Here is a 121,896-nt window from a genome sequence, read left to right on the forward strand (position 1 = left end):
GAAAACGACGACGTTTATGTGATGCTCTAACGAAATATGGCGAACTGCCGATGGCCCTTTATGATTATATATGGTCTGATCATGTTTTACTTTCATGGACAAGGACAAAGCTTGTACTATAATTCATTATTTAGAAGCTTATTTATTTATATAATTTGTATTCATGAATAATCATAATTTTTGGAGTATAAATTTAAATAATTTAATCCTTTTAATTGACACACATGGCAGATCCACAGGCGTCAAATAATCAGCCTTTTGTGGTGTGGCCCAAGGGCTGAATTATGTTCTTAACGAAAGGCCCAACAAGCCCACAACCGAACATCCATGTTGTTGCAAAACTATGAGAGACAGTGTGGCAGCGACACGTCATGATTTATCACCAAATAATAGTACTGCTATATGGCTGAATAGGATTACATGGTATTCTTATGTCTCCCCAAGAGTTACACTTGAAAGAATCATGTCTAGGCAACTGCAACCAACAACTGGTTGAAGCACCAGTCATCAAAGAACATTCCTTGTCCACCATACATAACGGAACATGAATAAGTCATCAATCACATGAGAGTGAAAACAACTTTTGCTTAACAACAAATCTGTTTAGTCTATTCCAATAGGATTGTGACCAGGAAACCTATCTTCATTATCCCAAATGAGATAATTCAGTTATTATAAACATTAATTTTTAATTCAATTAGGATAATAATATATCTTTATAATTATATTTGAGTCATGAACATTTATATATTTATATTTGAATGCAATTTATTGACTTCAAAATCTCAGTTTTGACCACATAACAATAGATAATAAGGTATTTTACCATAACCTTATTACTATTGCCATAATTTAATTTGCATAAGATTTGGAATTATGTATTTTAGTTAAGGGCGAGAAATTTCATTAACAAATATTATCTAGGATTAAAAAAGAGTAATTAGATGAGCACCATGACATTAACCCTATGCATCTGTTGCAAAAATTTGTGGGTTGCAGACTGGAAAATTAGATTGGTTGGGACATGAATGATGGTCAGACAATCAACCTAGTGTTTATCATAAACAAATAGTCAGTCAAACTAAAAAGTCAAAACGACCCAACCCAAAATTTAGCTGACTTAAAACCCCACGCATGCTAAAATAACTTTGGGATGGTAAGTAGGAGCTTGTCTTGCAGACAGTAACATTTCTGAAAGGCTAATTTCAGAGCCAGATATTCCAGTGGCAGTGGGACTTGGAAAAGGAGCGTTGCGTGGGTAATAAAAGGCCAAATCCCATCCGTCAAATGTCAGCGTCAAAAAGATTGAAAAACGAAGTCAGCGGCTAAGGCTGGGGGAAGGATGGATAAATTGGTGTGAGGACAAGCAACCAAAAAATATCCTCTCATCTACTTTTCAATAGCTTTTACTGGGCAGGCACCGTTTCACCTTTGTTTTTTGGTGCGTTGTTGCGCAGCACATGTTACATGGAAAAGCAAGTCCAATTCATGTGATTGCAGCTATCAAAGCTCGCATTTTCAATTGCAAAGTTAATAAAGAAACCAAAAATGAATGGTACATATTGAATTCAAGTCATAAAGGTGAAAAAATAATGCCATCTTGTTGCTCTCTGGTTGGAGTCAAAAGGTTCAATGATAGTAGCCTATGATGAACCGATAATGTAACATAACATGACAGCCATGGATTAAGAAACTTTCTTAGCGAAAGGCCTTGGAAATGGACGCTTGCCCTCTAATTTAAGTATGTCAAATGAGTATTTTCCACCTATGTTTGGTGCAAATTCAATTTTTATTTATTAATTTTTAAAAAACTAAATATCTATATATCTATTAAATTTCGTTATTACTGTCAAAAGTAAAATTATTATTTATCAAAATATTTTAAAAAAACTAAAAATTTATCATATTTCTCCCCCTTAAGTTTAAAAATCTAATAAAATTTTTTTCACTCAAAGTTTAAAAAATTAATATTTCCCCCTATGGTTATTCAACCACCACTATTGATGGTCAAAAACTGCGATGGTGAAATTCTCTTTCTCTTCCAGTTTCTCACTCAGTCCCACTCCATTTTTTGTTATCATAGACATTCGAAAACTGGTCAACTAAGATATTTCTTTGTCTCTAGACAAAGACAAGAACACGATTTGTCTTTGTCTAGAGATGAAGAAATGTCTTCATCGATCGATTTCATTGGTTGATGATAACCAAAAATGTAGCAAGACTGAGAGAGAATGTTGTAGTAGCGATCTTCAACCGTCAATAGTAATAGTTAAAAAAACTCTAGAGAGAAATATTGATTTCTCAAACTTTAGATGAAAATAAATTTGTTAGATTTTTAAATTTAGAGAGAAAAAATGTGATAAATTTTTAATTTTTTAAATATTTTAATAAATAATAATTTTATTTCTGATAATAATAATAAAATTTAATATATAGATAAATTTTTAAATTTTTAATAATTAAAAAAATGAGAAATTAAGTTCACATAAGGGGGAATAGTCATTCGGCCATTTAATTACTGGACTCGGGCTTCCCATTTTTTAAGCAACGTTTAAGACACGAAATATCCTCGTCTCGGATTTGTCAACGGGTAAAGCTCTCCATCCAATAAATTTACATTATCCTCCTGATGGAGCAATATATTAATATTTACAGTGTGTAATGTTCACAAATAATGAAAATATATGTTATTTCATTTTATTTAAAAGATTAAATGTGATGTCAATGAAAATGATATGCAGAATAAGATAAACACAAAATTTATATTTTACTTGTGTTTGTTAACAGTAATATTATGTATATAAATAATATATTTAATTATATAATAAATTTAATATTATTAATAGACAACGGGAATTTGTCACGTGGTTTAACGGAAAGCCGCCGTCCGATTTGCATACTAAGATTTTAACGTAGTCACTAATTTATCCTTCTGTACGACATTTTAATTTTATCTGTCTCCGTTTTTATACAGCAAATCCTCACCAATCACGGAGAAGTGAAACGTAGGCTGTATGATGTGGGGCCTAATATTTTGCCACGTAGGATTACCAAATGGATATGTGAGTCCAACACGAACTGGTTATAACTTATGATGAAGAGTTGCCTAGCGGTTCTGGTTGGCAATAAAAACCGTAAGTTTACTCTGATTATGACACGTGGAAAACATGCATATTGCTTGGGTATGCGATAGATACTGTAGTCACCACACGATGACTGTGAGATGAAATCACCACCAATCATCTAGTACCTGAGGTCCACACTCATTCAGAGGCTATTGATTGATAATCAAGAAATTCGATCTAACGGTGAAGATAGAGTGTCCCCACCATCAAAATAAAGAGATGTAAAAAATTAAGAAAGGAGTGCATGGACTTTAGGCAAATGTATGAGGGCATTCATGTCATTTGACAAGATCGGCCGTTTCGAAAATCAATAAAAATCCGTAATTTTGTGTAACGACAAGTACAAGCTGTAATTTTACAAATAAAATAATTTTATTTAATTCAGGAGAACGAGAAAACATTTGAAATATGAAAAAAAAAAAAAAAGGTGGTGACATTAATTAAATAATTAGTAGTGAAAAATAAAAGAATTTAATTGTTTCATGTGAGGGAAGTTGGATATTATTATATTTATGTGTTGGTTTGAACTAAAGACAAGGCGCCCTTTAAAGTTGTCCTTTCTGTCATTTTGATTTTTTTAAGAATGCAGTCTTTTTGGTGGAAGTTGAGAAATAGAGAATACAAGTAGAAGATAGCAAAGGAAAGAAGATTGATAGAGAGAAACAGAGTGCTTGTTTCATCAATCAGTCAATCATGGCCATGCAAGTGTTTCAGGCCCTGGATTGGTTTCTCTAACTTTGCTTCTTCTTCTTTGCAAGCCATTAAGACTTAGTGGGTATGCTAGATTTTTGCTTCAAAATGGCTACACAGCCCTGGTCACGTTCAGGGAGAGTTGTGTACACTGTTGGTTTAGTTTTTTAAATTGCCTATGTGGTGTTTCATGTGCTCTTACTGTTCAAAATTGGTTCTTGAGTTTATCTTTTGTTGCTCATGCATGTTTTTGGGTTTATTTTTGTGTAAAAATCTGGTAATAGACGTGAAGTTATTGTTTCTTACATGTTTCCAAACTGTGGTTTGAGAGTTTAAGATGTTTAGAAAATGAGAGGGCGGTTTGATTTTTTTTATTTATTTTCTATTAAATTGTTTATTTGCTTCTATACATTGGCCAATTTCTCTGAATTTGGACGTTACTTTATTTGGAAAATATTGTGAAAATTATAGATTGAGTGTTGAATGTGCTAAATGTTCTAGTTTTGACTTTAATGGCCTGTTATTAGATCATTTTCCAAGGATAAGATTTCATTTCTTGATAAATCCTTTTGTTTCAAAAGTGCATGAACATCTCTTTTAAGGTGAGATTTTAAAATCTGAATTCTAATAAAGAAAGGTACAAATTCGTTGAAGCTGATAGCCTGATATAGGAAGTAAAGAATTTAAATGTTTTTGCCACAGAAGATCGTGTTAGTGTTGATGTTACTTTTCAGCTTGTTCTTAAACTCGCAGAAACGTTGCAGCTTTTTTTTTTTTTTTTGGTTATATGTTGGCTCTTAGGTTGCTGTCTTTTTTTTATTATGAAGTTATGTTGTCTGGATACTTCTTCCTTCTTTTGGCTATAAAGTTGCGGTTGATGTTCTTTTGTTATTGTCGACTATAATGCTAATTATGGTCGAATGACCTCAATACTAATTATGTTGATTGATATTTCATCTGCTGGAATTAGAATCATTCATGCCTCTTCTTGTGTGTTTGTTTTGCTGGTCTAATAGATCTGCAGTTACTTGTACTTGATATTGAAAAATAATCATGTGTTCTACATATTAATCTTTTTTTGGGGGAGTCTTGACTTTGTTTATATTTTACTTTGCACTTGCAGATTTGAGACTTGGAGATGGATTTTACTGAGTCTACAAAGGCTGTCTACAATAGAATACAGAAACTAGAGCCTGAAAATGTCTCTAAGATTATTGGGTACCTCCTTTTACAAGGCTATGGTGAACGCGACATGATTCGTTTTGCCTTTAGCCCTGATCATTTGATCCACTCTTTGATCACTGAAGCCAAATCAAAACTTGGCTTACGTAAATCTGCAGTTTCACCTCCAATCTCACCTTCTCAAGTGAGTCCAGCATCTGCTGCTGATCTCCCTCTACAATTCACACCTTTCTCACCTACCTCAAGACAACCAATTTCCTCTCCTGTAGCTATGAGAGCTGGCAATAATTTCTGGGAACAACTAGTCACTGCTGATCAACAACAACAGGTCAAGAATATGGATTTTGTTCCACAAGCATACTCTGATTCGGTTGCTGAAGATTTTCTCCTTCAAAACCAAATGCAGTTCTTGACAATGGAAGATCAGCTAGAATCAGTTAACTCGATCAACTCAGATTTCTCAAGCAACTACTTCTACCCAGAACTTCCTTTAGGTGCAAGAACCAGTCGGAGGTCTCCAAGCTTGCCTGAGTTTCCTGTTAAAGTTTGCCATTACTTCAATAAGGGATTTTGTAAGCACGGTAACAACTGTAGGTACTTCCATGGCCATCCAATGCCAGAGAGCTTTTCTCAGATTTTCAGCCCAAGTTCAAACGTGAATCATAAGGAAGACCATGTCTTCTCACTGGGGTCTCTTGAAAAGCTAGAATTGGAACTCACTGAACTTCTGAAGTTACGGAGAGGTTTTCCAGTATCGATTGCCTCTTTACCAATGATGTATTACGAGAAGTATGGTAAGACTCTTCAGGTTGAAGGGTACCTTACAGAGAGCCAGAGACATGGTAAGGCTGGTTATAGTCTAACAAAGCTTCTTGCTCGTTTAAAGAACAGCATTCGTGTCATTGACAGGTGCAATATTTGGAACTTTATGTTTTCTTGCATCTGAAAAATTACACTATATTCTATTGAATTCTGAAATTTTATTGTATCTGTCACAGGCCTCATGGGCAGCACTCAGTTATTTTGGCCGAGGATGTACCAAAGTTCCTAGAGTATGCTGGCGAAAGAAGTGATCCTGGTGGAATTGTATGTGGTTCTCGACGGATATATCTTACATTTCCAGCTGAAAGTACTTTTACAGAATTGGATGTTTCCAACTACTTCAGGTAAAGATACCTGGATATGACCATTGGTAACTTGATATCATAAACTTGGTTTCTTGGTTCTAACATTTTATATTTATTGGTGTTTTATTTTGTAGCAAATTCGGGCCTGTTCAAGATGTTAGGATTCCATGCCAACAAAAGAGGATGTTTGGGTTTGTCACCTTTGTTTTTGCAGAGACGGTTAAGCAAATTTTGGCCAAGGGGAATCCCCATTTTGTATGTGGAGCTCGCGTTTTGGTGAAACCTTACCGGGAAAAGTCAAGGCTTGTTGAAAGGTAAAATATTTTATTATTGTTATCATGGAAAAAATGATCTCATTTTATGTTATCAAGAAGTAATTGGATTTCGGAACTATTTTGTTCCCTGCATCTTGTTTATGCAATAGTATTACTTGCACTAATGACTAATTCATAGCTTCTATTATTTTGTTAATATTCCCGATGATTTTTACTGGTTGGGCCTCCCCGAGAAATCATTTCTTCCCTTTACAAGCTTCTATTTTTATGATCATCAGCATCTTTTTTGGCACTGATCACCATCTTTGTCTCCTTCGATACATGTGCCACTTTATTTCTGGTGCTGATGGCTCCATTTGAATCTAAACTTCTATTGGAGCCCTTTATTTTTTAATTTTTATTTTTTGCTCCATGGACTACTTATTACAGTTTTTGAAATGTGTAGCTTTGTTGTTTATGATTTATAATAGCATCTTCATAGCTGGCGATAATGCATGTGAGTAGGGCCACTGCTTTAAAATTCCACACTGATAAAGTTTTCCTAGGACCAGAGGCAGTTTTAGTCTTTGTAGATAATAAATAATAAAGTAATTGAAGTCATAGATATAATAGCTACTACTTGCACTAATTAGGACTATTAGTAGACTTATTCTTGACAAATTAAAATGCTTCATTTGTGCAGTCATCTACTTTATGAATTCAATAGAGGGCATTGCTTCTGTCTTGTATTCCCAATTTGGTTGCTTGAACTAAAAACTGTGGAAACTACAATTATGCGTATCTTTTTATTACTGTGCATTAATCAATATTCTCAAAATTATGATGAATTTACTTTCCCATGTAGTGAATTACATTGCTTTCTAAGTTTGCTTTTCTGTTTGCATACCGATATAAGTTTTCAAAGTGGTATTAACAGTTTCAAGAGTAATTGTTTTCAGGAAGTATGTAGATAAACTGCAGCACCCTATGTTCTACGGCCAGCAGCTTATGGATGGTGATTCTGAGGTGGTTCACTCAAGTAAGTCTTTCATACTTTTATTATCTTCATTTTGTTTTTTCTACAATTTTTGACTTTTGGAGTTGCAGTGTGTTCTAATTCCTTGTGTTTTTAATTGTGTATTCTTTCTACAGTGCCAAGAGTTACTGATAATTCAGGATTATGCGGGACACAGCAGTTGGAGGAACATGAACAAGCATTTGAATATGAGAGAAGGCGCCTTCCTGAGATGCATTTAGGACCTAAATCCTTGACTCATCACTCCTACTTTGGGTACTTGATGGATGAGTTGAAGTTGTCAGAAGGTCTATTAATTTTGCATCAAAAAGAGTTATTTACTTATGATTTCCTATTTGTTGTTTTTTTTGTCCTTTTATATTTTCCTTTACATCTATTCATTGACTAATATCCTTGTGTTTTTTCAATGTTATAGCCCGGGCAGAAGAAGCAGAATATCTTTCGGCAGAGCAATTCAATTATTTGTTGGATGTACTCAATAATGGTTCCACTAGTGAGGATAATGTCAGGCATATGAGTACCGATTATAATGATCAGGGGAGGTAATGCTTTCATATTCTTTCTATTGTTTTATAAGATTAGTGTTTACCATGAACAACATTAGAAAAGCTTTCTGGCTAGTGCTCTTCACTTTTTTGAGAATCACATGGAAGCATAATTGTTTTCACTGTTTCGGGGTATTCAAAAGCACAGTACATTTGGTCCACATGCTATGTGTAATCATCAGTAATGTTCTGCTAGAATGCAAGTACCACATTTTTTATATTGATTATCTTTCTTTTTTTCATTTTTGGTTTATTATTTTAAACCACTTGCAGCAACCAAGGACTCAATCTTCCTGAGAGCCCATTTGCATCTCCAATAGGAAGCAGTATTTCAACAGTTATATAGAGATTCAGACACAGAAGAACTATAGGGGTAGAACACCAGAGTTGGAAGATTATTTTCGTGGGATTTTAATACATGAGAAGTTTATTTTTCTTGCCATATTTAATATACCTCAACGTGGTCGGTCAGTCAGCTGCACAGTGAATACCAAAAAGAAAGACAATAGTAGAAGAAGTCATTCTCCATGTTTACTTGGTGGAGAAGATAGCAAAGGGAGATGATACAGAAAGCCCCCTACCTTAATTAATGTAATCACAGAAAGTAATTAGTCAGAGCTTATTTGGTCTTTAGAAGAAAATGAAATATTTAGTCTTTCTCTAGTAGAAGAAAGGAAATATAAAATATTTATGTGGGGTGCAGAGATAAAGAAGAAAGTTGTAGAGATTGCAACACTGAGATACAAATTAATGCTAATAGCATAATTCATACAAAGCTGCAGCTTTACTTTAGTTACGTATTTCTGAAGCCATGTGTAAAATCACAATCTTGTGCCTATTTCTTGGTAGATTCTGGTGATAGAGATAATAATTAGAAAATCATAAATTGAAGAATTGATAAAATGTTGGAAGCATATGTTCAGCCCTAAATGGTGGAAATAGAAGGTGCAAAATCATTGTATCTTCTTGTGGTTGTTGCATCATTGTATTTATTTCTTTGTATAAATTACGGCTTCATCAGCAAAAGAAACCTCCAAGTTAGACTAGTGGTTATAAAATAATATAATTGTTATAAACAGCCCAACAGATATTGTCCGCTTTGGGCTTCAGGTCCGCACGATTTTGTTCATAAAACGCATCTATTGAGTTAAGGGCTTCTGGCTCCTGCTTATATACAAGCTCAGTAGACAGAACGAGAGCGATGTGGGACTTTAAGTCACAACACACCCCCCCATCACTATCGTGTTGATAACGTGTTATAAACAGTCCAACAGATATTGTCCACTTGGGGTTTCAGACCCGCACGATTTTGTTCTTAAAACGCGTCTATTGAGTTAAGGGTTTCTGACCTCTGCTTATATACAAGTTCAGTAGACAGAACGAGAGCGATGTGAGACTTCAGGTCACAACAATAATATTTATTTATGTTCATTGTTATCCAAATAGAATTATTGACTTTTTCATGTTTGGGGTCAGCATTGCATGTTGTAATATTGGATTTGATGTGGAGCGATTTATTTATGAGCTGAGAGGGGTGGACCTGATTGTGATTTTGTACAAGATTTGTGGAGCCCATGTGTCCATACTATTCCAGTTATATATAAACAATGACTTGATTTATTTGTTTTGGAGTTAGCTTAGGTACAGCTAAGCCAAGAATGATAATCCCAGAAGCATCTTTTAGAAAGAATGGCCTGCTGCAATGGTGAATGACTTTTGTTGATCATTTAGTACACTTTGCTTGCAAGTAAGGTTAATGAAGTGAAATTCTTCTTTGGTTCCTAATTTGGTGGGCTAAATGATGGAACCCAAATATGGTGAGGTCAATGCCGGGCATTAACAGCTGATGATTATTATAATTATTTGTATTTAATTGTTATCTAAATCGTAGTTGTAGTTTCCAAATGATTTCATGGGAAAAATGAAGAGTGTTTTGTTGTTAAGTTTATTGCACATGGTTAGTTGCCAAAATGAGGGAACAGTAATGTTGAAGTTATCATGTTCTGTATCATTTAATAATGTTGCTCAATGTAATGTATGGGTCTTTAAAGTAGCTCTTGGCAATAATGAGAGACACTCTCTATCCACTTCTGAATTCCATATTGCTAATCTCAAATTTGAGAACCCAACATCAACACTGCCTCAAGTCAACCTCAAATTTGAGAACCCAACAAGACAAAACAATGGAAAAGCTGGACTTAATTATGGCTCCTCTCCTATCCTATCCATGTGACATGGCCCATCTGAACGAGTTGCCAGGTCCAGTTCTGATGTTAAAGGAAAGGAATGATTTCAATCAACTTGTAGCATTCTTGTTTCAATAGTTTTACTTTGGGATTGTCTGATACCCGTTCCCCTACAAGGGAGCAAAAATTTAATAGCCAACACCCACATACTTTCTTCTCCACCAAGACCACTGAGTATATTCCTACATCAATTATACAGTTCAGACTCCAGACATTAGCAGGAAATGGAAATGACAATAAACAGAAGCGTTTTAGCCTGATGAATCTCAAGCAACCGAAACGCTGATGGCAGCCTCATGGTGAAGCTTCCTGGACTAATCAAAACTTGAAAGCATTCATTATAGTTTCACTCAACTATCAGTTCTTGATTGTATCTTAAATATCATATCAATCAACTTAACATCTCATGGTATTAGTGCAAGGTGTGTCAGAATTTCCTAACATAGAATCCTGCCCAGAAAACACAAATTACATGAAGAGGTTTACAGTTTGTGCGGACCACTAGGGAGATGTTACAGTTCCCAGCGGACCAAAGAGCATTTCTGTAAACAAGCGGTCAATAATTCAGAAAGCTAGAAACAAAGTTTCTCAGGTGTACATTGCACCTCTGAAATCATCTAGAGTTAATGTTGCATTGGCCTATAACCAAGTGTGAAATATTTGCACAGTCTACCTATATATTTCTATTTAATGATAATAATCATAAAATGAACTTCAAACTAATCTAGCTTTTCTGCCAGACTAGGTTTATGTCAAGCCTTCGACTCTGTTGCAGCATGAAGCAGCTCGTCTGGAGTTGCAGCTGGATCCAAATCCCAACATTTACCTGACAAATTACTTGTTTCTCCCTGAAGTGGCCAAGATGGCACCTGGTGTGAAAACCGTAACATTTCTCTCTTGGGAATCCATTTTATAGCATTCTTATCAGGATTCCTTTGATAAACTGTCTTAAACCCTGTCAGCTTGATGAGCGGAGCAATACAAACTCCAAGCTCAGAGTAATCATCAAGAACCTCTACCATCTCATACTGGTGCCTCACATAATCCGGTGTTGATCTATCCCAATCTCGTGACCAGTTCCGATAAACAGCCCATATCTCCCCACTTTTAGGGAATATCCGAACACAACCTCCCCTGCCAGTCTTTTCTCCTCTCAGAAGATGAGAGAAAATATTGACTTGATCAGCGATATCAGAATTCCAAGCCCTGAAGTGTCCACAAGATTTGGTAAACCCAAATTCCACCCAATTCACAGAACCAAATTCACTATCGGTTTTGGAGTTTAAGTAGGTGATAAGAATCTTAAAAGGCTTAGTTGAGATAACCTGTCGAATCAGACAATACAAGCGTGGCATGCCATCGTCTTCATCATATATGGCCCAGATCTGTTTTGGCTTGAAGCATTCTTCTGATCTATCCTTGTCAAAATCATGGAAATCGGGGTCAGGGACTGTTATTGCAACTGATCTACTTCTATCTGACTCAGGCTTATTACCAGAAACAAACAAATCTGCACTTTTAGATGCCTCCCTAGATTGCCCAGCATCAGCCAGTGGTTTTGAGTTTTCTTTTACTGCAGCTGCAACTTTTGTAGCCAATCTCATCAGCTCCAATTGCTTCCGAATTTCTGTCCTAGCTTTGTCAATCAACAACTTTCTAGCATCAAATGCAGGTGCCATTGAGCAGCGTTTATTTGGCGGTTCAGTAGGGCGGACAAGCTTGGGATCCTGCTCGGTATTTGCATTACCATTTGCTAAGTTGGCTTCAGAAGCAGGTTCAGACCCATTTTTAAAACTGGATGCCACAACCACTTTCCTTCTCTTATCAGGTCGAGCAGCCTTTGGCCCTGAAGGTTCAACAGAACTGGAGATAGAATATTTTCCATTTGAGCTAGATCTAACCTTAGATCCTGCCCCATTAACATTTCCATTCATCTGATAACCAGAATCACTGGATATAGCAGAAGATCCATTGGAAGTGACAATGCCAGTAGAAGTCCCAGAAAGTGAGCTCCACTGAAATGAAACATTTGAAACATACTCATAGCCATGTCCAGGATGAAATCCAGATATTCCATTTCCAGTAATAATTGTAGCATTGGTAGGGACATATGTAACCCCATCGTATCCATGACTTCCATACCCATTAGAAGACACATATGACCAAGGGCAATAAGGAAAAGAACCATTCAGTGGTGCTGTCCCAGTTTCCACAGCAACGAAAGTACCACGGCAGTTCTTGCAGGAAAGTCTCTTATTCACATACTTTCGGAGATACTCATACTGAACTTTACAAGATGTGCAAACAGTCCAGAAAGTATCAAGCCTAGTGTGAGAACTCGGTGAATTGGAGCAATTGCTATGTCCTGTAACTCTAGTAGTATATGCTGATGATAAATTTGTTTGAACAACTCCAGGTGCCACCTGTTTTCTTCTCTTGAGATCATAACAGCTTCTCTTACCATGGTCAGATAAGAGAGTCCATGCTTCAGAAACAAGCTTGAAAGCTCCATCCGCTCCCACACATTTGTTTTTATCAGGGTGGAGCAATACTGCCATCTTCTTGTACTGTTTCTTCACCGCATCGTTATTAGCAGAAGGCTTCAATCCAAGCACTGAATAATAATCGATTTCCCCATTACACTTAATCTCAGACGCAAAATAAACTTCAAATGTGGCCACCATTTGAGCTATGCCCTCTAGACCTGGATAGAGTGTCTTAGCCTTTAATGCATAATTCTTTGCCCCCGCAAAATCTTTCTCTGCAAATCGCTTCTCTGCAATTTCTTTTGCTCTAAGGGCCTCTTCAATGTTAGCTTCCATTTAGAAATTCAAACCACTTCAAAACCAAATTTCTTAAACAAATGCTATGATCAAGCCAGCATGCCTAATCATGATATAAATCTAATTCTTGAGTATAACCGCATTCTCTCATCTGCAAACATGTAATGAGGCAATATTTAGTTCTAATCTTCAAGTCAGCAAGCTTCAAGGTTTTCAGAGAAATAACTTTAATTGACCACGTCACACTATTTTCAGCAAGTACTACATGGTATTAATTTGAGCATTTAGTCTTAGGATCTTAACTTGAGATCTGTTTCATTGCCAAGAAACCGATAAAAAAGAAGACTCAAATTGAAAGTTTTAACATCTCAATCATTGCGCTATCTGAAACATAAAAAACAAATATATTACTTAATACAGTTGATTTATTACTTTTCATAACCACACTTTTCACAAACACAAGTACGCAACATAAATGTCGAGCTTCTAACTTCATTTTCCTTCATTTTCTCAGCTACCAGACACTCACTGGTGCCAAAATCAAACATTCCATTTCATAATTACTACTGAAGGTCACATACTTAAGCTAAAATACCCAAATCAAACGACAAATCTCACTAAATTTAACACAAAAACAAATGCACCTGGATCCAAGATACAAATATTCCAAATAATAATTTAAAAAAATAAAAAAATCAATAATCAAATCTGAAGTATCCCACTATAACCTAAATATTATAAACAAAATCAAAGCTTGCACTAACAAGTACCACATAAAAATACACACTCACTGAGATTTGCGCAGAAACAGAAGTGAAGAAAAATCCCAGATCGCCACGTGTCCCAGTGAGCTCGAGCAAATCAAGACTATGTCGAGCTAATTGTAAAACTCAGTGCAGTACCAAAAACCCCACCCATAAACACTATGGGCTTATTTTAATGTAAATTTACAGCAAAGTGGAGTGTGCAAAACGGTAAATTTATAAAGAATTTATTGGCTTTTAGTAGAATTTCATAGGATTTTAAGAAGACGGGGAATCGGCGGCGAGGAATGGGAGATTCCGTCGATCGCCGATTAGAAATGAGAGCAAAAATTAATAATAAAAAAGATAATTTTCAGGGGGGAAGTAAACGGAGTTAATAGTATTTAAGGTGGGGGTAGCTAATGTGCGCCATGATGCGTACTACCATAATCATTTTTACTTTCTTTTTTTCTTATTTACGAAAAATAAAAATTATTACAAGAAGCTGTTTGTTAGGGCTGTGTTTGGTAGTGGGTAATAAAGACGGGCAAGGAATAATAATTTTTATTAAATTACTTATTTATTATTTGTTAATTTTAGGTATGAAATACTTCCCTCTCTTGAAAAAGACGAAAGTTCACCCTTCTTTTCTCCAAATTTTCTTATTAATTTTTTTCTACGTAGAAGGAAAGCAAAGCAAGATTCTTCAATATGAGCAATATTTATTTATTTATTTATTTTTAAATTGGGTATAAAAGTATAATTTATATTAATATTAGGAAACCATTTAAATGTGATGGTTGAATTTCATTTAGCTAAAACAGAGATTTGTATGAATTAGTTGGGGATGTTCATGTTTGTGAATTTCAGAATCAAACATTGACCAATCTTATATCCATTAATCACCTAAAGCCCTACCTATAAATAAATTGATCAAAGAATTTATTTTCATTTAAAGTTTATTTTTTTTCAAATTTTTACTTATTAATTTTAAAAAAATTAACACCTACCTATTAATTAATTTTAGTTATTATTGTCAGAGGTAAAATCGTTATTTTAAATTTTTATTTGAAAAAAGAATAATTAATTTTTATTTTAAAAATTAATAATTTCTCTCTAACTTAATTTTAAAAAATTATTTTATCACCCCCACCATTTAGAGCTTTTAGGGTTAATAGACATCCCCTTCAAAGTTTAAAATATTACTTTACACTCCCAAAAATTTATTCCCTTTTTTCAGTGATCGTTTTTTCACTAATTTTCTCCAATGCCTCGTCAACCCCACCATTAGTAAACTCTCTCCCTCTTCAAAGGTTTCTCAATATGAAAACCACAAAAAATTGATGAAATTGTCAATTTTATTATACGAATTTGTGCAACAAAATCACATAGATCTGTGCATTGGCGATACTCAACTTGGTTAGACAACATCTAACTCAGTGTAACGTTATATTTTACAAACTTATCTATATAAACTAAGCTTTTAGTTTATGATAGAGTGATATAATTATTTATTCGTTTTACATATTTTAAAATCATTCAATCAAATATTATCATCTTGATCTTTACAAATATATTTATACAATTTATTTGTTAATACAATATTACTTATTTTTAATTACATCTAAATACAATAAAAATAGACAACCTTATCTGATTAGGTGGCCAAATGAGACAACAAGAGTTGGACCTCCAAAGTTGAGGGCTTGTCCAATCCTGAGGCCCATTTACTTTTTCCTGCAATCAATCAGCATAACAAAATCAGATTTTAGTTCCACGTCATCTTCATAAATGGGGAAATATTTTTTAATTTTTTTATTTGATACATCAAGTATGTGATTATGTTATGATGTGCTCTAAAATATTTTTGTTAGTAAGAAGAATTTCAAATAAACCTTTATGGCTTTTATTCATAATAGAGCTATTGATATAATTATAATTCTAAAATTATTTTTAAAATGAAAAAATATTTTTTAATAAAGAATAATTTACCACGTGGGTTGTTGGCTCACATTTATGTTGAACACATGAAGATCAACGATACAATTAAATGGGAGGAATAAAGAAATAAGAATCCAATGGCTATAATTAATTTACCCAAAAAGAAAAATGGGAAATTTTCAGAATTTATTGAATATTGTAACAACTTTTGAACCTTCACTTTCAAAGCCATATTATAGCCAGCCAATTTTTCTATATCTCATTTACTTCAATACAAAATTTCCCTTTTGAGGTCCCCATTATAAATTACAAAATTATTTCGACATATACAATATTATACGTATTTATTTTGAATACATAAATATATATATTTATATGTGTCATCATATAAAAATAACAATAAAACTATGTGTACCCACTTTGGGTACACAAATGTGTACACATTTATATGTGTCATCATGTGATTAGATGATTTTGAATTAAGAATAAAACAATAACCAATCATATGATGACACATATGAGTGTGTATACATTTATGTACTCAAAGTGGATACACATAGTATTGCTCTAAAAATAATAATAAAAATAGATGAGGTAAAACAAATATTTCTTGTCTGTTTTTTTACTTTTTATCGCACTTTTCATCCTCAAATTTTTAAATTACATTTTGTTCTATTATTCACTTTATTAAATTTTAAGATAAAAACAATAAAATGATGTAAATATTTTTATTTTTTAATTGTTGACGAAAATTAAATAACACATAAAGTAATATATTTTTATCATATAATTAGTAATTATAAAAATATAAATTTATTGTAACCATCCAAACAATTGGATGGATTTGACTCTGGTCAAATCACACTTGAAATTTATGTGATTAGACTATAATCGCATTGAATTATACTATCTTCGTATAATTATCATTGAAATCATATTATTCTTCTATAATTCTCATCAAATAAGATCAAAATAGTACGATTATAATTAGGATCGTACCATTTCAATAAAATTTCAATTGAATTATATCGAGATAGTATAATTCTAATTGTAATCACTCGATTCAAATATAATTCTAACTAAATTACGTTAAGATTATGTGCTTATGATTTGAATCACACATTTCAGTAAAATTCTAGTTGAATCGCATGAGATGATGCAATTCAATTGGAGTCCAACATAATCTATATAATTATGGACTTTTTACTTTGAACAAAGTGAAAAATTATAGTTGTTAAAGTTAAAAAAAAAAGGAAAATACCAATGAGTAAAAAAATAGGTGAGAAATGGTCATTCCCCATTAAACATGAAAATAACAACAGAAAGACTTTATATTTATATAAATTTTAAAAGGGAATTTAATGTGTTCCACTTCTTATTGGTTTGGTAATGGCTTGTATTTCAACAACACAAACTGAAAAAAAAAAAGAAAAATCAGAAGTTTGCGGAGTTGCACAAGAACATCAGTGAGGACGTGGAGACATTACAGTCGCGGAGTCTGTCATCAACACCCAGTCTCTCGTAATAATCAACACAAAACAAAGAAAGCGAGAGTTGCACCTCGTCACCACTCCACACGACTCTCTTTGCTCGCCGCTGACGCCTCTGCTCCGCCAGCCGACTGAGCACGGACCTTAGACAAACCATGTACAGCCTTTTATAACCACCAAGAGCCACAACAACGGGGCGCATTCTCGAAGGAGGAGGAGAGGACACGTTGCGGAAGCAGATTTCCTCCCAAAGTGAGTCATTTCGAGCTATGTTGCACCAGAGTTGACAAACACATGCAGCGACGCAAAGGGAGCGACCGTCAAGTCTTTTGAGGATCTCAATGAGAATGTCGGTATGGTCGTTGATGAAGAACTCTGGCCTCTTTTGGAGCATGGTTTGGTTGTGAGTCTGGTGCTGGAGATGAAAGGTCAGGATTTTAAAGAGACAGGGTTTATGCTTACACTCAGAGATATTAGATATATATAAACTGAAGCTAAATGTGGACACACACACACACACACACAACTCACAAGAGTCAAGAATGGCTTTAGAGGGTTTTAATTTCTAGGGTTAACGTGTAGTCTAAGAGATTTGACTTGTGATATAAGGGCTCAAGGAAATTTGTTTGCATGGATGTGTGGTTGATTAATAAAAAGTTCATTCGAGAAATCTTCTACGGAGCCATGTATTTCACGTTGATGAGAGGGGGAGATAGAGTGATCGGTTTGCGATTATATGAAGGAGAGCTTATTATTTTAGTAGTTTAAGAGGGTGTGCAAGTCAGGGAAAGAGTCAAAGGTTGTTGTAAACGAGAGAGAGAGATGTTGGGGAGTGTGTGGGTATCGACAGGAGAGGAGAAGGGGCCAAGTTCGCAAAATTCCAACGAAAAGAACTGGAACCAACGCTAGATATGGCTTTTCTTCTATTGCTTTTGAAATATATTTTTTTGGGTTAAGCAGTTTAGTTTAGCTTGCATAGACATACTGTAGCTCTATGTAGACTTTTGATCTGGCGTTTGTCTGTCATTGTCGAGGTTTTTTTATTAGAGATTAGGATTTTGATATGGGTACCCAGAAACAGAGTTTAAAATTTATAAGCTAGATTTTTCACACGGGCAATAATACATCGTAAAGTCATACTGAAGAATCTAATACTTTCGCTGATTCAACCAGTAACAGAAGGAAGAAAGGTTTAATTAAGATGAGGGTGAGGGAGAGCGAGAGGAGGAAATACTTATTTGGTTGTCTCTTGGGTGTTGGATTTTGGCTCAGAAAGGAAACACCCAAGACCTTGTAGACAGAAAGCATATATATAATAATAAAATATCATTAACATAAAGGTTTGAAAATTGAAATTGACAGTAGATTCATAAAGCTCTCTTTGAGGGGACTAATCGACCAATATCTTTAGAGAGTTTCCTGGGTTGTCGTTTGGTATTTTGTTGGACTTAGTTTCTTGGACACATGCATCCGTCAAGCAACCAAGCACTCTTCCCTATACTTGCTTAGAGGAATTTGATAATCGCAAAATGACAAGAAGAAACACGTTAAAAAGTTGCCAAAAATTTTACATTTTCACTCACTCCCTCAACGACCATCACTTGTACATTGTTCTTGTATGTTTTGTGGCTGCCATTTGCGAACAAGTCAACATACACAGAAGAGCTAGCTTTTACCGTTTCAACTTTTTGCTTAATGTGAAGATCTCTTTATCTAAACTGAATCTGACAAACAAACAAGGAGATAAAAGGTAAACAGAAAGGGCCCAGAAAGAGGCAAACAAGGAAATTACTGGCAGGGTTCTAAATTAGTGCTGTATATCTATAACTGCTCTCTTAGCTTGAGGTGAATGATCTTGGAATCTGGGGTTTTCTCATTGTTATAAAGTTTCTGTCGAAATAGTTGTATGCTTTCTCTGTGGCCTTGTTCCTTCGAGGAATTGAAGTTTTGTCGGAAATTCATTGTTCTGTGGGGATTTTTGTGCACTGATTCTGCTCAATAGAACTGCTAAAGTAAAACACAAAATTTGAAACCTTGAACTCAGATGGAATCATTAACACTTCCATTTAGATCAATTGCTTAGTTTGCTGCCTAATCTGGTAACTGATGAGCTTTGGATTAGAATCAGTGAGTTAGGTACGCAATTATTCACATTCAATATTCAATATCCATATGCTGGTACTAAAAAGAGGAGATGAGCCTCAAAATATTGTGGGGCAAATGATGGTTCATAGTGAAAATTCCCTTGTGCAATCACAAGTGTGAACAATTGAAAATTATAAATTAATGATTTATGGAGAACAGAATATAATATGATGTGGTTGCTGATGTAACACCATTCGATTATTTGTAGATGATATGATAATTTTTTTTTTTTTTTTTTGGTTTAGAAAATGTGATTCATATTCGAAAAATTATTCACTTAAAATCATATGATTGATAGAATTGATATTCTATCATAAAACGAGCATTCTAGTTAACAAAATGACAAAATGAAATTGTTTCATAAAGAAAAAAACGATTGATTGTTGTTCATTTTTAAAATGTATTAATAATTCTAAAGAGAAATGAACAGTTCCAATACTTGTTTTAATAGTCATTCCAAACATTATCATCGGTAGAAAGTAGAACAAGAAAAGAAACATGGTGGTTTTATACAAAAAAAAGTGAGGTAAATATGTGGGATTGGAACACTCATTTCGTTAAGCAAAAATGAAAAGTTTAATATAATTGTATTTTGGATTTGACTATACAAGAAAAACCCTAGTTTACATTATGCATATTTTAAATAATGATTTATGTTCAAAATTAATAAAAGAATAATAAGTCTGTAGACGTAGATACATTTGAAACCATATAAAATTTGTGTGTCATTGCCTTTGATTTTCTCTAAGTTAATTGTGTCATTCAATTCATTTTCTTGCAAGTTTAAAATAAAAAAAATTGTATTAAAATGGTGAAAAAATAAAATCACAAAAATTTACTCCCTATATGTATAACGTTATTAGTAACTTTAATGGTTTGAAAGTGACTATCATTTAAACTATTAGGATCTACAGGTTTTTCACTAAAACATCAGGGGTCTTCAAAATTAACGCATTACTTTTTATTACATGTATTTTTCATCCAAACTTCTTGAACCCGACTTCTGAAGGCCGCCAAGCAAAAGCTAAGCCGGCACTCGACGGTGGACAGAACAGAACTGCCCTTAAAATTGCTACGCCCATGGCTCGACAATCTCTATAACAAAGTTTGGTGCTTTCAGCTTCCTTGCTAACAAATTACCTTCATTATACTACGTTTTCACTTGCTGGTTTGTTCAAAGGAAGAATTTTTTTTTTTTCACATTTACATGTTAAATTCGATGGCCCATCTTTTGACAGTTCGTCGATTTTCAAGTCTGTTCAATACCCTAGACAAAAATTGCACTTCTCGAAACCCTTCAATTTCTGGGAATTTAGTGAAAAAGAGCTGGAACCCAATTCCAGTTCCTCACAGAACTCTTCCTGAACCTAAAGGTCAAGACTTTGATTTTGTTAACATTGTATATAGTCATTTAATTCACTCTGAATGGGAAAGTCTGAAACCTTTGTCAACCCATTTGACACCTTTTAGAGTCAAGCATATTTTATTGAAGATTCAAAAAGATTATGTTCTTTCACTAGAGTTTTTCTCTTGGGTCCAAAACCTTAAACCCACTTCACATACCCTTGAAACTCATTCAATAATTCTCCATATCTTAACCAAAAACAGGAAGTTTAAGTCAGCAGAATCAATTTTGAGAGGTATTCTTGGTTCGGGTTCAATTGATTTACAATGTAAGTTGTTTGAAGCTATGCTATATTCATATCGGATGTGTGATTCTTCTCCACGAGTTTTTGATTTATTGTTTAAGACTTATGCTCATATGAAGAAGTTTAGAGACGCAACTGACACTTTTTGTCAAATGAAGGATTATGGTTTTTACCCTACCATTGAATCTTGCAACAAGTATCTGGGTTCATTGCTTGATCTTGATAGGGTTGATATTGCTTTAGGATTCTTCAGAGAAATGCAGGGGCATAAGATTTCACCGAATGTTTATACTCTAAATATCTTAATGTGTGTTTTTTGTAAGCTGGGGAAGCTTGAAAAGGCAGCTGAAGTGTTCAAGAAAATGCAGAAGATGGGTTTTAGTCCCACAGTTTCATCTTATAATACCTTGATCAAAGGATATTGTAATAAGGGTTTTTTGAGCTTGGCTTTGAAGCAGAAAAAATCAATGGAGTGGAATGGTGTGCAACCGAATGTGATTACTTTTAATACACTTATCCATGGTTTTTGCAAGGAAGGGAAATTACATGAAGCTAGTAAGATCTTTAGTGAGATGAAAGCTATAAATGTCTCGCCCAATACTGTGACTTATAACACTTTGATAAATGGTTATAGTCAAGTGGGAAATAGCGATATGGGTGGCAGGCTTTATGAAGAGATGTTGAAGAATGAAATCAAGGTTGATATACTGACTTATAATGCCTTGCTATTAGGTCTATGCAAAGAGGGCAAGACAAAGAAAGCAGTGAATTTGGTTAAAGTTCTTGATAAAGAAAACATAGTCCCAAATGCTTCAACCTTTTCAGCTCTTATCACAGGACAGTCTGTGAAGAAGAACTCTGGGCGTGCCTTTCAGCTGTATAAAAGCATGATCAGGAGTAGTTTTCATCCAAGCAAACATACTTTTGAGATGTTGATATCCACATTTTGTAAGGATGATGATTTTGATGGAGCAGTTGAAGTCTTGCAGGATATGCTTGAAAGACGTATAACTCCAGATTCAGTTATTTTGTCTGAGCTTTGTAGTGGACTTTGCCTGTGTGGAAATGATGAATTGGCATTGAAGCTGTTATACAGCATGGAAATGAGACGCCTTTTGCCAGAAGGTTTTGATAAAACCAGACAATGGACATAGAGAATGTAAAATACTCAGGCCCCTTTAAAACTTACAGGATTATTTGAAGACGTTCTTGTAAAGCAAATTTCAGTAACACAAGTGAGAAGGGTACTTCATGTCCAATGGTCCATAGTTAAACGAACTCGTTCCTTGCTGTTGATTTTTCTTGATTAAAAATTTTATCTAGCATAGCATCTGTTAATACATTATGAATGTCTGTTTTTGACTGTTGACAGTATTTCCTTTGTTAAGAAGGTTTATCTTTCTTTCATTTTGTTGTATGAATAGGGTAGGATTATTTGAAGATGTTCTTGTAAAGCAAGTTTCAGTAACACAAGTGAGAAAGGTACTTCATGCCCAATGGTCCATAGTTAAACGAACTCGTTCCTTGCTGTTGATTTTTCTTGATTAAAAATTTTATCTAGCATAGCATCTGTTGATACATTATGAAGGTCTGTTTTTGACTGTTGACAGTATTTCCTTTGTTAAGAAGGTTTATCTTTCTTTTATTTTGTTGTATGAATAGAGTCTTCGTTGTGATACTATCCAGATTTTGTTGTTCAATAAATATATTGTTGGAGGAACTCTTTAAGTAATTTCTGTAGGTGGATTGTTTAGTTTATAATTCTATGTTTATTTCTGCACACATTCTTGAAGATACAAAATATGTCTAGCTGCTGTTTACTTGTATACTCCTGTTGCCTAGCTGGGCTATTGATTTTCCTAAATTGAGAGATTTCCTACATTTATTTTTAAAGTAATAGTACATATACATATAAATATAAATTTATGTAAGTTTATGTTTACAAACTTACTCATACAACCTTACGTTACCCATTTACAAATTGTCATAGTTTGTTATTTTCATAAAGATTAAAACCATGCTGGGGTTTTTGCTCGTCTAATGCTCATCTACAACATCATCTCGAGTTACTTTAATTCCTTTGTCGAACCGGTTTAGTTAAAGTAATATAAATACAATAATCATCTTAAATACATAATTTGTAAAACTGTAGAAAAGCAATTGAGGAGGGGGAAACTTGAAATTGTTTTTCGATTATAAGCCATTACTTCCGTAATCTATTATGAAAATCATAACGTTAATCTTTCTGAAATAAATCTCACATGGTCTCCCCGTTAGTAATTGATTAAAAATGGCCATATTTTACCATCCACATTCTAATCATCAAATTTTACCGAGACCGGTCAAGTTTATGTCAATTAATTTCAACATCTGGGAAACATATAGGAGTGCATCATGATTCATCTTCATCAGCTTCAGCAGCAGATATCTCAGAGTCCAGTTTGTCCATTAGCTGCCTGCTTGCAAAATTAGCAACAGATACCATGTCAAGAATAACACTTGGATCTAAGCCCACGCCTCCTCGTTTGGTCATCCCACAAATGTGCCCCTGCCTATCAACAGAAATAGAAACTGCCGAGCTCATTTGTGATTCCTCTTCTGATGTAGCGTCTACTATATAGTGTTTACCCACCTACAAAAGAGAAGGCCAAACAGTGTGATGATTTACCATTTTGCAAAAGATGCAATACTGAAGAAGCAGCACCTTTGTTAATGTAACTATGACTGGAACTCCAGATGTGTCAAACTGCAGAAATTCCTCATCACTTATGTCAATCTCTGGTTGATCATCATTTGATGCATCGGCTGCAACATTGACTCTTGGGATGGCTGTATTGCTCAATGCAGCCTTTGGAATAGTAAGATAATAAATTAGTATTATGTAATAAGTAGAATAATCGCAAGTACTAAAGAATAGAACATTTCCATTGCCAATGTAAAAAAAGAATATGCGCAGACATATGTAAAAAGGCTACCTTAATGGCAGCACCAAGAGCATCTAGGATATTTCCATCTGCACTAATAACTAGACCATCAATATAAAGATCCCAACAAACTTTTCCTTCCACAATTACTAGAGATGAGAGGTCTATTCCAGCTCCTGAAATATATTAAACAGCAAGCAATAGATTTAAGAATATATTATTCAATGGTATATTGTTACATGTCAAAAGAGTGAAACAAATGTAGTTGAGAATTTCAGAAAAAGCAGAAGGATTTGTACTGAGAGAAACTATAATTGCCATTCTTGTTCTATTCATACAGACCTGCTCCATTTTTACCACCCAAGAGACAACGCTGAAGAGTGCCTGAGAGTTCTACTGACAGATCTTCACCCCCTCTGCCCTGTGTAAAGCCAGTTAACTTATAAACAATGATATAAATATTGAGAGGACATGAAAACAGTTCAAAGAATCACAATGAATAGTTAACCACGCACAGCTGGTTAAGATTATGAATATGATTAAGGCAACAATACACAACATAAGTTCAAAATTCATCTGACACCATTGTGCTAGAGCATGAACAAACCAAGAATTTAATCAGAATAAAAAATTTAAATCATAGTATAACCCTAAAAAATTTTCACAAAAAATACATTTAAATCAAAATCTTTTATCTGTAGTATTCCATTTACTCCATTTACATTTGTCTGTGATAGTTTTTCATATTTTTAACAGCCCTGATCGATAACTCTATAATGTTCAATTTTGGTTTCAACCTACAAAACCCAAGTAACTTTCCAGATTTTGTATCTTGGGTGATGTCTTTCGGAATGACACTAATGTATAAACAACGAGCTAATGTGGAAAATGAATTGGATTAGCTATGTAGGAAGCTACATCATTTGAGATAGACAAAAAAAAAATTGGATGCTGTTAGGATATGCAAGATCACTCTTCTTGTTTTATAAAAGAGAAAGATGAGAAACTATAATATAATTAAAAAAGTTAGTATTTGTGTTTGGTATGTTTAAAATTTGTAAAAAGAAAGGAGGTGCAATTAAAGTATCCAACCTCAAACATTGGGGCAGCAGTTGGGCTGCAATCAACAAATATAGCAACCTTGCCTTTGTCAGGTTGCACCGAGCTTGGCTTTCCAAGTTCAGCCTGTAGTTAAATACAAATGGCAAATTTCAAAAGATACAATTACTAATGCTTAACACAGATACAATAAACCACTGATACATTAAAAAAATATATAATGGATATGTTCAACGCTTTTCACTTTGACTTTAGGCCAAAAAAGTACCTTGACACTAGCAATAACATCCGTCGCCCCTAACCTTACTCTTGCGGAGCCATTTGCCTGTCATGACAAAATGTAAATTATCAAGCTCAAAAAAAAAAAAAAATAATAATAATAAATAATAAATAAATAAAAGAAAAATCGAAACAAGAAATGACACATTGATGAAATCATGAACCTGAGGAATGACACCGGTTTCAACATAAATGGGTCTGAAAGTAAGCCTCTTGCGACCATCAGAGCGGAGGTCTTGCGCAATTCCGCCTTTAATAAATTCCTTTTCTCCCTCAGAAAGACCCACCATTCTATACATATTTTAGCAGAAGTTCAGTCCATTTAAGCATTTTCACAGGCAGGTGGTAAGCATTAACCAAAAAAAAAAAAAACAAAATAAGGAAAATACAAACATATCAAATGAGAAGAAGACCGTTTCACACTCACGTATGAAATCAACGCAGGGATTCTAAGATTAACTAGCTGTACTTCTTCACCAATCAATTGCTGCACGCAGAGATTTTGAGGAATATGAGGTAACTATACGGCTTTTTTAATAACTCAAACTGCTACTCCTTCCCGCCTTTTACAATATAAATACCACGTTAACCATTCGTAGCCGTTCAGAAGTTAAGGGCGGGCACCGATCAGCGGCTAACCTATAAAACTTAAAAACGCAAGGGCGGAAATATAGGGTTATTATCCCTCACGGTCACCTCCCGTACTGACGTCTGCTATCTAACACCCACAAGTTTAAAATAATACCCCACCTCCCCCTCTGATTTGATAAATTGTCTCAAAATTCCCATCTCAACCATTTATTAACAAATCCATTAAGTGTTATTACTTATTTACCCTTGTTCAGTTCATGGATTCTGCTTAGAGAAGGTGGAGACGGGAGATTTGGGAGAATTTCCAAAATATGTGAAGAAATGGAGGGTGGTATCAACGCCTAACGTACAAAGTTTTAAAATTGAGAAAAGTAAACCGGCAAGAAGGAGCCAAACACAATCAAACAAAATTCACTTGCATTCGAAAAAAGAAAAACCTTGAACCTCGACTCAACCTCCTCTCAGAAACTTCAAGTACGAATATACTTTCATGTCGTTTTTTTTTTCAGTGGTACAACTGTTTGTGATTTTTCCGTGTTTTTGTTTCTAATTTTTGTATTTTTGGAAGCAGGTGATTTGGATCGTTAGGGTGGTCTCGTGCAGTGTTCCATTCTGCTGATGATGATCGAAAATTTAAAACCAAAAGTATATATAACTTTTTTTCATTTTTCATTTAATATATATATATAAAATCTTACTACAATTACTAAGAATTTAAGTTAGTAGCTTTCTGAGAAAGCAAAGGATTACGGGATTTGTTGTTTTTTTAATGTATGTGCTTAATTTTTGTTGATAATTTTAGACAATTTAGGATGGTGTATTGAATTTGTTTACGAATGGTAGCCTTTGATTATTTGTTAGTATTGTACTCTCTCATTCAGTTTTTCACTGTCTGCCTGATTGTTATCCAGAAACAGATACTTGTATATGTTTATTGTGCTTCAACACGTTGTTGTAATATTAAGGAGAATGATAACGTGGATGGAGGAAAGATTAAATGACACGTCCATCAGGAGCTACTTGTTGTATAACGCTTTAAGTACTGCAATGTATGTCGGGTCTCACGCTTGCAGAATATTGTTATTAAATTCATAATTGCATAGATTTATTGTTATGTAGTTTTTAAAAGAAGTTAGGAATTTTAGAGCATTGTTGTGGTCTTTTGATCTTCAAATTGACCAGCTTGAAGTGTGTATAAATGTTATAAAATCCAACTGTTGGTTGTTCACTTTGATTCTTCTGAAAAAGGTTTTTGGATGGTGCAATAGATATAAATTTTGCATTGATAAGAGGATGATACTTTGTTTTTACCAATGATGTTATCTTTTTTAGACAGTAAATTTGATGTCCCATAGCTTTTGTCTGATCTGTTTTGCAGCTTATCATATATTGTTTATGTACATTCTTTAACATTTTGTCTGCTGTGTCCTCGTAGTCTGTTCCTTCCTCTTTAGCTCAGTTAACAGAAGGGGTTCTATGGTAATAAAATTATCTATAATCGTAATGTAATTATCAAAGTCCTAGTTTTCTCTGGTTGTAAGAATCTAGTGACTGTTGTATTTATAGATCTTGCTCATTTCATTCATTTCCATTGACTCTATATCTCTTACCGTGTCATAGTTCAAACTAGTGACCATCACACGGTAGTAATGATAGTAATGTCCTTCATGTATTCTGGCCGTAGGACATGTCTTGTGTAATGGAAATAGCGGAGAAGAGCTCCTTGCCATGGTGAAGTCAGGAAAGGTTTGTTCTATGTTGATTTTTTCTTTGGAGATTATACTCATTAAAGTTCATCTGTGAAGGCTTTTCTTCTTCATAGGACTCTGGGTTATTTCCTTTTATGTTTATTGCTTTGTATCAATACCTAATGAAAAGCCATAAGATGCATTTATTACATATTTACTTGGTAAGAAGATGCTGGATTTGAATTTCCTCTTTTAACAGGACTTACAACTGTTGGTGATGTTACACAGAATGAAGAGTCTACATTCTCTCCTAGAGTGAAGTATAACTACTTTCATTCTAGATCCACTGTTTCGATTTGCTTACTTCTTTTAATGTGTTTAATCAGATCTGAGACATTGAAAAAAGAAGATCATTCTCATCAGTCCTCCTCTAGTGTGACTATCGGTACTTTTAATCAATACTAATTTTGTCAAATCTTTTGTCTGTTGGACTTTCTGTTTCATTTTTTTGCTGGGTGAATATCTGATTGATAAAGTGCATGCATTAACGTGCTTTTCTCATTTTTATCAGAGGTAGGCTCCTGTATGAATTCAAGTAGTAGCAACTGTCAAATACAATTAAGAAGGTCTCAAACATACTCCAAATAAAGGACAGCATTAAAGCAAAAGGTATGCTTTGCCAATTTATGTTGTACTCTAAAAGACATCAATTTGGGCTGCATTCACGGTGTAAAAACTCTTAGGTTGCTTAGCTATGTGTCTTTACATTTGACTGATATACATCATAAAATCTTAGTGCGACTGGCTTTGTTTGTAGGAAGCATTCATGGTGTAAAAACTCTTAGCTTTTTCTCTAATATCGGCCTGCCACAAAGTATTTGTTCCCGATGTTTACAAATACATGTGATGGTGTTAATATTATTAGTGCCCAGGATTTTATTGTTCCAAGGTGTTGTGGACTTGAAATAATTGTTTTAGTCGATCTAAGATAGGATTTGGGTTGATATCTATCACAGGTTGTTTACTTGAAAAATGAGAGGGGTAATTTGAAGCTTTTGTTATTTAATCATTTTAATCAGTTGATGAAGAAGACTTTAGGCTTGATATATAATTATACAATAAAACTATGTGTACCCACTTTGGGTACACAAATGTATACACATTTATATGTGTTATCATGTGATTGGATGATTTTGAATTAAGAATAAAACAATAACCAATCATATGATGACACATATGAATGTGTATATATTTGTGTACCCAAAGTGGGTACACATAGTATTGCTCATAATTATATACATAGATTTTTTTTCCTTTTCTGTTTTTCAGAACCTCAGTCAGACAGAAGCATTGGAGGGAAAAAAACCTAGAGTTGCAGGGGATGAGAGGCCTTCTATGACAGAATTCAGTGGCTATAAGTTCAAAAGGCAGGAATTTGAAGCTGAGAATGATAATGATGCAGAGCAATTATTGGCAGATATGGAGTTTGAGGAACTGATGCTGATTGCTGAGTGTGAATTGAAACTGAGAGTGCTGCATATTAACTCAAAAAGGCAGCTATGTAGTTACCTGGATATGCATCTTTTTACATGAGATACAATGGCTGTTCAGGGAGCAGCCTACCTTATACCTAACCCAGAAATAGAACAATTTAGATTTAGAAAGAAAAAATGAAATCTATCTATTAGGTTCCGACTTGACATTAGATCTGTAAGTAGTTCTAAAGACTAAATTTACCATCCTACAAATTTTGAAACCACATATTTGTGGATTTAGAATCTCTGTACTCTTGGAGCTTCCATGAGTCTTAATGTGAAAGTCAAGTATGGTAGTGGATTTAAGTCACCAACCACATTTCTTTTATATTGCTTTTTTGTCACTGTTCTAGACCAAATCTTGGAGATTTATTTGGTTGAATTACCAACTTAAATGTTTTAGATACACTAGATGTAAGGTGTAATAGCAGGTTGCAATTATTTATATTTTAGCTGGTCTGTGTGATATTGTTAACCTTGTTTTACAGTTTTAAAACTAAAGAAGTGTTTATAGTAGTGCAATTTAGTGTAAAGTTTTACTCTTGATTAGTTTGTGATATCTCACCAAAGTAAGGGAAAAAAATTCATCGAATTTATGGCTATTTGAACACTGTTTCCAAGTTAGTGATAATATAATTTTCTTGTTCAGTTATTATTCTGTCATAGTCTTAATGCATTTGGGAACTTCTTGATAGGTTAAATGAGAGGAAGCGTAGAAAGGACTTCATACTGGAAAAAAATTTGTTATACATCAACCCTTTTGAGAAGGATCTTTCACCTGAAGAGAAGGATATATATCAGTGGTTTAAAGTCTTTATGTGGTTTCATTCTAAAAAAGATCAAGAGGAGTTTCTCAGGACCACTAACGAAGAACATTGAATTGTCAAAAGAATATAAGACCTTCAGGTTCGCTTGTACCTCGTTATCTAAGGGTAATGAGTTGTTAAACTTATATGAAGTTCCTTTTTCCTATGAATAGTGTTGATCTCGACAAAGTTACCTTCTATAAGAAGTGAGCTATACTAAAGTTAAAATAAATTACAATCACTTGGGTTTTGTTCCTGAGATTTTTTTATATGGGACAAAATAGGATATGAAGCCATTATCTCTTTACTCTCTCCCATTAACATGTATATCTGTAATTAGCATTTAAACATTGGGCTCAATCTTGATTATAGCAAAAATAGCGTTTACTTTTTCTTTCTTTCTCTTCTATTTTTTTTTTTAATGAAGAAGAATTTTGGATCCTTAATTATCTAAGCAATCTTTCCAATTGAAGCTTTCTTTTGTTGGACATTAAGCATTTATAGTGGCTTCAAAACCTGAAGCTCATCTACTAACCCATGCATAATCATAATTTTGTACGGAATGGAATAAGATCATTGAATTCACATTAAATATTTTTTTGCAGGATGCGCTAACTGCTGGTTGTCATACCTCTGCTGAGGCAAATAACTTCCTCGAGCAGAAGAGAAAGAAGCTGAAGAAAATGCCCAGAGAGTGAAGGAAAGTAGCCAGGCAGGTCAAACGGAAAAAGTATTGCAGAGACCAATTAGTCTCAAGGGTGAAGTTGATATCCACCCCCCTGAAGTTGTAATTGGATCCACGGCTAGTCGGCTTTACTGCCTTTTGAGTTTTGGAAATGTTTCTTCCTCAACGATAACACGCTCCTTAGATGACTGGGACGACTCTGGTTTCCTAGGCGCCAATTCACTGTATGAATCTGTGAGAAGTTATGTTCCTAATTTCCAACTTATTTGCATACTCACCTTGTTAGTTAAATTTAATTATCTGATGATATCACCATCGGTTCAAGTTAATTTTGGAGAACTACAAATCATATGAAAGCACCGGCGTTTAAGTTCTACAGAAGCAGTCTTTTACTGCGAGTGTGCGTGAAGTTATATATTGTGATGTCCCATACAGGAAAAACAGCTTTGTGGTGAGGTAAGTAAGAAGACTAACTACACACTACTTAAAGACGTTGGAGATCTTGTCAGTGGAGATAATGAGATGCCAAGGTTGAAGCAAAGCAAGCATAGTGGAAAGAGAATGTGATACGCTAGTGAAAAAGGTACACTAAAAAAATGTATATTTTCTTATTGGAAAGGAAAATAGGCCATAGCCATAGCTTTGAAGCGTGTTTGGAGCATTCAGTAGTCATTCTGTTCGTGAAGAAAAATAGGGTGCAGTAGTTTTTGACAGTGCCCCAGACCTATGGCTGAAATTGCAGTGCCTTTACAGCTCACGTAAAAAGTGCAGGTAGTTCAGAAATTTCTCATTTAATTAGTCAAAGTACAGTTTGCGTGAGGTACTACACAAACTTACTGAGAATAATATTTATTCCTTTTTGACTCATTCTATTGTTAAAAGAAACAAGTTAATAATAAGCAAGCAGGTAGAAAACATCACGTGAAGAGAAAGGTGGGTCAAACTAGTAATTGTGATGGGAACTGTACAATTCTTCAACAAATAAACGAAACCAGTTCCCTAGATACTCAGTCAAAACACCTTTATCAAATCAATTTCATAATTAAATACTAATACTAATTCTTTTCTAAATTAAAAGTACGATATCTCTAGTGAGACAAAGTTAATCCCTCCTGACCCAGATTCTCTTTTATTATTTTCTTTTCTTTTTCCAACTTCATACTAAACCAGACCCATACCCATACCCATGCCAATGCCGATGCCCATATCCCTACCTCTCACCTACTGAGCTCCGAAATCCCACAAGTGTATATTCGTCTCACTTGACGCTGCCACGTGTCTATCATCTCCCACAAAAGCGTTCACTTCTCCTATTCGCTCCCTAAGCCTGTACAAATACTCTCCTTCCTCTAGTTCCCATACCCTTACCACACCCCCTACGCACATTAGCGCGTATCCTAAGTTCATACAACCCATTACGTTTCTTTGACCACTCCTTGCGCTAAACCTACGCACTTCCTCTAACGTGTCTACCCTGACTACTCTAGCTAACCCACGACCATCCACTACAATATACGCCTCACTGTTAACGTCAACCGAGGTGACAATTACCCCTCTCGGGTACTCTTGATCACTCAATATCACCCCTTGGTTTCTTAAATCGAAAACCATGACACGTGAACTCGTGCATGCCACAGCTGAATCCTGAGTCGTCACTCTCACTCGTCCTACGAACTCAGTGAACTCAGCCAACATTCTCCAACCCATCACTGTGTTTTGATCGGTCAAATCGCCACCAACAAATGTGAGTTCTTCAGTTTGACCGTTCCAGATGTGGAACGCCCGTCCCGCTAGCCCTGCATACAACCCCACCCAGTACCTTTCGCAGCCCGTGAAGTCTACCAGCACCCCGTCTTCCATCACCCTACCAAAGTGAGCCCTACGTGGCGGATTCGCCACGTCATTTATATTCGCCACGTGGATGTCTCCATCCAGCGTGGCGAATACTAGTTGGGCGTCCGTGATGATTATGCCTGACACAGCACGCGAGAACCGGCCTAAGATATCGCGATGGCCGGGCCGGAAGGTGCTGACGTGGAGACGAGTAGCCAGCGAGAACAGACGAACTGTTCCATCAGCAAACCCACATGCCAAGTAAAGGTCAGAGAGCGTGAGGCAACGACACGTCAGTCCATCCGGGCTATCCACGTCAGACGGGTCGAAGTGAAGAATAGTGTGGGTATATCCACCCGTTCGAAAATTATTCATCGTGCGATGACGATAGATGTACTCATCTCTCCATGTTGCATGCATGAGATGGGTCCGGCCCCATATGTGTCGAGTTAGGCGGCGCCATAGGAGATCAGAACGAGAGACAGCACGCCACGTGGAACATACCTGCATGTAAATTTATCCATGAAAATTGATATAGATATAGGTTAGTTGGTACTAATTAAGAAAGAGCGTCTAAATAGGCTTTGTTTATATGTTCCAAGTAGAAAAAAAGGAGTTAAACATGAGATTGAAATATGGATGTTAACTAAATGAAGACCTACTTTACTTTAAATGTGAGAAACTGGAAGCAGTGGCAGACTGGAGAGACTAGACACTACAGAGAACCGAGAAAAGACGAAAGAGAAGGAGGGGGAGAGAGAGAGAGAGAGAGATGTCAGTGTGAGAAAAGAAATTAAAAAAATAATGATGAAACAGGAGAGAAGGTGATGCGACTTGTGTTGTCTTGTAGCATAGACTTGCAGTGAATAACACCATCATTGTACATCCTATTATCAGGGAGACTGTGACAGCTCTATCTCATTTCTTTTTCATTTAAATATATTTTAATATTTTATAAAAATATTATATGATATATAAATTAGTATTGCTATTATTATCATTCACTCGAATTCATGTTATAAGATAAGGTACAAACAAGTACAAAAACCATATCTTATATAAACAGTACATTAAAAAAGAGAATATGATGTTCTTCCTCTCCTTATGCCAAAAAGGCAGGTCCTGGTCCCAATTCTGTTTCCTCAGGGAAGCAAATGTTATAGGGCATAGTTGAAGAGCAACTATACTACTGATATATTTTTTTTTTTTTGGGACAAGAATAGAACAAGGACAAAGACTCCTATAGCTAGCTAGCTGTGGTCCATATAGACTGTTTCTTTTTTATCGGGTTTCATATAATGATTCAAAATCTGTTTTATATATTATAACGTAGCATACGCCTTAGAAGAAACAACAACAAAAACAAGCGTGCTTTTCTATCTCTCTCTTTCATTTCCAAGAAAGAGTTGGCAAAGACCTGTCTCGTTAAAAGCAGAGAATCTAGTTCTATTACCCTCACCAACTACTTTTTTTCTGCCTTGCTTTGACTCCCTTCTCTCTTCTTTGTACTTCCACTTCCAACATCTCTACTTCCCCCTCTCTCTATATATATACAGACACGCACTAATACTTTATTAATATTCATTTTATTGTTGTAATGCTGTCCTCTAGTGCATATATATTTATATATATAAACGACTAGAGAGCATAAAATATATATATATATATACACACACATATACACAAAGGAAGTGTACAGTAATAGTATTGGAGACAGAAGATAAAGACAAGAAAGAAGTCACCCAGTGAGGCTCTGGGCGGGCTACTGCAATGAGAAGAGGTTAACAGTAAAATGACAAGGAGACATGAGGTTATAGTGGCAGCATTGGGCTCCATGTGCTTTTTGGCATTGCACATGCTGCCTTTTGACTGAACAATCAACTACTGAGATCTCATGGATTACAAATTAGAATGTCCCGAGAAAGCGACCTCAAGACCGAACACACACATAGAGAGACATTTTTTTTTTAAATAATTATATATATAAATCCAACCCTCTTTTTATTACTTTCACCTTCACTACCACTGCATGCTTCTTCTTCTTATAATGTTTTTTAACCTTTTTATTTTATAATCTAACACTACTTTTTCATTTATCAAAACATTCATTATTTGAATATGATTATACTGGGAATTGTTCTAAAGTAATACTGTTCCTTATCTATTACTATTACTGCTACTTATTCTCTAAAATAAACCCAATAAATTTATAAAAAAAAACTATGTTTTTTTTTGAATATTTTTTGACCTAGTTTCACTGCTCCTCTACGTTTACACAAGCCTTCTTTTCAATAAAGCCTGCATTAATTACATTAAAAAATTAATTCTTCAAAAACTTTAGAATTAGAGGGGTCATTCATTGCATGGAATAGCAGCTAGCATGAAGTAATGCAGGCGTAAATATACTTTGAAAAGAAGCAGAAGTTCCTTGTAATTAATGCTAACCATTCATAGAAATGTAAACCTAACGTGAACAAAGTAAGACGTACAACCGAGTCTTTACTTAAATTGTGTTGTATGCTATACGCTTGCTTGCCAAAACAGCGAAGCTAAAATAGGCTTCAAGGGTGTCTATCTGCATTTCTAGTGCAGGAAAAGAAAATTATTCCACTAATGGGATTTTTTATTATATCCAATCGGGAGAGAAAGCTAAGAAAGTTGAGTCAAAAAGTTGGAGATTTTAGAGCCTTATAAAGATCATGCCGAGAAAGGGGAAAGACAGATTTGAATCCAAAAGACTCCTTTTCCTCTAGTTATAAAAGGGATCCAAAATCCAAATATAGGCATTTTTAGAGTGATGAAAAGGAAGGCAAACTAACATTTGCAAGATTAAACTACCCCTTCTGAAAGTAACATAAATTTTGTTAGAAATGGACCCAAAAAAAAGCAACCACTGTCTTCCAAAGGCAAATTTCTCCTTGGATGCCCGTATTTATATATTTTCAAGACATTAACGATACCAGTAAACAGATTGCGTTATATCCCTTCTCTGATAAAATCCATTATCTGAATTTTCGTGTTTTTTAAATAATAATAAAAAAGCTTTACTGTAAAGTCATAAACATGTTGAGTAGAGCAAGATTTTGTCCATTTCCTAAATGATATCCAATGGCTAACTAGTATAGCGGTTCCTTTGTCTGCTACTGCTACTACAACTATGTGATTAAGAAAGAAACATCAAAATTATCGCTAACCCAAAGAAAATCTGACTCAATAATAATGAATCATTCAATGTTCTACCCATAACACAAAACATATGCAAGAGAAGAGAACAACATATAGCAACATACCCGAAAGACATTGGTAAGAGCAGTAGCTGCTGCGAGACGACCAATATTGCGAGAAGCATCAATGGCCACATGGGCTGCCAGAGCCTCCACAAATGGCTCAGGCCAGATTTCACCAATGCCACGTTGACGAGACGATGAAGGCCCTTCGAAATCACCCCCTCTTCTTGCACCCTGATAACCTCCACCACCACCATTGCCATTGCCATCTCCTGAAGAAGATGATGAAGAAGAAGAAGAAGATGACATTAGTTAATAACAGGTGAAGGAAGCTATAAAGGAGAAGCAAGAAATGGGCTACAAAGAAGCAAGGACAAAAAGGTGAAGATAAAGACACAAGTGAGGGACCCAAAACAGGTGTGTTTGGGATTCTTGGAGATATATATGGCACAAAGAGACTTTAATTATTAATTAATGTGTTATAATACAAAATATATTAAAAAATATAACATTTATGAGGGTTTTTGTTTTTCTCGTAGAGGAGTTTTTCCCGCCCTGCAAAGACGGCGGGTAAAGTCAGTTCCAGGTTCAATGTGAGAGACTCCTGAGTTTTTTGTTTAGCCATCATGTATTTCAGCTTCTTTTCAACATTCATCTCCCCGTGGTCCAACGAAATGTTTTCCATATCAAATTTTAACACCATATAAACGACGTTCTTGTTAGAAAAAAATTACTCTTGAACTTCGTACTCAAATGGGTTCAATATTTTTGTTTCATATATATATGGATGATACATGAAATGGCCAAAGGGAGTTAAGAGGAAAACGTGTTGAATAAATGAAGCGTGAAGACGGTGTCCCTCATGTTTGTGCCCCAATTAGAGTGCATTATATGATTCGTGATGATGATTAGATTAGACTTGCACAGTTTACGTAAAATCTATGGAGAAAAAAAAAAGTACTGATAGACGCTGCTTTAGATGGAGTTAGTAGGATATGAGTGACCATAAATACCGACAAAGCCATACACTGCGGAGGAAATTAAGAGATATTGAGCAAATGATTTTCCAGTTTCATGGCTACTATCAAAAGAGATCAGCCATGTAGGAAGGATGGACCCATCAGTGGATTTGAAGAACCTTTGGCTTAATTTTATATATATGTCATCATGTGTATATGTCTCATCTCTGTTTACATAGGTAGGTAGGTAGCTTAATTAAATTATACTGAATCTGGCTATTCAATCGATGATGATGCAGGTGGATCAAAGTTGTGCAATATAAGTGTTCAAAGTCTTGTCCTTTTTTAAAGTTGCATCTTCATTCAATTCACCAGGAAGAAGAAGAAGGGGAATGTTAGTATAACTTCGCATTCAACTACACCTTCAGCCCCCATCTCTATTTAGTAGCGTTGGTTGTTACATCAGCGACAAATCTCCCCGGTTCTTGCTTGGTCCTACCATCCCTTGTTCCTTTTATAACGAATATAAGGCCAAATTAATTTTCTTGAGTTAATTTTTAACCTTTAAGTTTAAAAAATCTTTTTTTCACCCAAATGTTAAATTTGTTAAAAAATATCAGTTAATTTTTTTTTAATAAAAATTATTGAATTGACAAAAACATCATTAAACTACACCTTACCCCGAAACTTCATTATAGTTTATATAAATTTCAATTTAAAATTTAATAACCATTGTCAATATTCATAGTTAGTAATATTCAGAATTAAACTGACTGGTATAATTCTCAATTAGAGAAGAAGTTGTAAAGGTAAAGTAAAAATAGGGAAAAAATGAAAAAAGTATTTAAATTTAAAATATAATTTATTTATATTTTTAAAAGTGTCATTAATATTGACTTATTATAATATTTGATTAAAATAATATAAATATATTTTAAGTATTAAAATTAAAAAGCCGACTTTGATAAATACGTGGGAATCTTTTTTTCCAACTTAAAAAGATGAAAATTGTTGTTTCGTCAAACCTTAGGTGGGAAATGTATTCGGTCTTAATTTAAATACTAGCTAACAAATGTGTTTAAATTCATCCATGCAGTCATTATCATCCTCATTCAATGGAGGCAGGGTTGAATTCAAGTTTGATTTGATTTGTATATAATAAATCTTGAGTTTAAGTTTGGACTCGTCGAGCTCATTGTAACTAAACTCAAACTCGGATTGAGTTAAGTTCGACTCATTTTGATTGCAAACTTTTTAATTAGTCCGTTATTAAAATAATGTTATTTTGTATTAAAATTTTTAACTTGTAAACTCGAGCTTGAAAATGTTGGCTCAAACTTGTTTAAGACAGACTTATTTCGGATTCGTTCAAATCAAATTTGAACAAACTCAGTTCAAATTCAATCCTAAATAGAGGTTTAATTTAAAATAAGTTCGATTTGAATCTAACCCTAAATGGAGATTTAATTCAAACCATGTATATATAAAGCTCAATTTCATGTTTAAATTGCATGATAATTATCCTTTTATTAAAACTAAAAACAAGAAATTAAGTATATGGCGCCAGTGACCGACTGCTTGCTAAATAGATCCCGCAACTCGGGGTGAAACTTTTTCTAGCCCAGTTCGACAAAGCAGGTCCAGAAGTAAACATTCTTGCTCAATTCAACAATGAGGATTCAGAATCTCAACAGAACAGAATTATATGCATGCTTCATTATATAAAATTTTTACCCATGTGCGCTCAAACTTCTCTTTCGTCACTCACAAAAGTAACGTTAGAGAAACAACTAGTTATACGAAGTCGTATCATCTAATTGCATGATAGTCTGACATACAAAGCAAAATATTACAATCGAAAATAGTGAGAAGAGTTAGACCCGACAGATTCAACCATACTATATCTACCATCTCTCTAACATCAGCTCTATTATAATCTAAGTTGTATTCATACTCTCTCTGGCCTATTACCCTAATGAGATCATGACCACTTCTTGCCAATTCAATATTATCCACTTTCCACATCAGCAGAATTAGACTGATGGTCTAATCTCATTATTCTATTAGGATTTAATACATTCAATTGTTTAATTACATATAACCCCATGGGTTATCCCATTAATGGTTTTACAGAGGCAAAAGTGAAAATTCTAAACACCACTAAAGCATTAGTGAAATAATTTTAAGGTGCACGATTTAAATTTTATATTGAAAAGTATGAATAATTAATATGAGGTTTATATGATTTTGTATTCTTCTATCTTAATAACAAGTTCTTAAAGTATAGTTTTTTTGATATTCATATTATTTGGTATCAGAACTATCACTATATTTTCTGATTACAATCATGTATCATGGGTGATGATATTGATATTGTAGTTGGAGTGTAGTGATATGATATAATTATAAGTATAAAATATGAGATTTAGATCTTATATTAAAAAGTATGAATAATTAATATTGAGTTTATATAATTTTAAACTCTTTCATCTTAACAATTAATTTTTAAAGTATAGTTGACCTAATATTTATATTAGTAAGCTTACTAAATCATTTTAAAAATATTTTGTTCATTATTTTTTTTTCTAGTTTCTTGAATTACATACATCTATAATTGAATGCACTTACCGTTCAGTGCAAATTAGAAAGAGGCATCAGTTTATACTGTAATTAGTCAAAAGCCTTGACCCTTTTCCTAATTTGCTGCTAACTTTAACTTTCGACTTCCAAGACGATGTAGTAATCCTCAAATTAATGACCTACCTCACTTTTCCGAACATTAAATTCTACCTCTAATTACACTGTCCTTATGCACGGTTGAGGCTTCAATTATGTACACTTATCTCTTGTTCTATCATATATATATATATATATATATATATATACTACATAAATACCTACACTAGAATAATTCTTCCTTCACTCCCTGGTCCCACTCGAACTAGAATGTTTTACCTAAGAGTTTAAGTTTAATGTTTCATTGGTGTGTCGTTTGAAAAACAAAATCATTAGGTGCCACAATGATGTTGAATGAGTAAAATTAAAATACTATTAGGATAATATTATTAAAAATTTTAACTTATCCAATTCCATTTTTATAAAGAGAAAATATAAATCTATTCAATGGAGTAAATAAGATGATAATGACTTCAACACAACAGTGAAACTAGTACACTAGCATTTCCCTTACATTCAATTGTAGAAAGCAACATCACAATTTATTGCGAAACCAGATTTGATGATCAAACTTTGTTCATTGATTCCTGGAAGTTGTTCATGGCAGTAATTGGCAAACCCAAAATCAGGATGATTCCCCCCTTGTCTTTTCCTTTGGCAGGGCTAAACAAACACACTTCTTTCGGAATCACTACACTACCAAACTTTGTTGCCTCTCCCCATCCAAAATCTGCAGTGTTGAATGCAATTCTAGTCCATGAAGTGATCACAAGCGTCCCAATCAAAGAAGGCGCTTCTGTTGTAATTCTTATATTTTCAAAAAAATCATTATATGATTGGATGTAATCTTCGTTAACTTTGTTAATAGCATTTTGCACCATTTTTACTGCAAACGAAAACGGGTTTTCACTTAGTTCACTTGCAGTGCAAGTACACTCACTTGTTACTACCCCGTTGCCGAAAAACCCTTTCGGCAATGGTGTATTGAGCTTGGATCTTATGTCAACAGTGAATAAAAGCTTGCTTTTCTGATGGGGTTCCATTTTCAGAGCCTGGCTTCTTGCACGCCACACTAAAGCTGCGAGTACTGTGAAGCTCGAGCAGTATTTTAACTCTCCATCCCCCTCCATTGCCTTTTTCTTTAGCTCTGCCAACTTGTTGGGATCAAAGCTGAATGATTTGTACACCATGTTCTCCTTTTGGTACTGGCTTTCCAGGTTTGAAACGTCACTTATTTCAACTATATTGAACTTCTCTGCGGGGATTTTGATCTGGGGAGATAGTTTATTGGACATAAACATTGAGTTATCAATAACTGGTGGGGTGCTTAGTGGTAGGCCTCTTGCTGTTTCTGCCCATGAACATACAAACTCCATGGCTGATTTTCCATCGCTTACGCAGTGGTTAATAATCAACCCCAGAGCAAACCCACCATACTTGAACCTTGTCACCTGTAATTTCACAACATTTCAACATGATTGTTAAATATCACCTCACCTCTGATTAAAAAAAGAGTAAAAAACATATGAATTAGAATAAACGTATTAATTAGAATATTCAAGAACCTGTGCAGTCATCAAAGGCGTTTCTAGTATATTTTCAAGCCCAGGGACTTGATAAATAAACTTCTCTAACTTGGGAGTATCAGGAACTGTGATGTCACCTAGGTCGTCGATGCTGAAATCAGCAGTTGCTTCAACAAATGGCACTCCTTCGGTGTCAATGCACTCAACGAAAAGCTTTCCATCAGAATTTTGTTTTAGTCGGCCTGCAAGTGGATAATAATGAACTAAAACTTTAGCCAAGGCTTGCTTGAGCACATCACAGGCCGCTTCACTACTTGTCTTGCCGTCTAGATTGTAAATGAAAATGGTTTTCATTATGGCTACCACAGCATGGTCTAGATTGGACAACACATGCCTTCCCTTAGAAGGCTGTTTTTCAGGTTGGATAAAGACGGGTTCCAACCTTCTCACAGATATGATACCACCGTTTTCCTGCTGTGATGCCTCCATTCCAAGCCTTAACGGTCTGTGTGTATGTCTGTTTGAAATTAAACTAGAATTCTTTTAAGCAATGAAGTTGGAGTTTGATCTTTCCATATATATACACATAAAAATCTTGCTGGCTACACTAAAACATTATAGCAACTATAGGAATTATAATTAAATAGTTTATTCATGTTGAATAGTAGTAGGTAAGATTGATTGTAATTCTCATATCTTTTTCAAAATTAGTGGAGAGTGGGCACCCATAATTTTGTAAGTAAAGATAAAGAACAAAACTTGTCCATCTTGTATATCAATTATGTTGATATGCAAGAAATTGTGAGCACTATGAACTCCGTAGTGGGAGTAGTCTTCCCAGTCTCGATTTCTCTCTAGTCACATGTCAAGTCTATTATATCTCAAGCCTCAAGGCAAAAAGGGCCGGAACAAATGTCGTATCATGGACGTTATGCTATAATTTAATGGCCAAATGACTATTCTCCACCCAAAGTTTGACTCCTCCCAATAGTTAATTACCGACAATTTAAACTCTTATTTATAAATTATTAAAATAAATAAAAATAATTAATTTTAGATCTAAAATCATTATTTAATAGTTTATATATTAAAAATAATAAAATATTATTTATTTTTTTTCAAAATTTAAAAAATTAATAATTTTTTTTAAGATTAAATTTTAAAATCTTACATTTCCTCCCATAGGGTTTCTTTCTTTTTTCCTCCCCTTCTCCGGTGTTGTCACCAGCCAGATTCTCTCTCCCTACCCTTTTCTTCCCTTTTCTGGATTCTCTCTCCTTTTTCTTCTTCTTTTCGACGTAAAAAATGAAGAGACCGACGAAGCAACCAAAGAGACCTTGGGTGGGAGATAGGGCTGGATGTGAACCGAGCCAGCTCGAGCTCGAGCTCGGCTCAATAGAGCCCAAAACGAGCTGACCTTAGCCGAGATCGGTTGAGTTCAAGCTCGAGCTACTCGTCAGATTTTTTAATTAAAATTTTTAATACAAAACAACGTTATTTTAATCAATATATATTAAAACAACGTCATTTTGATAACGAACAATGAGTCGAACCGAATTTGAGCCTATCTTAGTCGAGCTCGAGCTCGAACTTGAGTCAATTATATATGAACCGAGCAAACTCGAGCTCGGCTCGAATCCAACCCTAGTGGGAGATCTCTGGATGAAACAACCGAAGAGACAAAGCAAGAGGCTTTATCTCTGGACAACGGACAAGACGAAGATGACGTCTTCTTCTAGAGGCTAAGCTTCATCTCTTCGATCTCTAGTGCCAGAGAGGAGAAGAAAAGAGAGAGAGAGAAGCTGAAAAAGGGGAAGAAAAGGGGAAAAAGAAAGAGATTCCGATTGACGGTGGGTTAGAGAAGTGGAGGAAAAAAGAAAAAAATTCTAAAGGAAAAAATATAAGATTTTAAGGTTTAATTTGTAAGAGAAATTGTTAGTTTTCTAATTCTACGAAGAAGATTGATAATATTATATTGTTTTTAATTTATTACTTGTTAAATAATAATTTTATCTCTGAAGGTAATTATTTTTTATAATTAATTTAAATTTAAACTTTTACAATAATTAGTGAATGAGATCAAACCTTTGGTGAGAAATAGTCATTTAGCCTAATTTAATAATATAAATATATAATTATATAGGTGAGATGTGTAATTATAAGAAGAAAAGGAGTAGTTAAGATAGTCTAATGTCGAATATTTACAATAACAAAATCTAAATCTGCCGCTTCACGTAGCCCTTTTTCATTTGAAGATAGAAAAACCTTAAAGAAGAGTTCATAAAGAGTCGATGTCTAGCACATTTAAGATCGTAAAATTTCAACACATAGCATGATGATAGTGATACAGAATTGGTTGAAGATTAAGACCTTATACATGTCTTTCCACTGTATTAATGGTGGCTGCCCACCCCAACCACTCCCCATTTATATAGCAGTGCCGCAATAGTGGATCGAACACGCCAATTTTTTTTTTTTTGTTTAAAAATTTATTTTTATGAATTTACGTTTTCTAATGAAAGGGAATATAAAATGAAGTTGAATTTAGACCCAAAAAAGAAAATAAAGTTAACATATTTATAGTGGGTGAGGTGACTTATTACAATTTTTTGAAAGTTTATTTATATTTGTAAAAATCTCTCACAGTGTAACAACTCACTCTACCCATCAGAAATAAACTTAGAATGAAAGTTGTGGTTTTTTTTGTTTTATTTTACAAATTGAAAAATGGAGAAAAGAGAAAAGGAATAAAGAAAGAACTTTCTAAGCTGGCATAGAGTCAAGTCTCTGCTTGAATTTTGTCTTAATTGCAATTTAAGCTAAGTTAACCTAATTGGCAGAGCGTGACAGTTTATTGGCAATGCCCGCTTAGAGTAATACTAGAAAACTCAATCACAACCGACCAGATCGTGAGTGAAAACGTCCAATGTGGTTCATGAAATCAAGAGAGGAATCCATCTTCACATTGACACTATCACTAATATGCATGTGACAAGCAGAAACGCCTTAATTGATCGTGAAAGGTTAGGAAACTTATATACGATAATGGTGATCAAATTTACAAACGGGTTTGTAATGATGGATCCAAAATTTTTATTGAGTGGGAGCCTTCTTGTAGAGATGAATACGAATCAAATTAAGTTTGAACATCTTTTAAGTTTGATTTAAATAAAAAATAATTCAGAATGTTATATCCACCCTTGTGTGTTTGTATTCTTTCAAAAAAAAATTATTAGCACATTCCATCCTTTGTTTTGATAAAATTTTGATAAATTCTCAACTGCAAATATTCAAGATATGATGTGATTAATTGAGGATGAAATCTAATTACAGATTTGGGGCTTGAGATTTGGAGTAGCAAGAAAATGTCCTTCTTTATTTTACATCATTAGCCGCCATAAACAACTCTGCATTCCATGTTCTTGAAGTTTCACATCACAAGTAACTCCAAAGATCAGATTCTTCTAGTCCCAGTTCTTAAAGTTTTCACTTCATTTGCATACAATTTATCGTCTTATATTTGATCCTATACACATTACAGTCACCTTCAAATTATTCAATCTTTAATCCATCCTCTTCCACTATAAACCAAGCCTCGGTATTACTTATAGGACAACATTGGACAATGACAAAACATACTAGGCGCCAGAAAGAATCAATTGTTGTTTTATAGCTCAGCCTTTCCAAGTAAATTAGGATGCGAAATTGTTGGATGTTTTGCCATTCATAAGTCTTCCCCACTGAGGTCTCCCCATCGAACATTGTACTTAGCAGCAAGATAATGTGCTCCAACTGGTCCTCGGCTACCATAAGGATACAGCTCTGGCGCAATCTTCTTTTCTTCAAGATCCTTCAATAATGGTGTGAATAGTGCCCAGGCAGCATCAAGCTCATCACTCCTAATAAACAACCTCCGTTCTCCTTCAACTGCATCTAGGAGTAGCCTCTCATATGCATCTGGGATTTCTCTAGGATACCTTCACACAAAAAACAAAAGACTCCATGAGTCTGTATTCTAGTTTCAGTTGCAAATCAAGTTAAAAGTACATCTATGCAAATGTATGCTATGTTATTAACTTACTTTGATCGAAAAAGCAAGTTAAGGTCACTGCGATCCAGTCTCATTCCAAGGCCAGGAACTTTGTTATTGATCTTCAGATATATAGCTTCATCAGGTTGCAGACGAAGCACAAGCTCATTTGTAGCCTTGTCTAAATCAGTTCCAAAATTCCGCTTGAATAAGTTTCCAGGAACATGTCTAAACTGAACTCTGATCTCTGCACTGGAATTTCACATTTTCAGTTCATTCGGTTTTGTAAAGTCCCAAAATACACAGGGAGACAATGACAGTGCAGAAGAAAATGAGGAATCGCTGTTTACCGCTTGGTGTGGAGAGCTTTGCCTGCTTTCATCAGGAAAGGAACACCATCCCATCTGGCATTATTGATAAAAAGAGCTGCTGCCGCAAACGTTGGAGTGAGACTGTCCTTTGGCACAGTTGGGTCATCAGTGTAAGCAGGATATGATTTACCGCCCTTGCTGTGACCCTTATATTGACCAACGATTAGATCTTCAAGCAGAAGAGGTTTCATTGATCTTAGAACCTTTACCTGAATTATGCCATACACAACAAATATATGTGAGATCAACCCCAAAAAAAGTTCAAGAACTAAAGCCTTTCCATAACACACCATGGGATTTTCAATTTTTTTTCTTTTTTCTTTTGGGTGTGGAGCAGGAGAGGCTGCATGAGATTTTAAAACCACAGGCCTAATAGGTAAGAATAGTTAATAGAAGGAAAAGCCGATTACCTTCTCATTCCTAATATCTTCAGCATCTAAACTAACAGGAGTCTCCATCGCAAACAGTGCTAGTATTTGCAGGAGATGGTTTTGCATTATATCCCGAATGATTCCATAGTTATCAAAATAACTGGAAACAATTGACAAGCTTAATTAGTTCATTTTAGTGTTTCAAAGGATGTTCTAGTGCATTTGCAATATAAGTAGAGAGCATATAAACAGACCCTCCTCGTCCCTCTGTACCAAAATCTTCAGAAAATATAAATTGCACATTTCGGATGTAGTTTCTGGACCACAGAGGCTCAAAAACAAGATTTGAGAACCGAAGCACCGATAAATTTTCTACAAGCTCTTTACCCAAGTAATGGTCAATCCTGAACATATATAAATCAAGTCAAATTTTCTTCTTCAATTCTGTTAATTATTATTATTTTTTTAATTCAAATGCAAATAAGCCAGACAAACCTAAATATTTGATCCTCTGTTAGGTACTTCTTCAAACTTCTGGTCAAGTCAGCAGAAGACTCTGAGTCACGACCAAATGGCTTTTCAACAATGACCCTTGTCCAACCATTTGCTGATGAAGCTCTGTGGCTAGCACATCTCACCACATCCACAAATATGTTTGGTGGTATTGATAAGTAGAACAACCTGTTTGACAGTTTTCCTGCCTGCGAAAAAGCATTTCAATTAACATAAAAAATGTTTAGGAGAGTTTCAATAACTAGCCAATTTAATATGAGCTTAATTGCATTTAGTGGAAAAATTTAGAAATCTGTCAGTTATTTTGCACTGGACTCAAGCACTCTAACAAAAATCAAATACATCAAAATTTTGATAAAAAGAAAAATTGTTGTGTTACCTCTTTCTCCTTGAGTTTGTCGTCTAATTCTGCAAAATGTTCCTCGGAGCTGTACTGACCTGATTGGTAAAAGCATCTCTTCAAAAACTGATCCATTTTGTCTTCACAATTTTCCCTGTAAGTTCTCTAGCATGTTAGTAAATACCAAATGATAAGATAGTTGCTAAATATCATATGTGAGAACTGGTTAGGTAAAATGGAATACCTCTTATCAATTCTGCAAGTTAAAGTTTGGCTAATCATGTTCCTGAGCTCATTGTCAGTCAATTTAGTCCGAGCATAACCGAAAACTGTAAAATCCTGCGTAAGCATGGTAAATAAAAGAAATATTGAGCATTCTTTGGCTGTTGCTTACTCATCTGACATGTTTATACTAATCATGCATGTCAACAAAGAAATTAGAGAAGTGACAAAGAATGGAACCTCAGGTAGACAATCTTCGTAAAAGAGAGCAAAAAGTGCTGGAAAAATCTTCTTCTTAGCAAGGTCCCCCGAAGCTCCAACTACTGTTATGCTAAGAGTAGATTCAACCTTTTCTAATTCTGCCGACAGAATTGAGGCCTCTTTCCCTTGAGGCCCAAAATGGTCTTTGGTCAGAGGTTTTCCAGCTAAACCTACTCACAGAGATGCTTTTGTTAATCAGCAATGACAAACAAAACAAGAATTAGAAGGGAAAAGTAGAGCCATGCCAACAAGATTGTGAAAAATTAAACTGAGCGCCCCAATACAAAAGAGGCAGGCTTGAATACAAGGGCACAATTTGCAGACCTTGACATTGTTAGAACAGAGATTTGAGAACGCCAGCTGAAAGTCAATTTTGCATATCATTGGGATCATATCAAAATGCAATAGAACTAAGTCACTTAAAGGCTTTGGTTCTTTATTCATTCAAAAAGCCTATCTTGACTCTACATTTCTACGACCATGTTCCTTGGCAAGCATCTTAAGGGACAAATACAAAAAAACAATCTACTTCTGAAGACAGTTTCTTAATAAGTAATAGCAATGAAAATCAATACAATTATGCTAACATTATCCTCTAATTTACTGAGGAATTATGGTTTTGTTATTTGCAATGGCAACAGAAGAATTCTTGTGATAACAAACAATAAGCAGCATAATTAAGATCAGAATTTGCTGCCAAAGTATAAAAAGAAAGCCAGTTTCATCACAAACACTACAATCTCATACCAAAACATCACTGACACATGAACAAGAATACAAATCACTATTCAACAATTCAACAAAAAAGAGCCACTGAAAACTTGAAAAAGAATAAAGCTAAGAAACCAAGAACTCACCGTCCTGCAAAGACACGGCATTCAAAGGATACCCATTTGATGATTTCAGTTGAAACCGCTTTCTTGCATGGGTTCTTGGTTGAATCTGAGATACCCATGTGGAGAAACAACACTTTCTTGGGACAAAAACGAACCTACTGACGAGTTGTTGTGTTTCATGCTCGAATGAAGAAGAACAAGGACTCAAATGCGTAGCCATGCAGTTAAGTTGTTGATGAATCAAAGTGAAGTCGGGATTAAAGCATGAACTGTTTACGATAACGTGCGCTATGATAAGAATTGGATAATGTTAAAGATTTGTGTTAGATATTTATGCGCATAGAGATATTTGGTATATCTAAGAGTCTCAGCTGAACATTTGACATACGTCCTTTTGAGTGGTTGAAAAGGCCATAGTGCCTGAAGCTACCTTTAACAAACTAAGCATATCTGATATATGAGGTCAAGGATTTTTTTGATATTAATGTATTATTTTTGTCATAAATTCACAACTCAAAGTAAACCTGCCTACCAGAACAGTTGCTCCTATCAAAATACTTGTGGATAATAGAAGCTTCTATGTAATCGTGTAGTGTGAACTGAGGAGGGGCTTGGGTCTGTTTCTATCAAGCTCAACTGGCCCATGTTGCCTGGGCACCGTCACTGTTGATAAGTATTTTATTTACCTTCCACAGTAAATATGAGTCGTAATCTAAAAGATATTAAAAGTATTTTATTTAATCATGGAATATGAGTTTTAAAAGATCAATACTCTTTTTAACGCAAATAATAATTTCCAACTAATTTGTTAAACAGTGGTAATTAAATTATGTATACTTATAATTAAATAATCATAAATTATAACAAACATATGTGATAACAGTCACAATTAGATTATATTTGCTTATAATTAAATAATCATAAATTATATTAAACATACAATATTTGATTATCGTAATATAATCAAATATTATTATAATCGTAATTAAACAATTATAAACTATGTCGAATGAACACTTAATTAGCTAGTGAAATTTCCTTATCCAATTAAAAAGCCGTAAAAAAATCTTATATTATCACCAAATATGTTGATTAGTTTAGTTTATATAATTAATTAATATCTGAAACCTTAAAACAAGCCGAAACCTCAAGTGAGGAACCGGAGGACAAACTAAGCTTATCTTAGCTGAAAACCCAAGGTAAAGGCACCACCACAAGGCTTAGAAGCTCAAGAAGGAAAAAAAAACACATGCCATAGGTCAAGCTCTTGGATATGAACACATAACACACTTTCCTATTTGATGCTCTTGGATATGAACACTTAACACACCTTCCTATTTAAGTTTCTACTAAGATAGAATATAGGAGAAAGATATTACTAAGCCGTACAATATCCAAGACCCAAATAACAAGCTTGAGAGTTTGAGAAAAGAACAAACAAAATGTTAGGAAATTGCAGAAACTGGACTGAATCTGAATTGTCTTCGAATGAAGTTTTAGAGATCATTCTAAGAAAGTTTGAAACGACAACCTCCAGGCAATTCATGAATATGACTTAAATTGTCTTTCACTCAAATGAAAAGATGGGATTTCACAAGATGCAGCCTACCAGAAATGCAAAAATTAAAGCTCAACCCTCAACAGGTTAAGCTGTGAAATGCTGCAACTCATCTACATCCTCTACCCCGGTAATGTTTACTACATTTCTACCTTCCACGGTAAAAATTAATTCAGTCCATTTCAAATATGAAACATCCACCATTGAAACATTCAAATGGGTCACTGAAGAGTGAAGACAATTCAACCTTCTTTATTGTTTGTCAGAAGGCTAGAATTTTCTTTCAAAATACTAATTTTTCCATTAACTCCAGTCATAAAAATTACAAATTTTTTTTTTTTTTAAAAAAAGCCAGTTGACTGACTTGGGTCTGTCCTTTAAGACGACTAACCATCTTACATCTTTCTTAATAAAAAAAGATTAATCGTAAATAAATAATTAAAAGCCCTTAAATTAACAATAAGTCTCTCTCTCTCTCTCTGTGCTTATATAAGTATCCACCACTGCCTTAGACTTCATATTAAACCAAGCTCACTTCTCTTCTCTTTATATCATCTTCCTCAAAATCTCTCTTTCTTTATTCGTTCCCACATGCAACATATGCAAACAATGAAGCATCAAGTGACTTTGTATGAATACATTAAGTCTTTCTTTGATCTCAAGATGGCAACAAGCTTCCTGGTTTCAGTTTCAGTCTTTTCCATCATAGTTTCCCGCTTTTCATTACAACCTTTCCTTCTTAACATCTTCAAGTTATCCTATTTTTCTGCATATAAAACTATTGACAAGAACTACGTGTTCCTTCTCTGCAATGGAATTTTGGTTTTCATTTTCAAAAACTCTCTTGGGTTCAAAAATAACTCACCCCAGGAACCTGTTGCCATGGTTAGCACCAAAATAGTCTGTAAGGAGAGATATAACGGAAGAATCTATTCTATCGTTGAGAAGAAAGTTGCGCAAGAACCAGAATTAGTCTGTGAGGAGAGATATAGCAGAAGAATCTCTTCTATCGTTGAGAAGAAAGTTGCACAAGAACCAGAATTGGCATTGGTTCCGGTAGTTGCAGAAGAGAAACAAGTACAAGTACAAGAGAATGAATTCGAAGATGAAGATGAAGAAGAAGATGGGTTGCTGAGCAGAGAAGAATTGAACAAGAAATGCGATGATTTCATAAGAAGGATGAAAGAAGAAATCAGATTTGAAGCTGAACTTATTTAATCTTCTGTAATCTGTAATTAGCCATAAAATGTTTGATTCTGTTGTTAATGAAACTAATGAAGAAATTGATGGAGCAGAGCAGGCCATAGCCATTAGTGCATGTGAAGTTAGGTTTCAAGTACCAGTTCACCAAGTCAATGGCAAATAATTCATATTCTAGTTCATGAATTGGCCCATGATTCTACCATCACACGCATATATATCCATTTTTGAGGTTCATAAAATCACAGCCACAGGCATATCTGAGGTTTGGACCGTCCGCTTTATTTAAAAACCGATTTTATTGGTTTATTTAATGAAAAATTTTAGGTGATAATTGCAACAATAATTAGAAGGAAAGAGCTGCAAATTGTGTTTGTTTCATAGTATGACAAAAACAGGGGACGATTAGCCCTTGATCTTGTTTTCCTTGTATAAACAAAGGCATTAGACAGGCTAATGAATCAGATTCTATGCATGCAGAGTGTGCACTGTAATGATAATAAGAATTAATGTATCAGATAAATCAAAATTTTACGATCATAACAGAAATTCGAATCCAAACATTGGGTCGTGTTATATCTATATTCATTTACGGGGTATTATCATCTTACATTGTTGTTTTATAATTATTCTATAGCATCAACTCAGCATCTTTCGTCGTATTTGGAATATTATTTAAAATTTATTCTATAATTCTAAACTGAAGAAAGTCTTGGCAATTGCTCGCTTGACTCTTGAGTCTTCTAATAAGAACAATGATAATGAAACAAAATTACATGCTCTGCTCAAGTTTTGAACAAAAACATTTTTCCACTATTGATATTATAAATAACTTCTTCCATCCAAAAATTAAACCTTTATTAAATTACTGCTAGACATCACTTCTTTACTATTATCATGATCTCAACGTTGTCATCAACTTCGATCTCTATTATTTTCTCTTTTATCGTGAACTAATATATCATTGACAATTTTTTAATTTAATTGAGTCTAATAAAAATTGTCATCGATGACAACATGAAATCGTAACAAAAAAAAGTGACGGAGTTGATAATATGTGTGACAAAAAGGGAAAAAAATGATGGTACAAGTGAAAAGGTGAATTAAGGGGTTGATAGTATGTGATAGATTGTGAGAAAAAAGAAAGTGATGAGGGTCGACAAGGAATAGAAAGAAGAAAGAAATGGGGTGAAAAGGGGAAAAAAAATTAGGAGAGGTTTTATATAATTTCAATATTTAAAAGAATTTTTAATTTTTAATTTAAAATTATATAATAATTTTAAAAGATAAAACAATAAATATAAATTATTAATTTTATATTTTCGTTAAAATTATTTTAAAAATTTGGAGTGAAAAATTGTTATTTATATTCCCAGGAGAAGTGATGGTGTTTATCAGTCAAACTTGAGAAAATGTGACTTACGCTAATAATAAATTATAGTCGCCACTTTCACACGTGAAGACGCAAAAGTCCAACTACATCAAACATTATTTCTTACTCTCGCTCGGTCCATTCCACCGGCTGGGTCATCGTCAAGGATTGACAAGCTGCAAAATTTTTAATTATTTTTTTTCACTTTTTAACTTTCTATACCCAGAAACTGAACGTAAAGGTAGGGATAAATTAGCATTGGTTACTGATCTCTGCCTGCCACTCAGATTTGATTTAGAGCTTTGAAAAGATTTTATGTGTTCTCATTAGTGATCAATTTTGTTTTCAAAGGAACATGGAAACAGCACCCAACCAGACTTGGGATCCTAAAATCTTGAAGACATGTTTGTACTGTAAGATGATCTGCCAATTTTTTTGTTGTTTTTCCATTCCAGCTTGAACAACACGGAGATAATGTCCAGTTACTTTTTAAGGGCATCTTGATGATCTTAGGAGCCATAAAGAGACAACAGCCAGCCAATATAATGAGCTCCTCATTTGATTCTATTAAAACACTAGAGTTTTAATTGGACGACTACCTATACATCAAATCTTTCTCCTCAACATGGAGAATCCCACCACCAGGCAAACAAACCCATTAATCAGTCAGCTTTTATCTTCTTTTTGCATGCAATGATAGGTTTCTTGGGGCCCCATATTCAAAGATAACATAATTTCTGACGCATATGCAATAATCTTTACAATGGCAGCAAAACCAGACTTTGAGAAAAGATAATGATGATGAAATTCATTTTCCAAACATCCGAACGCACGCCAAAACATTGAGATTGACTGCAGGACAACGTGGGAGACAGGAATTTAACGTATTTGACCTGCCCTCAACAATCACCCCGATCCCGACTCTAGATGGAGTCTAGATTGGTTAATATAAAATAAAAACTTGTCCTTATTTATTGAATTATTGACATTGTACTGCCTGACTGGTTGATCAAATCCAGTCCACAAGACTACTCTTGTGGAATAGAGAATAATCCCAAAGAATTGAAAAAAATGTGAGGGATGTTGAATTTTTTATTTTTTTTTTTTTTAATAGTGTATATATATATATATATATATATATATTATTTATTTTAAACTCTAAATAAAAATATCACAATAATAATTTTTTTTATAAAATATCTTTGTTAATATAACTTATATAGAAAAAGAAAATACACAATAATAATCTTTCTCTTTTTACTTAATTTTTCAGTAAGGGAAAAAATCTTTGTAATATAACAAAAAATTCTTCAACAAAAAAGGTATCTGTGATTAAATAATAAAATTGGTGAGAAAAACCATTATAAAATATTCAACTTAGACCCATAATTTCATGTTGATAGATTGTTTAATGTTGTGATTTTATATTATTATATTGTTTAGTGTTATTATAATGTTGTTATAATGTTATATTGATAGTTAAAAAGTATGAAAATTCAAGTCTAAATAAAAAACTAAATGAAGAACAGGTAATGAAATCACAATATTAAACAATCTAATAATATAAAATCACGGGTCCAAATTAAATATTTTATAATGATTTTTCTCACTGGTTTTATTATTCAATCACATGTACCTTCTTTGTTAAAATTTTTTTTTTTTCATATTGCAAAATTCCTTCCCTTACTGAAAAGTTGAGTAAAAAGAGAGAGTTACTATTATGTATTATCTCTTTTTGTATGAGTTATATTTTGAAAAAAATAAATTACTATTACGGTATTTTTGTTTAAGATTTGAGATGAGTGACACACACATAAATACACACACACACACACACACACACACATATATATATATATATATATATACAGTTAAAAAAAATAAAAAATTCAATATCTCTAAAATGTGAATCCTACTGTCATTCATGTAAATACAATAAATTGTTAAAAAAAAAAAATCTGTGCGAAAATCTAGAATGGCCCGTCCAGAACAATGAAGAATCTGTATTTGACAGCCTCATTTTGTTTGCCTACAGTCGAAAGTGAAAAATTATTCACATTAGTTACTGACCTTGAATTCTGCCCTTGATACCTCTCCGTATATCATCTTTCAGGCATCCCTTGGATTTTTTAATGACAAGTTTCTGAGAGCAGCTATATTAATCTCCATTTGAACTTTGCCAAACCTATGATTCACTGACATTGTTAGCTGCCATATTCACAACATATTCGTCACTCAAACGCAAACTTCTGACATGATCAAGAAGCTCAGTAAGTTCTCTATGGACATAACTAAAACGTTCTCTGGATAGCAATGATTCTGTCAACAGAGATGAAGCAAGAGAATGAAAGGCCTCGGCACACTGATCACTGCTACCTAGAGCACGCTGATCTCCCATAGGAACTAATGAGCTCTCAAGTCGCCAATGAAGGAGAAGGTATTTTTCCAGGAGTTGAAAGCAGTTATTCACTACAAAGACTCAAAGAGAATGCCTACACAATATTCCCGATTGTTCAAATTCCTTACATGAGCAATGAATTTGCTCATCCTCAGGTATCCAAATCACAAGATACTCGCCATCCATTTTCTTGTAATGCTGCACCAGATATGAACCATTAGCCATTTCAGTTGTTGCATACTGCATGGAAAGCATAATTTCATGTTGTAATATGCGGAAGGCACATGGAGTAAGAATGCTTCGGGCATGCTCTTCAATAGGCATGCAAGTTTTGATATGCATATACTGAATTCCTTCTCTGGATAAATTACCAAAGTTAGCAGCAGCACCAACCTGCAAAGATTGCCAACACATTCAGGACATTGATCAAAAAGAGTAAATATTGGACAAAAATACCTGACATTTGAGTCAAATACCTGCCCAAAGAAAACTGGCAAACATGTTTGTCCACTCAAGATTTTTTTCAAGAAAATATCCAAAGATTGAGAAAACTCTGCTGTCATTGCACGGGCCAGAAAGTAACCTCTAGTATAGGAAAATGGCCACAATGCTCGATATGAGAAGAGTAAAGCTATGTGCTTATCTGAAGCAAGTCCAATACGAGCAACCAAAAGGTTCCACTGGTGTTCAAAATCTTCTACATTCTCCAGGTGACACAACATATTAAACTCAGCTTTAAATTCTTCAAACTGTGATCCAAGAGGCAGAGTGAACCAACAAGAAAATTTGGACAGGATACGCCATATATAAATAAAATGTTTAGTATTTGGCAATTCCCTAGCTATACCATCCCACAACCCTGAATCTATATCTGTCAGAATTGTCTGTGGACGTCTTCATCTCATAAAGTGGACAAAAGTCTGTTCAAAAGAAGAACATCATAAAAAGGCAGATGAAGATTGAGGTCATTGTATCACAAGAATTTGTGTCCACAAACCTGTAATGCCCATGTGAATGACTGAGAACTTTCATCTTGCAGCAATACACACCCAAAAAATTGCATTACCATGATTATTCTTGCCAAACCAAACTCCTAGAAGCAATCCATAGGTGATAGAACGATAAGTGGAGTCGAATGTAACCACATCTCCAAACAGCGCATAAGCATGGACAGATTCTCCATATGACCAAGCAATATTTTCAGCTTTATCACTTTCATCAGTTGTATAGTCAAACAAAATCCACATCCCTCTCTGCCATAGCCTTGCAGGCATCAAGAAGTTCCAGCATATCATTCTCCCCTTTTTCCACAAGCAATGCATCATTTTCCTAAACAGTCTTCTTACAAATCCGAACAAAGTTTCTCACATCCTTCTCTATAAAAGCAACTGGCCAGGTTGAATCCCCTTTTCCAGTTCCAACACCTTAACTATCCTATTCACAGGAAACCCAGCTTTGGAGAGTAAAAGAATCCTTTCTTGGTCTGCCTCCTGTATCTTCCGATATGCAGGAAGCAAACGCACTTGGTCATCTTCCAATAATTCATGGTTATGAACATTACTATATTGTGAAACATACCACTGAGTGACACCATCAACAATTTCCGTTGTCAAATACAACTTTGCATCACATCCACATCATACTAACTTTCGATCCCTAGGATGCTCCACATTTGCCTGTTTTCACTGTTGATTATCCAGAACGATAACAAACAAAATCTCTCCTGTAGATACCTAAATTTTGGCTTTCAGTTAAGCATGCTTTTCTGATTGAAAATCCATTCTTCCTTGCGAAATTACTGTAGTATTCAAAAGCCTCATCATCACTTTTGAATATCTGACCCACATGAGGTGTGAAGGCAGCTTCTGGGAATGACATGGATGACAGTGCCTCTGTCTTTACTTGCTGATGTCTGATCATCTCCTTCGTACTTAATATAACATTTCCTATCTCCACATAGACACTGCTGACATCAAATCCAGATGTTAGTGGTTGGCTTTGTTGCCCTTTCTTCAGGAAAATGAAAATGTAGTCCCAGTTTCAAACCCTCATGCTGCACAAACACCATCAATAGAAACGGTATTATGATTAACATATAGTTACACTACAGCAAAAATAATTTTCTGAATTTCAATATATAGCCCTTCAAACAAAACCACATCAAGCATAAGCCTTTCTTTACTTCTTTTCGTCTTTTATTTTTCCATTCTAAGAAATGCAAAAAGGGACTTTCAACAATTAAGAGATGAAAACTAAAATGAATCTAAGAGAACTCATTACTTGGACTTAAATTGCGAATTTGCACTCAACTAATTCCAAAACAAATGCCTTACAAGGGAACTAATCATAATATTGGGAAACCAAAACAAATAATACAACAATATTTAACATTTTGCCTTTCTTCTCATCACTAACTTCTCCATGCAACCATACGCATGATACATTAATAATAATAATAATAATACATCAAAAAATCTCAAACCAAAATAAGTTTGTTTTAGAGAAGCAAATTTATGTCGATTGCAGCCCAAAAAGGGAATGGAAACAAAGTTAATACACACGCACATTCATGCGCAAAGCTCAATTCAATTGAAAAAAATAATGAAACATAAATCTAAACAAAGCCAAATTTAATACATAGCTAGACATGAAGAGAACCAAATGAATCTAAAGCATAACAAATTTAGTGAAGAATAATAATTTTAACTCAGAAATGTCATCTGACAACAATTATAACGCAAGAGACTGATATCAAAGGGAAAAGCCAACTAAAATTAATAATAATAATAACAAAGTAAAACGTACGAAACAAATACAAATTACAAAAGCAGAAACGGATCACAAAGTGAAAAACCAAGAGAAAAAACCCATTGATATCAAGCACTGTAAAACAAAGCCAAAATGAATATTAGAAAAAAAAAAACCTTGAAACATAGGTACAAATTGAAAAATGACACGTACCAGCAAAAATACTGCAGAAACTCCCTCAAATAGCCCTTCCACTTTCTCAGTTTCTGACAACGTAGTGCAGCAAAGACCACCTGCAAGTTATTATATTCTGTTTCAAGTACAGTGAAGAAGCTGGGTTATGATTTATATGTTAGTACAAAAACTCAAACTTTTTATAAGAAATAAAAAAATATTATTATAAAAACAGATTTAATTAATTACTTACCTGGACGAGAAACCCATTTCACGTAACTTTAGTTTTTCTCTCTTGGCAGGCAGTGCTTTGGGTTCAATATTCATCGCCGTCGAAGTTTTTCCGCTTACAATCAGTCAACGAAGGTCCAGTTATGTTCGTTATGAGCAAAGCCCGGTGTAGCACTGCGGCCCCAACCTAGGTCTGAAAATCCAGTTCTAATTCTACCATGTCACTATGTTCACGTCATTTCTTAGTTGATGACATGGCAAGATAACTTTTTTAAAATAAATTTAATTTATTTTAAAATAATAATTTTAAATTAAAAATAAAATAATATATATTCCACCAGAACTACGTTCATATAACATCAATCTTTCCATAAATGACAGATAAAATAATGGATGAACCTCAAAGAATTTTCTCTACAGAAAGGTCAGGTTTTAGCTACTTCAACTCTTGCATGAAATCTCAAATAATAATGCACCGGGAGATTGGAGAAGACTGAATCCATGGCCAGATGGAGAGACTTCTCTTATTATTAATAACACTGTATGTTTTAAAAAATGTTGAAAATGTTTCATCTTTTCTCCCCCATGTGAAGAATCCTACATTAAGCCTTCATCTATTATATCCAGGTCCTCAACTAATCTTGAACTGTCGACTACCAGTAATCTCCGCACGAACATTTACCATCATTAAAATGATGAAATCTGTTGGAATCTCGTAGTACTATTTGCCGACCTACAATCTTTGATATAAATTTAAAGGCAGAATGGCAATCGCCACAAATGCGAAGATTTTTCATTATCCGAATGGGTAATCCTGAACAGCGAGTTAGGACAAATGCAACTGCAATTTTCTCACTGTGATAGCTCAGGACTTCTTCCTTACTCTCTGCGTCAAGATCAAACAGTGCATATTTTGTCTGGGGCACATATCCAGCATCCCTCATCTTCTGGTTAAGTTCTTTGAGTTTTTCATAAATCAAGTCTTTCTCAGGGTGTAATTTGTCACCAGCCACAAAAACATGGACACCATCCTTCATGGTCACCCAACTGCAACCAGCTTCTTTTTTAACTTCAGCTTCCCTCATTGCCATTCTAGCCTTTGCCACATCTTCCCATTTCCCCCTAGAAGCATACATGTTAGCTAACAGTACATAGTTCACGGCATTTTGAGGTTCCATCTCAAATAGCATATTTGCAGCCTTCCAACCTAACTCTGTGTTGCGACCGCTTGCACGGCAGCAAGCCCCTAACACCGTCCTCCAAATAAGAATATTAGGCTTGATAGGCATCGCGTTAACAAAGTCTTCTATCTTATCAAGTTCACCTGCCCGGCCAAGGAGATCCACCATACATGAAAAGTGTTCCATCCGAGGAGCCAGTCCATATACTTGACTCATGGATTTAAAATGTTTAAATCCTTCATTAACCAACCCTGCATGACTGCAAGCTGATAAGACTCCAACAAAAGTTACGTGATCCGGTAAAGGACCATTTAACTTCATTTGCGAAAAAAGGCTTAAAGCTTTGTCTCCATGTCCATGACGTGCATAACCCGATATCATTGAATTCCAAGAATATACATTCCTTGCAGGCATCATATCAAAAAACCTTGAAGCATAATCTATTCTTCCACATTTGGAGTACATGTCAATTATTGCACTGCCAACCACAACATCAGATTCTAAACATGCTCTTATGGAACAAGCATGGACTTCCATCCCTCGCTCTAATGTTGCAACAGAGGCACAAGCACTAAGAACAGTGGCAAAGGTGAAACGATCCAATCTCTGTCCTCTCTGCATCATAAACCAGACTAAATCCATGGCCTTTGGCAAGAGTTCATTATGTATGTACCCTGAAATCATTGAATTCCAACTGACATCATCCATTCTCTCAGACATTCTAGAAAATATTTTCTCACATTCATCCATCTCTCCGCACTTCCCATAGCATGCCAGAAGTGCATTCTCAATTGTAGTGTCATCTGCTAAATGATATTTTATCACTTGAGCATGTATTTGGTGGCCCAATTTGCCAAGTAAAAGAGAGGATGCTAATGCAAGAATACTTACGAAAGTTACTCTGTTAAGAGTGCATCCAGCACGCATCATGCCCAAGTAATATTTTACAGCATCAGAAACTGAACCCTCTGAATTAGCTAACGTCCCAATCACAGAATTCCATGAAACTCGATCACATTCAGGCATCAATGAGAAAAGTTTCAAGCATTCAGCAAGACATCCAGTATCGCCATACATAGAAAGAAGAGCATTTGAAACAGAAACATCCAAATCAAGTCCTAATTTTAGCCCTTCACCATGGATTTGCCGTCCCAGCATGATCCAACCCAAGCTTGCACACGAACTCAGAGAGCTGATCAGCGTGAAATTTGAAGGTATCAATCCATCTTCTCTCATTGCACAGAAGCACATGACTGCTTCTTCAAAACACTCATTTTGGTCAAGACCAGATATCATGCTATTCCATGAGACACAATCTTTTTCGTCCATGAGTGCAAATACTGATTTAGCATCCTCAATAGCACCACATTTTGCATACATATTAACAAGTCCATTTCCAACTGCAACCTTGTTACCAAATAAACCATTTCTGATTACATGTCCATGAAACTCTTTACCCTTTCTTCTCCCTTGCTCCAACAGAGAAAATTCAGTAAAAGCACTTAATAAGATCACATAGGAATCAATATTTAAATCAACTAAGTTTTTCATCTCCTTAAAAACCTCAGTTGCTTCTTCTCCACGTTTCTGCCTTACTAATCCAACCATCAAGCCATTCATGGAGACCACATTCCTCTGACTCATCTGCTCAAAAATCTTCCTTGCATAATCAAAAAACCCAACCCTAGCAAACCCACTAACCAAAGCACTACCCACATATAAATCTGATAAAAGACCTGACTTCTTAACCCTAGTCAGCATCTGCTCAAGCAAACATGAACCAAAATCAACAGAAGAATAAGCAGCAGTTATTAAGCTTCCAAATGTATACTCATTAGGTCTAAAGCCATACCCCAAACCATCTCTTTGCATGCTTGAGAAAAGATCAAAAGCAGAAACTGCATCTCCTCTTTGTGAATTAACTGATATTATAGAATTCCAAGATATCAAATTCTTAATATCTATCTCCTCGAAAACACGATGAGCACAATGAACACACTTCATGCAACTCCCGTACATTGATATCAATACGTTAAATACAACATCAAATGCATACTTAGATTTCAAAACGAAAGCATGAATTTGCATCCCAAATCTAATCCCGCTTGGTCCAGACTCCTGACAAGCTCGAAGAGCACTACCAAGAGCATAATGATTTGGCAAAACCCCCGCAGAAACCATATCTTTAAACACCTTACATGCCTCGTTAAACATCCCATTTTGTGTATAACCAGAAACCAGGCAAGCCCAAGAAACTGAGTTCTTATCCGGCATTTCATCGAACAACTTACTTGCAGACACCAAATCACGGACTCTAACATAAACATTTACAAGGGTATTGCATAAAAACACATCATAAGCAAACCCATGTTTCAAAATTTGCAAATGAAAGAGTTTAGCATCTTTTAGGCAATTAGAATCCTTGTAAGTACTAACCAAATATTCACACAAATCGAAGCTCAAATGCGACAAAGATGACACTGAGTTTGGTGCATTCGACACTAATTGCGATGTTTTGTGCTGATTAGTTAAGTTTTCTAATGGGATTGGAGAGTTTGTGCTATGAGGTTTCGGGTTCTGGAGATTGAAGAGAAGAGGGTTGCTTGTGTTTTGTGTAGTAAAACATGAGACAGTGAACGTCGAAAGACTACGCTTGCGCTTATGTGTGCATAACAAGAAGCGAAACATGGGACAATTGAGACTTGAGAGTGGAACTGGGAAGTTTTGCTCATGCTTTTTGGCGCCTTGCAGTGTTTCGAATGAGAGTGAGTTATGGCTTGGCTTCCGATATTAAATGATTTGATTGTAGTTTTAGGCTCACCTGGCTATGTCCAGTAAAATTTTATCAAGTTCTGCATGCCACACATTATATGGTATTTGTAAATAGAAAGTATACATAAGATAAGATGATGATATAAAAACCACAAAGGAGGGCATTCAGAAATAGGATTGATTTAATGTAGATTTACGACATTAATATACTGAAAATTTACACCATGACCACCTCATCTATTTTCAGGAATTGTACCCTTTCCATGGCTGCAAAACATGTCTTGGCAAGTTTTCTTTTTCTTTTTTAATCATCACATAGGTTTCACTGTACAGTCTGCGATGTTGCAACACTTCCAGACCAAGGAGAATTGATGTTATGAAGAGTTGAGGTTACAAAAGAGAGATGTAAAATGCTCAACAGGCTGAATATTTTCTCACTGAGGAATAACTGGAAATTTAATGTTACAGAAGAGTGAAGTTTCTATCTGGGCTGGATTTTGTCAAGATTTTCCAACTGAACATATTCCATTTCTTATTTCCAGGAAACTTCACACTGATGATTCACTTTGCCTAGCTGAGCATCACAATCTCCAGAACCATCCAGCCACAATCTTGACTTCAGCTATGACTGTAAAAATTATTTAGCTCATCAAGTTCTCTAGGTCATTGAGTTCTGTCAACATCAGTTTGGTTAGCCAATGGAAATTCAACAAGAATTATGAAGGTTGATCTTTCTGCCTCTCTAACATACTGTACAGTTCCATTCATTATTTTAACAAGCTTCTGGCAGATGTATAGGCCAAGACCTTCCCTTGAGACATTCTGGCTGTGGTAAAACATCTCATGAATTAACTTCTCTGGGATTCCAGGCGCGGGATGGGCGATCCTGTCACAATAACCACAGTCTGATTCACCAACTACTTGAGGATACAGTGAAACATAACATGCAAATGCTCTGTTGAATTTAGTTCAATGACAAACAATATTCACAGCAGAAAATGTTTGAAAATATTGAAAATATCCCTCGCAGTTTTCATGACACTGAATTGCATGTAACACACTTATAATTAACCAGTTTCATTTTTGAATATATATATACTGATGGCAGGTCAGGCTGAATTTACTTGAGAACAACAGAAACCTTACAACAAAGTGATGAGTTCAAATGATACTTACCGAAATTCAAGATGAACAATGTGTATATTAGTCCCTATACGTTCCTTTCGCGGAACTACACTGAATACAATTGAAGATCCTTCAAATGCTGGGGTGAAGATGAGTGTATTAGACAAAAAATCTGAAAGGACTTGCTGAAGTCTCAATTTATCTCCATATAAGTTCATGGATGACAGTTCAGCAGGTAGATTACGGACAATTTGCACTTGGTGTTCTTGGCTTGGTATCATAACTTGGGTCATGACTACTTCAAGAGCTTCACCAAGGTTAAATTCACTGGATTTCATTTCCATATAGCTGCAAGTGAGAGACACATTAAGTGGAAGTTAATGGAAACACCAGCAGGAAATAAGACATAAACAAAGCATCAAAATGCTAAATGTTAACTAAAGCTCACTGTGAGAAAAGTATCCGCAAAGGTGAAGCCGAATACAAAAGATCATATCACAATGGTATATTATAATTATATCATCAAATCTCAAGATTAAAATTAAGACTAACAGAGAATCCACAATTGGTATTGTCCACCAACTAAGAGAATAATAGAGCAGGAGGCAAACATATGCTTAGGAAGTATCAACTGACAAATTCTAAAACACAGCTCCACATTGATTAATCCTATTCATATTGCTAATTGTTTAACTGTTTCCTCAACATTTCCTCGAAAACATAGTCTGATTGACCACATACCCTCCAAGGTCTATTACACATGTAGCAATTCTGGTTCCCTATAAGAAAACAGTATGATTTGACAATATTTATCATATGTTTGAGACAATTCACTTATCTTCTTTTACACACCATTATTCCATTCCTGCTCCTTTGCTATGTGAGTCAATACTAATACCTAAAAGACACATCTATATTAATAATTTTACAAATAACCAAATTACATAATACATTTAATTTGAAGTTTCTTGGATGCTTCTTGTCATGTTTTGAAACTCATGTGACTGTTTCAGGCAATTTAACTCATTTTGGATGCTTGCTTAATTGCAATAGGCCAGCACAAGCAAAAGCCTTGTCTATGCTTGCACATAAGCCTCTCCAGAGAATTTATTCAAATGAAACTTAGTTATTGATTCTGCAATCAGCTAGACTAATTTATTAAACATAAGCAGACATGTTAATGATCAAATGTAATAGGCATACCATTCCTCAATACTTTCGATGTCAGTGTCCTCAACTATCTTGGTTAACTGTTCCTGACACATCACATTTGTCTTCAGAAGCTGCATTTGTTCTTTGCTTAAATTAGAAGAATCCATTAGATTCTGAACAAAAACTATCCCACTCAGAGGCTTTCTAATTTCCTGACGAATATATGCCAGCTTATTGAGGCTATTGGCTGCAGCCTGCTCTGATATCCTTTGGACCTGCAGAGCATATTGAAGTTCTGGACTAGCCACATGTAAAAAGCACAAAACCCCAGTAATCTTTCCCTCTGCATTAGTTCTTTTGTTCGAAGACAGCAATGCTTCAACATATTTACCCTGCTGATCAAAAAACCCAAACAACAATTTGTCTGCCTCATGGCCAGCAATTACCCTATTCATTATTATCCTGATCTTGGTCAAGGTGTCATGATTTTTGACCCGACAACCAAAATTGGTGACTGTAAAAACTTCCCCTAGAAGCATCCGTTCAATAGCTTCTTCCCTCTTCAAACCAGATAATTTTTCCATTGCATCATTCCACTCCAAGCACCGACCATGCTCGTCGGTCATAAAAATTGGAGGAATAAGAGCAGATGGGCTCCGCACAATTCCTACGTAATCACCTTGCATTTGGGTATATTTGTCCATAACCAACTTTTGGCCTGTAACATCTTGCCCAACAAAGCAAATACCAACAACATTTTCCTTTTTATATTGGCTACAACAAGCATTGACTACCAAAATGACTGGACCACTGTTTTCCCGAGGACCAAATGTCTTAAGCTTGATTTCCACATTTCTTTCTTCTTTACCTGTCATTTTTGTATCAATATAAAATTAGATGGAAATACAATTTGAAATGATTTGTGAATACATAGGCTAGCACCAGAAACAGTGAAATATTCAGAACAATGGACAAATTTGATTAACTATGTATAATATCAACCTTCACTTAGTTGACAACTCTTGACAGTGGATAAATACATATTATCAAATATATGGCGAGTTATAAAAGCATAGATGCACAACTGTATACATCCATTTTATTAAAATGACATGATTAGACAGACCCAACTGGAAGGTAGAAGCTTTCTGTATTTCACACAACTACTTGAGTTGAATGTATTAAACAAACTGAATTTGAATTAAGGCAATAGAATGACTAAGAACCAGCACCTGAACCAAACACAAGCACTCTGTTAGTCTGCTTCAATTTGTACAAGTTCAATATTTAGAAGCATGATGATGGCAAAGAATTTATGCCTTTTACTGAGGACTTAATATATAACCCCATTGACAAATACCCACCAACAAAATATGGCAGTGTCAACCATGTAAAATGAAAATCTAAGTACACACATCGATGTTGGTAAACTAAAGAAACAAAATTTTTCACATGCACTAGTATGAAAAACAATTAGTATGTGCCTAGATCTGTCAGTAAAAGCATCAAGGTCGTCCTGATACCATGTGTGCAACAAATGAGCTATTCAAGAAAAAAAAATCAAAGTTATACCTAGCAAAGCTAATGACAGCACATTCTTAACCATGGCAATTGAATCACCATCAACAAGATCAACCAAAGGTGTGCCAATTGCTTGCTCAACAGTAAGACCAGTTAGTTCAGCTGCTTTGGAATTCCACCCATTTACACTACCAGATACATCAACTGCAAAGATGGGGACAGCAGCTGTCTCAATTAGGCGAACCATTTCACTGGTGATGATTTGCAGTTCATCCACCCTCTGAATCCTATCATCAACAGATGGAATATTCACAATTATTTTGGAATCCTCCACAACTTCATCTTGCAAAGATCCTCTTAATATCAGCTGGAGGGAATGTATGGCATCCATCTCCACATCTTCCCAAGGTAAACTCCGTTGCTTAACAACCTCCATGAAAGCCTTGAATGATGATCTGGGGTGCATTTTTCTTCCATCGTCCTCACTACCTGGATCATGTTTTGCACCACCCCACTTGATCTCTTTTGCTGTCTGAGACCGAAACCAGAAAAGGAAATCTCTGGAAGTAATATTAACAGCAGCCATACCACAAACTGCATCACCAAGAACTGAAGCACCTGGGTAACCAGCCTCCATAAGGCTATCAGTACTTAACCCTGTACTCCCTCTGTGGTATTCAAGAAGCCATTGTGCAAGATCTTTAATTTGTGCCTCCGTAGGGGTAACCCCAAGCAGCCAAAGTTTCTTTCCATAGTAAAGTGCAGCACCATCACACTTAACAAGATCCATCACATTAGGTGATTGTGTCACAATTCCTACAGGAGAATCTCTAAGGAGCATGTCACAGAGCACAGTTTGAGTTCGCAGAATATGCTTCTCCTTGAGTTGAGCAGCCAATTCTACTTCCTTGTTGATCTGTACACCAAAGACTTGAATTAAGAACTCACAAGCATACCTCAAAGGAAATGGAACAAACCTTGGGCTAGTGTGATGGCAAACCACTAAGCCCCACAATTTTCTTCGTTGCTGCTGATCATCATCTAGCTCATCATCTTCCTCGTTGATTGTCACAGACATCACAAGAGATGCAATCGAACCCATATTTTCCATATACTGGGCATGACACCCATGAGGTGCTCTCATTGTGGAACCACAAAGACTTAATGGCTGATCCAATCTCTTGTCTTGAATTACCTTAACTGGTGGGGACAAACAATCACATATCATTCTAACCTTGTTTTTCATAATGAGGAATCTGGAAGCTTGAGGAATATCAGTAGCCGGGTAATGCAAGCCAAGATATGGCTCTAAGTCAGGTCTGCAGCACTCAGCAACAACTTCCCCATGCTCATCTTCATGAAATTTATAAACCATGACCCGATCGTAACCTGTCAAATCACTTACTTCCTTGACTAAAACATCACATAACAATGATATGTTCCCACTAGGCAAAGACTGCAATCTTGAGATGGCTTTGGCAGCAAGCTTATATGACTTCAATGCCCCAGCAGCTGTCACTGGCACATCAGCTGGATTCACTGGCTCCAAATCTATAACTAAACCCACATCAATTCTATGCAGAATTGCATAAAAAGGCTTCCCTGAGGTTTTACAATGAACCAGTATCGGGTTGAGAAGATTAACTTCCCCAAAATTGGCAGCTTTTTGCAAGGCAGCACCACCTGGGGCTTTAAAGAGAGTTCGAACATCGGTTCCAAATGTCAGAGCTTCCAACTGCTCAATATTTGGAACTGCATGTGGTGCCAAGTCCAACATCTCTGGGGCATTTTCACTATAGGCTATAACTGTGAAATTCTGCTCATCCACTGCAATCATGCAACCGAAGGGTTGAATTAGCCTGCCTCTCTGCACCTTTTGGAGGTAAGCTGACACAGTGGAAGAGGGAACTTTGCTTGTTGAACTTGAGAGGTTGAAATCAATGGAAGTAGAATAATCAAATACACGCTCAGATTCTTCAAAGTCTACATCTAGCTTTGCATCAATTGAGGTCTGTGCACCAACACGAGCATTTTGTTTCAATCGAGCAGAACTGCTCTTAGAATTTCTAGAAGAATTACTCTTGTTTGTTGACTTTGAAGACATGTCTCCACCCTCCTTCCCTCCTCCTCAACCCTTCTCCCCTTCTTTCTCCTCACTGGCTTCTTGACTCAAACCAATCTAAGCAAATAAATGGTTCAAAACCCGTGTAACAGCATTTAAATCCTCCAAAATCCCCAAGTTTGTTCGGTCAACAGAAAAACTAAGCCTTTCTAACAGTAAACCATAATCGAAGACAATAAACCAAATTAACTTAACCACTCTTTGTCACCTAGAATCTTCTGGACCAGGAATCGTGAAGAAAGTTAAAGAAGATTGAAACTCATCAGTATTCCAATACCAAAAAAGCAATCTCTTTTACTTTTTAATCTTGAATCCCATGAATCCATGAAAAAAGTTTGACAAAAAGATAGCAAAATCATTCTCATAGTTGATAATCCTAAAGATTCTACCCTCAAACCGATAAAGCCAACAAGAGGCTCACCAGAAAATGATTCCCCTCAAATTTCTCTATAATGGGTTATCTTTCTTGCTTTTACAGAACCCTCTTTACATACCAACACAAAACACCACCCAGATAAGCAAATCCCACAAGCTCAGTATAGTTTTAACAGCAAAAATAAAAAATTGCCCGCAACAAGTAAATCAAACTTTATTTAAATTTCTTACAGCTTTGCTGAAAACTCAAACAAATCCATGGAAATTGTTGTTCTCAATGGCTTTGAAGTGAAAACAACGAAACTACAACACTTTCTCTTGTTTGACCCCATCTCCGAGTTTTCTGCCCGGGTTTCCTTTTTATATTCTTACACGCTTATTTTCATTGTCTTTTATTTATTTTTTAATATTATTTATTATTCATAACCTCTAGACAAAATCCGACTCCCTAAACGGAAACTGAATGACGCAGCACAAAATTCCAAGACGATACAGATAACAATTATAAATATGCCAAAGGTTTTCTAAACCTAAAAACTACCATTTCTCCTCACCCAAATTTTTAAAAATTATAATTTTTCTTTAAAATTTTTAAAACTTTCAGATTCAATTGTTCTGACAACAACCAACAATCTCCAAGCTCTTACACTTTCTTTTTAGTGTCTCTTCTTTTTTATTGTGCATCTTCCCAGGTTATATGGTCTTATCATCGATAAAGATAATTCATTGAATTATACACAACCAAAAGGAGAAGGCTCCGGAGAGAAAAAATAAGTACTTAAAAATCGTCGATTATTACTAAAAAAATTGAATCAAAAGTTTGAAAACCTTAATTTTTGAAAACTTGATTGAAAAGTTATTAGTTTTTAAAGTTTAAAGTGAAAAATATAAATATAAATTTATTTTTAATATTTTAGATAAAATAATAATTTCACTTTTAAAATTATTAAATTTAATCATATATAAATAAATAAATAAAATTTTTAAAATTAAAAATAAGAAATCAGCGTACATTGGTGGAAAATAGTCTTTTGGCCTTATAAATAATATATATTGGGAAAAACAAGCTTGCATCTGCAAGAGACGGTTGTAATCTGAGTGTGTGTGACTAAGATTTCCCAGGGCATAGATCATCGACACGTGAACTGGTGCTACCGAATACCTACCTCGCTTGAATCATGGGGTGTGTCTGGAATAAAATTAATATTTTTGTCAATGGAATTTTCATTTTATGTCTAAATAAACAAAACGATTCGTTACTTATGTCGGTGCTTATTATTTTCTTTTTATTCTGCACGTGTTTTAGCCACCACAGTTTTGAGACGACACATGAATTTATTTATAATTTTAATAAAATTATTTTATATATAATTTAAATATATTGATAAAATATTATTATATAATTAAATAATTTTAAATTAAAAATAAAATAATATTTAATTAAATAATAATATATCATCTGTATAATTAAATTATATATAAAAAATTATAATTTTTTATTAATTCAAAATTTATATAATTATTTCTTAACTGTATTAAATAATAATATAAAACTTAATATTATTTTTTTGATTTGGTTTGAATAATATTTTATTATCAAAAATAAAATATTATAATAAAAATAGGTTATTTAGATGATTATTTATATAAATTATTATTATATTTGATAAGATTTAATTAAAATTGTTAGTTATAAATAATTATTATTTTTTGTGAGAGTTAATAAAAGAATGTTAAAATATCATTTTACTTTTTGAATAATTATTTTAAAATAATTTTTATATTATTTATTATATTAATTAAAATTTTGATTTTTTTTTCTAAAAAAGCTAATAAGTAATGTTATATTGTTATACTGTAACAAAATATTGTAATTTTTTAATATTTAAGATGATAATCAAATTATTCTTTATATTATCTCTCATATTAGTATTGGAAATTAAAAATTATCGAAATTTTTTATTATCTAACAAACCAAATACAGTAATTTTAATAATAAAAGATATATTATCAAAATAATTTTTTAACATTTGAATCAAACGTTTCCTTATTATAGTCTTTTTGTATAAAGAGAATTTTGATCTGAAATAATTTTTTTTAAACAAGAAAACTTTATTTAAGTTAGATAACTTTTTAAGATTGAATCGATTATATTATATAAGTGAAATTTTTAATTTAATAATTATTTTAATAATTATTTTATCATATAAATTAAAATTTTAATTTTAAAATATGTCGAACGAAATGATATGAAATATTATATATTTAACTCTGGGGTCCTTTTTAAGAAACGAGGAATTAAAGTTGAACTGAAGTCTGGCACGATAATTGGGTTCCATGTTTTAGTAGGTTTTGGCTTTGAAAGATGAGAGTATAAAAAAGTGAGGCGTAGGTGTTGCTCATATATGGGGGGTCCCAAATCCCAATCCTGCCTCACAGTTTGTCTAGATAAAGAAATAGCTCGTGGATATACATACACACATGTTGTCAGAGACTTAAATAAAAAAAATCTTTTATATATTTAATAAATAAAATATAAGAAAGTGATATATAAGTGTATAGATTAGATCTTAACATAAATTAATTAATTTTGTGTAATATGAGTTTTAATTTTTATACTTATAAACTTAATATATATTTTCGATATGGTATCTGAGTACGAGTTAAACGATAGGTTAACAGTTTAAAGTATTCTTGAATATAAGTGATAACATACCCAACTAAAAAACCAGTTGAAACAAAAAAGACAGCTCTAACAATCTAGGTGCTTATACTTAAATAGGGGTATCAGAGACTAAAATAAAAAGAAAGAAAAAGAGTCACATATATAATAAATAGAACATAAGAGAGTGGTATATAAGTGTGTGGATTAGACTTTAACAAAAATCAATTGATTTTATATAATATGGGTTTTAATTTTCACACTTATAAATCCAATATATATTTTTAACATGTGTCAACATCAGAGCCAAATATCATCGTCATCATCATCATCATCATCATAGCTGGCAATAGATGAAGACAGGCTTGTGCTGCGGTGCAATGTACACGAAAGGGGTATCTTCATATTTGTACAAGGAGGGGTTTCTGGGTTGCCTATCGAATTCTCGGATTAAAAACAGCAGCTGCACTCTCTTTTCTGTTTCCCAATAAGATTGAAATTCCTTTACTCAGACTCAAACTCAATCCCATTACCATTTTGAGAACACAACAAATCTCCTGCAAAACATATTATATTTAATTTACTAATAATCATAATATTTACAGTTTTTTTATTATTAATCACAATAAATTCATCTCAGGAAATTATAGATATACAAAGAGGTGACATGGGGCATGGAATCTTAGAGAGAGTTACTGTACAAATGCAGATACATAGATCAATTTGAAGGAATTTGACCAGTTAAAACTTCTGAAACTTGGCCATGTCTGTCATGCATCATACAATATGGAGAAGCTAAATTGCACTGTTAATAGCAGCATCTGGAGTTTCATTGAATCCCAATGAAAGGAAAAACATAGAAAAGCCTATTTAACAAACCATCTTTGCTCATAAATTACATATAAGATTGAAAGGCAGCTGTTGTAGTCTTAGATTCAACCTTAGCTAACCATAAAAAGTCTGCAATATTCTAAAGCAGATGGGATGAAAACTCACAGCTCAAATATCGGTGGCAGCGTAAACCGAATAAGAAAAAGAGGAAGAACTAAAAGGAAAAGAAGATGTGACTTACCAAGTCCAACTCCTGGTTCACCAATGAAGTGACTCTTTTTTCGTTTCCATGCAGGCCCACAAATTTATCCCTCGACTGAATGAAGCAGATCGAATGAATCATCCTCTATAAAATCAACACATATCCAATTTGCTGGAAAATTTAAAATGTCTGCACTTGTTACCAAACCAGTAACGAAGGTTGGATCACAGATGATTCAATTTTACAGAGTTGGTAAGTTCTGAATATAATCAATTATAGAAGCACCTAATTCAACAGCAATGAGAAATCATATCCTCAAATTTCATATAAATTCATAAGGTCACTCAATTTTCAAATTGTGCATCATCTTTGTTGTGGCTATTATAAAGGTCTTTCTTTTGATTCCTATCTCTCCTGCGGGTAGGTGAATGTATAACTTCCATTGTCACAACTCACAACTGTTTCCATTAAAAATCTACTAGTGGATATTCACCGGTCATCCCATATTTCATATTTCACTTGATCATCCCAAAAGTTCAATCCTAGACATATGAAGTATAAAAGCGCAACACTTTCTAAGTTAAAACAAAGAGTGCAGGTCTCCTTCCAAATGAAACAGAATCATCAAGTGCACACAGAGACATGGACAAAACTGAAAAGAATACTTAAGTAATCTTATGTACAAACTCAAAACTATGTCAGCCTGAAAAAGCTGAATATCAGAATTCAGAGAATCCAGTATCAATTGTAAATGGTTATAATAACCAAAAGACAACCTATAGCTTTGCAAGGAGTTTGGACGTTGAGATGTTTATTAAGACTGCACCATGATCATTCAGCATAGTTATAAGAAATTCAGTACTTTGCTAAAAACAGACAAAAAGTCACTTATGCTTTCTTTTCTACTCAACAAAAAGTATTTTATGCCACACCAGTTACAAAAGTCAGAAAAATCAAGTTGTGGAAAGCTCAAAGCTTCCCAGAGTAGCAGTTTTTTGAGGAGTGATACATGAGGGCGAAATTCAGGCACAACTGACAATCTCTTTCATCTCCCCAGCCCCTGAACCCAGCTTTATATCCTGGCTGATTCTGAGTGACACGCACTCCCCATTCTGATTTGACGTTGGCAACCTTGTCAGTGTCTTCTATTCTAAAGTTTACTACACCATTATCAATGCAAGCACCTTTGTCCCCCTGGCCCTGATGCAAACCGCACTTTCCAAAATGAATCGCACTAGTCCTTGGCCCTCGTAGTATACAGGAGCACCAAATGAGGGATAAACCGTTGCCCACATTGTTATATCCCAATTATAATCATCACAGAAACAGAATTCTCTTGCCTTATAATTTTATCTTCTCAAATAAATTTAAAATTTTTAAACAAAATAAACATTAATTAAAATAATAATTAAATTTTATCTTCTCAGATGTTGGTCTCTCCCCTTGGTTGTTCTTTCAACAAATTGAGATTAGGTTTATCTGAAAATGAGACTAATGTGGTGTTTAATTTGTGATATTAGGAAGAATTTCATGGACAAAGCAAAAAAATTAACCTTTATATATTTATTATATGTTAATTGTTAAGTTAGGTTAGAATTTTGAAAAAATTTATGCAAAATGAGTATATGACGAATGAGAAAATGATTTTTTTAAATAATAAATTATTGTTTAATCAAAGTTCGAGTGGGAAGTAGTCATTCAACCAAGCGCTTGAGCAAGCCCCCACGCTTTGCTATGGTTTCAAAAATTGCATCAACCACTAACAAGACAGTGAATGCAGTTGAACTTTTGGAATTCTTTCAAAAGAAATCAACATCAAACAGTAAAGATATATTCAAAATGGCAATTGATGTTAACCATCGGATCAACAACCCCAAAGAACAAGTGGGTTTGATTGATCATGTAGACTTGATATAATCACCTGTAAAGAAAATTTGGGTCTAATCGAATCATGGGTTTGAAAAACCTTATTCAAGCTGGAGTTCAAAAATTTTATTGAGCAAAGAACTTGTCCGATCTTGCTTAAGACTCAAAATTTGTTCAATCCAAAATATATTTTTTTTAAACCGAACAATCGCGTTTGTCAATGTAACGAAGCCATCAATACTTTTAACAAGTTCAGTTGCCCCGATACTTTTAACCAGCTCAGTTGCCCCGATACTCCCCAAGTGCTTCAGATAATACTTTGGTCAGTTCACTCCAGACTCCAGCAGCGGGACGCTACAAAATTGTCATAAATGAGGGATAAATGACTACATGGGCAAGTTAATCATATGATAAGGCTAGCAAGCGGAAAAAGGCAAATATATGGGTGGTGCCACCCGCATTGCATATCCAAAACTACCCCACTGATCAAATTTATGTGATAGTCAGGAGATGGGCAAAGAGAACACACACAACTTCTGTTCAAATGGCAACCAAGCCGGCCCTCTCCTCTTTTCTCTGTACCAAAGTTTCAGTTTTTCCCAAGTTACGGTCACAGAATCCTCTCACTTACATACCTACTTCACTGAAGCCAAGAGTTCATTTCAAAATTCTCGCTAACTTGGGTAATAGATAGTATCTCGAATTCGCATTAATGTTCATTCTGTTGTTTGTTCTTCATTGATGCCTGGCAAAAACAGGTCAAGCCAGTACTTGATAATCAGATCTCGATGATGCATGTTAGGGGGAAGTGATGGGGAAGTCAAGCCGAAAGGAAAAAGAAAGTTTGTTACAAGAGAAGAAGAACCAGACCAGTCAGTATACTATTCTACAGTCAGAAACTTTGCTGCAGTAATTTTCTTCAATTTTTCTGTTGAATGCACTCAGAAACTTTACTGCAGGTTTTGGCAAACAGCAGGAGAGAGAGAAGGGGAGAACCCCATGAAGACCCCTCTTCCTTACATTATAATATTTGGCATGTCAACTCCTTTCGTTTTCTTAGCCATTGCTTTTGCCAATGGTTGGATTAAGATGCCTGTTCGATGAGTAGCTACTTGGTATGTAAACATACATTTATAGTTTGTTACATCTGTTCTTAATATAATTGTTAGCTTTATGAGTATAAACTGGAGTTAAAAAAACTGTATGTCGTTTCGTTTCATTGAATCAATGAACCCAAGATTTATAAATTGGACTGCAGAGCCTGATAAGAAACAAGTATCAATGACACCATTTTTTCCGGTTCTTTTAGTCCTAATTTTGCTCATCAGCCATCAATACCAGCTTATCCGAAAGCCAGATAATCTATACAAGCTTTTGGCAACTGGTTTTGTTGACAAAGAAAGCCAGTTAAGGGCATTTGCCCAGCAAAATGCATTTTATAGCAAAACCTGTGTTGAAATTAAATTAGTTAGGAAGATACACTAGTGTGTTCCACTATAAATTTATGACTCACTCTCAGTAAGCTTGGAAAAGCAATTCTAACCTACCATATTCATCAATAATACATTTTTCTTAACAATGCCACATATTACCTAACCCCTCACCTCCTTGGAGTCTTGTATAGAACTAAAGTGACATATTTTTGGCGAAAGCGATATGTTGAGCCAAGGGCCACGGGCAGACCAGTATCACTGTTTTGGATGTAAAGATGGTTTAACACTGTGTGTTGAGGCCTTTGCAAAGACTGTTGACTGGCCATAGAAGAAGATGGCTCATTTAACGATGTCATTTGAAGTTGTGGAGGCAGATCAGGCGGAGGCTTGCTGAAATCATTGTCACTTATTGAATTGTTGTCATAGCTTGAGAATGGGGAAGCAGGAGAATCCAACTCAGAATGACTTTTAGGAGACTCTGGTATGTACTCTGCTTTAACACAATCGTACATGTAGCTGTTGGGCAAGGGAAACTGTGAATCGCAATTATTTACAGGCGGATGGCTAGCTGTCATTTCAACCTTCAAGGCACACACATGACATTACTAGATGGAGTAACACAGGAAAGAAAAAAAGGAGTCTCTGGTGTTTTACTATAAGTGTCCCCTGATATTAATTGATGGGTATCAAAAGTCTGAAAGCTTGGTCGAAAAGAGAAAGAGGGATAACAAATGCTAAAGGCATGTGTTTTCACCCGAATGCGGTAATTTTCAGAGTAAAAGCTTTAAAAGTACCTGCAAATCCAGTATATTGTAAGCACTCCCTGTGTCATCGCATTCCCAAGGTAATTCCGGAGCATAGGTCAACCTACCGTCCACGATAAACCGGTAGTGGTATATACCTGATGGAAGCATCTTCATAATAACAAAATCTTTGCCAACACTCCACAACGGCTCTCTGACGGAAGAGTTAGGCAATTTTTCCATATTAGTTCATGGCATAAAAGAAAAACTAAATGGAAAACTTGAAAATGAAATCAGAACAAATTCCATACACAATCTCCCAATTGTCCCATGATCCAGTGACAGCAACTTGATTGCCACCATAACTCCATATTATCATTGATGCCTGTTTGTCGCTGCAATATGTCATATTATGTTGAATGGCAGGATTTTGAACTTGCTCTAACTCATCTGGTCTTGGTAATGGAGCTGCGGAAACCTGAAAATATAAATGAACATGAAACCAAGTGTTCCATTAAATGGTGGCTGTTAGCACTGCATGATATTTTCTAAAGACACTTGAGCCCCTTTTAAGAAAGCACTTTCACATGCCCGATAAGTACTAAAACTGTATTCCATTAGGATATAATTATGCAGTGCCAATGGTACTATCAAGCAGGGAAGATGCGCTTCTTTTCTCATCATATTAACCTAAACTAGGAAACATTTCCCAATTTAACAAATTCTCATGTATGACACCAAGACAAATTTTCAAGTCATCAATATACAACCCAAAAACCCTACAATAGTCGTACATCAATCAACATTCAAAGATAAATTCATGGCCCTTGCACAAGTATTGGACTTATTGTAAGATTTTACCATGGAATTTTTGTATAATTCACAGAAATAGCATCCATCAAACTGAACTTCCTGTCAGAAAAGGCATTTCATTGAGTTTAGCCCCAACTGAACATGAATTATAAGTCTATCATCGTCCCTTGAAAAATTGATAATTCAATGAAACATATATATAAAGCTTTTCAAGGAAAGAAAAGTACAGAAATCCTACACAACAAAAGGTAAAAATTATCACTTAATTAACATAAACAAAATTGTTACTTCCTGAAATTTCAAGTTCAAACTACCCCTGACACGACGAAGAAATTGTTGTCCATGTTTTTTAAACAAAATTTTATCTTTTACAAGAACAAACACAAGCAAGAGTAGTACTTATAAGAGAGCTAACCTGTGAATTGAACATGAGAGGAGACTCTTGAGGAGGAAAGTGAGCCATGGGGTCTACAAATTCACCATGCCCATGATAGCTAACACCAGCATCATCATTTCCAAACTCCATAGACTGCTCATAGCCCTCTCCATATTCACTATTCTTCACTCCTGAAGTACCTTCTCCAATTTTTCTAACACTAGCATTACCCATTACAGAGAAAATATATATATATATGATGAGACAAACCCGGTTACAATCTTCAACTTTTCTTCTCAAAACAACACAGGTTTATTAACAAAACAAGATGGCCCATTAAAAAAAAAAAAAGCATGAAAAACAGTAAAATAAAAAAGGTCTCGATTACTCATTACTGAAATGACTAAGCTTCACCGACCCAAGAGAAGAAACATAGAATTAAATCACGGGAAGGCAGCATTATTTACTTGCAGCTTTATCTATACTGTGTTTTTGATTGACTCATGTGAGTTATTCTAATGGAAAGTGCAGTCTGTCCTCTCTATTCTCTCTCTTGACACCCCGTCACTCTTGAAAAAGTGAAGGTGAATAATGGAAACTAAATTTTTATTCTCCAATAAATTCGGAAGCCCTCTGTTGGATACTTGACGTTTGCGCCTTTAAGAGAATGTCGAGTCGTCGATTGCCAACTATACCAGTGTTCAGTGCAGTTCGTAAGGTTGACAAATAATATACTGCCACGTTAATCATGTTCATGGAATTCTTTCTTTTTCTCTCGCTTTTTTAGACACATTATTGAAACATAATTTGGGCACATGCAATTCTCAAGTCCCAAGTTACACATTATGTAAAGAAGGAAATTCTTTTGTTTTGGGTTGCAGATTCTGATTATATTATATAGTGTTAAAAGAGAAACCTACTTGGAAACTTTTTCTTTTAACTTTTGGAAAATGGTAGTCTTGGGTGGTGGTTAAATCTCCTATTGTTTGGCACTTGTTTTATCATGGAAATTGAATCCCTCCTTTACCAAGGGTACAATCATCAATTCTTCTTTCTACCCACGTGGGGATGTCTCCAATTTATCAATACTTCTTAAGAAAATTAAAAAAAAAAAATTCAATTAAAGATATCAATATGATATGTTCAATAAAAAATAAGAAAATACATAAAAATTAAATATTGATGCTTAGATTAGAATGTTTCGATTAACCCTAATGAGTAATAAAAGAATGAATGAGGGTGTCTTTTGAGGGAAAAAAAAAAAGTATAAGAAATAGTTGGTTATAGGAGAAAGAGATTAAACTATAAATATGAAGAAAGTGGAGAGGTGGGTAGCTCTTTTTGTTCATCCAATCAATGATAAGAAGCTAAAAGTTGTGCAAAGAGATGCTTAACCATGCCTCTAATCTAAGTTTGCAAATATCTTTGGTTGGGTCATACATATATATGGCCAATGAAAACATGGGTTTCAGAATCTAATGAGAGTGATATATTCCCTTGGCAAAAGGAAGCAAATTTATTAAAGGGAGAGGGAGGGGAATTCAATTTTTATGTACAATTAAAAAAGGAAGTTTGGTAGTTGAATGTTGGCATCACATTTTTTAAAGATGTGACATTGGGGAGATTCTTCTTTGGCCCATTTATGATGGCAGCATAGATAAACAAAACAAAGAAATGAATAAAAACACTTACTGTTGCAGAAGTCTAGCAAGACTGTACATAAAATTAATTGTTCACTTGATGTTGATTTTCAGTTAAAGTGCTTTCCTCGAAGGTATGAGGTTTTATCTTGTACATGTGAATTTTTGTATGACAGTGACGTTTAAAGTTAGTAGGACAACTCATTGCTCCCTGTATATGATGATGAATGAATAACGATGATTATTAGAATTGTATCTGTGAATTTGACATAAAAAAGTTTTTAATGTGGGTTAACTTATGATTCAAAAGCTTAACTTTACGGTTATGACAGTCTAGTTTAAGGAAAGTTATTTGAAATTAAGAAAAGTTGTAGATATTTTATTATATACTGTTAAACCTATGTACAAATTTTGAATTTATAAAAGAAAATGTTAGGGTTATGTATATAATTGAATATGTAAAATGTAATATCATGAGTTGTGTATTCTTAATATAATAAGAGAATAATTACGTTTCAATTGTAACTGTTGGTATAATAGAAAGTGATTCCGTAATTATAAGAAATCTCTATTAAAAGTTGAAAAGATTGTGAGAATCATGATAACTACCAATTCTTAACATTTTCGCTATTTTCCATCTGTACTTTGAGTCAATTCACATAGTGCTAATGCACTTGACCAATGATCGTTAAGTTTGTCACTATTTGACAACTAATTCTCTCTTATATGTCGAATATTTTATTTTAACTGATGAAGAATTTTAACAAATTATAATTGTTTTAGAGTTTTTGGAGTTTGAATAGGATTTTAGAAACTTTTTGCCCCTTTTCACAGATAAACATATGAGCAATCAAGATCATTGTTCATAGTACGTTGTAAAAACGATATTTTCTACTTGGGTATTTAATGTGTTATATACGTGAGTTATATGTTTGTCAAGTTAATTTAAATATCGATGATATCTTAGTGAATACATTTTGTTTATATCATCAGATTGATGATGCGTGCCATAGGGTTGAATTGAACAAACATAATTACTCTATGTTCTTGTCTTAGGTTACCTATAAAAAAGATTTCATACTCATTTCTTTTTCATCTAAGGGTTTCATGAGCCTTCTTCTAGTTTATTGAAATTCGTTGAAGCTAGAAGTTTGTTTCTCACATTTAATCAAGATGGTGAATTTTCTTGGCTTTGTATTTCCACGGTTGGTTTGCATAAACTTATCGATTGTATTGATGAGGAAACTTGATACCAGAAAATCTTACGTGTTTATTGAACTTTATTTGTCTCTATTTTCATTTGCACGTAACAGAGATATTATACATTATTTAGTTATTCATAAAAAGATAAAGAAGTTCAATGTTTAAATTCTTTTATAAAAAAAAAAAAAAACAGTTGTGTAAACTGTCTTCTTACTTATAGAAACAATAAGGGAAAATCAACTTCTTGATCCTATAGTGAAGAGAAACATCATATTAAAATAAAGAAAAGATCATGTCTTGATATCGTTTTTAATGTGATTGTAAATGTTAATCTTATATATTTCTTTTCTTTCTTTTTTAGGTTATAATGTGAAGTCATTTATTCCTAATTAAAGGTTATTCCTGATCAACATAATTATATCATTTTTCATGCCTAGTTTCGTGCCTACTGGATCAAAACAAACATTTATTTTCAATGAATCAATAGACTTTTGGTGATAAGAGAATGATTAAAATTAAGAAAGATATGTTTGTAATTTGGAATATTCCTAGAATACAAACTCAGCCCGTGTTTTGCATATTTTAATTATGTCTTATCACTGAATAATTAAGTTTAACAGTTTCAGAAATTTCTGGTCTGCCATTAATTTCCAAAACAGATGTTCCACCATATCTTATGTTTCTTCTTTCAAACAACTAATAATTTAATCGATCAAATCAACAAAAATGGAATTTGCAAGAGCAAAACAGTGAAAACTTCATGGATAAATTGTTTTGGGCTGGATGAAGGCCCAGAGGGAGAATCAAGGGAAGATTGTGTTGTCCAATTTACAAAAACAATGAAACATTCATCAGCATTTTGATATGGTCCCCTCCCATTTCCGTATAAACATTCCGTAAATTACACTCCCCAACAAACACTGGTTCATCTCTTCTCTTATTGTTTCAAGACAAATGCTTCTTCAACATTCTTTCCAATGGGTTGTAGGCCAAAAGGCAATCTGGCTAGTTAGGGTTACATGCGGCATTGCTTTATTTGCACATCTTGCCGACAAGTGGCAGTGGCACCATCATTTTTCTATCCCTTTCTTTTATTATATAATCTATGCAAACTTATTTTTACATTAATATTACTGATTGAAAGTTATGATTAGTGAAGGGTTCTTGCATGTGAATGATATTGGTAGCTATGAGCATGGCTTCTGCTGATCACCACTGGATCGAATCATCCTGTATCTTTCCAAATTCATATGCAATTTAACTTACTAATTGGAAGAGAGACCATTAACAGAAAGAGTGGGGCTATCAGTACTTTTGGTTGGTAGAGAGAGCCACATTAATTGATGGCGCATATGTTAAAAGAAAAGCATACGAATTGAGTTCATCATTAGAAGCGCTGCCTGGAAACAGAAGAGAGTAGTTTCAGACTCTCTTTTTTAGTTAGGGTTGCCCCAGAGGCCTCACCCACTCCTACCTAATTTGCTGATATGTTCTTTGAGCACTGAACCATAGATATTTGCTTTTGAAGAGATTTAAGTTATGAATTAAATTAGTCTTAATTGTTGTGAACTGCTAGTTATCATATAAATGATACACAGGCAAACAGCATGTGCTTTCATTTCTTCTTTTCGCTCCAAATCCAACTAATTATAACCATTAATTATTTTACTAATCTTAAGAGCACTTTCCTGGTTTTTGGTAGCACCATTTTTGGATACAATTTGGTTAGCATAGACTTTCGATCATATATGATCATTAGCTTTGTTTTCTTCTTATTATTATTATGAATTACCTAACATATCATCAAAGTTCTGTGCAATGAATTCGACATTTGAATGACACACGATCAATAATTAAAGAAAACATTATCTTTAAAATTTGGTTAGTGGGAATGTTTGGATTTGTCAGTTAAACTCATGAATACGTTTGGATTTTCTCAGTTGTAGTGGTTACACATCTGAATTGTTTCGCATAGAGTTTTTTTATGAGAAAGTAATTGTTCTTAATTGTTTTCTTCTTCTCTACCTAGCCTTTAGCTAGCTACCGGATTAAAGTGAGCTTTCATGTAAAGTTTTGATGTCATTGCAGCAAAGCTACAACTGAATTACATATTTGACTTCATGGTCTTCTTCCATGGGTTTCAGACTTCTAAAAGCTAGCCGCTTATAAAGAAATTAAAATAAACTTGTTAATTTATTAATTAAGTTTCCATTCCAATGCATGAGGTCTCAATGATGGTATCAAGCTGTAGGGAAGTTCTAATTTATTTTTCCAGAGAAAGCTAGTCTTTTTGAGTTATTAAAGAAAATGGAGTATTGATTGTTCATCTTTGATGAAGGTTCTTTTTGAGTAATAGTAGTTGAAATTCAAACAGTAGGGTTCTTGGGGTTGCTGGGAAATGGCAGTAGTGAAAATTAATATATAAAGTTAATCTTCGTTATGTGTTTTGTTTCTTAGTGTTGAAATTGGAGGGCAAGTGCCATGTGGTGATCACAGGTGTTTGCACATGGCTTCTCTCATTTCCAAGCTATTGAGACTGTAAATCAATGCAAGGAAACCAGGGGTTTTGGGGTCTTCAAGAGAATCAGTCACAGATAAACACCACTTGATTGGCGATAGTAAAAGAAAACTCTGTACTTTGGGAGCAATGGGGTGCTTGGGAAATGTGAGTCTGCGAGGAAAGTTTAAATTTCACATTCACTGCAGGTCCAGTTATATCAGCAGTAAATTTTGTCTTTCTTTATTGTAACTTGTTTTTCCCCATTCGCAAATCCAGTTCCGGTGTTACCTGTGTTCCTCAAATCTCTAAAACACAGGTAATAGTCAGCATACATTCACATTTTCTCCTTCACACTGCTGCTTGAAATCTCATATAAAACCATCTTTCCTTTTTTTTTGTTTGTCTTTCATGCATGGTACTTGAACAGAAAAAGGTTGTTTGAGATTAAATTCATGCTCTTCGAATTCTGCAAATATCCTTAATCTCCTCAATTGCATAGTTTTAAGTCTACTAGAACAGTTTTATGTGTACTAGTCTGATTATCAACCCAGTATCTTAGTTAGCTCTCAATGGAGCTAGCTAGAAAAATTACGCTGTTTTCCCGTTTCATGTTTTTCTAAATATTTTTCATCATCTCTTTCCCCATCGCCAATAGATCTCACTTGCAGATCTGTGAGTCCAGTAAAAAAAAAAAGAAACGACCTTTTTGTAAACTAACAACAGTTTAAAGCAAGAGCTAGCTTTTCTTAATAGTCCATGAAGTACTTGGAAAACAAAACTGATCAATATCATCAAATGGCTTCTCCTTTTTGTTTCTTCAAAAAGCCACTAGTTTCATGGGTTGCTGTTCTTGTTCTTTCTCCAGTTTTTGCTGGTTTTTTAAGCTTGGGATTCTTATCATCAGTACTTTTCATAGCTATAGTGTTGATTGTATCCGTTTCTTTCTTAACATTCACAAAGCAAAAACCAGCTTCAGTAGTAAACAATTCAGTCACTGAAGAGGTTCCTGAGTCAACTGATGATCTCCAGGACGCTGTATCAATGAAGCAGCCTGAAAGTGAAACTATGACACCACACAAGGAAAAAGAAGAAGAAGAAGAAGAAGAAGAAGAAGAATTAAAAGAACATCAGATTCAAGACTACTCACTCAGATCATCAGCTGACATGTTATCAGAAAGTGAAAGCTTTAATCATCCGTCAACTAGTGAAGATTCTGAAGTGGACTGGCCATTCCAAGACATTGTGTACCAGAGTCCAGATTGCTCGGACGGATCTATTTCTGATGAAGAAAGTCTAATTGAAATTGCTCTTCCCAGTGGGCACTATGTGGAGCCCAAGGAAGAAGTTGGACCCAAGTTCAGTAGTTTGCAGCAGTCCATTCTGAAGCAACATGGTTTAATGGAACTCTTGGCAGAAATAAATGATATGAATGAAGAAGACAACTTGATTGAGATTGACATATCAATGGGTTCCATCAAATGTTCAAGGTTGGAAATTGAAGCATGAGTTTTATTATCATAGTTACAGCTTGATCATCAGTAAGTTTATAGTTTTTGATCCTTGATGATGAGGATTTGGTGTTAAAGATTAGGGCACTAGAGTTTCAAACATTCAACACTTCTGTGCTGCTGTGTTATAATATATATATTGTTGTTAACTGTGAAGCTTCTGGTTTAATGTTCAATCTTGCACCAAGCAACATTGGATACCCATTAAAGAGAAGAAGTTGTATTATGGCCACTTTATTTTTCATCTTTAATGCACATTAAAGTGTTGAAAGTTCAAAGGCTCAGGCCTCCACTTGATTGAATCCCACTTGCTTTATCAATTTCTTTTTCCATTGATGTTTCTTTTTGTTGTCAATTTGCCATGATATAATGTTTCATGCCTAACATTTTGTGGGTCCTGGAGACAAACTCAGTGCCAAGACCAAAGCATGATGTTAAATGACTTTCACAGGTTTTGATCTATGTAGGAGTCTGCTAATATTGTTATAAAGCCTAGTTCATATGGAGAGTCTCACTTTTGTTCCTGTTTTGGTCCAAATTGCAGTGGTTTTGATTGATTGAAGCATGAACATAACCCAGAAGCAGAACAAAACTTGGCCAACAATCATCTGCAGGATCCCATCTCTTGACATATATAATTAACAAAGGACCAATTAGTTTCAATGTATTTATTGGATGCTTTGAAGATATATAACTGCAGAGAAAGCCTAGAAAAAGGTATGTTTGAAATCTGAGTGAGTCAAACAAGATACATACTTGATGCTACCAAAGAGATGTAAAGCTTTTTTGAACAAATAATTAATTCTTTCCAATTGTTTATATTTGATTTTGAAAAAATGAAGTAAGAATGCATATGGGCATCGAATGGATCTGAAAAACACTATGCATGGGATACGAAGCCTCCCATCACTATATTTTTCCACTTATATTCTACCTAATTAAACTGAATTATGGATTCCAACTAAAATCTCTGATCAACGGTTCTCCTGTTACCACGTGTAAACTTGTACGGTGCCAATTTCACGCCTTACTTTCAAGCCGCCTTAAGATTCTAAAACAAAACACACCAACTTCCTCCCACTATCCCTCCCACTACGTGTCATCTTCTCACCCCTCCACTCGTCGACCCCCACAACCAATCCTACGCTCTAAAATCTCACACGTATCCCACTCTTATCAGCAAACAAACGGTCTATATGTGCCCACGTGTCACACCCGATGTATTATTACCCCCTTAATCCAACGGACCCAACATCTCCCTGCTTCTCTGCTACACCAGGGGAGAAAATCATCACACTCTCACACAATCTTCTCTGCCGTCTCCGGCTGTCTTTCCGAATTTCCAATTCTGCCACCTGTCTGTGTTCTGATTCTCCATATTTGATGTGATGGCTGATTCGGACAACGATTCGGGAGGACACAACAATAGCAACGCAAACAGCGAGTTGTCGGCGAGGGAGCAAGACCGGTTCTTGCCGATAGCGAATGTGAGCCGGATCATGAAGAAGGCATTGCCTGCGAATGCCAAGATATCGAAGGATGCCAAAGAGACGGTGCAGGAGTGCGTGTCGGAGTTCATAAGTTTCATCACGGGAGAGGCGTCAGATAAGTGTCAGCGTGAGAAACGGAAGACGATTAACGGCGACGATTTGCTGTGGGCCATGACGACTTTAGGATTCGAGGAGTACGTGGAGCCTCTCAAGATTTACTTGCAGAAGTACAGGGAGATGGAAGGGGAGAAGTCCACGTTGGGGAGAGACAAAGATGGTGGTGGTAGCGGTGGAGTTGGCGGTAGTAGTGGTGGTGGCGGTGGTGGGAGTGGAGGGGTGAGCTCAAGTGGACCCGGTAGTGCTGGTGGATATAATGGAGGGATGTATGGTGGGATGATGATGATGGGTCATCAAGGACACGTGTACGGTTCTGGTGGGTATCATCATCAAATGGGTGTCGGGAATGCTAGTAGTGGTGGTGGAGGAGGAAGTGGTGCAGCTGTTAGATCAAGTTAGGTCTTTTATGAGGCATTGACTTATGGGGATGTAGAAGATACATAGACCTTAATTGTACTTTGTTAAGTAATCTTGTATTTTAATGTCTTTTTATATATTGTGAATTATTGTGACTTCTAGTATTGATCTCATCTGTGGTTTGAATTGGTAAAAGCATCTGTTGAAGTTGTAAATTGGGGAAAAAATAGTTGAACAGACAGCTAGCTTTGAGTTCTGACAGATGCTTAAGAAAAGTATTGATTGTTCGGACATGTTCTTTTTGAGGAAGGAAAGTGGGAGATATGTAATGTAGAAAACTCCCCAAATCTGCCATTTGTCCATCTCTGAATGATTTATAACTTTTTATGTAATGTAACAAATGAAGAAAGAGTAAAGATTGCTGCTTTCTGTTATGCATGCTACGTTGGGGGCAATCTGCAATGGATTGCTGCTTTCTGTACTTGGTTCATGATGCCGTTTTATGTCAAATTTTTTCTCCGTTTTATGTATACTAACAAAGCTTGTTGCTGAAATGAAATGCCATTCAGTTCTAGCTTTTAAACCAGAGGGAAAACAAAAATATATATATATATATATTTCTACTACAGCATCAACTTTCTACATTTACACAGATGCTGCTTCATGTGTTTCACTATCCATTGTTAATTTCTGCCCTAGTAGATTTTTTTCCCTCTCTCCATCAAGTTGTTGATTTGCATTCTCTACGTTCTGCTGGGTTGAATACTGAGAAAGTGTGGTTCAACTTTATTACTGATGGTGCTCTTCTGTATGGGAAAATTTACCACTTCCACTTTTTAAGGCCGTTAGTTTCCAATCACATCCAGCCTTTTAACTCACAAATGACAGATCGATTGAGATCTTATATTCTTTCTGGCGGCCGGGAGCTGAAGATAGAAAGCACAATTCCTTTTACAGGAAAAAAAAATACACGAACTTTCCTATAAAGACAACCCTTCTGGCAAAACGTGTATAGAAATTCTTTTGTATTGTTATTTCACTGATTTGTTAAAAGTGGAAAAAGGTAGCAAAGCACAAGGAAGGTTTTTGTAAAATATGGAAAAAGCTGGAATCTCATCCATTATCATTATAATTTAATTGTCCTCATGGAGGGGTTTCATTCATGCATATTCGGACATGGATTGGGACTGTAATGTTATTCAACATCAAAATATCATCCATATATATTTTTTTAGTCAAGAGCTGCGTATTAACAGATACTTTTTGTTTTCGTCAGAAGGAAGAATTACGCTACGGTGCTTCAGTTCTACTACAAGTATGGAAGAAAAAGTGGGGTGGTGGACAATGGAGGTCCTACAATCTCCACTAAACAAGCAAAGCACAAGGCTCTAGCTTTTGGCACTCCCCTCCCCACCACGTTGTTGAAAAGGGAAGCATAAGAGAGAATATTATATCAATCCATGCTGCAATCAAATGTTGAAAGTGAGAAATTCTTTGTGCAAATTTTTGTGTGTCTGTTCGTTGATGTTTAATTTCATGTGAATTTGATTTTGTCGGACAAGGTATCATAGATGTAAGCTATATTAACATAGTTGAACCATGCAAAAATAGTTTCTCTTTTCACTTTTAAACAGTGTTTGTTACTTCTCAATTCGTGTGGTTATTATTGTTAGAAACTTTATAATCATACTCATGTCAGTAACTTTTTTATTAACGAAGAAGCAAACAACTAAACACACAGAGGAACTGCCTAAGCTTTCAAACCTAGCCCACTCACCATGAAGACAAACTAGCTAGAGCTTCAAGCTAAATGAGGTAACTTCGGCCCAAGATTGCAGCCACCCCACCCAAACACACATTTATATCACTCACTTAAGTGTGAAACTCCAATTGGTATTAGAGTTGGTTTAAATTCATTCATATTCAATGGATCCTCTCGGATTTGATTTCTAGTTTTCTAGACTATTTTTTATTGTACTTTTTCTCCATCAAAATTGAATTGTTCTAAGAAGTTGGTTTAACAAATCAGTCATGTATGTTAGATAAACCTAATTATTCATATTCCTTCCCTAGAATGAGAGCATTCTTGAAATCTATTAAAGAAAGGATTGGGTATCTTTTTGAGAATGGATGGTTCATTCTGTTAATCTTGAAGATGAGGTTCCTAAACATAAACTATTTGAGAAATAAACAATTGTGCAATGCTATGTGTACTCACTCTTAATATACAATTCATGTATACAGTTGATAGGGATGGCAACGAGGAGAGAATCTTAAAATTACCTAATCACATAATGATATATAATCTGTATATACAAATTGTGTATTAAAAGTGAATACAAATAGTTTTAATTATAAACAATTACTAATACTTTCATTAATCAAATAAAAATAATAGCTAACTAAGAAGTTGCTACAAATGTTTGGGACAAATTAAGAGTTGAAAATAAAGGAACAAAAACAGTTAAAAAGACTAGACTTAAAGAGTTGATCTAGCAAAACGGGTATTGGCTACCGATTTGCTACCTCCCAACTCTACCTCCCTCTATGTCACACAGCTATACTACTACCAAATATCACCGCCATGACATTGATAAACTAATACAAATTTTCTTTTCAAGTGGTCAGACAACAACTCCTTTTGTTGTTGAATTATCAGTTTTAATTGAAGGCAAGGATGCGAACGAAGGAGAATAAGAAGAAATTCACTCGACAAGTTTGGCTTGGTCTAAATCAAAGGTATTTGGGGGAATTCAATGTTTGCTTTTCCCCCTATGCTTTATGACTCCGAGTAAAGGAGCCTTGGCTTTTTCCCCTTAATTTATTCATTCTTTCAGTCATTTTATTGAAGAAACTTTTATTCGAAATAATAACACTTCAAAAATTACATTGAATGTTGTTAGTGGGGTTGTCAATCGTGGAAGGGGCTGATAATGGCGTTGTTGATGGTAATAATATTGTCAATGGGGTTGTTGACTACGACATTGAATATTGTTGGTGGCTTTATCCATAGTGGGGTGTGATCAACTTGTGGATTGAGAGTTTGGGAATTGGTGAAATAAATTGTTAATAGAAACTTTTATTATATATTATTAAAATAATAAAACTATGTAAATATATTTTATCTTTTTACTCTAAAATATAATAAAATTTATTTTCATAATTTGACGAAAAAAGGAAATTCGATGTTTTTCGATCAAAAATATGACAATTTATCGTTTTAATTAGTTCAGATAGAAAATACTCGGTTCTCCTATATTTATCATTTGAATTTGATGGGTTTATATTTTGAAGAAATTAAATTTGAATGTGGATATTGTAAATGCACATTTCAGTTTCATTATTTGAATACATACTTCTGTTTAAAACAGTTTCCCAATTTAAGTCATAATAAATCATCAACAATAATCTTGATACCGAATATTATGCTTGGCTGCGAGATAATGCACTCCAACTGGGCCACTGCTACCATATGTGTAAAGTTCAGGAGCAACCTTCTTTTTCTCTATTTCTTTCAACAATGGAGTAAATACTTCCCAGCCTGCATCAACCTCATCGCTTCTAATGAACGATCGTCGCTCTCCTTCTATGGCATCCAGTATCAGTCTTTCATATGCATCTGGACTTTCTCTTGGATACCTTCATAAATGATGCAACAAATTATTAATCTTCTATTTTTTGTGGTAAAATATTATTCGAACCAAAGGTATCCTTAAGTAATTAATTTCTTACCTTGCTTTAAAGAGCAAATTAAGGTCACTGCGATCCAATCTCATGCCAAGACCAGGAACCTTGTTATTGATCCTCAGATATATTGCTTCATCAGGTTGTAATCGAATCACAAGTTCGTTTGTGGCCTGCCCTAAGTCAGTTCCAAACTTCTGATTATACAAGTTCCCCGGAACATGTCTGAACTGTACTCTTATTTCTGCTCTGAAGTTTCATTATTAAAATTTTATTATTAGATGATTCCCTTTTTGAATTCCACATTGTTAAACAAAAGTGCTGCAATTTGTACCCACCTTTTTGATTGAAGGGCCTTTCCTGCTGTCATAAAGAAAGGAACTCCATCCCATCTAGCATTGTTAACAAAGAGAGTTGCAGCTGCAAATGTTGGTGTGAGGCTATCAGCCGAAACTGATGGGTCATCTGTATAGCCCTTGTATTGACCTACAACTACATCTTCAAGCTTCACTGGTTTCATTGAACGTAGAACCTTTACCTGTTTCAAACCCAGGGAGGATTTTTTTAACAGGTTCAATTGATGGCAAATGAAAATGATTATGTTGAAAGGAATTTCCTAGTACCTTTTCATTCCTGATGTCCTCAGCATCTAAGCTGACAGGTGTTTCCATTGCAAATAGTGCTAGTATTTGCAGGAGATGATTTTGCATAATATCCCGGATGATTCCGTAATTATCGAAGTATCTATGAGAGGTGAAGCACATTGTAAGCAACAAAATTTGATCTCATCTGAGAGAATGGCATTACATTATCAGCAGTGAACATACATATTGGACTAACCTGCCTCTTCCCTCTGTTCCGGAATCTTCAGAAAAGATAAATTGAACATTGCGGATGTAGTTCCTTGACCATAAAGGCCCGAAAACCAGGTTTGAGAACCGAAGTACCAAGAGATTCTCCACAAGCTCCTCACCTAAATGATGATCAATTCTGTATAATATTTGATACTGTCAATGCTCTAAATGTGTGTCCAAAACTAGATTCATTGTACCTGAATGCAGAAAAGGAAAATTCACCTGAATATTTGGTCCTCAGATAGATATTGCTTTAGGTATCTAGTAAGCTCTCTGGATGACTCCAAGTCTCCACCAAATGGCTTCTCAACAATGACTCGAGTCCAGCCATTTTCAGAAGAAGCTCGCCGTCTAGCACACCTCACAACATCCACAAACATTTTTGGTGGAACTGCCAAGTAGAACAATCTATTTGATTGTCTTCCATCCTGGAAGATGTTTCCCATCAATCATCAGAACATAAATTTGGTGAAACTGAAAGTGGCAACAAGAATAATTTCATCAAAATACCTCTTTCTCTTTCAGCTTTGTGTCCAATTCGAAGAAGTGTTCCTCTGAACTATATTGACCGGAATGGTAAAAGCATCTTGTCAAGAACTGATCAATTTTTTCGTCACAATTTTCCCTGTATCAATCAGACTTTGCTTAATGAGATCGACTAGAAAATGACGATGCAAAGCATTGTAAAAGGATAATGAAAGACCTCTTGTGAATTCTACAAGTCAAGGTTGTGCTTATTATATTCCTCAGTTCCTCATTAGTCATTATAGTCCGGGCATAGCCCATAATTGTGAAATTCTGTGCGACAGCAATAAAATAAATAAAATTAAATACCCAATAAGCATTTGTTAGAATAAAAAATAATGGCGAGATCTGTGTTGTAAGATTGAATAGATGGTGAAACGAACCAGGGGCAAACGCTCTTCGTAGAAAAGAGCAAATAGTGCAGGGAAGATCTTCTTCCGGGCAAGTTCCCCTGAAGCTCCAACAACAATGATACTGAGAGTAAATTCTTCTTTATTGGTGCCAAAGAAGGGAATACACCCTTCTGTAGCTGGAATCTCAACATGTTCTGCAGCCGGAGTATGCACTATTGTCCCTGTTTCATAAATGTGTCTTAAATTAAATAAGAATCCAGTAATTTCAGATTTCTGAGCAAACCATGTTAGTAAAGAAGCAAGCTGAAAGCAACATCTCTCTCAAAAAGATCATCATTTATGAAAAGAAAGCATCTAAAGTAGAAAAACTGACATTACCAGGCTGTAGAGAAACAGCATTAAGTGGCTGCACATTTGATGCTTTGAGCGCAAATCGCCTGCTTTGATTGGTGCTCCCATGATCCATAGAATCGCAGGAGAAACACAATCTGGTGGCTGAGGTCTCATGATGGAAGGAATAAGGTGCTAAATAGCTTGTGGAAGAAGATGGAGAACAAGAACTCAGACGTATAGCCATGAAATCGAGTTTCCCGAAAGAAGCTTAGATAATTCCTTGAAAGAATACAACAGAATAAAGCTAGAGGTAATTTGTATACCAGGCGAACGACATTATAAATCTGAAACCAATTATCGTACATTATGTGATGTAACTAACAAACTTTAGTACAGAAGGATAGGTACTCTTGACTTGCAGATGATTCAGCGACTGACGAGAAAACTCTACCCACTTACTCTCTTTTCTAAGTATCTGCTGCTAAATCCCCACACATTCAACATTTGACTTTCGGATGGGTGAAATTTAGACCATGAAATACTGGTGTAACAAGGGCAGCCCAGCCCCACCCAATCCCTAGCAACAAAAAACAAAAATTAATCGTCTTTTCATGAAGGATGCAAAATAAATTTTGATTGAATAAAATGGGCAACCAGCCAATTAGATTTATTGTGATGATGGTAAATTAATATGGTTGATGGGATAATCTATGATAGATCTGACAGTTCGTATCATTGGATCATATTTGTATTATGTCAATTTAAGTTTTATATCAAAGACTTTCAACTCTAATTTGATCCGAATTATAATTATATCGAAATTTTTTAAACTTAACTCGATTATCTAATATTCAAATTGATCCGAAATTATTTATTGTTTTCATTATTTAAAGTGTTTTTATTGTTTTAATTTCTTCACTAAATTATCCCAATTTATTATTAATAAAACACATAATATAATATTTTGTCTTATTGACAAATCGTCTAAAAATTTATATATAAAGACTTTTAAAACACTTCAATAATCTAACTAACCAAATCAAATTCTTACAATTTAATATTAAAACAAAATATTTAAATAAAAATAAAAAATAATATGAATAATTTTAATTAAACAAAAATACAACTATATATAATTTGTAAATATTTTGAATTCTTATTATAAAAATACAACATATAATTATAATATAAGTAAAATCTTTAAAAAACAAGTCTATAATCTGATTAACTAAATCAAATTCTTACTACTTAATAATAAAATCAAATATTTAAATAAAAATAAACAATAATATGAGTAATTATAATTATATAAATATATAACTATATATAATCTATTAAAGTAATATTTCTCCAAAATATTCGAATCGTATCAGGTTACTTTTGTATGAACTCTAACACTATCTGATTTAATTTCGAGTCATATCGGGGTGATCCGAAATAAATTTTGTATAAAAAAAATTTATTTCTAATTCGATATTTTTTATATTATATCATATCAAATTAACAAATCATATTAAAAATTATAAGCTCTAATATATGATAATTAAATCTACTAATTTAGAACTGTTGGAGACTCAAATAAAGAAAAGTCTCACATCTAATAAACTTAAGTAAAATGAGTGGTATATAAGTGTTGTGGATTGGACCTTAATATAAGCCAATTGATTTTGTGTAACATGGGTTTCAATCTTCACACTTGTAAGCCCAATATATATTTCCGATATGGTATCAGAGCATGAGCCAAACGGCGGGTTTAACAACCTAAATGTTCCTGGATATAAGTGACAATGCACCCAGCTAAAATTTGGTTGAGCCGAAAGGTAGGTCTAACAGTCTAGGTGCTTGCACTTAAGCAGGGGTGTTGGAGACTCAAACAAGAGTCTCACATCTAATAAACTTAAGTAAAATGAATGGTATATAAGTGTTGTGAATTGGACCTTAACATAAGCCAATTGGTTTTGTGTAATATGAGTTTTAATCTTCACACTTGTAAGCCCAATATATATTTCCGACAAGAACACATATGCCAATGATTCAGGAAAATTTTGAAAATAAAGAAATATGTGTATATGTCACATTCCATAGTTTAAAATTGAATAGATATTAAGGGGACGTTTGGTTTGGGTAATGTTTTATTATTAAAATATAATGATTACTTTGAAGATAGATTACTTAGAAGATTACTGGGTATAAATGATTACTATGTTTGATAAAATTTGATAGGTATAAATAATTATTATGTTTAGTTAAAAGTAATAAAAGATTACTAAATAAATTATTTTACTTAAATACCCTTGAATATAATTATTTTTAAATATTTTTTATATTATTTCTCATATTAATTAAAAATAAATTTATTTTTATCTTAAAAAATTAATAAATTATAATATAATTATAATAAAATCAAGATTACATTGGTAATCTTTAAATATCTAAGGTAAAGGTGATAATCAGATTATCACATATATTACTTGTCACGTCAGTATTAATAATAGAATATTATTATAATATTTTATTATTAATAAACCAAACAATAACTGAAACCAAACGGCCCTAAGTTATAGAACAATGGTAATAAAAAATAATTTCCATTTTACACAAGAAAAACAAAACAAAGCTCAAAATGAAACAAAACAATTGTTCTATTCGTTGACTTTCTTACTATTAGAACGTCAGATGGAGACACGGAAAAGCTTTATTTGAGTTGGATCCAAAGGGAAACCCAATTATATCAATTAAAAAGACTAAATTTTCTCGTTCAATGAATCAATCGTTTATATTTTTCTGTTAAAAGGACAATCACAATTAGGCATGCTTATTTTATTTTATTTTTTAATATAAAAAGCCAAAGGACTATTTCCCACTTCAGGTATGCGGTTTTCTCAAAATTTCTCTTATTAACTTTAAAAATCTCATTTACTTATCCGTGAATGATTAAAACTAACGATTTCAAAGATAAAATCGTTATTTTGTCTGTATTATAAAAAGTAAACTTAAATTTGATTTAATTTTCTTTCTTTAAACCTTAAAAACTAATAATTTCTCCTAACCCAAGTTTTAAAAAACAGTATTTTTCCTCTAGGGTTTTTAATTTTTCAAATTCAATTTTTCAATGCTATTTCTTCCTCTCTGGTGACCTCCAAGCAATGTCTTTTCCTTTTCGGTGCGGTCTCCTTCTGGTGACTCTCCTAGGAGTGGTCGTCGACGAAGACGAGTTGTCTTCGTCAAGATGAAGATGAATCATCTTCATCCAGAGATGAAGACTCTTTGTCAATATTGTTTTTTAAAACTTAAGTTAGATTAAAATTATTAATTTTTAAGGTTTAGGGAGAGAATATGATATACCTAATAGACTCAATTAATTTTAATAACTCATAGGTTGGTAAATAGAATTTTTCAAGTTAAGAGAGGACACTTGAAAAATACTCATACTTTACGTGGGACATGGTGCTTTGGCCATATGAGAATTTAAAGTTGATAAATTTTGTTAAATAGAAAAGGGTTCCAATCGTTGTCAGACATTGAATATAACCACCGTACACACTCAATTTCCTCATATGACTAGCATTTCTAAGGGTTAGAGACGTTGATTGAGTCAGATCAAATAGAAGTTAACCCAAAATTTAAAAATAAGGTCTATTTTGATATTATAACATTAGACTCGATTTATAAGTCTTTTGAATCGGATAATAAGTTTAGGCATTAAAGCCATAAGCCAATCCATTACTATTGAATATATTAAAAAACTTTTTATATGACAATTGGGTCCCCTTGCTGCAAAAGCCAACTGCCTTTGCAATTGGCAGGAGGCAGTCCCAAATTTTCTTCATTTTTAAAATTTTTTTCCCCTTATATAAACAGTGCAAATCTTTTTCACCATCTAATTTTATTTATAAATCTCTCGATCTCAATTTTTTATTATATTTTTAATCTCATTTTTTCTCATTAACTCTATTTCAAAAAAATTTTGAATCGTAAATAATAATTTTTTGTGTTTATAATTTCGTTGTCATTTCAATTTTATTATTACAAAATATTATAAATAGATCTAACGTCAAATAAATTCAATCTATTTAAATATTATTTATGTAGATAATTTATATGGTATATATATTTTATTTATATTTGTAATTATAAAGTATGTAAATTAATTTATTTGTAATACGTTATAATATTTTTTATCATATAATCATGATATTTCTCCTTCACAAGCAAAAGATTATAAATAAATTGTTCGAGATGCTATCATAGGTTTTAATAATTGAAAAATAATTTATATTTAAATTTTTTAATTAAATTTGTTTAAATGGACCGGGTCTTGGGCTATAAAAATTTCATAACCGAGTCTGGCTCGAAAGCCCATCACTGTACAGTCATAAGGCCAGGCCCGCCCATGGACACCTCTGACGTAGACTCAGTCACTCGCTATCAATGCAAACGCCCGGGAAAAGCAGAAGCAGAAGGCAAGCTATTCCTAGGTGTCTCACCAAGCATTAGGAGTTTTCGTTGTTCTTTTTAATTTTTGTTTCAGTTTTCACTGAATTACTCTATTAACTACTATTCTTCAGGACTTATTTTTAGTCTGTTTGATTTGCATCTTCTCGGGAAAACTCTAATGTGAATGAATCTCTCTGTTCTTTGCACTTCTTGACTACGGCAGTCTTACGGTGTTGGATTTTGTATCTGTGCCTGATGTTAATGGGTGCCGTGCCGTGTTGGCTAATTCAGATATCATAAATATGAATAAAATACTGAAAAAATATTGGGCTTTTGCCTTTCCTATTGGTGTTGTGGAGGCAAGCAAGTTACAGATCGAATGAGAGCAACAGCAGAAACTTTTCTGTGTAATCACTGGGAGAAAAATTAATTTGGTTTTGTATTTTTATTGATAGTTATGACCCTTGAAATTAAAAATGATAGAAAGTCTTGCGTGTACACAAACACAATACAATTTTGCAGAACAAGATTCTACAAATGAGCCTTAACTACTGGCTTTGGGTGGTACATAGGTCACAATCCCGGTTGTTGAAATACAAATAGTTTATTTTTCCAGAGGATGTGAGTGCTGGGATTGGAGAAAAACCAGCATATTCCTTCTCTGACTTTGCTAGGCATATTTTGGCAACATAACTGAATTGTTCATGTTCACGAACATATGGTTGGGCTGCATAATCCTCAGCAACCATCCACTGCATTAGAGAAAGGAAAAAGAAACCATCTTATGATCTTACACTTTTCGGTTGATTCTTAAAATCTAATATCTCTTAAAGTGTTAAATATGTCAAAGTAGTACCTGAGCAGCTTCAATTTCTGAATCTTGCGTCTGAATGTCAGAGGAGCAAGGTCGTAGCATGCAAACAAACATCAAATCCGATTTTTGAAAGAATGACTTGTGGCTTTGCCTGTATGTCAAGAGTCGTAGAATTTGGAGATGAAGGGGGAGAAACAGATATAATCAATATTGACAATGTGGAAAAACAGGTACAGGAGATAACCAATTGAAAAGAAGAAATGCCTTACCTGAAGGCTAAAACTTCAACAAATTCTGCATCAACCTGAAGCAAATGGTATCAGAATTTTATTATGAGCTTTTAACGTCGCAGGAAGGAAAATATACACATAGACATATGTATAGCTCATAAATTTGATACTTGATTGTGATCAAAATTACTTACTCCTGTCTCTTCTTTAACTTCTCTGATTGCAGCTTTACATATATCCTCACCCTATGGAAGATGAAGTTGTTAGAAAATTTTCTAACATGGGTTAATATTAATTACAATTTCAGTTTATTAAAATCAGTTAATTAAATAGTCTAATAATAATTCCAGATAAGATGGAGTGATTTATAAATATATATTTAATATACTTAAAAGTTATGATTTAGGTAGACAATATTATTAATATTGATCTTAATATTTATGGAATATTAGATGAAGTTTTTTTTTTAAATCAAAAGTTGTCATTTACAAAGGTTTTATGAGCCGTGCATAGATCATATGGATTAGGATTGATTAGTTTAATTTAGTTTATGCAAAATAAATATTGCAAAAAAAAAAACAAGAATTGTTCTTTTAAGTTGTCAAATAATTAAAAAAAAAAAAGAGGGCAACATGCTTCCTAATGAGCACACCTGTTCCACAACTCCTGTAGGAAACTTCCATACGTCTGTTCCTCCGAATTTTCCACCCCTCTCCTTAACTACGAGAACCTGCCAAAATGGAATAAATCAATTTCAGAAGTCATCTCTTCAACAAACCATCAAATCTACAGATGATCATCAAAAGGTGTATGGTTGGTACCTCTCTCTTATCGTTCATGACAAAAGCACAAATGCCTATACGATGGGAAGCATTTGCAGGAATGCTATGAGCAGTTTTAGGAATCCAGTACACAAGCATCAAGTAATCTGGTTCGGCATGGTGGAACCAGAACCCTTCCTACTCAAATTTCAGGTAAAATTAAGAAACGTAAAAGAGAAAAGGAAGAATAATAAAAGTGAAAGGGAGACTAGTAAGATAAATTGTGTTTACTTACTTTTACTGTAGGTTCTACAAGATTAGCCAGTTGAATTGGCAATTTAATCCAAACACCCCTCTTCCCCTGCAAAATATTACTATCACAAGCTGTAAAAAAAAAAAAAAGATAAATTCTCTTTATATTGGTTTAAAATTATTAAGCCAATCACCTGTTGTCTCCAATATGATAAAGATGTTCTAAGCACAGAAGCAAACACCTTGGAATCCATAGGCTTGTCTATCTTTACTGTGACTCCTCCATATGAATCCTGAACCGCATCAAGTATTTGGATATGTTGGCCTGCATTTTCAAGAACCGATGAACTTGTTGAAATTGGCATGTTGCTGTCAAGAATTGGGATTCTATCCTTAACCTGAACTGAAGGAATAAATAGGAGAACGCCACAGAGAAATTTAATTCCGTAATCGTAACGGCATAGAAAATTCAACACTTAATAAATTATCCACAATCAAACAGACTAAAATTTCCATGCATTGATTGAGGACCAGAAAAAAAAAAAAAGAAAAAACAATGCGTAATTTCTAACAAGATACAGAACCAGTAGACAAGTTATCTCTGAAATTCAAACAGAGCAAGGTCGTTGGCTCTAAGACTCTCTGCTTCAAAATCACGGTGGAGATCTTAGACTCTTAATTAGAATGCACAATATAAAGAGCCAACACTATCTGATGAAATCACTTGTAAGTTTACGTTGTGATCGGGTCTGCCAGTTTTGAACGGTTCTAATCTACAGAGTACGTCAACGGCGATGAACAATTGGAAATGCGATATCTAAGTTTGATTTAAAAAAATATATTCTGACCGGTAATTTGTTGTATTATTTAATATAATTGTAAATATTCCACGTTTATATTGTATGAATAACGTGGTAATTAAAAAACTTGGTAAATGGAAATCAATTCGAAGTTGCATTTGCAAGTCTTCCAATCTATGTCTTGGTGGGATTATTCTAGTCCATAGAATTTTTTTTTTCCCGGGTGGGTCAAATGCATCCATGGGTATCCAAAATTAATTAAAAAATAATTTTTGATTTAACAAAAGTTCTTCCAATTTTCGTTTCACTTAGGGGTGTTCAAAATTTTCTAATAATCGAAGCGAATCAATATTTGAACCGAAAAATAGAATACCCATAAAACTGATTTGGTTATTGGGTCATAATATTAAGAAAACTAAAAATTTGGTTAGTTTTCGGTTTGCTCAAATTGAAAAATTGGTTATCTGATAACTAATTCGATTTTCAAATTTAAAAAATAATAAAAAAAATTATACTAAAAATTTAAACTTATCTTTTACTATTAACATAAAAGTCAAATGTTTATTTAAAAGAAACATACTTTTTATCTTTTCCTTTTCTTGGACTTCTCTTTTCTTTTCCTTGGATGTCTCCAGTCAACTAATATTAGGGTTGGATACGAGTCGAGTCAAGCTCGAATAGAGTCCGACTCATTTTCGATGAGCCCAAGCTCGAGCTTGGGTTCAGGTTCGGGCTCATCAAACTTGTTAAACATATATTCATGTTCAACTCGTTTTATCATTTTAATGTTCAAGATCAGCTTACACTTAGCTCAGGTTCGCTTTGATCAGCTTTGGACTCGTATTTCAAGCTCGACAGCTCGGGTTCAAGCTTGTATTTTAGAGAATAAACGATGTCATTTGTTCTAAGTTAAAATTTTTTTTCATTTGAGTGAGTGGCTTGCGAGCCAAGCTCGACTTGCTCAACCCTGTTTGGATTCGATCTTGTATTTATTTTTCACTTAAAATCCAAGCTCGCATTCATACTCGAGCTCATTTAAGGTAAGCTTGGTTTGGACTTATTTTGAACCTGAATAAGCCCATTTCGAATCCAACCCTAGCTAGCGTATAGAATGAAACAATGTAGAGTTGTTGCAAGCTTGTAGCAAGAAGCAAGCAACTAGCGCTCAACACGTGGTTTCTCATCTTCTTTTCTCTTGTTTTTCATCTTTTATTCTCTATTTTTGCAATAATATTCACTATAATGCAATAAACTTCATCTTTTATTCTTCTTTATTTTCATTTAAACACTCACTGACTCGTCTCAACAACCAACTATTTAAAATTTAATTGAAAATTTGAAATATTAATATTAAAATTCAATCCAAAATAGGGTAATAAAAAATTTGAATCGATTATTAAGTAATTTTGGTTTGATTATGAATCAATTAATGCGTAAAATGATTCAATTTCAAATCATAATTTTTATAAAACCAAAAATTCGGTTTGATTTACAAAACTAGTCAACCAATTCGATTAATCGGTTTTGTTCACCCCTACCAGTCAGAGAACCTCCAACAACTCTTGCAAAGGATTCAAGAAAAGAAGCATTCATAAGGAGAAGACCCAATTTTGGGTCATAAATTAAGATTGATTTTAATATCTAAATACAATTTTTTTTCTTTTATTCCGAGTTTTAAACAATATTTAAAAACTCAATTTGGGCATTGACCTGGTAAAGGCTTGATGGATATTTTTTTAGCTTTATCTAATCTACAAAGGACGCGTCGGCCTTGGGTTTTGTAAGAAATTGTTCATGATAATGACAAGGCTTAGAGCCTACGCTGGAAATATGTCATTAATTAATCTAAATTGAGAGCGCTACCGTTACGTTCAATTAACGAAAACTTAAAGACCAAATGACTTATTTTCGTCCAAAATTAAATTAAAGGAAATGATATATTTTAAAATCAATAAAATTATATATATTTATTTTAGATATATAAATAAATATATATTTAGTATATATTATTAAGTGAATAAATAATTTTAAATTAAAAATAAAATAAAACTTAATTATATATGTATTTATTTATATATTTAAAATAAAAAATATATAATATTATTATTTTAAAACTAGTGTGGTTGGAAATGAAATAAAATTTTATTATTTTTTTAATATTATTGATTAAATTATATTTATATTTTATAATTAACAAATTTTTCATTAGTAATAATCTATTGGTAAATATTTAAATTTTTTAAATTTAATGGTCAAATATATCCATGGGTATCCAAAATTAATTAAAATATAATTTTTGATTTAACAAAAGTTCTTCAATTTTTCATTTCACTTAGGGGTATTCAAAACTTTCCAATAACCAAAGTGAATCAGTATTCAAACCAAAAAATAGGGTACTCATAAAATCAATTCGGCTATCGGGTCATAATATTAAGAAAACCAAAAATTCGGTTTGGTTTTGGTTTACTCAAATTGAAAAATCGGTTATTTCATAACCAGTTCGGTTTTCAAATTTAAAAAAATTTATATTAAAATTTAAACTTGTTTTTTACTATTAACATAAAAGTCAAATGTTTATTTAAAAGAAACATACTTTTTATCTTTTACTTTCCTTGAACTTCTCTTTTCCTTTCTTTGGATGTTTCTAGTCAGCTAACATGTAGAATGAAATAATGTAGAGTTGTTGCAAACTTGCAACAAGGAGCAAGCAATCAGGGCTCAACACGTGGTTTCTCATCATTTTTCTCTTGTTTTTTATCTTCTCTTCTGTATTCTTGTAACAATATTCATTGTAATATAACAAGGTTCATCTTTTATTATACTTTATTTGTATTTAAACACTTGTTGACTCATCTCAACAACCAATTATTTGAAACTTAATTGAAAATTTGAAATATTAATATTAAAATTCGATTCAAAATAGGTAATTGAAAATTCGAATCAGTTATTCAATAATTTTGGTTTGTTTATAAATTGATAAATGTGTAAAATGGTTTGATTTCAATTCGTAATTTTTATAAAACTAAAAATTTGGTTTGGTTTATAAAATCAATTAATTGATTCAATTAATCGGTTTTGTTCACCCCTACCAGTCTGAGAACCTCCAGCAACTGTCGATGACACCTTTGCTTGAAGATGTAAATTGTAAAAGAATCTTCTTACAAAGGATTCGAGAAAAGAAGCATTCATAAGGAGAAGACCCAATTTTGGGTCATAAATTAAAATTCAAACAAGACGTGAGATGATGTATTATCCATATTTCTTATTTTCAGTTGTCGAAAAATACGAAAATCGACAAAAATTACTTCCATGGTGGGATGACGATAGGAAGGGTGATTTTCTTTGAATTTAAACAATGAAACCGTAGAAAATTATCGTGGGAATTCCTTGTTTATATTTAAACCTTATTGTTTTAGGTAATTTCGCTTAAATACCTTTAATTTTGATCATTTATTATAATTTCCCTTGATTTTAATATTTAAACACTTTTTTTTTTTATTCCGAGTTTTAAACAATATTTAAAAACTCAATTTGAGCATCGACTTGGTAAAGGCTTGGTGGGTATTTTTTTAGCTTTAGCTAATCTGCAAAGGATGCGTCGGCCTTGGGCTTTGTAAGAAATTGTTCATGATAATGACAAGGCTTAGTGCCTAAGCTAGAAATATTTCATTAATTAATCTAAATTGAATAGCTACCATTACGTTCAATTAAAGAAAACTTAAAGACAAAAGACTTATTTTCATCCAAAATTAAATTAAAGGAAATTGTATGTTTTTAAAATTAATAAAATTATGTATATTTATTTTGAATATATAAATAAATATATATTTAATATATATTATTAAATAAATAAATAAATAATTTTAAATTAAAAATAAAATTATATTAAATTATATGATAATATATTATTTATGTATTTATTTATATATTTAATATTACATATATATAATATTATTTTTTAAAACTAATATGGTTGAGAAGAAGATAAATTTTTATTATTTTTTAATATTATTGCTTAAATTATATTTATACTTTATTATTGACAAATTTTTTATCAGTAATAATTGATAGGTGAATATTTAAATTGTTTAAACTTAGTGGGTATGAGCTTTACATCGGCAAATATTGGGTGGGAATAAGTGCTTTGGTATGTTTATCCCGCAGTTTTAGATCATCCTAGCCTAACACGTCTCCATATCAACCGTTAATATCAACCGGCAATCGCAAAAAGCATCTTTTTGTAAACTTGGTGGGTCGATGCGCGAGTGAGTTTTTAGGACACAAGGTTAATGTTAATGGAATTAGAGCAAGTTTTGCATATGAATGGAGGAGATGGAGATAATAGCTATGCTAAAAACTCTTCACAACAGGTAACTTAACTTCTCTTTTCTCTATCTTTTCGTCCTTTGTCTTTCACTGATCAAGTGCACCTTCATCTTTCAATTTTCGTGATTAGAAAGAGGCCATCTTGAAAGCGAAACCCCTGTTACAACAAACCATGCGTGAATTTTACTGCAACAGCTTCCCTGACTGCATAAGATTTGCAGATATGGGGTGTTCTTCTGGCCCTAACGCATTTTTGCCCACTTGGGAAACTATCGAGGCCCTTCACAAAACCTGTCACAGCTTGAACTGCAAGCCGCCCCTGTTGCACGTCTTTCTAAATGATCTTCCTGGAAATGATTTCAACACAATTTTTAAAGCACTTCCAGGGTTTTATGACAGACTGAAGAAAGGAGACGATCAAAATGATCTTTTGTCATGTTTCATTGCTGCAGTACCTGGGTCTTTCTATGGGAGACTATTTCCCCCACATTTTCTTCACTTTGTTTTCTCGTCTTACAGCCTCCATTGGCTCTCTCAGGTACAATTCAATTATCATTGATTTGTATTTATTTTAAAACCAATATAATTGAATGAACCAACATATTCGTTAGCTTTTTCCTTGCTAATTGATAATTTTGAATTCACAAATATACCCAGTAAATAAGAATATTTTGCCAATTATTGTAAAGGTACCTGAAGGGCTAATAAGTGAAAAGGGAGTTCCAGTGAACAGGGGGAATATTTATCCAACGATAACAAGTCCTCCTAGTGTGCACAAGGCATACTTGGATCAATTTGAGAAAGATTTCACAAAATTTCTCACTTTGCGTTCAGAAGAATTGATTACAGGAGGTCGAATGATCCTTACACTTAGGGGCAATCAATCAAAGGATGAATCTTTCAACAATTATCGCCCCATATTTTTAGAGCTAATTGGGTCAGCTTTACACGAAATGGTCCTAGAGGTGCCCTTCTTTTACTCTTGTATGTATATTTGCAATAAGAGGCATGTTTAATATGATTTACATACTCTCTGTGTGTTGTAGGGGGTAGTTGAAGAATCAAAATTAGACACATTCAATATGCCAATGTATGCACCTTCTCTTGAAGAAGTACGAAATGTGATTCAAAGAGAAGGATCCTACAATATCAATCTACTCGAAACTTTCCAGCTAAGTTGGGATGCAGGGTCCAGCAATGGTGAAAATAGCTTAGAGGGAAAGTATGCCAGGGGCAAGCAAGTGGCAATGAAGCTCAGACCTGTAGTAGAGTCAATTCTAGTTAGCCATTTTGGAAATGCCATTCTGGATGATTTATTCCAGAGGTTTTCTATCAGGGTTGCAGATTGCATTGAAAAGGGGCTAGGAGTACACACAAATGTGATCATTTCCTTAACTAAGAAATGATTTTTGTGTTATCAATCCTTCTTTTTCTAATCATCTTAGAAATTATTTAGCTTGTAATATGAGATTTTTATGTGTTCAAACATTAGATATAAGCAAATGAAACAGGGTTGAGTTCATAAAACAATCAACCTACGTAAAAACAATTAGTCAGGTCCGGAGGACAGTTCAAGTGACAAATAAGACGGATTCCATGTATGAAAGTAAATATTCAAATCCCATGGGGCAATTATTAAACTCGGGTTTTCATAGCCCAAGTCACTTGGTTAATTTCACCATCATATATCATACGAATATGGATTTTTCAATCCCAGAGCTGGAAAATACACTGCAAGCCGTGGGCTTTTCAGCTCCTGTCTAAATTGGGTCCACTGTTGGGCTGGATCATAGCGATGAATATCATCCATTTCCAGTCCACGGGAACCACGCACAACCCATATTTTCCCTTGGGCCATAACCAACCCAGGCCCGCCTCTACCTTATAATTGTCCCCTTGTGTAGAATGTTTCTATCCACTTTTGATCAACTACATCAATTGCCCGTAGATCATTAAGCCCAGCATATGTGTACCATCCCTGCCACCAAGTACATGGCCATATTCTGAAATACAATAAAATTAAATGTATTCAATTTTGAGTAGGTAATTGGATATCCAATTTTGATTCTTTGTCTAAATATAATCGGAGAGAAATCAACAAAGTTAGAAGCCAAAGTAATAAAAGATATTTTTGTTATTTTAATGTATCATAAGGGTATAAAAATACGTCTTTTTTTTTGTGCCTTTAACTGAAAATTTAATAGAATTTACTAAAAGAATATAACGGAAAGTAGGAAAATATCATTTTTAAAGTTCAATGTCGGGGAAAGTGTTATACAAACAAACAAACAAAAAAAAGAGGGTGGAAAATATTCATTTTTCCATATAATATAATACAATGTCCAAACTTTTTCCCTCTGTCAGGGATAGTGTTGGATGACTCTTGCATATAGTTTTAAAAAAAAAAATTAATTCTTCTGACTCCATTCCCTTGATGTAAAGGGCATTGAGAAGGATTCAAGTTTTACTTGTCGAAGTAATTGCTTGACAGCATTCTTCATATTGTATGGTTGTATTTTCTTTCTCCTTTTTGCCTTTGGAATAATGGTATTAATGAGTGACATGTGGAATTTTTTTAATTATTACCATGGATCCTTATTGTAGTATTAATATGTAACATTGAATGCAGAAGATAAACCCTTTTCACTGCAAAAAGGATAGTCCATGACAGGGAAAATGCAGAAGATTTTCTCTGTGGATGGAGTTACAAGATTTGAAATTTCAGAACTTCAACCACTTATTCAAATCTACTAGTAAATTAAACTAAAGTAGAGGCGATCAACAAAATTTCCTTTTAAGAAAAAATCAGCCCCTTCTGTGTTGCATCCTTGCTTTGTGATTTAATAGGCTCTCAATATTGCAGTAGGGATGAACCTTCATGGTGGGGATGGATTATCTGTTGTGAGATGGTGGCAATCTCGGTTGTTGAAATACAAGCAGCTGGTTTTACCTGAAGTTGTTGTTATAGATAAAGGAATAAACCCTGCATAGTCCTTCTCTGACTTGGTTAAGCATATTTTAGCTACATAGTTAAACAGCCTATGCTCTTTTACAAATGGCTGTCCTGCATACTCCTCTGCTGCCATCCACTGTCGAACACAAACACAAACAAAAATCATCTTTATTACTGATTAACAAACCTTCTCACTGTTTCAGGATTACAGAGATTCTAGAAAATAGTAAGCCTGGTTAGAAATTTCCGGCATAGCTAACATTAATTATATTTTAATTTCATAAAACCAGATAATTAAATAATCTAATGTTAATTTATAGATGAGTTTGAGTTCTAAATAAAGATAACTTCAACACACTTACAAATTATTGGTTTGGATAGACGATTTAGTATGAGTCTTTGGTTATTATACTTTTCATAAGATGGTTTAAATAATCTTTTATAAATTATTAAGTTTCTACTTCAAAATCTAATTTTTTTTATATGCTTACTCATTTAAAACTGTCATAAGGAGATTTTTGTAAAAGAAGACCTGTCGTAATTTGTTTTTAAGATTTTCGGTTTCAAAGATATGACTCAAATATATTTTTTTATATCTTTAATTTTAATTTTGTATTCAGTTTAATTATACAATTTGAGATTCTATGTTTTATGCTAATTTAGATTAAATCAAAAATTACAATTTACAAGCCTTTCTTTCTGACCAACAACAGTAGTGAATAGTAGATTAAGCACCTGAGCAGCTTCAATTTCTGAGTCTTGTTTCTGAATGTGAAACGAGCGCGGTCTTAGCATGCATATGAAAAATAAATCTGATTTCCGGAAGAATGATTGGTGGCTTTGCCTGTCAAAGTAAAAGTCAAAAAGTAGCATTTAAATTGTCAATTGTTGACGCATGCATAGGGGGAATCCATTGACCGTCAATTTAAAGGAAGAAATGTTGTTACCTGAAGGCCAAAATTTCCACAAATTCTGTGTCAACCTGAAACAATATGAACCAAAAGGAAAGTTATAATCATGGTTTTGTCAGACCTGCAGAAAGATATAGAATTCGAAAACTTACTCCTGTCTCTTCTTTAACTTCTCTTATTGCAGCTGTATTAATATCCTCACCCTGCAGTGGATGACAAAATTTTAGCTCCTTAAAAGTTCTTCGAAAGGAAAAAAAAAAAAAAAAATCAAAAGCAACATACTTTGATGGACTCACCTCATTAACAACTCCAGTGGGGAGCTTCCACACACCTGTACCTCTGAATTTGCCAATACTTTCCTGAACTACCAGAACCTACCAAATGGGAAAATTCAAGTTAAAAACAAGTCCTCTAACCAACAAAGATCGATCTTTCTTTTAGCTTAATTTATTGTTGAGACTTAATTAGACAGTGACTAACATTAGATTGGTGATAAGTAATAAGAATTGGTGAGGTACCTCTCTGTTATGGTTCATGACAAAGGCACCAACACCGACGCGATGCGAAGCATTTGCAGGAAGAGTATCTGGGGTTTCAGGAATCCAGTGCACAAGCATCAGGTAATCTGGTTCAGCATGGTGGTACCTGAATCCTTGCTGAATAATGTTTTGCAGAATAAGATTAAGAAACTCAGTCAAGTGTATGGAGAACCAAAATCAGAAGGAAAAAGATATTGATTGTATGTAATTACCTGAACTGCAGGTTCAACAAGATTAGAAAACTGAATGGGCAATTTAATCCAAACACCCTTCTTCCCCTGCAAAATTTGATCTTCACAAACTGAAAAAATATCTTAGTTAAAATAAATAAACCAAGTACCTGCTGCCTCCAACATGATAATGAAGTCTTAAGAGCAGAAGCAAACAGCTTGGAGTCCATTAGGTCTTCCATGTCTACTGTAACTCCTCCATGTAAATCATCAACTGCTTTAAGTAATTCAACGTGCCGAACTTCATTATTTTCAAGTACCATGGGCTTCTCAAGCGGTAATGAACTCGCTGAATCTGACATGTTTTTGATAAGAAATGGGATTCCTCCCCCAGTAGCTGAATCAATAAAAAGAGAAAGTTGAGCAATCATTAAACTTTGAAAACAAGCCAGCCGAAAAAATATTGGATCATGACCAAGCCCACTAGAAATTCTAGAAACGACAACAGCCTAAGGAAACATTTTGCACCAGAAAAAAGAATTTTAGATTTACATACATTATCTTTTTATAAAATGAGATTCAACCACTTGAACAGGTAAATCAAGAAGACAATGATGGAGTGGCCGGAGAAATAACAGAAGATGGTGAAGAACTTGTGTTGGTGAAAGAATATTACAAGAGCTTTCTGGGTCTAGAGACTCTTTGCATGAAATAAAATCAACATAACAGATACCTCAGACTCTCAGGCATGCATGTATATATGATTATGAACAATCTGATGCCATAATTTATAAGGCTTGGAAAGATTGATAGCGTGTGGAAGCGTCAGAGCTTCATACTGTTATTGGTTGAACACTGATTCAATGGAACCGGGTTGAAGTTACTGTACTCTGTCGATTAAAATATTAGTTTCCACCCAAGGTTTATTGCAGTGTTTTTTGGCCAAACCTTGGGTGGGAGAATCTAAGAACAATGATAAAGCCCTTGTTAATATGAACACGACACAACCAATTAGATAGTGGCTTTGGTTCGTGTTTACACGTTCATCTTGTTTTGTTTCAGAAGGCGGCATCTAAAGCAATGAGCGTCACGCGGTCTGCTGCTGCAGCCTGAAATTTAACTCTCCTGTAAGTTATAAATTATTTATTTTTTAGGGTTTACACAAAACTCATCAATTTGTGTTCAGCAACTTGAATTTTTCTACCATTTGTATACATTTTGTTAATGTTTGTGAATTTGAATGGTTTTGAATGGATTGGTAGTGGAATCAAATTTGAAATGTGTCCGTAATCACTGTACGAGACAGGAAAGGTTGATGAACATGAAGATGTGTGATTAACTGCCAAAATAATATATGTACTTTTATATATAAATAATAATATATTATTTTATAATTAAATAATTTTAAATTAAAAATAAAATAATATTTAATCACATAATGATATGTTATTGATTATAATAAAATTATTAATATTTTTTATGTATAAATAATGATATATTACTGTACTATTGAATAATTTTTAATTAAAATAAAATAATATCTATTCATATGATGATACAATATTATGTCGCATATATTGAGTGTTATTGATGTTTTCTATTTAATGAGGTTAGTGATACTTATTGAGCATAATAAAAGTTTATTGTTTGAGTAATATTATGTCTATTTATTTTAAATATATAAATATATATAATTATATATGTCATCGTATAATTAGATATTATTTTATTCTTAATTTAAAATTACTCAATTATATAATAATATATATAAATATGTATATAAAATAAATATACATAATTCGATTGATATTGCTTCATTCTAGTAAAAATGAGTGAACTTCGTCATAACAGACTTTCTGAATATTTTATGATATATGGGTTAGTGATATTTTTTATCAATAAAACTATGTGTATCTATTTTGGGTACACAAATGTATACATATTTATATGTGTCATCTGATTGAATGATTTTGAATTAAGAATAAAACAATAATCAATCATATGATGACATATATGAGTATATATATATTTGTATACCCAAAATAGATACACATAGTATTGCTCATTTTTTATTTTTGGGATAATTGATATTTTCCTGATTCAACATGTTTTGGTTTTTTAAATTTTTGGTGGACAGCCTCCGTCTTCTGCCTGGAATTCCAAGGGAGAAACTTGCAGGGTTTCACGGGAATTAATTTTAGAGAAATTTGGCCGTCATCTGGAGTAGAGTAATTTTACATTCTGTTTTTCTTCTAATGATGTGACTCAATACTTTGGTTTCATTGTAAAGCAGAATCTGTTAACCTATCTCTTTGTGGAGCTTCATTTCTATCAAATTTGCTATATGCGGGTATTTGCGGAATTTTGAGATTGATACCACTGGAAAGAAAAGGACTCACGGCGCTGTTCTGATGTTAAATGTGGGGTGAGACTTTATGACACCGTTCTTGATTGGTGGTTAAACTAATTTGTTGCTTTACTTCGTTCCACTGTTTTTGAGGATAAGTACTATGATGCTTGTTATAAAATCTGTTTTACTTGTGATTTAGGAAATTTATGAACTTGTGTAAGTGGTTTATCTTAACTTGTTGAAGTTCACGCTGACAGTTCTCCCCCTTTTGTCGTAGGATGCTTTGCCAACATCAGAGATGAATCCTGCAGAGCAACACAGCCGCATGACAGATGTTGTACTATGCTTGGGAACCAGGTGGATTTTTTTTTTTTAAATGTCGTTATCAATATTATTTTCTATAATAAAACTGTCATTTGCTGCCTTGTATTATACAATACTGGTCGAGGTGTCCACTTCATTATGCTTTGAATGTTATGGTTTCAAAAGTAATATTTGATTGTGGTTTAGGGCAGCCAAAAAGATAAGGTTCCAAGAAGTGATATATCTGATGATCAACTTCCTTTGTTTTTTTATCTGTATTTCCCTTTTTTCCCTTTTTGCGTCTTAATCAGATTGCTGTGATCCAGTCTGCAGATAACTCGAGCTTGCATCCTCCCTTTAAAATCACTTTGTGGTGGGGATAAAATCATAATTGTACACCTTAGGTATATCTTCCTTCCGTTTTCTTTAGCTCATGCATCTGAAGTGCAATTTGCACTTACAATCCATGTAGGCTGAATATTTAAGTGTAGCTGATCAGGAAGGTTGCATTAGTGCTTAAGTTGAACACAGACTAAGAATTTTGAGTTTGTTATTTGTTTTAGTAAATGTGAAAGTAATTTTTTTTTTGTTTATCCACCCTTTTAATTTTTATTTAGATTTTCATTATCGACATCATAATTTAGGGAGCTGTGTCACCAGTATCAGACAGAGTAAAGCAATTTCATGCCAAATGAATGTTTCATGGAACTAATTGCATGATTCTTTCTGCTAGTGAATCATAGGGCACTATTTGTGAAATAGTTTAATGTGCATGGAGTTCTTTTTCTACTTCACAAGAGGCATGGTGTTTTGGTGGGATCCATTTGTATCTCAATTAGCTCAACCTTTTCTGCTCTTCTAGGTCTATATTTTCAGCGCAGGCATTTTCTCTATAAAATTGTCTGGTCTTAGGTAATTTGCATCCTTGATGGAATTCATTTAAGTTTGCAGCCAACCCCAAAAGACAAGAAAGCAAGTTTGGTTATCCATGGCCTTGTTGATAAGGTACCCCTATCTTACTCTGAATTGATGTGGACATCGGTGCTTGTGTGCTAAATTTTTGTGTAAAATGCTTAATAAATTTTAGAGCAACTAAGAATTATTTGATCATTGGTGCTGTTTGCCATTTATAATTACAGCAATTCCTTGCCACTCTAACCTTAGATGTTGTGATTGTCAAGTTGTGATATAGAATCAAGAAAAGGATTATGTAATTAGTGAATGGCTTTTTGTACAAGAGCATATAGTCAGTATGGTAGAGTAGTCCCAACACTTACTACTTAGTGCTTACTCAGGGTGGATCAAACCGGATTGTCACATAAACTGGCCTGCAAAGCTCCTGGTCACTAAAGATATATGTTGACGAGTGGAAAATCCTTATTCTTTGACACTGCTTATATTTGACATTTTTACTCTGCATTTCATACTTGAGACCCTCTTTTAAGTCCAAAGTTATATTCACGCATAAGATAAGTGAATTTTGGTGGGTATTTTCTGAAGGGAAGTATATTTACAGTATATTGCCCTTGAGGATGACTTGAATTAATTAGAAACAATATGTACAGTATCTACACTCTGCATTCAAAATCATTACTCAGCTAGATCAAGTGGGCATTTTTCATAACAAAGAGATAAATTTGATCAGCAGGTAATAACTGGAGATATTCATGACCTTAATCTTTGGATTCCACCATATGTTCAAGTTGATCCTGTCCAGATTAGTCTTACTCAGTTCTCTAGACTATCAAGATCAGGTATCATTTCTTGCTTTTTGCATCTGTTTCTTATCCAATTAAATATGGACCTTTCCAGAGGTCTTTTTGTAATCAATATTTCTAAGCTTAGTGTCATTTGTGAATCTTAACCTTTGATTTTACCTTTTTTCTTAGGCATTACTAGTATTGTTATTTTGTACAATTGTTGGAATGTGCAAATGTACAAGATTTTATATGTTTTTTAGTTTATCGTATTCCCATGTGTGGCTTGAGTTACATAAACCAAAAATTCAATGGAATGACTAATTGCTTTTTGGCGTGGGAATACAGAGAACAAATATGTAAAATGGTGGATAGTGTTTTCGGACATAAAGCTTCTTTGCCATTCATCACATCAGTTGAGGTGGGGTTTATTACTAATCCTATTGAAGAGTTGATTTTTACTGCTCGAAGTTTTTTCCAAAGAAGTATAGTTCAAAACTGTGTTTCGGTTGCTTTATAGTCATGTACTGTTTTCTATTTCTAGCTTGAATCGGAATTTAATACTTACGTATTTTCAACAGAGGTTTTCTTAGATTGGCAAGATCTCAAATCAGCTGTTTTACTAAGCAACCCTTTGTGCTTAAAAGGTACTATCGTTTAGAGTAAGTGCTGCTTAGTGAAATATAGTACCCTTTGCTTGTGGTGATGTAAACTACATTCAATCACTTTACCTAATAATTTTCTACTAGATTTAGTGAACTGCTATCTTTTCTCTGGTCTTGTAACTAGAAATTTACTTGTGGCTTAATATAATGGTTTTTTTCGGGCAGATCTAATAATTTCTTATCCTCCACGTTTGCCAATGCACTACAGAAATGCTTAGAACAAGACCATTACGTTGGTCCTAAAACTCAGTTTTAGTGTGGTTGTGGTTGTCAGTGCACACCAGTTTTGAGTTGCCTTTCAGTTTGCAGGTGGCATACTATTTGGTTGATCTTTTGGGCTTCACTTTTTGTTTCCTCTCATGCATCAACAATCAAGCTCTAAAAGTGGACCTCCTTAAAACTATTTTTCTTTAAGAAACTTAGCAAAGAAAGTCATATAGATAATTCACATGTTATACTTATGTGCAATGCAGGAACAAGGAGATAGCATCAGCCACGATAAGGATGTTATGGTTGAGATGTTGAGGAATTCAGCAATCCAAAATCAGTGTTTAGGGCAGGTTTCTCTTGTCAAGAGAGAGATTCTTCTATCTCCAAAAATGGAAATTGCTGTGTGCACTGTTGCAACAAACATTTTTCGGGTATGACAGTTGTTTCGAGAACTCTAGATTCTTTGAACATACACTAAGGAACAATGATCATTTGCTGAGAATGCTAAAAGACAGCTTGAGGTATTACTGAAATGCCCACAAAAAAACTGAAATGTTATTAACTGGATGAGTATGCTATTTGATGTATATACAGATGATGTGCTAATAGGACACGAATGAAGGTTAACTGGATTGCATAGATGATGTTCCTTCAGATGTTAATGGTGAAGTTACTGTTAATATGAATGGATTGATGGGTAAGTGGCCATTTTGATCCCATCTTTGTAAATGTTTAGATTGCTTAAAACCAGTTTTGTAAAAGAAGTGAACACTCTTCATTGTCTTCACATGAGTATGCTACTGCACATGCTTAATTCAGATTTTCACTATTTGGTGGTTGGATTTCATTAGAGATCCAACCGCCTGCTGCCTGCTTACTGAAGAAAGATTCAGAATATAGGTTCATAAAAAAACATGTGATGAATATTTAATGTCTATAGGAATCTATCTGATATGCATTAAGTTGGCCATGTTTATGGAGATTTTGACTGTGTCAAAGTCCTTAATTTTTTTACATTTTTTTTTTTTTTGTAATGAGGAATCCCACCCAAGCCTTCGGGACTGAACCAAGTAAAGCATCAAGTAAATCAAGAATTTAATATTGAAATGTTATTGGAGGGGATATGAATTCATGTTTTCTTATACATAGAACCTTGTTCATTGCCACTCAAACAACTCCTTGAGGCTTAATTTTTTTACATTTGTTGCATCTGTTTTGGTGGATTTTGGCAAGGCCAAAATCTATAATCTCGTACATTTGATTTAAGAATAAATCCCTTATCAGCTCTAGTTGTTGGAGATTTCTTTAGCCTTAGTATGGGATAGGGAGCTTAACTCAGACATAAATAAGAGGTTTAGTTTTCCAGTTTAGATCATAAGTGAAAATTCTTGTTGGGTTTTGTTCCCCTCTAGAATTTACAAGAGAAGGTCACCCTCGCAATTCCCCGGTAACGACACATCACCTGTCGTTTAGCATCAAGTCTGCATGTATTTACACTTGGTTCATCTAATCACGTGAAATATTTCTTTTTTAGAGCGAATCATGCCATGTGCAACATTGAATGGTTCATCTCACCTCTTAAGTTTGGTCTTTTCGAAGCTATCATATTTAGAATGAGAGTGGCCATATTCAATGCTCTTGATCTTGAGCCTTGTCTCTAACTCAAAAGGGTTTGTTGAAAAAAAAAACAAAAAATACAAAAAAATAAAAAGCCACCACTGTATTTTCTTGTCCTTTTAACGTTAAATGATCACTATTAAAAAGTTGAAGACTAAGTTCCATGCTATACGAAATGTTCTAGTCAAAAAGGTAAAATATTATTGAATGCTCGCATGTTCAACATAAGTTCAGCATTCAACTATTGAGCTTTGTAAAGTCTCAAATCTCATGCCCCTTTTGGATTTGGTTTGTTAAAAGTCAACTTTCTCACCATCTACCCTCACCCACTAAAATTTTGGTCATGATGAAAGATTGATTCAAACTAAATTTGATTGATATAAACATAAGAAGTCACTGAGTTATGCTTGAGCCATGGGGGCTCAACTTGATAGACCCTGTGAACACATACAAATGATATATTAGGTGAAACATTTGTTAAAAGTTTAATTTTAATATGATATGAATAAATTTCGAATACATGCCTTCATACTTATTCAAGTATCCCATTTTTATGGCTCAAACCAATTTTGGGGGCTCAAACTAACTTTTGGGCTAATAAACACATCTGATATTATAGACTCATATTCCAGTATAAACTACTTTTAGAAAGTACTTCAAAAGGTATATAAATACAGAAACTAAGTAAATAGACAAAGGCCAAAGGGCTTACTCCCATCAAAGTATATTATTTTCTCAAGTTTTCATTTTTATTTTTGAAAATCCTAAACACTTATCTATGGGTGATTACAGTTAACGAAACTCTAACGCTTTAAAATTTTATCTCTTTTCACTCTCTAAACCCTAAAAAATAACAATTTCTCTCTTTAGGTCAAGTTTTGAAAAGTAGCAATTTTCTCCCTAGGGTTTTTTTAATTATTCGGTGGCATCTCCTTTCTCTTCCTCTAACAGTCGCTCCCTCACCATTTCTCTATTCGATCGACAGTCTTAAATCTAAAGAAAAGACAAAATATCATCTTCTTTAATGAAGACGAGATCTCTCATTTTCGTCAGATCTCATCTTCTTTTTTTCTGACAAAAACGAGATCTTTTGCCTTCATCAGAGAAAACGAATAGTTTCATCTTCCTGACCAAGCAAGGAGTTTTTTTTAGCGTCAATCGATGTTGTCCAAACTTCTAAATGAAAGAAGTTTGACTAGTGGAGTGAAAGAAGGTGTAGAGAGATATTCGTCACTAGCGATGACATCAGATTTGATGTCGAAGATCTGAAAATTAAATTTTAAAAGGAAAATGTTATTTTTTAAAACTTGAGTTAAGAGGAAACTTTTAGTTTTTAAAATTTAAAGGAAAAAAAGAGACTAAATTTAAGTTTATTTTTAATATTATAGATAAAATGATAATTTTATCTTTAAAATTATTAACTTTAATATTTTATAAATGAGTATTTGAGATTTTAAAAGATAAAATATGAAAACTTAAAAAACATTAAACTTTGGGTAGGAACAAGTCCTTTGCCCATAAACAAATAACAATAGCAAGCCACGCACCATGCACCGAGAAACTGAATGGTGGTAGTTGAAGCTCGTAGAATTCAATTTCTGGCTGTTTTCGTTAACTAGACAAAAAATGAAACATCAAAAAATCAGATCAAAGAGTTACTTAAACAATTTCAATTGGATACGGGGACACGCAACCATCTTGCCGTCCACGTTCTTTTTGTTGGTCGAGTTGTTTCATTTTCATCGTTAAAGGTTTAATTTTTGACCCCCTTCTTTCAATTTCTCAAAGCTCAATATATAATATTACATACCACTCTAATTTATTTCAGCTTCCAGATTCATTTCGTTAACTGGTACCGACTTCTCTTCTTCTCTTGTGAGTTTCTTCATCTGGGTTTTCTTTAGTTTCACACAATATTTACTGTAGCTTCAGAAACTGATGTGTTGACTAGCATATGAATTTAGTTCACTCATGTTTACATTTTTATTATTGATTATGTTGACTTGATGTGTAAATTTCTGGGTTTGTGGAGATGCTGAATCTTGTATTCAAGTTTGTTCATGGGGTGCTTATGTGTTGATGTAATTCTCATCATAGCACTCATCTGCTTAAGTTTAATTATCTTGCTTCCATGCTTTTCATTGCAATCCTCCAATTATTTGTTACCCCCAGTTATAAAATATGGCATACTGTTGATTCATAACAAATATGTAGTCTTTTGTCTACTTATATAATATCTGACATGTGATTTTAGATTTTGATGCATTGGTTATTAAGTCTTGGTTTGTTTGGATTTAAGCAAAACTTGTAATGTTTATTCCTCCGTATCAGTATTTACCTCTGTATCAATCTAATATTCATATCAATTATTGACACATAGGTGCCTGTTGCTTGAATGGCGGCAGTACTGGTTTTACAAGGTGGTTGTTGTCGCAACAATGACTTGATAAATAAGAGATCAATGGATAACTTCGGTTTCTCAAACTCTATATCAAAGTTTGAGAGGCAAACATGTAATCCAACTACGACTAGTAAATACTTCCAGTTTCAAGTGGAGATGCGTCAAACTGAATTGCCCCCAAGATTAGGAACCAATGGACGACCACCTGTTAAAATGGTACCTGCTAGTGAGGTAGTGAAAAGGAAAACTGCATCTGATTCAAAAGTGGACACAGTGATTGGTAAAAAGCAAGTAATTAACGGAGCAAGTCTAGTGAAGAGAAAGTCTACTCCAGCCCTGGTTAGAACTCCAAAAAGGAGGGACTTGGAAGAACTTCCACCAGTTGAGGGGCTGAAGGTTCTGCCTTCAGATGAAAGTTTTAGTTGGGCTAATGAGAATTACAACTCTTGGCAAAGGACAATTGATGTTTGGTCATTTGTCATTGCATTTCGCCTCCGGATTCTCTTTGACAATGCCAAATGGGCATATTTGGGAGGCTACACAGAAGATAAGCAGGTAAGTTGTGGCTAACAATTGAGGACGTATACATACTGCCATATTGGCTCCTAAATGTACTCAGACTGCTAAATTTACTTGTTCATACTTGGCCAAGTTTCTCTTATTTCTTGGTTTACTTGACTTGAGTCTTCTGTCTTCCTTTTGTGTTTATGAACTCTCTTTTATTCAGAAAAACAGAAGACAAAGAACTGCCTCTTGGCTACGGGAATGTGTACTGCAACTTGGCCCAACTTTTATTAAACTTGGGCAGTTATCTTCTACAAGGTCTGATCTTTTCCCACGCGAGTTTGTTGATGAGCTTGCAAAGCTACAGGTATTTCTTAGTTCCTATCCTCGTGTGATTTGACTTTTAGGAGCAGAGATCCTGTAATCTGTGTAATTTCATCTCTTTTTATTCCTTAAAAGTAACCTTCTTTTGATGTGAATTTTATATTCTCACTTAATATTATCCAGGATAGGGTCCCTGCCTTCTCACCAGGGAAAGCAAAAAAGTTTATTGAGGATGAACTAGGTGCTTCCATTGAACAATTGTTTAAAAAGTTTGAGGACCAGCCAATTGCTGCGGCTAGTCTTGGTCAGGTGTTTGATTCTTGTTAATTTCAATAGTTTTTTTTGTTAAACCTTGTAACTATAACTAGTTTGTTCAGTTTACTTTAAGTAACTTCAAAATTGTTGTCATTGATGAGAAATCCTGCTTACCAAATCTTGGGTTTGATATGGTGTCGTATACCTATTTTCTTAATTTTTTGAGTTTGTTTCTTTGATCATGTTATTAGAGTCTGTCCATGTTCAGCAACCATGGAGACTATCTTTAGTATTATATAAATTTATACACGTGGGGTTTTGCTACCTAAAACCAAAGTCTGAGTTGTTTTCTCTATTAATCGTGATGTGTCTGTTTCTAGTTGCATTTAAAAGGGTCCATATGGAACTGCAGGAAGTATGATTATAAACTCTTTTGAATTCGATTCCTCCTGCTAATTTTCTTCATATTTGACTCAGTTTTTACCTTTGATCATTCATGTTTGCTGATTTGATTGGAAAGGATCCTATCTATAGGTACATCGAGCTATCCTGCATAATGGAGAGAAAGTAGTTGTGAAAGTTCAAAGGCCTGGTCTCAAGAAGCTTTTTGACATTGATTTACGTAAGCAACAGACTCTTTCTGCCAATTTTGTTAGACTGATATTGTAGGTTTATATAATTATAAAATGCCAGATAACTAGATGTAGCTGCTTTTTATTCTTCCCCTGTTTTTACTGTTCTTCAGTGGTTTCATTGTTTACTTATTCCCTGTGTCTTCCATACAGGAAATTTAAAGCTGATTGCAGAATACTTTCAGAGAAGTGAAACATTCGGTGGCCCAACACGAGACTGGCTTGGCATATATGAAGAATGTGCCATGTAAATACTGATCATCTTTCGGTTGTTCAGTTGTTTTTAAACAGAGATTAATTATGCTAATTGTGATGCTTCAAGATTATACTTGTCATATGCCTTACGCTATCATTGATTTTAGGATTTTGCATCAAGAAATTGATTACATAAATGAAGGCAAAAATGCTGATAGATTTCGCCGAGATTTTCGGAATGTCAAGTGGGTCCGAGTACCAGTATGTTTCACTCTCCAAGCTGCAACTTAACAGATGCATTATTCTATTATTTATTTATTTATTTTCCACATTCTCATCAACTGTAGTTTTGATTTTTAACAAACATAACTCTAGTCTTTGAAGTTTAGACCCTCAACAGGTTCCTGACTGTAACTCTTTTCTTCTGTAGCTTGTGTTTTGGGATTATACTGCCATAAAGGTGTTGACCTTGGAGTATGTACCAGGTTTAATTCTAAATCAATGCTCTTGTTTTGGTTCAGAATGTTACCAAAGGTGTATTATAAAGTTGCACAATTATGTTTTGGGGGACTAAGAGTATATTTTATGCTGATAATAATTGATGTAACACTTCTGTATCAGGCATTAAGATAAATGAGTTGAATACACTTGATTTACGAGGTTTTAGTCGTTCTCGAATTGCTTCAAGGGCGATTGAAGCATACTTGATTCAGGTAATTAACGTTAAGTTTCTAAACTGATTTATCTAAGTACTTTTTCCTAACGTGAACAAGATGACAAATGTATGAAGCCCCTTGAGGAACTCAGTCATTATTATGCCATGAGAACGTAGATAACCATCTTTCTCACATTTTAGTTGCTTACAAAATTTGCCAAAAACGCAGATACTCAAAACAGGTTTCTTTCATGCTGATCCTCATCCTGGAAATCTTGCCGTTGATGTGGATGAAGCACTTATCTATTATGATTTTGGCATGATGGGAGAGATTAAATCCTTTACTCGCGGGAGACTGCTTGAACTTTTCTATGCAGTTTATGAGAAAGATGCAAAAAAGGTCTAATTTCCATCTGTTTTCTTTTACTTAGTTGACTGATAGAATGGAACTGACCAAAGTAAAACATATACATGTTGTCTTTTTATGTTTCATGATAATATTTTATTATATTGACTATTTCATAAGCATGTAATGGCTGTGATTTCCAATTTAACCTCATTGCTGCCAACTGTATGGTCCTTCAAGGTCAAAATAGACTACCATATCACATCTGGTTATGGAAGTTGGTCCCAAAGTAGTGACACTCAAATAAATCAAATTTTGCTCATTTCACTGGCTCTAACTGAATAAATGTTTTACAGGTTATCCAAAGCCTGATAGATCTTGAAGCACTTCAGCCCACAGGAGATATGTCATCGGTATGTCACCATGCTTTACCTTTAAATTATCAATATTTAAAAAATATGTTTACTGTTGAGTAATGTTTGTTTATTTTTCCCCTAGGTTAGGAGATCTGTTCAGTTTTTCTTGGACAATTCATTGAGCCAGACACCAGATCAGCAGCAGACTTTGGCTGTAATTGGTGAGGTAATGTAAATGTGTCAACTAAATAATGATAGGCAGTGAGGATGAATCAGCTTGTAAGTGACTGATATAACTAAGCTTAATTTTCTATCTCTTGCATATTCTTTAGGATTTATTTGCAATAGCTCAAGATCAGCCATTTCGGTTTCCATCCACCTTTACTTTTGTTATGAGGTCATTCTCAACACTTGAAGGTCCTCTCTCACTCTCTCACCTCTTTCTCACCATAAAAATCAAAAGTACAAAAAATATTACATTTATCCTATATAAGATTTGGCTATGATATTCTCCTGCAGGTATCGGGTACATCCTTGACCCGGATTTTTCCTTTGTGAAGGTTGCGGCTCCTTATGCACAGGTTATAACCCATTTCCCTTAGCATTTCTGATTCACTTCGTAACAGCTTTTCAATTTGTTTTTGGATCTGCCAATCATTTTGTTATTTAAGAGCATAAAACTAATAGTTCCTACTGTGAACAGGAGCTATTGGATATAAGACAACGGCGACGCAGTGGAACGCAACTAGTGGAGGAATTAAGGAAACAAGCTGATGATGTATTGTGCATTGCCTCTGTTTCTCCCATTTCTTCAGCTTATTGTACTTGCCATCAAATAGAAAACCTTTAACTGAAAGACAAAACAAAATTAGACAGTTCCTTTTTTTTTTTTGGGCATTTATAAAAAAAAATGATTATGTTAAATTTTTATTGTTGTTGGAATTAAGATATCCTGTCCATGTTTGCAGGCGAGATCTTCTACCATATCCATGCCCTCAAGAATTCAAAAAATTGAAGAGTTTGTGAAACAACTTGAAGAGGGAGATTTAAAATTACGAGTCCGGGTGCTAGAGGTAATCATTTTGTATTTTTCTCTCAGTTCTCTTAGATGAAAGAAAATATAGATGTAATATGCTTTCAGTGTTTCTTTTATTTACAGTTTGACACTATATTTTGATCTGAAATCATAAAATCTTCATTTACCAGTCTGAAAGAGCTGCTCGCAAATCATCAATTCTGCAAATGGCTACCATTTATACAGTCTTTGGAGGTACCCTGCTAAATCTTGGGGTCACCTTAAGTGGTCAAGGACGTCAACTTTTTGCAAATGGATTATTCATGGGTGCAGGTGACCTTTTGTTTGTTTATGCATTTGCAATGAGATCGCGATTATGTTCACTAAACTCTTTCAATTTGCCAAATTGCAGGAGTTTTCTTTACATTGTTTCTTTGGTCGATGGAGAGGGTGAAGAAGCTGGATAAATTTGAGAAAATGATATAAATCTATCCCTTAATATTCCAAATTTCCTTCACGTATATAATTATTAATGCTCTATCGATGGTTTTACAGTATGATCTTCATGCTAGAGAAAAGGAAAATGTCCAAGCAATTGCATGAAGGCTCTGTTCCTCACATTTATATGTGCAACAGGATAGCAATGGCTCCCTGATGCGATATTGATTGCTGTACACATTGTAACAGTTTAAAACATTCTTTATTAATGCTGAGAAATTGAAAAATAGAGCCCCACTAGTACAATATCTAGTCAAGAAAACGCTTGCTTCAGCTTCACTTTATAGATCCCAATTTTCCAGGCAAAACCCATTAATAAGATTAACATAAGTATGATGATCAGGAACTAACCCCATCTCAAGCTTATAATTTTTCATATCTACAGCTTCATCAGCCTGCCCCATTCTACATAGCCCACCAATGAAGACATTATAACTGACAACCTTCGGATTACAACTCTTCTCTCCCATCTCCAAAAGCACCCGTTACAGCTTTCTCAACATTGCTCATCTTATTTAATGACCCGGTGTAGTGGTTTGTTTACTTGTTCAGTGAAATCAGGCAGAGTTCTCT

At 34.1% G+C, this 121,896-nt stretch overlaps 21 protein-coding genes and 3 pseudogenes across 42 annotated transcripts; 10 read left to right on the forward strand and 14 right to left on the reverse strand.

Annotated features, from left to right (window-relative positions):
• LOC123217457 overlaps window positions 1-120 on the reverse strand; it is a 5,038-nt pseudogene extending 4,918 nt beyond the window's left edge.
• A 3,577-nt stretch (window positions 121-3,697) lies between these two features.
• LOC123215956 (zinc finger CCCH domain-containing protein 18-like) lies at window positions 3,698-8,734 on the forward strand. 2 transcript variants are annotated; one of them, XM_044636279.1, is made up of 8 exons: window positions 3,698-3,900; window positions 4,939-5,906; window positions 5,996-6,163; window positions 6,259-6,438; window positions 7,338-7,417; window positions 7,531-7,701; window positions 7,830-7,956; window positions 8,233-8,734. In XM_044636279.1, the coding sequence occupies exons 2-8, from the start codon at window positions 4,954-4,956 to the stop codon at window positions 8,303-8,305; spliced, it is 1,752 nt and encodes a 583-aa protein (XP_044492214.1). In that variant the 5' UTR covers window positions 3,698-3,900; window positions 4,939-4,953; the 3' UTR covers window positions 8,306-8,734. The 2 variants fall into 2 exon arrangements, with proteins under 2 accessions (XP_044492214.1, XP_044492216.1); XM_044636281.1 differs by lacking the exon at window positions 3,698-3,900 and adding an exon at window positions 4,136-4,417.
• Window positions 8,735-10,587: 1,853 nt separating this feature from the next.
• Window positions 10,588-14,155, reverse strand: LOC123217692. 2 transcript variants are annotated; one of them, XM_044638795.1, is made up of 3 exons: window positions 13,780-14,155; window positions 13,292-13,372; window positions 10,588-13,139 (listed from the first exon to the last, which is right to left on the reverse strand). In XM_044638795.1, exon 3 carries the CDS (start codon window positions 13,025-13,027, stop codon window positions 10,958-10,960), a length of 2,070 nt encoding a protein of 689 aa, XP_044494730.1. In that variant the 5' UTR covers window positions 13,028-13,139; window positions 13,292-13,372; window positions 13,780-14,155; the 3' UTR covers window positions 10,588-10,957. The 2 variants fall into 2 exon arrangements, with proteins under 2 accessions (XP_044494730.1, XP_044494729.1); XM_044638794.1 differs by lacking the exon at window positions 13,292-13,372 and having other exon boundaries at window positions 13,780-14,154.
• A 2,768-nt stretch (window positions 14,156-16,923) lies between these two features.
• Window positions 16,924-17,607, reverse strand: LOC123215361 (F-box protein SNE-like). The gene has a single exon (XM_044635418.1). It carries the CDS (start codon window positions 17,554-17,556, stop codon window positions 17,107-17,109), a length of 450 nt encoding a protein of 149 aa, XP_044491353.1. The 5' UTR covers window positions 17,557-17,607; the 3' UTR covers window positions 16,924-17,106.
• Window positions 17,608-20,281: 2,674 nt separating this feature from the next.
• On the forward strand, window positions 20,282-22,453 carry LOC123215665 (pentatricopeptide repeat-containing protein At4g26680, mitochondrial). Its single transcript, XM_044635861.1, has one exon. It carries the CDS (start codon window positions 20,515-20,517, stop codon window positions 22,108-22,110), a length of 1,596 nt encoding a protein of 531 aa, XP_044491796.1. The 5' UTR covers window positions 20,282-20,514; the 3' UTR covers window positions 22,111-22,453.
• A 663-nt stretch (window positions 22,454-23,116) lies between these two features.
• On the reverse strand, window positions 23,117-25,980 carry LOC123217425 (exosome complex component RRP42). Of its 4 annotated transcripts, none has more exons than XM_044638458.1 (8): window positions 25,632-25,980; window positions 25,383-25,509; window positions 25,208-25,264; window positions 24,973-25,065; window positions 24,223-24,301; window positions 23,932-24,056; window positions 23,661-23,804; window positions 23,117-23,588 (listed from the first exon to the last, which is right to left on the reverse strand). In XM_044638458.1, the coding sequence occupies exons 2-8, from the start codon at window positions 25,506-25,508 to the stop codon at window positions 23,349-23,351; spliced, it is 864 nt and encodes a 287-aa protein (XP_044494393.1). In that variant the 5' UTR covers window position 25,509; window positions 25,632-25,980; the 3' UTR covers window positions 23,117-23,348. The 4 variants fall into 4 exon arrangements, with proteins under 4 accessions (XP_044494393.1, XP_044494392.1, XP_044494391.1 ...); XM_044638457.1 differs by having other exon boundaries at window positions 25,612-25,980; XM_044638456.1 differs by having other exon boundaries at window positions 25,646-25,978.
• Window positions 25,981-26,090: 110 nt separating this feature from the next.
• On the forward strand, window positions 26,091-31,390 carry LOC123217427 (annotated as a pseudogene).
• Window positions 26,138-35,923, reverse strand: LOC123217426 (transcriptional regulator STERILE APETALA-like). The gene is made up of 4 exons (XM_044638461.1): window positions 35,647-35,923; window positions 31,236-32,860; window positions 30,966-30,967; window positions 26,138-26,150 (listed from the first exon to the last, which is right to left on the reverse strand). The coding sequence occupies exons 1-2, from the start codon at window positions 35,890-35,892 to the stop codon at window positions 31,745-31,747; spliced, it is 1,362 nt and encodes a 453-aa protein (XP_044494396.1). The 5' UTR covers window positions 35,893-35,923; the 3' UTR covers window positions 26,138-26,150; window positions 30,966-30,967; window positions 31,236-31,744.
• A 3,730-nt stretch (window positions 35,924-39,653) lies between these two features.
• Window positions 39,654-41,333, reverse strand: LOC123217470 (omega-hydroxypalmitate O-feruloyl transferase-like). Its single transcript, XM_044638517.1, has 2 exons — window positions 40,784-41,333; window positions 39,654-40,669 (listed from the first exon to the last, which is right to left on the reverse strand). Exons 1-2 carry the CDS (start codon window positions 41,231-41,233, stop codon window positions 39,785-39,787), a joined length of 1,335 nt encoding a protein of 444 aa, XP_044494452.1. The 5' UTR covers window positions 41,234-41,333; the 3' UTR covers window positions 39,654-39,784.
• A 2,759-nt stretch (window positions 41,334-44,092) lies between these two features.
• On the reverse strand, window positions 44,093-48,092 carry LOC123216885 (glucose-6-phosphate 1-dehydrogenase, chloroplastic-like). Its single transcript, XM_044637527.1, has 10 exons — window positions 47,710-48,092; window positions 46,832-47,022; window positions 46,614-46,708; window positions 46,409-46,523; window positions 46,012-46,217; window positions 45,771-45,920; window positions 45,556-45,676; window positions 45,125-45,354; window positions 44,826-45,026; window positions 44,093-44,721 (listed from the first exon to the last, which is right to left on the reverse strand). The coding sequence occupies exons 1-10, from the start codon at window positions 47,906-47,908 to the stop codon at window positions 44,469-44,471; spliced, it is 1,761 nt and encodes a 586-aa protein (XP_044493462.1). The 5' UTR covers window positions 47,909-48,092; the 3' UTR covers window positions 44,093-44,468.
• A 1,652-nt stretch (window positions 48,093-49,744) lies between these two features.
• On the forward strand, window positions 49,745-50,628 carry LOC123216886. The gene has a single exon (XM_044637528.1). It carries the CDS (start codon window positions 49,838-49,840, stop codon window positions 50,462-50,464), a length of 627 nt encoding a protein of 208 aa, XP_044493463.1. The 5' UTR covers window positions 49,745-49,837; the 3' UTR covers window positions 50,465-50,628.
• A 3,056-nt stretch (window positions 50,629-53,684) lies between these two features.
• On the reverse strand, window positions 53,685-57,465 carry LOC123216383 (annotated as a pseudogene).
• Window positions 53,685-61,377, reverse strand: LOC123216884 (putative pentatricopeptide repeat-containing protein At5g09950). Of its 4 annotated transcripts, XM_044637524.1 has the most exons (5): window positions 57,392-61,377; window positions 57,178-57,274; window positions 55,214-56,269; window positions 54,693-55,136; window positions 53,685-54,609 (listed from the first exon to the last, which is right to left on the reverse strand). In XM_044637524.1, the coding sequence occupies exon 1, from the start codon at window positions 61,236-61,238 to the stop codon at window positions 58,023-58,025; it is 3,216 nt and encodes a 1,071-aa protein (XP_044493459.1). In that variant the 5' UTR covers window positions 61,239-61,377; the 3' UTR covers window positions 53,685-54,609; window positions 54,693-55,136; window positions 55,214-56,269; window positions 57,178-57,274; window positions 57,392-58,022. The 4 variants fall into 4 exon arrangements, with proteins under 4 accessions (XP_044493459.1, XP_044493461.1, XP_044493458.1 ...); XM_044637526.1 differs by having other exon boundaries at window positions 54,693-56,269; window positions 57,178-57,257; XM_044637523.1 differs by having other exon boundaries at window positions 54,693-56,269.
• Window positions 61,378-61,460: 83 nt separating this feature from the next.
• On the reverse strand, window positions 61,461-68,004 carry LOC123216883 (phytochrome C). Its single transcript, XM_044637522.1, has 4 exons — window positions 65,172-68,004; window positions 63,651-64,467; window positions 62,499-62,795; window positions 61,461-62,208 (listed from the first exon to the last, which is right to left on the reverse strand). Exons 1-4 carry the CDS (start codon window positions 67,222-67,224, stop codon window positions 61,986-61,988), a joined length of 3,390 nt encoding a protein of 1,129 aa, XP_044493457.1. The 5' UTR covers window positions 67,225-68,004; the 3' UTR covers window positions 61,461-61,985.
• A 5,653-nt stretch (window positions 68,005-73,657) lies between these two features.
• Window positions 73,658-74,356, forward strand: LOC123217670. The gene is made up of 3 exons (XM_044638764.1): window positions 73,658-73,861; window positions 73,981-74,050; window positions 74,138-74,356. The coding sequence occupies exons 1-3, from the start codon at window positions 73,723-73,725 to the stop codon at window positions 74,280-74,282; spliced, it is 354 nt and encodes a 117-aa protein (XP_044494699.1). The 5' UTR covers window positions 73,658-73,722; the 3' UTR covers window positions 74,283-74,356.
• A 229-nt stretch (window positions 74,357-74,585) lies between these two features.
• On the reverse strand, window positions 74,586-77,120 carry LOC123217608 (SNF1-related protein kinase regulatory subunit beta-2-like). The gene is made up of 4 exons (XM_044638698.1): window positions 76,583-77,120; window positions 75,666-75,832; window positions 75,406-75,568; window positions 74,586-75,192 (listed from the first exon to the last, which is right to left on the reverse strand). The coding sequence occupies exons 1-4, from the start codon at window positions 76,775-76,777 to the stop codon at window positions 74,779-74,781; spliced, it is 939 nt and encodes a 312-aa protein (XP_044494633.1). The 5' UTR covers window positions 76,778-77,120; the 3' UTR covers window positions 74,586-74,778.
• Window positions 77,121-81,847: 4,727 nt separating this feature from the next.
• Window positions 81,848-83,686, forward strand: LOC123217533. The gene has a single exon (XM_044638609.1). It carries the CDS (start codon window positions 82,643-82,645, stop codon window positions 83,390-83,392), a length of 750 nt encoding a protein of 249 aa, XP_044494544.1. The 5' UTR covers window positions 81,848-82,642; the 3' UTR covers window positions 83,393-83,686.
• Window positions 83,687-84,615: 929 nt separating this feature from the next.
• On the forward strand, window positions 84,616-85,792 carry LOC123217534 (nuclear transcription factor Y subunit B-3-like). The gene has a single exon (XM_044638610.1). The coding sequence runs from the start codon at window positions 84,783-84,785 to the stop codon at window positions 85,398-85,400; it is 618 nt and encodes a 205-aa protein (XP_044494545.1). The 5' UTR covers window positions 84,616-84,782; the 3' UTR covers window positions 85,401-85,792.
• Window positions 85,793-88,672: 2,880 nt separating this feature from the next.
• On the reverse strand, window positions 88,673-91,440 carry LOC123215908 (glucose-6-phosphate 1-dehydrogenase, chloroplastic-like). The gene is made up of 10 exons (XM_044636204.1): window positions 91,153-91,440; window positions 90,805-90,995; window positions 90,600-90,694; window positions 90,407-90,521; window positions 90,119-90,324; window positions 89,883-90,032; window positions 89,666-89,786; window positions 89,381-89,580; window positions 89,091-89,291; window positions 88,673-88,997 (listed from the first exon to the last, which is right to left on the reverse strand). The coding sequence occupies exons 1-10, from the start codon at window positions 91,349-91,351 to the stop codon at window positions 88,757-88,759; spliced, it is 1,719 nt and encodes a 572-aa protein (XP_044492139.1). The 5' UTR covers window positions 91,352-91,440; the 3' UTR covers window positions 88,673-88,756.
• A 4,512-nt stretch (window positions 91,441-95,952) lies between these two features.
• Window positions 95,953-98,161, reverse strand: LOC123216123 (nudix hydrolase 2-like). The gene is made up of 8 exons (XM_044636487.1): window positions 97,796-98,161; window positions 97,645-97,710; window positions 97,410-97,547; window positions 97,241-97,318; window positions 96,783-96,833; window positions 96,628-96,662; window positions 96,401-96,509; window positions 95,953-96,296 (listed from the first exon to the last, which is right to left on the reverse strand). Exons 1-8 carry the CDS (start codon window positions 97,964-97,966, stop codon window positions 96,093-96,095), a joined length of 852 nt encoding a protein of 283 aa, XP_044492422.1. The 5' UTR covers window positions 97,967-98,161; the 3' UTR covers window positions 95,953-96,092.
• Window positions 98,162-102,586: 4,425 nt separating this feature from the next.
• LOC123215824 (probable caffeine synthase MTL2) lies at window positions 102,587-104,257 on the forward strand. Its single transcript, XM_044636075.1, has 4 exons — window positions 102,587-102,771; window positions 102,858-103,265; window positions 103,417-103,692; window positions 103,774-104,257. Exons 1-4 carry the CDS (start codon window positions 102,691-102,693, stop codon window positions 104,131-104,133), a joined length of 1,125 nt encoding a protein of 374 aa, XP_044492010.1. The 5' UTR covers window positions 102,587-102,690; the 3' UTR covers window positions 104,134-104,257.
• A 1,048-nt stretch (window positions 104,258-105,305) lies between these two features.
• Window positions 105,306-107,689, reverse strand: LOC123217221 (nudix hydrolase 2-like). The gene is made up of 8 exons (XM_044638057.1): window positions 107,471-107,689; window positions 107,343-107,408; window positions 107,110-107,247; window positions 106,888-106,965; window positions 106,744-106,794; window positions 106,628-106,662; window positions 106,416-106,524; window positions 105,306-105,816 (listed from the first exon to the last, which is right to left on the reverse strand). The coding sequence occupies exons 1-8, from the start codon at window positions 107,660-107,662 to the stop codon at window positions 105,604-105,606; spliced, it is 882 nt and encodes a 293-aa protein (XP_044493992.1). The 5' UTR covers window positions 107,663-107,689; the 3' UTR covers window positions 105,306-105,603.
• A 1,675-nt stretch (window positions 107,690-109,364) lies between these two features.
• Window positions 109,365-113,472, forward strand: LOC123217222 (NAD-dependent protein deacetylase SRT1-like). Of its 11 annotated transcripts, none has more exons than XM_044638061.1 (10): window positions 109,365-109,725; window positions 109,928-110,007; window positions 110,280-110,357; window positions 110,898-110,958; window positions 111,599-111,707; window positions 111,999-112,071; window positions 112,232-112,297; window positions 112,618-112,699; window positions 112,789-112,956; window positions 113,135-113,472. In XM_044638061.1, the coding sequence occupies exons 2-10, from the start codon at window positions 109,949-109,951 to the stop codon at window positions 113,150-113,152; spliced, it is 714 nt and encodes a 237-aa protein (XP_044493996.1). In that variant the 5' UTR covers window positions 109,365-109,725; window positions 109,928-109,948; the 3' UTR covers window positions 113,153-113,472. The 11 variants fall into 11 exon arrangements, 8 of the variants coding, with proteins under 8 accessions (XP_044493996.1, XP_044493995.1, XP_044493993.1 ...); XM_044638060.1 differs by having other exon boundaries at window positions 110,287-110,357; window positions 113,120-113,472; XM_044638058.1 differs by having other exon boundaries at window positions 110,287-110,357.
• A 2,254-nt stretch (window positions 113,473-115,726) lies between these two features.
• LOC123216869 (protein ACTIVITY OF BC1 COMPLEX KINASE 7, chloroplastic) lies at window positions 115,727-121,571 on the forward strand. Of its 4 annotated transcripts, XM_044637496.1 has the most exons (19): window positions 115,727-115,893; window positions 115,978-116,017; window positions 116,523-117,098; window positions 117,271-117,414; window positions 117,555-117,680; window positions 118,161-118,248; window positions 118,412-118,505; window positions 118,621-118,714; window positions 118,884-118,938; window positions 119,075-119,166; window positions 119,338-119,508; window positions 119,811-119,867; window positions 119,953-120,036; window positions 120,143-120,227; window positions 120,330-120,391; window positions 120,514-120,588; window positions 120,779-120,883; window positions 121,017-121,158; window positions 121,238-121,571. In XM_044637496.1, exons 3-19 carry the CDS (start codon window positions 116,538-116,540, stop codon window positions 121,309-121,311), a joined length of 2,109 nt encoding a protein of 702 aa, XP_044493431.1. In that variant the 5' UTR covers window positions 115,727-115,893; window positions 115,978-116,017; window positions 116,523-116,537; the 3' UTR covers window positions 121,312-121,571. The 4 variants fall into 4 exon arrangements, with proteins under 4 accessions (XP_044493431.1, XP_044493430.1, XP_044493432.1 ...); XM_044637495.1 differs by having other exon boundaries at window positions 115,883-116,017; XM_044637497.1 differs by lacking the exon at window positions 115,727-115,893 and having other exon boundaries at window positions 115,957-115,994.
• The last annotated feature ends 325 nt before the right edge of the window (window positions 121,572-121,896 follow it).

Source organism: Mangifera indica, chromosome 5 (assembly GCF_011075055.1).
Source record: "Mangifera indica cultivar Alphonso chromosome 5, CATAS_Mindica_2.1, whole genome shotgun sequence".
NCBI lineage: Eukaryota > Viridiplantae > Streptophyta > Magnoliopsida > Sapindales > Anacardiaceae > Mangifera > Mangifera indica.

Coding starts and splice junctions, on each gene's coding strand:
- LOC123215956 (XM_044636279.1), top strand. CDS start 4,954: ATGGATTTTACTGAGTCTACAAAGGCTGTCTACAATAGAATACAGAAA. Junction 6,439..7,337: donor AAGTCAAGGCTTGTTGAAAG/GTAAAATATTTT, acceptor AATTGTTTTCAG/GAAGTATGTAGATAAACTGC. Junction 7,702..7,829: donor TGAGTTGAAGTTGTCAGAAG/GTCTATTAATTT, acceptor TCAATGTTATAG/CCCGGGCAGAAGAAGCAGAA.
- LOC123217692 (XM_044638795.1), bottom strand. CDS start 13,027: ATGGAAGCTAACATTGAAGAGGCCCTTAGAGCAAAAGAAATTGCAGAG.
- LOC123215361 (XM_044635418.1), bottom strand. CDS start 17,556: ATGCTCCAAAAGAGGCCAGAGTTCTTCATCAACGACCATACCGACATT.
- LOC123215665 (XM_044635861.1), top strand. CDS start 20,515: ATGTTAAATTCGATGGCCCATCTTTTGACAGTTCGTCGATTTTCAAGT.
- LOC123217425 (XM_044638458.1), bottom strand. CDS start 25,508: ATGGTGGGTCTTTCTGAGGGAGAAAAGGAATTTATTAAAGGCGGAATT. Junction 25,066..25,207: donor ATGTTATTGCTAGTGTCAAG/GTACTTTTTTGG, acceptor ATTTAACTACAG/GCTGAACTTGGAAAGCCAAG. Junction 23,805..23,931: donor CTCTTGGTGCTGCCATTAAG/GTAGCCTTTTTA, acceptor ACTATTCCAAAG/GCTGCATTGAGCAATACAGC.
- LOC123217426 (XM_044638461.1), bottom strand. CDS start 35,892: ATGTCATCTTCTTCTTCTTCTTCATCATCTTCTTCAGGAGATGGCAAT. Junction 32,861..35,646: donor CTCTTACCAATGTCTTTCGG/GTATGTTGCTAT, acceptor ATTTACATGCAG/GTATGTTCCACGTGGCGTGC.
- LOC123217470 (XM_044638517.1), bottom strand. CDS start 41,233: ATGGAGGCATCACAGCAGGAAAACGGTGGTATCATATCTGTGAGAAGG. Junction 40,670..40,783: donor CGCCTTTGATGACTGCACAG/GTTCTTGAATAT, acceptor GTGAAATTACAG/GTGACAAGGTTCAAGTATGG.
- LOC123216885 (XM_044637527.1), bottom strand. CDS start 47,908: ATGGCTACGCATTTGAGTCCTTGTTCTTCTTCATTCGAGCATGAAACA. Junction 47,023..47,709: donor TGCCGTGTCTTTGCAGGACG/GTGAGTTCTTGG, acceptor CTCTGTGAGTAG/GTTTAGCTGGAAAACCTCTG. Junction 46,524..46,613: donor ACTTGCAGAATTGATAAGAG/GTATTCCATTTT, acceptor GAGAACTTACAG/GGAAAATTGTGAAGACAAAA.
- LOC123216886 (XM_044637528.1), top strand. CDS start 49,838: ATGCAACATATGCAAACAATGAAGCATCAAGTGACTTTGTATGAATAC.
- LOC123216884 (XM_044637526.1), bottom strand. CDS start 61,238: ATGTTTCGCTTCTTGTTATGCACACATAAGCGCAAGCGTAGTCTTTCG.
- LOC123216883 (XM_044637522.1), bottom strand. CDS start 67,224: ATGTCTTCAAAGTCAACAAACAAGAGTAATTCTTCTAGAAATTCTAAG. Junction 64,468..65,171: donor GCTGTCATTAGCTTTGCTAG/GTATAACTTTGA, acceptor CAAAAATGACAG/GTAAAGAAGAAAGAAATGTG. Junction 62,209..62,498: donor ATTGTTCATCTTGAATTTCG/GTAAGTATCATT, acceptor TTATTGTGACAG/GATCGCCCATCCCGCGCCTG.
- LOC123217670 (XM_044638764.1), top strand. CDS start 73,723: ATGGCAACCAAGCCGGCCCTCTCCTCTTTTCTCTGTACCAAAGTTTCA. Junction 73,862..73,980: donor CAAAATTCTCGCTAACTTGG/GTAATAGATAGT, acceptor GATGCATGTTAG/GGGGAAGTGATGGGGAAGTC. Junction 74,051..74,137: donor AGAGAAGAAGAACCAGACCA/GTCAGTATACTA, acceptor ACTTTACTGCAG/GTTTTGGCAAACAGCAGGAG.
- LOC123217608 (XM_044638698.1), bottom strand. CDS start 76,777: ATGGGTAATGCTAGTGTTAGAAAAATTGGAGAAGGTACTTCAGGAGTG. Junction 75,833..76,582: donor CTCTCATGTTCAATTCACAG/GTTAGCTCTCTT, acceptor TTATATTTTCAG/GTTTCCGCAGCTCCATTACC. Junction 75,193..75,405: donor ACAATATACTGGATTTGCAG/GTACTTTTAAAG, acceptor TGTGCCTTGAAG/GTTGAAATGACAGCTAGCCA.
- LOC123217533 (XM_044638609.1), top strand. CDS start 82,643: ATGAAGTACTTGGAAAACAAAACTGATCAATATCATCAAATGGCTTCT.
- LOC123217534 (XM_044638610.1), top strand. CDS start 84,783: ATGGCTGATTCGGACAACGATTCGGGAGGACACAACAATAGCAACGCA.
- LOC123215908 (XM_044636204.1), bottom strand. CDS start 91,351: ATGGCTATACGTCTGAGTTCTTGTTCTCCATCTTCTTCCACAAGCTAT. Junction 90,325..90,406: donor CAAAGCTGAAAGAGAAAGAG/GTATTTTGATGA, acceptor AACATCTTCCAG/GATGGAAGACAATCAAATAG. Junction 89,581..89,665: donor AGGACATCAGGAATGAAAAG/GTACTAGGAAAT, acceptor GGTTTGAAACAG/GTAAAGGTTCTACGTTCAAT.
- LOC123216123 (XM_044636487.1), bottom strand. CDS start 97,966: ATGCCAATTTCAACAAGTTCATCGGTTCTTGAAAATGCAGGCCAACAT. Junction 97,711..97,795: donor TATCATATTGGAGACAACAG/GTGATTGGCTTA, acceptor AATATTTTGCAG/GGGAAGAGGGGTGTTTGGAT. Junction 96,834..97,240: donor CTACAGGAGTTGTGGAACAG/GTGTGCTCATTA, acceptor CATCTTCCATAG/GGTGAGGATATATGTAAAGC.
- LOC123215824 (XM_044636075.1), top strand. CDS start 102,691: ATGTTAATGGAATTAGAGCAAGTTTTGCATATGAATGGAGGAGATGGA. Junction 102,772..102,857: donor CTAAAAACTCTTCACAACAG/GTAACTTAACTT, acceptor TTTCGTGATTAG/AAAGAGGCCATCTTGAAAGC. Junction 103,693..103,773: donor TACACGAAATGGTCCTAGAG/GTGCCCTTCTTT, acceptor TGTGTGTTGTAG/GGGGTAGTTGAAGAATCAAA.
- LOC123217221 (XM_044638057.1), bottom strand. CDS start 107,662: ATGTCAGATTCAGCGAGTTCATTACCGCTTGAGAAGCCCATGGTACTT. Junction 107,409..107,470: donor TATCATGTTGGAGGCAGCAG/GTACTTGGTTTA, acceptor CAAATTTTGCAG/GGGAAGAAGGGTGTTTGGAT. Junction 105,817..106,415: donor CAGAAATTGAAGCTGCTCAG/GTGCTTAATCTA, acceptor TGTGTTCGACAG/TGGATGGCAGCAGAGGAGTA.
- LOC123217222 (XM_044638058.1), top strand. Junction 110,008..110,286: donor GTACTATGCTTGGGAACCAG/GTGGATTTTTTT, acceptor TCCAGTCTGCAG/ATAACTCGAGCTTGCATCCT. Junction 112,298..112,617: donor CAACCCTTTGTGCTTAAAAG/GTACTATCGTTT, acceptor GTTGCCTTTCAG/TTTGCAGGTGGCATACTATT.
- LOC123216869 (XM_044637496.1), top strand. CDS start 116,538: ATGGCGGCAGTACTGGTTTTACAAGGTGGTTGTTGTCGCAACAATGAC. Junction 118,715..118,883: donor TCAAGTGGGTCCGAGTACCA/GTATGTTTCACT, acceptor TTTCTTCTGTAG/CTTGTGTTTTGGGATTATAC. Junction 119,167..119,337: donor TTGAAGCATACTTGATTCAG/GTAATTAACGTT, acceptor CCAAAAACGCAG/ATACTCAAAACAGGTTTCTT.